The sequence below is a fragment of the Stomoxys calcitrans genome, chromosome 3, assembly GCF_963082655.1.
Source record: "Stomoxys calcitrans chromosome 3, idStoCalc2.1, whole genome shotgun sequence".
NCBI lineage: Eukaryota > Metazoa > Arthropoda > Insecta > Diptera > Muscidae > Stomoxys > Stomoxys calcitrans.
The window spans coordinates 112482115-112608019 of NC_081554.1; the positions used below are offsets into that span (position 1 = coordinate 112482115).

Genomic DNA, 125905 nt, shown 5'->3' on the forward strand with positions numbered 1-125905 from the left:
TTCTTGTTCGATTAAGGTGCCTCCATATTCTCTTACAATTTGATAATAGTATCTATAGATATGTAATATTTTTTTTTGCTATTATATTCCAATTTGTATCTATATTTGTTCTTTACATACAAAAACAAATCTTCTAATTTACTTTTTTTATGAGATAAGCCCAACCTCTAATATGAATTTGTCGTTATTAATGATACTTTTTTGTGAACTGAATATATTTTTGAAAGCTATGAGGCTGTTAGCATGTTTCGAATGTTTTCTTTCAGAGATGTAAGGGGATAACAATGAAATAATTGAATTGGATTAGGGGTTCCAGAAACATATTTCAGGTCCGTTCTCTCAATGACATCAGAGAGAACAACATATATTTCGGCACAATAGATACCATCTTGAAATTAGATTTTTTTCTATTTTGATTAGTTAATTTCTGGCCCATTTTGTTTTTGTTGCAATAGACTTGTAAATAAGGGAGTCTATAATAATTAATGTGATGGAAACCTAGTTTATGTAGAGGAGGACAAGAACCACCCCACCCGATTGTAATTAGTGTAAAAAGGTTCCCGCTGTCCTGCCTTCTGCTAGACGTAGTGATGCTTCTATAGAGTTTCAGAAAGTGCATATATGATTCAGAAATGGTCGTGAACATTACATACTGCAACCAATCAGTTACTTTAAGCGAATGTGTTATTGTTATTTACATTCGGAAAAGCAATAAAGTTATTCCTTTTCTGTGTTAAGTATGGTACAATTTATTAGTGCAAAAGTAAATGTCCAGTATAGACTTTTGAAGTCTGTATTTAAATTCGCGCACATCATATTTACGAGGAGCTATTGACCATGATCCAGCCATTTCCAAGACACGTGAAATCAATTTGCAGTTCCCAGCTGGATATTTTTCTGTTTATTGCAGAAAAGCAATCATATTCCTTATTAGGAGTCTTATAATAAAGAAACATAAATCAAACTATATGCCAAAAGTATGTTCTTTTAATTTTTCCATACAGTACTATTTTTGGTACCAATGACAAATATAGGGCAATTCCGAACCTTCGTAGTATGTGGAACCATCAGAATTCGGTTGGCAAAAAAATTGTTTGAGGCATAGAGTCTGTTTTCTGTGTGTATCTTTTTAACTTAGTTCTAATACCATTTTGCCAAGGCCACTTATCATCCCTGACGCTGTGAGGGCCATCTCCAGGGACATGATTGCTTTTCCCTGTCGCTGATATATACGATGTTTGCTGGGACGCAGGTTTGATTTTGTATTTTTTTTTTCTTTCTTTTTTCTCTTTTGAAACAATTTATCTTTCTTACTCCTGAACTATCTTACTATCTCTTGAACATTTTATCTGAGTCTGGATTGCGACAAGCTAGACTTGACTTACAACACCGATTTCATCTATTTGCTTATTTCCCCATGTTGGGGGGTATTACAGGGATGTGTTATAAGTATTCGTTTCGTTGAGGTTTAAGCCAAGTGTGGCATAGCTCAGTGGGAGTGTGTCAGACTAGTATGACAGAGGATTATGGTTCAAGCCCCTGCGTGGGAGAAATGTTTATTTTAATATTTAAGTTTTTTTGTTTTTCTTTCATTTAAATTCATTTTTTATATTCTTATTATCTAATTTTTATGTGGCCTTGAATTAATGGAAGTTAATATGAATTTTTTTTTTTTTTGTTAACTCGTTTTTGCATTATTTTCGTTAGTGGTGTGTAAATATTGGAAGTCCATCTTCCATCACATTTAGGCTTGATCAAGGGCAGCATGGCTTAGGATTATTCTTTTGATTTTGATCTTTGAACCAATACACAACATATCATTTTCCGACGTTTGATAACAGTGCCAGATGAAGTTTAGTGTTTTTTTTTCTTTGAAGAAGAAATAATTAAGCCAAAGGCCTAAGTAAAATATTATTTCAAATAACTAGTGATTTTCGGATCGAATTAATTGTTTTCTTATCATATTGATCAACCACCTTGTAAGTTTTTTTTTGTGATAATGTTTTTTTTTTTCTGAGATCGAAGTGAAAATAGTTTCAAAATTTTGCTGGTTTTTGTGGCTGGTTCCCAATTTTTTTCCAGTCCTTTATTAAAAGGATATATTTTGACATTTGTGGAGAAAGGGAGTAGCTGCTAACACTCCTTCCATTTACGAGAGGCCTGCTAGAGAACAAAGCCTTGTTACCTTTTAGGGGAAGGGTTTCGTTCCCTACGGAGACGGCAAAAAGCGTTGTGGAGCAAGTTTCGTGGGTGTCTAGTACGATTCACCATCATCGCGACCAGAACGTTGACAGGACCTCCATAACGCTAGAGGAATTTTTTTTTCTGCAATATTTCCTCGAAATTTCGCTGAGATAGGTTATATGGACACAGTTCATAACCTGGTTACGTCACCTTTCCATCTAACCTCATTTACTTTTTGCAGAGCTCTAAGAGACCTACAGGAGACTACATCAATCGATTCTGGGAGCGGTATAGGAAGAGGCCCAAGCCTATCAGCAAAAGATTTTATTAATAGTACCTTTAGATTTAATTATTTTTCGGAATTAATTAATTTTCTTCTCGTTAGGAGGAATTATCGCAAAGTTTTCAACTTAACCTCATAGCGAGCAAAGTCTTTTGGTAATTTTCGCAGAGCAAAAGCTGATATTCACCCAAGGCAAAACAATCTGTCGCTCAAGAAAGCGATAAAACAAAATCTACTTTGACAAAACCATCGACAACAGAAAGTATTCTGCACAACGAGGCCTCGGAGTTCAACATATGCCTTCTGGAGTCCGGTAAGTGGTAACCATGTTATGTTAAACAAATTTTATCTATGAAATATACACAAAATATTTTGCTTAAATATCAATTGAATTCAATGGGGAACAAAACTTGAAATCTTTGCAAATGTAGCTTTTTATTTATTTTTTATTAACAATTTAAAACCATAGGCTAATAGTAAAACGCTAAAAGACAAAACTTAAACGAAGAAAAACAACCCCCAAGTTTAATCATTAAGTAGCATAAAATCATTTTTAAGAAATAAGAAAAGAAAAATGAATTTACTAGCACGTTAAGACATTTATACATTCAACTCCACTAAGAATTTCCTACGTATAAGTACATTCGGTTTAGATTCTCAATTTCAAAAAGAATCATCTCTTTGTTTTTTGGTTTAACAATGCTATGATTTTGTTTCTGTTTCGATAAAAATTTAAATTAAACCAATGTTCGATTAAAACCCTTTTCTGGGATTATCTCAAACCTATTTTTTGTTGTTGTTTGAATATTCGAAGCAATTGAAATCAGTTTCGTATTTCTTTAGTGTTACTATACGACCGGTATGAGGTCGAAACGAGCATGTTCATTTAGATGAGCAATTGTATCTATACTTAAGTATTTCCATGATTAAAGTATCCATGAAATAAATGAGCGATTCGAAATGTAATTGCATGATGGCTTAAGTCTTTTGTTATTTCTTTCGTATGTGGGGTAGGGAAATGTAGAGGCACAGTGTTTGGGATCTTATAAAATTTCATTTGCCTATAAGATCATGGTAGGGATAGGGTAAAGAGGCAGTAGGCTCCGCTAACATCTGGAGAACCTACATGACTGATGATTATTTCATGGTCGATACTTTTGCGTGTTAGTTTTCATCGTTTCTAACCATTTTGGGCAATTGTTGATTTTTAGTATGGTTAGACATGGTCCATTTAATGATAGTTTCAGAGTAGTAATTTACCTTGTTGGTTAATTTTTTCGTGTGACTCGGGAGTCTATACAATTTTTATATATGTTAATGATTGTTCCTTTTGTGATCTCGGAGAACCGAACCCCCCCGCCCGACCACGAGCTAGCAAATTAAAGGCTCCCTTTTCTCTTTGAAGGTCGCATTCAATTTCGTTTGGTTTTTACACCTTGGACACAATCTGCGTTACGAAAGTTTCCAGTCTCGGATTTGGCTGAACAGATACCCTGGTGGGAATTTTATTTAGGAATATTTTTCTAGGTTTGCTTTTGTACGTTACAACGCAATGCAATGCACGGGTTTCGTCATATTCTCTTTCTATGAAGTGTTGTTGAATGATGTTGTTTTGAAATGATGTGGAGTGACGACAATATGCATTATTTTTACGAATGGATTCATATGCAATGAAAATGGCATTCAAACCGTTCAATCTGTTGTGGATGTTGAGCAATAGCACGGACGAACAAATAGCAATCATTCGAAATCGGATTTTTTCGGTTTGTGAACGACGAATTCAAATTTTCGCCTGCACATGCGTAAGACAATGTTTTCATTTTCACATGCTTACGATTTTGGGATTGCCATAGAGGTGTTTTTTCGATTTCTCCTGATCTACTACCAATTTGTATGAGCGATTGTGCATCTATGTTGTGATTTTCTTTATTTCAATCCCATACACAAGCTCAAAATATTATTTACACAGAAAATTGTGTTGTGTTTAATAACAAAAAAATGGAAATCCATCGGAGTTTAATTTTTGGCGGGTGTGGAGAACCCAACATACCTCGGGCAAACAGGTAAAATGTTTACTTTTGGAGCTCCTAGAAGCCCTAATTTGTGTCCAAATTTGCAGAAGTACGCTAAAGAGATATATCCGTAAATTGTTATAAACAACATTTTTGGTTTATGGTTCCTAAATGGTAAAAAATTTATAATTTTATAATATCACTTGTATTTTGCTTTCTAAAGTTGCTAAAAAATTTCTCGCTCGTAAGCATATTATCAAGGGACTGGGACTGGACGATATATATTAACCCATATTTGTATGAGAGTGCTTACGTTTTTGTTCGACTTGTCGTTCGATAAATTCTTCGTTTAAAATGAGAAGCGAAATCAGTGTTTTTTCGGTTTCCAGGCCGAACGAATGCTTGCGTTCGACGTCTATAAACAGGCTATTAATATTCTATAATGTCAAATTTTATTGAAATAATATTATTGAAATTTCTTTTTAATGATAAATTTGACTTAAAGATTATCTTAAAAGAAAACAAGTAAAAGCATGCTAAGTTCGGCCAGGCCGAATCTTATATACCCTCCACCATAGATCGCATTTGTCGAGTTCTTTTCCCGGCATCTCTTCTTAGGCAAAAAAAAGATATAAGAAAATATTTGCTCTGCTATTAGAGCGATATCAAGATATGGTCCGGTGTAAAATGTCACCCAATTCGAATAAGAATTGCGCCCTTTGGGGGCTCAAGAAGTAAAATAGAGAGATCGATTTATATGGGAGCTGTATCGGGCTATAGACCGATTCAGACCATAAAAACACGTATGTTGATGGTCATGAGAGAATCCGCCGTACAAAATTTCAGGCAAATCGGTTGTTGGATATCATAACAAAATACTACGTGCAAAAATTCATTTAAATCAGATAAGAATTGCGCCTTCTAGAGGCTCAAGAAGTCAAAGATCGGTTTATATGGCATCTAAAATATATCAGGTTATAAACCGATTTCAACCATAATTGGCAAAGTTGTTGGATATCATAACAAAACACGTCGTGCAAAATTTCATTCCAATCGGATAAGAATTGCGCACTCTAAAGGCTCAAGAATTCAAGACCCAAGATCGGTTTATATGGCAGCTATATCAGGTTATGATCCGATTTGAACCATACTTGGCACAGTTGTTGGATACCATAACAAAACACGTCCTGCAAAATTTCATTCCAATCGGATAAGAATTGCGCACTCTAGAGGCTCAAGAAGTCAAGACCCAAGATCGGTTTATATGGCAGCTATATCAAAACATTGACCGATATGGCCCATTTACAATACCAACCGACCTACACTAATAAGAAGTATTTGTGCAAAATTTCAAGCGGCTATCTTTACTCCTTCGGAAGTTATCGTGCTTTCGACAGACAGATGGACGGACATGGCTTGATCGACATAAAATGTCACGAAGATCAAGAATATATATGATTTATGGGGTCTCAGACGAATATTTTGAGAAGTTACAAACAGAATGACGAAATTAGTATACCCCCCATCCTATGGTGGAGGTTATAAGAATGTAAATAATTTCAAAACAGGTCTTGTAAAGAACAGCTCATTGTGAAGCTTCAAAGGGAACCGGTTTTTGTTTTTGGTAAAAACCGATTTATTAAAAACCTGAGTCTATGGAATATGTTGGCTAGTAGCTTAATTACACCCACCAACGAAGGATAGGGGTGGGTGTTTTGTCATTCCATTTGCAACACAACGAAAAATTCATTTCTGGCCTTATAAAGTGTATTTATTGTTGATCGTCGTAAAAGTCAGATCGATCAAGCCATGTCCTTCCTTCCTTCTGTCTATTGACGCTTCAGTCCTCTGAAATAAAGATATTGAACTGAAATTTTGCACAAATTTTTGTCCATAGTTAAAGTAAGAAGATGGGCTATATCCGACTATATCTTTATTTACCAATTTAACTTCTTAGAATCACAAAAGGCGCATTTGTTATCAAATTACACTGAAAGTTGCCACAATAGGTTGTGTTAGGCTTCTCGACGTCAATACCGAATATGGTTCAGATCGCGCTACATTTATTTATATAGCTGCAATATATACCCATCTCACGATTTAAGGTCGTGGGCCCATAAAAGACGCACTTATTTTTTTCGATTTCGACGAAATTTTGCACAGTGAGTTGTGCAAAATATGGTTCGGATCGGTCCATAATTGGATATTGTTGTCATATATACCGAACTCCAGATTTAAGTCCAGAAGCCATACAAGGCCCATTTATTACCCGTTTACGATGAAGTTTTTGGTACAATGAGTTGCATTAGATACCTACTCAGCCCGAAACCGGTGTTGATCGGACTTTATTTGAATACAGCTACCATTAAGTCTAATTACACGTTTAATGGTCTAGGAAGTGAATTTTGTTCAGTTGTTTTAGACCTCTACATATCCTAAATATGGTGCAGATCGGACTATATTGTCGGAGCAAGTGTTAGGGGGATCACCCCAACCGCCAAAATACCCCTAAATCGGACAAATGAACCGACCATGGCAATATGGGACTGAAATGAAAGATATTTACGAGTAGAATACGAATCTAATATCCAAATGTGGGACCACGTTTCTGGGGGATCACCCCTTCCCCAAAACACCCCCCAAACAGGACTTATTTACTGACCATGGGAATATGGGGCTCAAATAAAAGGTATTTGAGTGTAGAACATGAATCTGATATCCAGATGTGGGACCAAGTGTTTGAGGGCCCGCCCATCCCCGAGAACATCCCCAAAGCAATATGGGGTTCAAATGAAAGGTCTTTGGAAGTAAAGCACGTATCTGATATCAATGTTCGGGAAAAGTATCTATGGGGCCACCCCACCCCCATAACACCACCCAAATAGGAAGTATTTGCTGACCATTGCAGTATGAGGCTCAAATAAAAGGTATTTTAGAGTAGAACACGAATCTGACATATATTTTCAAAGCCAACTCACTGAGCGGCCGCCCAAACCCTAAAACACCTCCCAAGTCGGTCATGTTTGCCGACTATGGAAATATGGGGCTCAAATTAAAGGCATTCAGGAGAAGACCACGTATCTGATATCAACATTAGGAACCAACTGTCTAGGGGACGTCCCACCACCATAGCAACCCCCAAATAGGACGTATTTGCTCATCAAGACAATTTGGGTCTGAAAGAGAGTGGAACTAATAAATATTTATAGTTTTTAGGGTCAATACCCCAAACCGGACATATTTGCTAACTATTGCAATAAGGAGTATAATGAGATTAGAAAACGAGTTTGATATCCAATTTTGAGGCCAATGACAATATGAAGTTCAAATAAATGATATAGAGATATATGAGAATAGAGCACGTTGCTGATATATTTTCCGGGCTTAGTGCTTGGGGGACCACCCCAACCGCCAAAATACCCCTAAATCGGACAAATTTACCGACCATGGCAATATGGGACTCAAATGAAAGGTATTGGGAGGGTAGATCAAGAATTGATACCCACTTTCAGGACCAATTTTCTGGCGCTTTACCCCTTTCCCAAAATACCCCACAAACAGCAATTTTTTACTGACCATCGCAATATGGGACTCAAATAAAGTTATTTGGGAGTTAAATACGAAACATTTTTCGACTATGCCAATATGAGGCTCTAATGAAAGGTATTTGAGATTAGAAAACACATTTGGCAACCTATTTTGGGGCCATGTGTTTGGGGGACACCTGATCGTGTAAACTCCCCTAAACCAAAGGCAATATCGGTTTTAAATAAATGGTGTTTGAAAGAAGAGCACGATGCTGATATTTTTTCAGGTCCAAGTGTCTGGGGGACTACCTCACCCCCGAAAACACCCCTAAATCAGATACCATGAGAATATCGGGCTGAAATAAAGTATTTTAAGAATGGAGTACACCTTACATCGAAACTTAAATTCGTAGACCAACAAATAGCATATGGGATTCAGTCACTGTTAGTCAAGCGATATACTACTTTCGTAGCATGGTATATCACTAAAAGCTCCACAATTGTTGAAAATAAAAGTAAAAGACGGCGCAGCGGAGCGGGCCCGGGTCAGCTAGTAGCTACCGTATAAACTAATCACCCGTTTTATGTTTTAGAATAGTGTACTGTGGTAGAACCCTCGACGTCCATGACGAGTTTGGTCCAGATCGGACCATAATTCGATATGGCTGCTAGGATTTCATAAATGGTGTATTTTTCGCCGCACTTGACGTAATGTGAGAAATAGGTATATCCGGTGTCATGGGCATTCAAAATTCCGATCGGCCAAACTTAATGGTTTCTTGCCTTTTTTAGTTGTTTTGTCGTATAATTGAACTACATATTAATTGTTATTAACGGCGTTAGTTACATACATTAATGAAGACATCAAAATATTGTGACCACGTTTTAATTCGGCCAGCACATATAATTAACTATAAGTTGGGCCATATAAGCGACTTCATCATTGGCATACAAAATGTCATATTGCCATTGATTGTTATAGCACGATTAGTTTATTTTGTGTTGAATTTTTCTATGATTTTGCAGCTAATAAATATGTACTCAAATTGGTTAGGAGCAAAAAATCGATCAATAAGCCATGAAAGAAACAAAAGTGGAGACTATAGCGTTGGTGATGGCACAAATATGCATGTACGTGACAACCTTGTGGTCATTGCCCAAGAATGTCCATAAATGATCGATGTTTTTTTTTTTCTTTCCCACTCTCGCCTCAACTGCTGTATAGGATGGTTTCAATAGGGCGTTAAGGTTTCTTCTGTGTCGTAGTTGTAACCTCAGTTTATCGATGTGACCAGTACGTAGGAAGAAGATTAAGCCAAAATTTCATTAAAATTTTATTTCCATTTTATTCATAAAAATAAATGACAGAAACAGCAACAACAATTTCGCATACTACACTCAGAAAAATAAGTTTGCTGATATTAACAAAATTAAGTTTTTAACTGGGTGAAACTTGTTTACATTTTTCAACTTCTAAACGATCATAAAAACAATAAAAACATTCTGGCAAATCAGGCTTTTATTTGAAATCATTTTAAAATTTTCATGTTACGTTTTCTTTCAATAAGCAAAACTGCGCAAATAATCAAATAGTGTCACATAAAGATAAAATGAAATACTTAGGCCCTCACAGTGATGGAAGGTTGACATGGAAATCGCATATCAATGCAAAAAAAAGAGCATTTAAGTCTACAAACAAAGCGGATATATATCAAATCCCAATCAAACTACGAGAACATGTTACCATTATATAAGTGTATCCTAAATTCCATTTGAACATACAGCATACAACAATGGGCAACTACATCAAACTCTAATAGAGAAATACTACCAGTCGAAACCCTTGAGGCTATTTGTCCACACACCGTGGTTTGTTAAAAACAAAACTATCCATAAAAAGTAACATCGAAAAAGAAAACTTAAGTCAGGAATTCCGTGTTGCTTACAAAATTCCTAATTGTTTGCCATACCACGCCCCTTACTTGGGTTATGACTAGTATTGTGTCCCAACCTAAGTGTCGGTGACTTTTAGCCGCGGGAGCTGGGCAATGACATAAGAAATACTCAAACGTCTCAACATCTTCTCCACATGCCCTACACATGATATCACTTGCCGCACCGATTTTGCATAAGTATGTGTTCGTAGTCCTATGTGTCCTGTTATGATACCGAAGGCTATAAGGGGATCACCCTGCTTACTTCCTTTCAGTAATAGTTCCAGTTCTTTAGACAGATTGAGAAACCATGTCAACCCATTAGCCATTGCATTATTAGATGACACAGAAGAGATACGAAGATTAAAGACACCTCATATTTTAGATATACCATTTCGTTAATAAATAATGCCAATTCTTATTCACAACTCAGGAAGCACACATAGGGTTAGATTATGCGTACAACTGAGAACATTTTTTTTTTATTTTTCTTTTGATTTTACAGTAAATTTAAATATCAAATGCTTTATAACACAGCTGTGATTTTTCTTGAAATCTTAAAAAGATGTTCTCTTTCCGATCCGATATTATAGACAAAAGCAACAAAACAGTGTTATAATGATGATAAGCAAATATAAAACATATTTGAAGAAGATAAGTTGAAAAACAAACTTTACTTCTAAAACCACTTTGACATTTTAATTTACGGCATTTGCCACTCAAGGTACTTTCTTTGGGGGTAGATTTTTGTTGTTGTGCTAATGACGGTACCTCTTAATTGTACCATGTTTACAACTGAATTTTTGTAAATATTTGTATATAACAAACTTTATAATATAATTTTTGTTATACTAGCAAGTATTTGTGCCTTTTTCTAAATATATAAATATAAATGGAGAACTGTTTTCTGCTATTTACTAAATTGTATACAATTTAGTTACTATCCTTAAATGGATATATTGTAAATAGGGATTTTTCTTTTCCTGGCCTTATTAATTTTCGGAGAAATCGGGAAATATTTTTCAATTCCGCAATTTCCCGTTCTATAAAAAAGATTATTGTACTTTATGTTGGAATAAGGCGAACGTCAAGTGGTCCTAATGCGTAGTAGGGGGCACGCCAGAGTATCAAACTTATTTGAAAAAACTACCGAGCGGTGGGATGGGCGGGGAGGGGTCGAGAGTACATCTGGAGAGGGAAGTCAAAAAATTTGTTTCTCTCTCCAGTCAGATGCCATCAGAGCAAAGGGCCTTCGCCATCGAGAACTTTCTAACGGTCTCTCATTTGTTGTTATGCAACGTGTCTATGCCATTCCTCGCAATGACATCACGTGGTCGGCGGAGGATATGACCGAACTAAATCCATTTTCTTTTCGTATTTCTACACTGACAGGGGTAGTATTTTTTCTTATTTGCAATTCTTCACTTGAAAAACGGTTTGGCCAGAAAATTCGAAGTATTTGTCGTAGTCTCAAACGGACCATCAGAACACAAGAAATTTTCGAACGAGTGAGGCACTCAGTTGTGCGTTGATTTCTAACACCACTGTTCGACGAATTATCCATCAAGTCATTAAATTTCCATATAAATTAGCTGTTGTGCAAGATTTAACTGAACCCGATTTTTTGCCCGTCAATATGCATTCGCAATCCTGATTGAAGACCCGGCTCACTTTCATATTTCCGGCTGCGTCAACAAGCCAAACATGCGTTATTGAAGTGATGTTAATCCTCTAAAACAACATTCGTTTGAACATTCCAATTGATATGCTGCAAATAGTGGACTCGAATATCGATTAAATCAGAGTTTGCGTAATGGGAGTCGCCATTTACCTTGTGTCATTTTCAAGACTGTGTGATAAAAAAAATTGGGATATTGTATTCCCAAATAAAAAAGAATTAAAACAATAATTGAAGTACTTTTTCCTGGCACACCCCGTATATGTAAGATTTTTTTTTCGCTATTCGTAAACCGCAAATTTGCCCATGAACATTCCATTAAGGAACAGGGGCGAACATTTTACATATCAATTAGTGGTGTCCAATTTAAACTTAAGTTCAATGATAAGGGACCTCCTTTTTATAGCTGATTCCGGACGGCGTGCGGCGCCAAGATTCGGATTGGATAACCACCGTTGAAAATTTTTTCTGTTGTTTTCGCCAAGTTTCGAACCCAAGTGTTCAGCGTCATAGGCGGACATGTCAATGGCGCTGACCTACACTAATGTCGTCAAGCGACAAACAATTGAGTGATTTTAAAGAAGTTAATTTTTTTCGGGATCGGAACCGGAATAGTAAATGAGGAAAGGAAGAAAAAAACCTTTTTTTAAAATAATGAAAATTTGGCGGAAGTCAAATTTTTTATTTCGGTTTGGGCCATACTTGTCGAAGGTCATAGCAGAAGTCATTGTGCAAAATTTCAACTCAAGAAGTAAAAACCAAATATAAGTTTATATGGGACCTATATCAGGTTATGGATCGATTTTTGTCAAATCGGCCCCTTTGGGGCTCAAGAAAAACAATCAGGAGATCGGTTTATATGGGAGCTATATCAGGTAATGGACATATTTAGACCATACTTGTCATGGATATCATTTGCAAATTTCAGCCATCTAGGGGTTCAAGAATTCAAACAGGCGCATCAGTTTAGTTGGGGGCTATTGATGATGAACTGATTTAGAACATTTACAATCCTCAACGACCGACATCGAGAAGTGATTTCCACAGATGGAAGAACGTGGCTAGTCCGATTTAAAATGTCATGACGATCAGGAATATACAAATATACAGTCGAAACAAAACAACTAAAACGCTATAAGGGGTTCATTTTGTTTGAATTATTCTTAATTTTCAGTTAAGCGTGGTTTTATTTTCAATTAATTATGTATGAAAAAAAAAACCGAGACTGTTTAATGTTCAGTAGCAGTCTTTAAAAGTCAGATATAATTATTAGCGCAATGATATGTTTTGGTAAATTTTTTTGTTGACGCAAATATTTTTAGTTATATATTTCTAGTTTCCCGTAAAAGCATCTTTTTCGTTTATGCGACTCAAGTTTCACATAAAAACGAAAATTGGGGTGTAAAAATCTTTTCATTTAAGTGGTATTTTTAGTTAAACGATATTTCACAGAAGCGATTTAAATTGCACTGGATAACATCAAAACACCTTCAAGATTCACTTATGCGGGATTTTTAACTAAAGCGTATTACAGTTATGCGGTTTCGACTGAATAATTCGGGGTGCTACAAACAATATGACTAGATAAGTATTTCCCCACTCTATGGTTGAGGGTATAAAAATTGTCAAATATTTTCTGAAAAAAATCATAATTTTATAACATCTTTAATTCTTCTTTTTATACCCTGCACCACCACTGTGGTACAGGGTATTATAGATTTGTGCGTTTGTTTGCAACGCTAAGAAGGAGAAGAGCTAGACCCATTGATAAGTATACCGATCGACTCAAAATCACTTTCTGATTCGATTTAGCCATGTCCGTCTGTCCGTCTGTGAGTCCATGTATTCTTGTAATCAAACTGCCGGTCGTATTTGTTGTCCGATTGTCACGAAATGTCACATGTCACTTTTTTGGCTCAAGGACAAACACTATTGATTTTGAAAAAAATCGGTTCAGATTTAGATATAGCTCCCATATATATCTTTCGTCCGATATGCCTTTTTAGGCTGTAGAAGCCACAATTTTCATCCGATCTTCCCAAAACATGGCATTGGGTATTTTATTTGAAAATTTCATAAGAATTGGTCCAGATTTAGATATAGCTTCTATTTATATGTATCACCCGATTTGCACTTAAATGGCCGTAGTAGCTACAATTTTCAACCTATATACACAAAATTTGGCACGGACTGTTTTGTTACTGATCTTAATATATCTGAAAAACTTCATAAAAATCGGTTTAGATTTCGATATAGCTCCCATATATATCTTTCATCCGATTTGGTTTTTTAAGGCTGTAGAAGCCACAATTTTGGTCCGATCTTTACAAAATTTTGCATGAGGCGCTTTATTTGACGTCTTCATATTTCATAAAAATCGGTTTAGATTTAGATATAGCTACCATATATATCGTTTATCCGATATGGCCTTTTAAGGCTGTAGAATCCACAATTATCGCCCGATTTGACATGAGACGTTTAAATTGACGTTCCAATACGTGCGCAAAACATTAAAATCAGTCCTAATTTAGATATAGCTCAAATATGTATACTTCATCCGATATGGACTCTTATGGCAGTAAAAACCACAATTTTGGTCACATCTTAATGACACATACTGGGATTCAATCTCTATTTGACGCCCCAGTATGTGTCAACAAAATTGGCACAGGTTTCGATATAACTCCCATATAATCTTTTGTCCGATATGGCCTTTTAAAGATGTGGAAATTCAAATCTTTTGTACTATGATAGGAAAATCTTACAAGGTTCTAAATTGTTATTTCAATTGGTATCCAAATTAAAGTCTGAATAGATTTCGAGATAAATTCTACATATAAAAAGCAGTACATGCACTAGGTGGTGTAGGGTATTATATAGTCGGCACCGCCCGACTTTTGCCTTTCCTTACTGGTTTCATTTGGAATCTTCAATTTTCGATGGTTAGAAGCAGCAATTTTGGCTCGACTCCGACTCCAGGAAGATTGCACGACTCTGACTCCGTAGTCTTCTTCGAGCACCAAAATTCTTAAATTTTTTCAAAACAAAAAATAAAGATATAAAATTTTTTTTAAGCCACTTTGCTTTTATAACAAAAAAAATTATTTTCGTAATATTTTATGACCATTTAGCGATGAATATTAAAATTAATGACTTTGACTTGAAAGCCCACGAGCTGTCAAAAGTAGAAGGCTTATCGCCATTAACTTATTTATTTCAACATAGAAATCTCACTTCTAAGAATTTTGAAAAAAATGTTCGTATGATTTTTTGAGTTATAAAATAATTGCTGATTTTCGACAGGACTTTATATAGCTACATGTATTTTTTAACTAGTTTCATTCGTCCACTTTACGCTAATCCAGATTTCATTAGGATACCTCTTTCCTAACTCAAGCTGGAATTTATCTAAGACAATTCTATTTTTGAGTACATTTCTACCCATTTGTCGTTAATGGGTTAAGTTAGTCCGCGCATATTCGTCGGTCCGCCCAACAGATAGCCGCATTCACAAAAGCGTTCGAACGAATGAAGCTATCCGTATGGAATTTTTCATAGATATTCCTTATTGATGAACGCCACTGGCTGTTGCAAATGGGTCATTTGACTGATTTTGGTTTATAATAATAACAAAAATTTGAATAAGTATGGATTTTCCAATAGTTTAAAAAACGGGTCTACATTTTTAATATTTTTATACCCTACACCACTAATCTGGTACGAGGAAGAGAGGTAGGTTCCTACAAGTTTTAGTAAACTTTTGCCATCAAGGTATAATAATTTTTTTTTTTTTATTTTTATAGAGGGCATGTGTAAGAAAAAGTTTTTAAATGCGAAATTGGCGATTTTTTTTATTAAATTTCACCCCGCTATCGTAATGCCAATACGTCAATTTTTTTACTAAAATTCACGCTTCCACATTCCCGCTAATATTTCTCCCTTTTTTGTATTTGAATTACACTTCAAATGGTCTATTTATCCAAGCCGAATTCCAACTAGTATTTTTCTAAAGGTTAAAAATGAAGTAGAACATCGCATTTTATTGCACATTTGTAACGAACTTTTATTCTCTTCTTCTAGAGGATAATTTTTAAGAGCTATGGGAAAGTTTTTCAAAAAAAAAAACACATAAAATTCAGAAAAATGCATGAAATCTTTATTTGAATCAATTTAATTTTTGTTTGAAGATTACTTCATGTGGCCCGTTACTGCGCCTCAAATGGTCCATCCACTAAGTCCGATTTTGGCATACTCTTTCGAATATTTCGGTCGGTATCTGACAAATAAATGCTTCAATGTTGTCTGTGCTTGTCTGGCTTGTCTGTATAGACATGAGCTCTAACATAGCCCTACAAAAAATAGTCCAAAGATCTAGGCGGCTAATTTACTTGTCCCGAACGTGAAATCAAATGTTCACCGAACTCGCCTCTCAATAAGTCCGTTGTTACGCGTACCGCGTGGCATGTGGCACCGTCTTGTTGAAACCACATGTCAAGTTCTCACATTTTGGGCAAAAGAAGTTGGATATCATCTCGGTAGCGCTCAACATTCACAGTTACGTTACGATTCACATCATCTTTGAAGAAGTACGGTCCAGTGATGGCACCAGCACATAAACCGCACCAAATTGTGACTTTACTTTTATGGATGCATTGGTAGCTCTTGCAATGCTTCTGGTTGATTTTCACTCCAAAATTGACAATTCTGCTTATTTAGGTACCCATTGAGCCAATAATGAGCTTCGTCTTAAAATGGAAGAAGTGCGCGATGAAATTTTTTTTTATGAGAGCACGCATTTTGATAATAATATTCAACAACTTTAGCGTTGTTCGTTTGTAAGACAATTTGTGGTTAAATTATAGACCAAACTAAAGATGTTTGATAGTGAAACAAAACACGAAACGTGCGTGAGCTGTTAAAACCAGTGTTGCCAAAATGATAATAGCTGAAAATTCACAATAAAACCACAATCTCTATTCTATCTGATTTTATGTATCCGGCATTATCAAAGAGCATTTTTCAAAATGTCCATTTTTACAAACCCTCCCGTTTTCCCACAATTAAACACAAAAAATGAAATCTATTTGTGAAATGTACCCTTATATGAGAGCTACTATAAAATTTTGGTCGATTCGTACATGGATTGAAATATACTTTCGCTAAGCCGAGAAAGAGTCGCTTTCCAAATTTTAGACACATTGGAACAAAAATGTGGGTTTCAATGAAAGAATACCGAAAATTGGGAGTACATTAGTATGGGACCTACACCTAAAGTTGGACGACATATTCAATATAGTAAATGCGGGGCAACGAAAACGTAAACTATTAAAATGAATCTTACACTTATAAGAACGAATTCCTTAAAAACTTGCTTGGATACGCAAAAACTTTGGCACGAGTTATTATTACCCATCTGAATACCGCTGCTGAAGTCAATCTCGACTTAACCATGTAATGGTATTACCATATTTTGCCTTCCGTTTAAACAACTATTCAATTTAAAAAATATATTAATGCAACTAGAGTAAACCAAAGAGCAATGAATCGCAGCACTTGAAAATAAAGTGCCCAAATTCAGCTTAGAAAAATTGGAAACAATAAGCAAAGCCAAACTTGTATCTCTGTGCACTCGACTTCAGCTTTTTTACTCAAAAAGTCGACTAATCGATCGAGAGTCGACTTTGAGATCCCTAGGCTGCTTATAGGGAATAAAATGTGTGAATAGCATATAAGTATAGGATAAAATCATATTATGTTAAAACATTGTAGTGAATTTAAAATAAATAAAAATTAAAACTTAAAAAGGAAATAAAATTAAATGACATAAGAATTGTGATAAATTTGAATATTTAAAACGGATTAAAATTCAATAGAAATTAAAAAAAGAGCAAAATAGCAGTAAATAAAAAATAATAATAAATAATGGAGAAAATGAGAATTTAGAAAAATAGTCTTAAAGCTTTTTTTTTAATGTAGATACATTGTTGATGCATTGCGAATCAAAAGATAGAGCGTTCCAATGACTTATGGTGCCAATAAAAAACTGTCTGTCTCCTTATAGGTATAACCCCCCTTCCTCTTTAGGATCTCGTGAACTCAAGCTTGTCAAAGAGATATGTCGGACTTCCCCTGGTCATAGTCTTGTGGAGAAATTATAAGGCTCTGGTATTAAGAAGAGAGTCGAAGCTGAAGCCATAAGCTGAGTTGGAGAACTGTGTAATATTTTGCCTTTTCCTCAGACCATATACATAACGTGTTATGCTGTTAAATGTCACGTTCAATTTACGACGACTTAGCGAATCGCAATTAGCAAACAGTTCGCAACCATACAATAAACCTAGCACCAAGTACGTTTTCGCCAACAGATAACAAATGTTTAGCGGAGTATGTTAATGCGTCAGCACAGAGTACTAAGTTTTGAATAGGTTCGCCCAACGACACCGTCTATATGGTTTGTCCAGCTAAGACAACTGTTGAAAATTGCACCCAGATTCTTGGCGCTATAGACAAGATCAATGTTCTGGTTGTCGACAAGTATATCGAGGTTTCGCAGTGAAACATTCCTATTCATATGTATGAACAAACATTTCAATTTGAGTGGATTCAAAAGAAAGCCATTATTCGTAGCCCACTTGCATACTCGTGAAAGGTAACTATTTAGATCTTGTACGGTGGTCAACCGTGTCAATGGCGTTTGAGTGGTCGAGCAGAACTAGAAAACAACCCTTATTCTCATCACTCTCTCTCCTTAAGGATTCCGAGTCCTCAATAAGAGCGGCAGTACAAGTATGGCCTGCATGGAAACCTGATTGCCTGTCACAGAGTAAGGACTCTCTGTGTAGATACTCTATCATCTGCCTGATCTTACAAAAAACCTTGGAGAGAAAGCACAAAATTGCTATTAAACGAAATTCCAACTTCGATTTCGGTATCGGTGTAATTTTAGCATGCTTCCATGGAGTAGGATACATACTAGAGCAGAAGATAGAATTAAAAAGATAGATAAAATAAGCTAATAGGCGAGGGAAGAGTAATCTCAAAACCTTGGGTCAATTCCATCGGGACCGAAAGCATTCGATGTAACTGCACTAAAACAATCATAGACTTCCTCATTAGTAACGCAACGGAATTCGAAAATACCGTCTTCAACTATATCATCCAGTGTCTCTGCAGTATATTAGTGAAAGAAAGGGTCATTATCTGTATATTGATGAACGTTCTATTGAGATCATCCACATCACCATGATAGTTTCCAGAAGCCTTACATTTACCTAAACCAATATCACCTTCCATCATCAATAAGATTTCGCAGTGGTAATTCGGCTAGTTATTGTGCTTCTAGCAGAACGAAACTCCTCATAGAGCTCTAGCGTTTTAAATCTGCTCCCAACGAGAGTATGCCACGTCGCTTTGCTTAATAGAGGAGATACGTTTTGTTACAAAAGGAAACATTTCATCATATAGTGAAAGGATGTTCTCCAAGAGAAATTCAACCTGCCGATCAATAGAAACTAGACCATAAATTTCGTTCCAATCTATCTGAATAATTCATCCTCCAAAACATCGTAATTCAAATTGTTGTAGTCGCGAAACGTTTATATTCGTTCCTCAACATGTACCTTAAATTTATAGACTAGAAAAAATTAAGTCGTGCTTTGAAAATCAGGGAGCAGAGACCTGGTTGTAGAGTAGATCATTATTCAGGTAATTGAAAATAAAAGAGTTCAAGAAGCTCATTTACGGTGGAAATGAAATGAGTAGGATTAGTATTATTGGTAATATTCAAGATTCGATTAAGCTATGTTCATGTTCATGTTCATCTGTCTGTCCGTTCTCTGTCTATCCGATTGTCTTTTGTTTTGAAATTAGGAAAAATCGGTTCAGATTTGGATATAGCTCCCATATATGTACATGTTGTCGATCGAGGCACGAAAGATCGATCTGATCACTAGTGAATTTCATAGAAATCGGTTTAGATTTGATACAGCTCCCATTATGTATATGTGTCGCTGGATTTTTACTTCTAGTCCGTATACAAGAGCATTTATCAACCGATCTCTCAAAACATATATACGGATTTTAGGTCGAAATTCGACATAGGGACATAATTTTAATAATTGTCCAACAACAAAATTTCAATGAAGTTTTTTAACCAAAATTTTAATGTGATTTTTCTAAAGAAATTTTCATAAAATCTTTTTTTAAATTTTTTTTATTAAAAAAATTTCTAAACATAAAATTTCAAGGACATTTTTAAGACAATAATTTTTTAAAGACAATATTTCAATGAGTTTTTTTTTGTTTTCTAAAGACACAATTTTAATGAAATTTTTTGTCTGTATGTCCGTCAGGCCTGTGAGTGTAGGTCGGTTGTCTTATTATTGAAGGCAGTTAGGACTGTAAATGGGCCTTATCGGTCCATATTTCGATATAATTGTCATATAAACTAGTTTCGGATCTTGACTTCTTGAGCGCAAGTTTTAATAATCCGATTAGGTTAAAATCTTGTATAAGGTGTTTTGCTGTGACTTCCAACAACTGTACTAAGAATGGTCCGAATCGGTTTACTACCTTATATAGCTCCCGATTTATTTCTTGAGCCCATATAGGACAATGACTTCTACTAAGGTCTCCAATATCCAAAGCAAGTATGGTCCGATTCGGTCTATAACCCGATATAGCTCCAATATCATAGCAATTCTTGTCGTTTATCCTTTGTTTGATTAAAATGGATACCGTGTATAAGATTCAGCGAACTTAGCACGCCTTTTTAATTTATTTACTAATATTTCAATGGAATGCATCTTTAAGATATGATATATCCAAATGATAAACAAAACCAGATTTTCATATACGAAATATCGGTAAATAACTTAACTAAAAAACCAAAAGACTTCAAGCTTGAATTTAAAAACAAACAAAAAATTGAATACAACAGCATAGTATAAAAATAACAAAATTGAATGTTTTTATTCTAAAAATTTTTAGAGCTTAATTATCTTTGTTGAAATATGTTTACTACTTTGTTCGAAGTCGAGATAATTTTGTCGACTCCGACTCCTGGTAAAATTGCTTGACTCCGACTCCGCAGTCCTAGTTAGAAAACCTTCAGAAGCTTAAATAATGAGGAATTCGTGGTTTTGATTACTATTATTTTCAATAAAACCATAAATTTATCAATACTTAATATCCAGAGTAAACATTTCAATAATTTGTTTTTAAAACCTGAAATTAATAAAATTCTCTACAACGGAACAATTGACAAAAATTTTAAATCTAAATGTAAAAATTTAATGAAAGCTTTGTTAAGGCAAACTTTCTAAATTGTGGTGTAATGAAACTTTATAAATGAACTATTATTGAAATTGTGATTTTTTCTACAGATCTTTTTTCATTAAAATAAAGCTAATATAGCACTGACAAAGAAAAATTAATAACAAATGTTAAAAACGACGGGTCATTTTTGGCACAAAAACCGTGCGCAGCATCTCTTTTTTGGCAAGGAAAGAATATTCAATAAGAACTATTGTGCTATTGGAGCTATTACAAGTTATAGTCCGATTCGGACCATAAATGAATGCTGAACATTGTAGAAGTCATTGTGTAATATTTCAGTTCATTCGGATAAGAAATGCGCCTTGTGGAGCTCAAGAAGCAAAATCGATAGATAGGTTTATATGGGAGCTGTATCAAGCTTTTGATCGATTCAGACCATATAAGACACGAATTTTGAAGCCGTTGTACAAAATTTCTTCCAAATCGGATAAGAATTTTGCCCTCTAGAGGCTCAAGAAGTCAACATCGGTTAATATGGCAGGTTATTTACCGATTTGCGCCATACTAAGCACAGTTATTGGAGGAGAATTGCGCGCTCTATGGGGTCAAGAAGTCAAGATCCAAGATCGGTTTATATGACAACTATACCAGATTACGAACCGATTTGAATTATACTTAAAACAGTTGTTGAAAGTGACACCAAAACACTACGTGCAAAATTTCAGTCAAATCGGACGAGAATTGCGCCATCTAGAGGCTCAAGAAGTCAAGAACCAAGATCGGTTTTTATGGCAGCTATATCAAAACATGGACCGATTTGACCCATTTACAATCCCAACCGACCTACTCTAATAAAAAGTATCTGTGCAAAATTTCAAGCGGCTAGCTTTACTCATTCTAAAGTTAGCGTGCTTTCGACAGACAGACGGACAGACGGACATGGCTAGATCGACTTAAAATGACATGACGATCAAGAATATATATACTTTGTGGGGTCTCCAAGCATATTTCGAGGTGTTACAGACAGGATGACGAAATTAGTATACCCCATCCTATGGTGGAGGGTGTAAAAAATAAAGTGAACGTAAGGCAAAATTTGTCAAGCGTCCAAAAGCCGAAATATCGTCAAATGACATAAATTCTTCACTTCTGGCGGTTTTAATTAATTGTGTTTTTCTGAGTGTAGCCCCGTCAGTTTACTTTTTGCATCTCGTCAACACCAGAAAGTGGTATGGGACTCCACTGAGCTGGGTGTATCGCAGTTATGCAATTTCTTTAGTGTACATGACAGCTAGTGCTGCCAAGCTAATGAAATTGATTTTTGCCGTATTTGCATCTACAATGTTACGTTGTTGTTTTTGCTATGCGAACCATGGAAGTGGATAGACTTCCAGTCATTCAAATGATCTCATAGACATTGCAAAAACTGATACAAAATGTTGTGTAGCAGAATCAAGATCATCATTTAAATAGAGAAAGAAAAATAAACACATTAACGACACTTGGTCAATAGTCCATGATCGGGTAATTCCATTATTTGTTTAATGAGTTAAGCAATGCATTTCCCGATCGAACGAACAAAGTCACAAAAAGCCATACGTTGTTTAACTGACTATAAGTAGTCTTGGAGCACAGAAAAAATATAGACCTAAATTTGACCTATTAACTATGGTATCAAAAACATTTCGAACAAGGTGTTAATTGCCGGAATAACTTTTGACAAAGAAATTCGATTTTTATTATTATCACGGCAAGTGATTGGCAAACAAGGCATATGTACATATTTTTAATTGCACAAATTAAATTGTTATTTAATAGCATAAATTGTGCATTGATAAAGATTGTATTGTGCTCCCTTCCACACACATGTTATGCGAAAAGAAGTAAGAATGAGCCGAAAATTGTTTCACTTCTACCATATACAGACACAAAGTGACGTAGCTAATAAAAAACAAGTAAAAGCGTGCTAAGTTCGGCCGGGCCGAATCTTATATACCCTCCACCATGGATCGCATTTGTCGAGTTCTTTTCCCGGCATCTCTTCTTAGGCAAAAAAAGGATATAAGAAAAGATTTGCTCTGCTATTAGAGCGATATCAAGATATGGTCTGGTTTGGACCACAATTAAATTATATGTTGGAGACCTGTGTAAAATGTCAGCCAATTCGAATAAGAATTGCGCCATTTGTGAGCTCACGAAGTAAAATAAAGAGATCGATTTATATGGGAGATGTTTCGGACCATAATAAACACGTATAGTCATGAGAGAATCCGTCGTACAAAATTTCAGGCAAATCGGATAAGAATTGCGCACTCTAAAGGCTCAAGAAGTCAAGACCCAAGATCGGTTTAAATGGCAGCTATATCAGGTTATAAACCGATTTAAAACATTCTTGGCACAGTTGTTGGATATCATAACAAAACAGGTCGTGCAAAATTTCATTCCAATCGGATAAGAATTGCGCACTCTAGAGGCTCAAGAAGTCAAAACCCCAGATCGGTGTATATGGCAGCTATATCAGGTTATGAACCGATTTGAACCATACTTGGCACAGTTGTTGGATATAATAACAAAACACGTCGTGCAAAATTTCATTCCAATCGGATAAGAATTGCGCACTCTAGAGGTTAAAAAAGTCAAGACCCAAGATCGGTTTATATGGCAGCTATATCAGGTTATGAACCGATTTGAACCATACTTAGCACAGTTATTGGATGTCATAACAAAACACGTCGTGCAAAATTTCATCCCAATCGGATAAGAAATGCGCACACTAGAGGCTCAAGAAGTCAAGACCCAAGATCGGTTTATATGGCAGCTATATCAAAACGTGGACCGATATGGCCCATTTACAATACCAACCGACCTACACTAATAAGAAGTATTTGTGCAAAATTTCAAGCGGCTAGCTTTACTCCTTCGGAAGTTAGCGTGCTTTCGACAGACAGACGGACGGACATGGCTAGATCGACATAAAATTTCACGACGATCAAGAATATATATACTTTATGGGGTCTCAGACGAATATTTCGAGTAGTTACAATCAGAATGACGAAATTAGTATACCCCCCATCTTATGGAGGAGGGTATAAAAATATATCAAAACAAGTAAAAGCGTGCTAAATTCGGCCGACCGAATCTTGGGAACTCACGACCAGGAATTACTAGGAACCGAACAAGGATGATCAAGAGACCAGTTTATATGAGAGCTATCTCAGGTTGTAGATCGATTCGGACTGTATTTGGCACAGTTGTTTCAGCCGGATCGGGCAAATATTGCGGCTTGTAAAGACTCTAGAAGTCAAATCGGGAGTTCGGTTTATAAAGGAGCTATATCCAAATCTGAACCGATATGGTCCATTTGCAATCCCAAACGACCTACATCAAAATGTAGTATCTGTACAAAATTTCAAGCGAATGGGTTTACGCTTTCGACCGCTATCGTCATTTCGATAGACGGACGGACATGGCTAGATCGACTGAGAACGTCGAGATGATCAAGAATATATGTACTTTATAAGGTATTAGACGAATATTTCTTTATAAACTTGTCTTTGAAAAAAATTCTTTACAATTATGAAAAATATTCATACACATTTTGTCGTTAGAAAAAATTATTCAATTAGGTTCGGGCCAGCTGTGATCAGCCCTTCGACTCCCGTATCCAGTAAGGTCATTTCTGGGAATAGCCCCCATATAGACCGATCTCCCTAATGAAGGTCTTTCACCCATAAATAGCGTATGTTTTCTCCTATTTTGCTGAAAATAAATAGAGTAAACTATGTTTGCCCATATTCCTAAATGGAATGTTCATGGGCAAATGTGCATATGCAAGCTATGTTAAACCCCTACACATCCTCCCCGGATATATTGTAGATCGGATCATATTTGGATATAGATAGATAAATCCATATCCCGACTAATGGTCTTGAAGCGATATAGGACTCGTTTAGTACCAGATTTTGCTGAAATTTTTAACAGTAATTCACTGTGGCGAGTTTGGCCCAGATTGAACCCTTTTTCGTTATAGCTGCTATGGGTTCAGAGTGGTGCATTTTTTTTTACCGGATTTTAACGAAATGTTGCTGTTATCGACTGAGTGGAGGTGGTTGGCACATAAAGTTCGGCCCGACCGAACTTAACACCATTTCATTTGTTTAATTTAGCTGTTTTTTTCTTATTAATTTTGCATTTTGAATGGAATGCATTTTCAACATATGATATATCTAAATAAGAAACAAAATACGATAACATTTAAAAAATATCGATAATAAATTTAAATAAAAAACAGAATAACTACAAGCTTGAATAAAAAAAACACCAAAATTGAACACAACAAACAGTCTAGTCTAAAAATATCAACATATTATTTTTATTCCCTCCACCATAGAATGGAGTTTACTAATTTGATCATTCCATTTGTAACACCTCGTAATATTCGCGTAGGACCCCATAAAGAACAAATACTCTTGATCATGAAATTTTAAGCCGATCTAGCCATGTCTAGTCTGTCTGTCGAAAGAACGCTATGTTTCGAAGGAGTAAAGTGAAGATCGGTTGGGATTTTAAATGTGCTTAATCGATCCATGCTTTGATCGCGTTTTGCGTCATTAACAAATAAGCTCAAATCAGTGACATTCTGATTTTATAATATCGTACACCTACCCTATAGGTACAAAGTGGGAGCTATATCGAATTCTGAACCAATTTTGATGGACCCCGCCGAATTCTGTTTTCAGATGGATTATCAAACAATCCGTATCATATTTCGAGCAAACATGTTCACTACGGTTCACAAATGACAACATTCTTACAAATTACCCAAAATTTGATAATGTGGTACTCGTTGAGAAAAGCGTTGTGCGCTTGCAGCGGCTCTAGGAGGGAATATCGGGCGATACATATATATGAGAGCTACACCTAAATCTCAACCGATTCCATGAAATTCACCAGTAATGTCGAGAGTCATTAGAAAATCCTTCCTGCCAAATTTCGAAAAAAAATGGTTAACCAATGTCCATTTTATTGCAGTATTACTGCAAATCCGACGAACATATATATGGGAGCTATATCCAAATCTGAACCGATTTCTATGAAATTCATCTGTAATGTGGGGAGTCATAAGAAAATCCTTCATGCCAAACTTCGAGAAAATCGGTTAACAAATTAACATTTTATTGCAGTATTGCTGCAAATCGGGCGAACAATTTCAATAGGCTTCGTTTCTTGGCCGAAAAACATGTCCATACCAAATTTGAAGACAATCGCAAGATAATTGCGATTTGTAGTTTGTATACAAGTTAACATGGACAGACAGACAGACAGACGGACGGACAGACGGACATAGCTAAATCCAATCAGAAAGTGATTCTGAGTCGATCGATATACTTATTAATGGGTCTATCTCTCTTCCTTTTTGGTGTTACAAACTAATTCACTAAGTTATAATACCCTGTACCACAGTAGTGGTGTAGGGTATGAAAAATAATAAAATCAAATGAACCACACATCAACAAAAAACAATAACAACAAAACAAAAAGCAATATCACTAACCGAGCCGTTCGAATAAATCTCTCGCGAAACGCAACACATTACAAAAAATACAGTCTGCAGCATCACGACAGAATGGAATATCTCGCGCTTTTTTTCTGTTTCACCACACAAATTCTTCAATGATCCCTGCCTAGTGCTACTTTTTTCGTGTCACTTTTCGCTACACACGTAACAACACAACAACCAATACTCGCCGTTTTCTTTTTATACCCTCCACCATAAGATGGGGGGTATACTAATTTCGTCATTCTGTTTGTAACTACTCGAAATATTCGTCTGAGACCCCATAAAGTATATATATTCTTGATCGTCGTGACATTTTATGTCGATCTAGCCATGTCCGTCCGTCTGTCCGTCCGTCCGTCCGTCTGTCTGTCGAAAGCACGCTAACTTCCGAAGGGGTCAAGCTAGCCGCTTGAAATTTTGCACAAATACTTCTTATTAGTGTAGGTCGGTTGGTATTGTAAATGGGCCATATCGGTCCATGTTTTGATATAGCTGCCATATAAACCGATCTTGGGTCTTGACTTCTTGAGCCTCTAGAGTGCGCAATTCTTATCCGATTGGAATGAAATTTTGCACGACGTGTTTTGCTATGATATCCAACAACTGTGCCAAATATAGTTCAAATCGGTTCATAACCTGATATAGCTGCCATATAAACCGATACTGGGTCTTGACTTCTTGAGCCTCTAGAGCGCGCAATTCTTATCCGATTGGAATGAAATTTTGCACGACGTGTTTTGTTATGATATCCAACAACTGTGCCAAGTATAGTTCAAATCGGTCCATAACCTGATATAGCTGCCATATAAACCGATCTTGGGTCTTGACTTCTTGAGCCTCTAGAGTGCGCAATTCTTATCCGATTGGAATGAAATTTTGCACGACGTGTTTTGCTATGATATCCAACAACTGTGCCAATTATAGTTCAAATCGGTTCATAACCTGATATAGCTGCCATATAAACCGATCTTGGGTCTTGACTTCTTGAGCCTCTAGAGGGCGCAATTCTTATCCGATTGAAATGAAATTTTGCACGACTTGTTTTGCTATGATATCCAACAACTGTGCTAATTATGGTTCAAATTGGTCCATAACCTGATATAGCTGCCATATAAACCGATCTGGGGTCTTGACTTCTTGAGCCTCTAGAGTGCGCAATTCTTATCCGATTGAAATGAAATTTTGCACGACGTGTTTTGTTATGATACCCAACAACTGTGCCAAGTATGGTTCAAATCGGTTCATAACCTGATATAGCTGCCATATAAACCGATCTTGGGTCTTGACTTCTTGAGCCTCTAGAGGGCACAATTCTTATCCGGTTTGAATGAATTTTTGCACGAAGTATTTCGTTATGATATCCAACAACTGTGCCATGTATGGTTGAAATCGGTCCATAACCTGATATAGCTGTCATATAAACAGATCTGGGGATTTGACTTCTTGGGCTTCTAGAGGGCTCAATTTCTATCCGATTTGGCTGAAATTTCGCAAGACATTTTTTATTGTTACTTTCAACAACTATGTCAAATAAAGTACAAGTCGGTTCATAACCTGATATAGCTGCCATATAAACCGATCTGGGATCTTGACTTCTTGAGCCTCTAGAGGTCGCAATTATTATCCGATTTGCCTGAAATTTTGTACGACGGATTCTCTCATGACCATTAATATACGTGTTTATTATGGTCTGAATCGGTCTGTAGGCCGATACAGCTCCCATATAAATCGATCTCTCTATTTTACTTCTTGAGCCCACAAAGGGCGCAATTCTTATTCGAATTGGCTGACATTTTACACAGGTCTCCAACACATAATTTAATTGTGGTCCAAACCGGACCATATCTTGATATCGCTCTAACAGCAGAGCAAATCTTTTCTTACATCCTTTTTTTTGCCTAAGAAGATATGTCGGGAAAAGAACTCGACAAATGCGATCCATGGTGGAGGGTATATAAGATTCGGCCCGGCCGAACTTAGCACGCTTTTACTTGTTCTTATTCCTTTGGAAAAACAGAACAACAACACACATGATAAAAACGGCATCTAATCTCTCAAAAAGAAAAGAAAAAAAATAGTCGATGACCGTAATAACAACGAAATAAGCGAACAGCGACACTCGCGCTTGTTTGTTTCCTTTTTCACGACACAAAGGGCTTTTATGTCCACCTGTTTGTGGTGCATTCTTTGCCCCCCTTTACTTTCCCGCTTCATGTGCAAAGGTTGACGCTCTTGCTCTCTTGGAACAATCGTACTTTACTTTAAATTTTTAAATAGAAGTTCAGACTCGGAAAGGGAGGCTTCTTTAAGCGGCTTTGTCTCCCTTTCGGACTCAATTAGTGCGATTTTAAAGGATTGTCGGGACAGTCATAACTTCTCTTGGCATTCCCATTCGGAACATACGACTCCGGAGGGTCAATTCGCCGAGCTTTTCGTCGCACAGAATAGACTGACGCAACTAGTGAATAAAACGAAACAACCCCTCCAAGGAGGGTATATAAGATTCGGCCCGGCCGAATACTAATTTTTTCTAAATTGGTAGTTTAAAATTTTTGAACAATCTGTTTCTATTGGGTTGCCCAAAAAGTAATTGCGGATTTTTTAAAAGAAAGTAAATGCATTTTTAATAATGCTTAGAATGAACTTTAATCAAATATACTTTTTTTACACTTTTTTTCTAAAGCAAGCTAAAAGTAACAGCTGATAACTGACAGAAGAAAGAATGCAATTACAGAGTCACAAGCTGTGAAAACATTTGTCAACGCCGACTATATGAAAAATCCGCAATTACTTTTTGAGCAACCCAATACTACAAATAGAAAAACCAAATCCCCATTTTAAAGTTGTTTTTCTTTTTGTAAAAGATAGAGATAACCAAACGGTCTGCAGCCGGAAAATATCCGATTGTATGAATTATTTCAAGACCGAACAAATTTAGCGCAAAACGTGCTAATTTTAAGTGTTGAAGAATTTTTATCAACTTTGTCCGAAGTTGGTTCACTTTGTACACATGAGCGCTTGTTGAGGAACGAGCCTAATCATTTAGTCAATTTTTATTATCGCTGTTTTTGTGCTTTATTTTACAACGCTGAATTAATATATATATATTTTTTTGTGTTTGTAACATTAGGTCAGTTGTTTGTGAGAACTCGAGGAGACGACATTGCAGACCACAGCCAAAACAAATAACTTCCCAATGAACTGAACGTTCAGAAGTCTGAAAACTTTTCCGAATTCGGATCCGAAGTATGTCCGAATTTCTAACGAAAAATATATGGAGTGGTTGACACGATGTCGAAGGGAAATCTGATGTTTCTGCCGAAAAATCTGACAGAATGCTTTCAGAAATAAATAAATTCGAGAGAAAAATTAGAGTTGTCGGTAAGTCTTCTGACTGAATTCTGATGTTAAGTCTTAATGAACACGGATGTGTTTTCCGACTTGACCGTATTCTGGAATAAAAGTTTGTAGAATTCGGATGTACTTTGCGAATTGTTATATCGAATTCCAAAAGAATTCAAAAAAAATCTTATAGAATTTGAATGTGTTTTCCGACGGTTCAAATTACAAAGTTTTTCTTAAATATTAAACTTAAGATCTTCTTTTTGTAGCCGATCCGAACGTCGGGCCTACGCATCTTTGGGAAAAACTTTTTACATTGCATGTTACCTCACAAATGTCGGTGATGTTTTCGTCAGAATTCGAACCCAGTTTCTCAGCGTTATTGGGGAACATGCTAACCTCTGAGCTACGGTGGCCTCCAACAAAAATAGCATAAAGCACAAAAACACTCGACAACGAGTTCAGACATCGTTTGAATTCCTCCCCAACTGTTGGGAAATATAGCAACAAGTCAAAAATGTGCCACAAAAAAAAATCCGACACAGAGTTCAGAGTTCATTCTGAATACCATCGGAACTGTCGGATCAAAAATCCCTAACGGTTCAAACAAATAAATGTGTGAAAAGCAAGCACAAAAAGACAAAAATATCCGACATAGAGCTCAGACATCGTCGGAATTAAAATTAAAAAAAAAACCAAGTAAAAGCGTGCTAAGTTCGGCCGAGCCGAATCTTATATACCCTCCACCATGGATCGCATTTGTCGAGTTCTTTTCCCGGCATCTCTTCTTAGGCAAAACGGGATATAAGAAAAGAGTTGCTCTGCTATTAAAACGATATCAAGATATGGTCCGGTTCGGACCACAATTAAATTATATGTTGGAGACCTGTGTAAAATTTCAGCCAATTCGTATAAGAATTGCGCCCATTGGGGCTCACGAAGTAAAATAGAGAGAACGATTTATATGGGATCTGTATCGGGCTATAGACCGATTCAGACCAAAATAAACACGTTTGTTGATGGTCATGAGAGGATCCGTCGTACAAAATTTCAGGCATATCGGATAATAATTGCGACCTCTAGGGGTCAAGAAGTCAAGATCCCAGAATGGTTTATATGACAGCTGTATCAGGTTATGAACCGATTTAAACCTTATTTGACACAATTGTTGAAAGTAAAAATAAAACACGTTATGCAAAATTTCAGCCAAATCGGATAGGAATTGCGCCCTCTAGAAGCTCAAGAAGTCGAATCCCCAGATCTGTTTATATGACAGCTATATCAGGTTATGGACCGATTTCAACCATACTTGGCACAGTTATTGGATATCATGACGAAATACTTCGTGCAAAAATTCATTCAAATCGGATAAGAATTGTGCACTCTAGAGGCTCAAGAAATCAAGACCCAAGATCGGTTTATATGGGAGCTATATTAGGTTATGCACCGATTTCAACCATACTTGGCACAGTTGTTGGGTATCATAACAAAACACGTCGTGCGAAATTCCATTCAAATCGGATAAGAATTGTGCCCTCTAGAGGCTCAAGAAGTCAAGACCCAAGATCGGTTTATATGGCAGCTATATCAGGTTATAAACCGATTTGAACCATACTTGGCACAGTTGTTGGATATAATAACAAAACACGTCGTGCAAAATTTCATTTCTATCGGATAAGAATTGCGCACTCTAGAGGCTCAAGAAGTCAAGACCCAAGATCGGTTTATATGGCAGCTATATCAAAACATTGACCGATATGGCCCATTTACAATACCAACCGACCTACACTAATAAGCAGTATTTGTGCAAAATTTCAAGCGGCTAGCTTTACTCCTTCGGAAGTTAGCGTGCTTTCGACAGACAGACGGACGGACATGGCTAGATCGACAAAAAATGTCGCGACGATCAAGAACATATATACTTTATGGGGTCTCAAACGAATATTTCGAGTAGTTACAAACAGAATGACGAAATTAGTATACCCCCCATCTTATGGTGGAGGGTATAAAAAACTATACGACAGGACATTCAGAAAGAAAAGATCAGATATCGTTCAGAATTCTTTCAGAGCTATCAGAAAAAATTTCCTTTAGGCAAGCACTCCAGAAATGGTTCAGAATTCCTTTTAAACTGTCGGACGAAAAATTCAAAAAAACTTCCACGACAAGACATTCACAACTCTTTCAGAATTCGAGAAAAAAATCAAACAGAATTAGGAAAGATTTGGGATGAGTTCAGAACTTGTACAGAAATGTCTGACATCCGATATTTGGTTCACTTTATTAAATCGAATTATACGCGTGTTTGTTTCCTTCTCAGGCGTAAAATTGTAAAACAGCAACCAGCCTTTGTGAGACTATTCAGAAACATATTTTGGTCATTCGAACAGATAATTTGTGAAGTAGTGATTCTGATTAACTTTCGTAAAGTTAATGTGACACTCATTGGTCAATTCACGAGATTACTGTACAAATTCTGATCTCTTTCGACAATATCTTACCGAAATCGTTCCGAATTCTTTTTGGTTTTCTGAGAGACTTTAGTTCCGACAGTTCTGAAAGAGTTCTGAACGATTTCTGAACGTCTTGCTTTTTTTGTGGCACATTTTATTACCGTAGAAAATTTTCGGAAGGAACAGTTCGGAAGGAAGTCTAAACGTTGTCTAAACTCGTTGTCGAGGGTTTTTGTTTTTTGTGCTTGCTCTTTTGCATATTTTTGATGAAGGCCACCGATGCTCAGAGGTTAGCGTGCTCGCCTATGACGCTGAGTTCGAATCCTGACGAGCGATAAGACGATCAGATATCGTTCAAAATTCTTCCAGAACTATCGGAAAAACTTCCTTCAGACAAGATATCTAGAAATCGTTCAGAATTTCCTTCAAACTGTTGGACGAAAAACTCCAAAAAAAAAACTCCTACGACAAGACGTTCAGAAATCAAGATCGGACAAGATCTTACCGAATTCGTTCCGAATTCTGTTCGATATTCTGAGGGAATTTTTGTTTCGACAGTTCTGAAAGAATTCTGTCCGATTGCTGACCGCATTTACGTATGGTTTTTATACCCTCCACCATAAGATGGGGGGTATACTAATTTCGTCATTCTGATTGTAACTACTCGAAATATTCGTCTGAGACCCCATAAAGTATATATATTCTTGATCGTCGTGAAATTTTATGTCGATCTAGCCATGTCCGTCCGTCTGTCCGTCCGTCTGTCCGTCCGTCCGTCCGTCCGTCCGTCCGTCTGTCTGTCGAAAGCACGCTAACTTCCGAAGGAGTAAAGATAGCCGCTTGAAATTTTGCACAAATACTTCTTATTAGTGTAGGTCGGTTGGTATTGTAAATGGGCCATATCGGTCAATGTTTTGATATAGCTGCCATATAAACCGATCTTGGGTCTTGACTTCTTGAGCCTCTAGAGTGCGCAATTCTTATCCGATTGGAATGAAATTTTGCACGACGTGTTTTGTTATGACATCCAACAATTGTGCCAAGTATGGCTCAAATCGGTTCATAACCTGATATAGCTGCCATATAAACCGATCTTGGGTCTTGACTTCTTGAGCCTCTAGAGTGCGCAATTCTTATCCGATTGGAATGAAATTTTGCACAACGTGTTTTGTTATGATATCCAACAACTGTGCCAAGTATGGTTCAAATCGGTTTATAACCTGATATAGCTGCCATATAAACCGATCTTGGGTCTTGACTTCTTGAGCCTCTAGAGTGCGCAATTCTTATCCGATTGGAATGAAATTTTGCACGACGTGTTTTGTTATGATATCCAACAACTGTGCCAAGTATGGCTCAATTCGGTTCATAACCTGATATAGCTGCCATATAAACCGATCTTGGGGCTTGACTTCTTGAGCCTCTAGAGTGCGCAATTCTTATCCGATTGGAATGAAATTTTGCACGACGTGTTTTGTTATTATATCCAACAATTGTGCCAAGTATAGTTCAAATCGGTCCATAACCTTATATAGCTGGGTCTTGGCTTCTTGAGCTTCTAGAGGGCGCAATTCTTATCCGATTTGCCTGAAATTTTGTACGACGGATTCTCTCATGACCATTAACATACGTGTTTATTATGGTCTGAATTGGTCTATAGGCCGATACAGCTCCCATAGAAATCGATCTCTCTATTTTACTTCTTGAGCCCACAAAGGGCGCAATTCTTATTCGAATTGGCTGACATTTTACACAGGTCTCCAACATATAATTTAATTGTGGTCCAAACCGGACCATATCTTGATATCGCGCTAATAGCAGAGCAAATCATTTCTTATATCCATTTTTTTTGCCTAAGAAGAGATGCCGGGAAAAGACTCAACAAATGCGATCCATGGTGGAGGGTATATAAGATTCGGCCCGGCCGAACTTAGCACGCTTTTACTTGTTTTTTTTAATTTTTCTTCCGACACTTCAGAAAGAATTCTGAACGATTTCTCCACTGTTTGTCGGAAGGAATTTTTGTCCGACAGTTCTGAACGATTTCTGACCGTCTTTTCGTATGGTTTTTTTGAATTTTTCTTCCGTCAGTTCGGAGTGCATGGGTTCGAATCCGAGAGTATGCATGCGGCATGGGATGTATATGTTTATTGTTGTTTGATTTTACTTCTAGTTAAAGAATGTATTCCTTAACAATGTCATAAATGTTGTTGATAGGAAAGTACGGTTTCATTAAATAGGGGAAGGAGGAAAAAATGATGATTGCTTGCATTTTTGTTGTGTATTTTCCTGTTATGATAATTTTGCGAAACACTTTTACAATTTTTGAATGTTGAGTGGAGGAGAGAGAAATTAGCATAGGTTGCCTGTTTAGGTAACTGTTTTTAATGTTTATGTTGTCTCTGCAAAGATAATTTTGTTGTTGTATTTTTAAGAATATAGAGGTTGAATTAAGTGCTTAGAAAGAAAGAGAGAAAGAAGAGTTTAGAGAGAAAGAAGAAAGACAGGTTTGGTTGTTGTGTCTACATTAGGTTAAGTTGAAAGAGGGTGCGGATATTAATCCGCCCCATGCCACTATGGACATACACCTAGCTGGTTCGGATCCTTACCCTTTAGAAGTATTCGTAGTAGACAAATTCAAATGAATTCCCAGTTTGCATCCGTAATAGGTCATTTATGGTGGTCATCCATAGGAGTGGCGATAAAATGCCCCCTGCGGCGTGCCTTCAACAAGACTTTCGGAGTATATGCAAGTCCTAGACACGCTGTGAAAATAGTGGCCAAATGGGGCGCCAGATAGTCGGCCTTCTTCTGTAGTAACGCCGGAGCTCGCAGCATTACTTTCGACTACAGACCAATAGGAAGGGCAGACAACATGCTACGGTCCGATATCAACACCGGAGCTGTTGTATCTTTGGAGCCCACTTTGAGCCTATTCCTGAAAGACTTGAATTCTTTACGAAGTTTCGGAAATCGTTCAGAATTCTTTACGAGGTTTCGGAAGGTACGTTTGATTGCAATACGAAATTACTTCAGAAATCGTTAAGAATTCTTTATGAAGTTTCGTCAAGAAATTTCCCAAGGTTTTTCTTCAGATTTCGTTCCGAAACAAGAACGATTTCGGTCCGATTTCTCTGAATGCGGAAGTGTGACCATACCTGCGATCATGATTATGGTGACCAAAAAGCCGAATACGATGAACTGAAAGCATATTGATGAACACCACATATAGGGAAAAAGTAAGTATTTTTTACATAATTGTGGTATACAGGAAAGATTGTTTTGACAATATTTGAGCAAATTTGCACGAGAAATAATTTTAGTATTATAAACAATGGTGGGATTTATAAACATATAGAAAAGTGTTTCGAGATAAAAAGACGGACGTGGTGATGTTCATTTGTTCATTGCCATTTTTTTCTATACTTACAGATTGCCCATTCGTGTTTGTGTTGGTCAACAAAATGGTACAAGCATTTGTTTAATTATTTGGACCAAAACATTTTACAAATGAATGGGTCGGTTTTACCTATAGATTTTGAAGCCAACCAAACAAAAATTATGCTACTTTGTAAACACATAAAAATTTGCAACGAATGTTTGCTAAAGTTGCGGGCCGGTGCATTGGCTAATAATGCAAAAAAAATCAGTGCCCTATTTGTAATCATGATCAATTTTAATTTTTATTCATCCAAAATTTCCTTTACATATTTCGGTATACTTATTTAATATATTTATCCTACACAATATATTTATTTAATATATCCTGTAGGATAAAAAAAACAAATGAGAATTATAATTATTTAAATAAATATGATATATTATAGACTAAATAATGAATAATACAAGGCAATTATGGGTGAAAACCCTTATTTCAAATGTTAAAGAATAAAAATCAAACATTAGTTGAAAATAGCATTGTCTATATAAAGGCTATTTGCAACAAATGGCCATTGATAGTACAATGTATTTTCCATTTGGTAAGGTATCTGTAAGCATTTAATTGCGTATGGGTTATATCAGTGCATTCTCTCATTATTGGATAAGGGGAGCTTGAAATGGTATTAAAGAATTTTATATTTAGTTTTTTGATAAACTCTGAAAATGTTTCATATCCAGTATCGTTATGTAATTTGTCTGTTCTATATCGCCAGGGTTTGTTATAAATTATTTTTAAACATTTGTTTTGCACTATTTGTAGCTATTTTAAATGACATTTGGCAGATGTAACCCAGACTGGAGATCCATTAGATAAGGTTTGTCTAATAACACACTTATAAATGAAGTTCTTATTCTGTATACTTAAGTTCGAACGGCGGTTTAAAAAAGGCCATAGTGCTCTGAATGAATTCATGGCTTTATCACAAGCTGTTTGAATTTTTGTTATACCCTCCACCATAAGATGGGGGGTATACTAATTTCGTCATTCTGTTCGTAACTTCTCGAAATATTCGTCTGAGACCCCATAAAGTATATATATTCTTGATCGTCGCGACATTTTATGTCGATCTAGCCATGTCCGTCCGTCTGTCTGTCGAAAGCACGCTAACTTCCGAAGGAGTAAAGCTAGCGCTTGAAATTTTGCACAAATACTTCTTATTAGTGTAGGTCGGTTGGTATTGTAAATGGGCCATATCGGTCCATGTCCAGACAAGTATGGTTCAAATCGGTCCATAACCTGATATAGCTGCCATATAAACCGATCTTGGGTCTTGACTTCTTGAGCCTCTAGAGCGCGCAATTCTTATCCGATTGGAATGGAATTTCGCACGACGTGTTTTGTTATGATACCCAACAACTGTGCCAAGTATGGTTTAAATCGGTTCATAACCTGATATAGCTGCCATATAAACCGATCTTGGGTCTTGACTTCTTGAGCCTCTAGAGGGCACAATTCTTATCCGATTTGAATGAAATTTCGCACGACGTGTTTTGTTATGATACCCAACAACTGTGCCAAGTATGGTTCAAATCGGTCCATAACCTGATATAGCTGTCATATAAACAAATCTGGGGATTTGACTTCTTGAGCTTCTAGAGGGCGCAATTCCTATCCGATTTGCCTGAAATTTTGCAAGACGTATTTTATTTTTACTTTCAACAACTGTGTCAAATAAGGTTCAAATCGGTCTATAGCCCGATACAGATCCCATATATATCGTTCTCTCTATTTTACTTCGTGAGCCCCAATGGGCGCAATTCTTATACGAATTGGCTTAAATTTTACACAGGTCTCCAACTGTGCCATACTTGGCACAGTTGTTGATATCGGTTAAATAGCAGAGCAACTCTTTTCTTATATCCTTTTTTGCCTAAGAAGAGATGCCGGGAAAAGAACTCGACAAATGCGATCCATTGTGGAGGGTATCTGGGATCTTGACTTCTTGACCCCTAGAGGTCGCAATTATTATCCGATATGCCTGAAATTTTGTACGTCGGATCCTCTCATGACCATCAACAAACGTGTTTATTATGGTCTGAATCGGTCTATAGCCCGACACAGATCCCATATAAATCGTTCTCTCTATTTTACTTCGTGAGCCCCAATGGGCGCAATTCTTATACGAATTGGCTGAAATTTTACACAGGTCTCCAACATATAATTTAATTGTGGTCCGAACCGGACCATATCTTGATATCGTTTTAATAGCAGAGCAACTCTTTTCTTATATCCTTTTTTGCCTAAGAAGAGATGCCGGGAAAAGAACTCGACAAATGCGATTCATGGTGGTGGGTATGTAAGATTCGGTCCGGCCGAACTTAGCACGCTTTTACTTGTTTTTTATCTACATAACATAACATATCTATAACACGGAGATATTTTATATGACTGTTGATATCCATTGAGTTATTATTAAATACAAGCTTACGCTGGGGAATTCTTTTCTGGGAATTATTGTACGGGAAAATTGCTGCTTGTGTCTTAGAATGATTCATTTTTATTTTCCACTTTAAAAAAAATACTTTCTGCATATATCTAAACTCAAAATTGCGTCTTGTAAGGGCTCAAGAAATCAAAGCGGGATATCGGTTTATATGGAAGCTCTACAAGGTTATAGACCAATTTTGACCGTATTTGGCACAGTTGTTGGAAGTCAGAACAGAACACTGTATGCTAATTTTCAGCCAAATCGGACAAAAATTGCGGCTTCCAGGCGCTCAAGAAGTCAAATCGGGAGATCGTTTTATATGGGACCTATATTTAAATCTAATCCGATATGGCCTATTTGCAATTCTTAAGGACCTTCATTAATATAATGTATTTGTGCAAAATTTCAAGCAACAAGCTTTACGCGTTCGACCTCTATCGTGATTTCGACAGACGGGCGGACATGGCGCCCACACCCAAAACCTTCCAAATATATATATAGACCAACGACGATAATATGTCACTCAAATGAAAGGCATTAAGATTAGAAAACATATTTGATATTTAATTGTCGGACCAAGTGTTTGGGGGACCACCCCAACCCCCAAAACACCCCTAAATCGGACTTATATACCGACCTGGCAATATGGGACTCAAATAAAAGGTATTTGCGATTAGAATACGAATCAAATATCCAAATGTGGGACCCATCACAAAACACCCTCCAAAGAGGAAAAATTTACGACCGTACCAATATGGGGCTCAAATGAAAGGTCTTTGGAAATAAAGCACAAATATGATATCAATATTCGTCTATGTCTATGGGGCCACCCCACCCCCATAACACTACCCAAATAGGAACTATTTGCTGACCATTGCAATATGCGGCTCCAATAAGAAGTATTTTAGAGTAAAACACGAATCTGATATATATATTCGAGGCCAAGTCACTAAGTGGCTGTCTTATTCCCCAAACCGGTCATGTTTGCCGATTATGGAAATATGGGACTCAACGGCATTTTACGAGTAGACCACGTCCCACCACCATAACAACCGCCGGACGTATTTGCTCACCAAGACGATTTGGGTCTTCAAGACAGTGGAGCTCCATATTGATAGGTTTTAGGGCCAATACCCAAAGCCGGACATTGCTGACTTTTGCAATAAGGGGTTTAAATGAAAGGTATTTGAGATTTTGAGGCCAATGGCAATATGGGATTCAAATAAATGATATTTGAGTTTAACACGATGTTGTTATGGGGACCACCCCACTCCCCAAATCGGGCATATTTACTGACCATGTCAATGTGGGGCTCAAATGAAAAGTATTGGGGAGTAAAGCACGAATTTGATACCCACTTTGAAAGCTTTTTGAGATGAGAAAACGAATTTGATAACCAATTTTGGGGCCTAGTGTTTGAGGGACGCCTTATCCAATAAACTCTCCCTAAAGCAATGGTAATGTGGGGTTTAAATTAATGGTATTTGAGAGAAGAGCACATTGTCGTGGTTGGTTTAAGGGTGTTTTCGGGAGTGGGGTGGTGCCCAAACAAACACTTTGCCCCGGAAAATTTATCAGCATCGAGCTGTACTCTCAAATATCATTTATTTGAACCCCATATTACCATTGACTTCAAAATTGGATATCAAATTCGTTTGCTCATGTCAAATGCCTTTAGTTTAAACCCCTTATTGTAAAATTCAGCAAATATGTCCGGTTTAGGGCATAGGCCCTAAAAACTACTAATATCGAGATCCACCCCCTTTAAGACCTAAACTTGGCCCGTACACTTGGTTCCACATTTCGATATCAGATTCGTACTCTACACTTAAATATCTTTTATTTGTGCCCCATATTGCCATGATCAGTAAATAAGTCCTGTTTGGTGAGTGTTTTGCGGAAGAGGTGCACCCCCAGAAACTTGGTCCCACATTTGGATACCAAATTCGCATTCTACTCGCAAATACCTCTCATTTGAGTCCCATATTGCCAAGGTCGGTATATATGTCCGATTTAGGGGCGGTTTGGGGATTGGGGTGGTCCCCCAAACACTTAGTCCGCCAATTGGATATCAGATATGTTTTCTACTCTTAAATACCTTTCATTTGAGTCCCATATTGTCATGACAGGTCTATATATATATATATATATATTTGGTAGGTTTTGGGGGTGGGTCTGCCCTAGGTACCCCATCCAAAATTCGGATATCAAATTTTTATTTTAGGTTACCAAATTTCGTTTAAATCGCACCACCACCACCCATCACCGAAATCTGGCGTTTCTGAAAATTAGGATATCAATAAAATTCAGAAATCAATAAATGTAGTACCCAATTTTCACCACGGGATCATTATGCACCATCTGTGAAAATTGCAAGAACATCGGTTCAGCCGTTTTTGAGTTTATAAGGAACACACAAACAAACATACAAACAAACACAAATTGATTTCTATATATAAGAAGAAGATATTTACAATGGCCGTGTTGGCCGGTTAAGAAGTACATACGCGTACTTAACGGTAATTTGTCAAGGGCTCATGCGTTTGCATTACGAGATTGGAGAATTCGTGGGTGAAATTTGAACCTTGGACTTGAACCTTATTTGATGCCAAGAGGGATAGTCTCTAGGTTGACGAATTCTTAGGCTTTGCTGAATAACAGTCTTCGATACTTAAACGAGTAGCTTAAGTGTCATCGCATTCGAAAGTTGAACTGCCTAAAATTAAAATTGAACCTTTTTCTGGAAATTATAAAGATTGACCGACATTTGAAGACTTTTTGAATAGGCTATTGGGTCGAGAACTGATTTATCGAATGTGCAAAAATTTCGTTTTTAGCCTTCACTATTAAGAGATGACCCAATAAGACTTATTCGGCATCAGCAGGTTGCAGTCGCATCGTATGCTACAGGCCTAGTCACATTATTTTAGCATACATCCAATCAATAATGGGTATGAAATCGACTAAAAAAGAAGATGCATCGGGTCCATGTAAAATATCAGATGTCACACATGAAGTCATACGGAGACTAGACGCAATTGGGAAGAATGGTAGATAAGATGCCGAAGTAAGTGGTATATTAAGTACTGAAATGCGTAGAGCATGGTTTGATAGTAGCCGTGACGAGGTACATACGACAGTAAAGATAATTTTGAAATTTCTTGATCAGCGTTGTGAAGAACTTGAAGCAAAAACAACAAAGTCGTAAACATCATACAATGACAGCTATGGTGGCTACAGGCGAGACTATTGCTTGTTTCAAACGTTCTGCGAGTGATCATATTTTAAATAAGTGCCCACAGTTTTTGACAGACTTGTGCTATTGTCGTGCTTGCATCGTATAAACCTTTTCACGGTATATTTGATTTAAGTACGACCTACCAATATGTGGCCCTTGAAGCCTCCACACCTAATATGGCCAATGAGTTATTCTAACCAAATGATGAAACGCGTCCCATAGTGGTTGGTGTGTGTTGTGATCTCTGGCTTTCCTTTTCTATTGCAAAAATCTGCGAGCTGCTTGAAACGAATTGGAGTGGGTAGACAGCCATCAAGAATATCTATAACTAGTATTGCACCGATCGGGAGTTACGGATTAGACAATGGATACACGAGTATACGTTTTGAACAAGATAACAATGATAATGCCTAGATTTGCGCTTGACCCATCGGTATTAGGAATTTTCGCTAATGTAAAACATGCCGATCCAGCTTTCAATAGTTGTACGTACCGGATTGACCAGATGGATTCCTTCATCGACAAGGGCTGCCGCCTCAGTGTACAATTTTGATCCCAGCTGGATATGTATGGGATTTTTTCACTATGGATAGAATTCGTGATCAATACGACAATACAGTGCCGGTGTCTTCAATATTTGGTTGGGTTGTGATCGGCGTGGCTTCTGTGGAACATAAAACAACTGCTATAACTCTGCCTGAACAAGAATAAACTGAAATACAATAAAATGAAAGAAGATTTAAATTTAAATAAAAATTGCCTGATCGCAACCAAAAAAAAATCCTCAAGCAAACGAAGCATATGACCGGTCGTAACAGGCAAACGGAAATAGTAGCATAACATTCCACAAATCACGCGTGGTCTGCGAAACAAAACAACGTTCAAGTGATGCTGTTGTTGTTGTGTTTTAATGAAAAATGGCAATAGAGTGAATTTTCTAAAAACAACAGCCAATACCACTGGATAGAAATCAAGGGATAAAACGTTGTTATTACATTGAACACAACTGATGTGATGTTGTTTATGTGCTTACTATCAATACATTACACACATACATACATAGGTGGCCCAACAATGGAGTAAATGTAAGCACAGTCAGATTTAAGGAAGTTTTTTGTATGAGATGTTCAACAATGCGTTCACAGAGATATATCTGCATGTGTCTCATCGGATGTTGCCGTTAATGCATCATACATAGTCCAATATAAGAATAAATGTGGACACAGGTAGATTTAAGAAAGATTCACGACTGAGATGTTGACCAGAAGGCAGATGGAGATGTGTTTATCAGTGGATGTTTGCATATCCAAATTTGCCCATGAAGTTTCCATTAAGGAACAAGGGTAATTTACATTACATATTCTTAATTCATACGATATAGAAAAAAGTACACTCATAGAAAAAAGTCTGCTGATAGTAGCAGACACTCTCTGCTAATTGTAAGTAGATATTTTGTTGCTATCACAGCAGTAGTTCTGCTGTCATAGCACCATGCTTGCAATTTCAGGCCAGTAGGCTGCCAGCTAAAATGTCAGTTGTTTGATGAAAATGTTTGTTGCTTCATTTATAAAGGGGTTGTTAGGGCACGATTAAAATAAAATAGGATAAACTAAAATAATTAAAATAAAATTCTGCATTTATTATTAATGACACAAAACGTATGTGATAGTTATGTCTTATGTTGACCAAATCAGCATCATAAATTTGTACAGCCATAGTTGTATTATTTTGGCAACAGGAAACGGTTTCCGACATGGCCGAATGTACCAATTGGATTTCCACAATCATAATTCTGCATCCTTTACATTTGAATACTTTCGCAAATTGAGATCTCATTATATCGTAATTGTGACTTTTATAGCTGGTATGATAGCGTGCTATGCAATTGCACTGTCCATTAGTCCGTCTGTCAAAATCACTCTAAATTTGACCCACTAAAAGGAACTATACAATTAGATAAAGATGATAAACAGAGCTTTCTCGCTTTCACCTTTCAATTTTCTTCTTAGTTCAGTATGTTAAAATGTAACTTTAAGAAAGGGTAGGCGTTTCCCTAGGCCTAAATAACAGGGTGCCATCAGACTCGTCATTTCGGTTATACCGCGATGGTACGACCTGCTCCTATTCCCCATCCGTTCTCCCATCGCCTTAGTCTCATAGCCGTATTGGCTGCCTCACACATAATCTGTATGTCTATGGATCAGATATCGAGAATAGTCTCTAGTGCCTTAGTGAGCGTGGTCCTCATCGCCCCGCCTATGCCAAAGTAACATGTTCTCTGAACCTGTTACATTATCCTTACGCTTTTTCCCCATCGCAATCCACCAAACTAATGAGGCGTAAGTATGTATAAGTCTAATCACCTGTGAATCCAGTAAACTATCCTCGGATTTAGGCTCATTTCGTGTCTACGGCCCGTCTACATAGTGCCCATGAGAGACTTCTCGGTTTGCTCCTAAATGTGACACTTCCAACTCAGTTTCCTGTCCAAAATCACTCCTAAGAATTAGATTTTGTCAGATATCGAAATCGTTCTATTGAGGAAACGTGGTGCCCCAAATTGGCCCACCTTCATCTTACTCGTGAACAGGCAGATCTTCTCTAGAATTACATTGAGATCTCTAGGTCTAGCCCAGCCGTATGCCATCTGCAAGACTGTTTCAGTCCCTTTGCGTAGCTGGTTCGGATCCTTACCCCATAGAAGTATTATAACATCGTCTGTGTAGAAGACGGGTTCAAGCCCTCCTCAGTCAATAGGAGTGGCGATAAAATGCCTCTTGTGACATGCCTTGTAGCATCTTTTCCCTTAAAAAAGGGTGATTTTTTAGCTATTATCTTTTTGCCAACTCTGGTTTAAACAGTTCACGCACGTTTCGTGTTTTTTTTCACTGTCAAACATCTTCAGTTTAATCTACAATATAACCATGAATAGTCTTACAAACAAACAACGCTAGCAAATTATTGAATTTGACTATCAAAATGCGTGCTCTGTTAAGAAATTTCATTTTTGGCTCAATGGGTGCGTAAATAAGCATAATTGTCGATTTTGAAGTGAAGAACAGCCAGAAGCATTGCAAGAGCTACCAATGTATCCAGAAAAAGTCACAGTTTGATGCGGTATATGGGCTGGTGGCATCGTTGGACCGTACTTCTTCAAAGATGATGCGAATCGTAACGTAACTGTGAGTGGTGCGAGCTATGGTGAGATGATATCCAACTTTTTTGTCCAAAATTCAAGAGCTTGATTTGAATGACATGTGGTTTCAACAATACGGTGCCACATGTACCACATCAAGCGTAACAATGTGCTTAGTGAGAGGCGAGTTCGGTGAACATTTTTCTTCACGTTCGGGACCGGTCAATTGGCCGCCTAGATCGTGCGATTGAATGCCGTTAGACTATTTTTTGTGGGGCTATGTTAAAGCTTAAATTATACGGACCGTACTATCGATTCAAATTAAGATTTCATGCATCGTTCTGAATTTTATGCGTTTATTTTTTGAAAAACGTTCCTACAGCTTTTAAAAAACACCCTTTTTATGTCATGGGACCCGCAGTTTATACACCTGTTCCTAAGCATATTGTTTATCCCGTCTCTAAGGACCTGGTCCACCCGGCACTGGTCTAAGGATTGAATCGATGTGTTGGTCCGCACTTTGCTAAAAGCCCCGTCGATGTCAATGCATACCGCAAATGTGTACGCCTTGGCGACGAAGGATTCTTCTATTTTATGCACAACATCGTGCAGTGCAGTCACCACTGATCTTCCCCTGACATAGGCATGCTGTAAATAATATATATATGTTTGGTCGTCATGTCATGGCGGTCATAATTTTGGAGTCTTAACAACCACACCTTTGTGACCATCTGCCATTCGCTGTCCTTCTGGCCTGGTCTTAAAGACATAGTTATAGTAAAAAACAACTACAGGGTGGCTGATGAAAGCCGCTACCAAAAAAAAATGTAATAACTTTTTTTCTATTTAATAATAATAATTTAATAATTAATTTAATTAATTAATTAATTAATTTAATTAATAATAATTTAATAATTAATTTAATAATTTAATTTAACATGAATAAAAGAAAAATGTATTCCATACACCGAAAAAAAAATGTAGCAATATTCATCATTGTAGCAATATTCATCAGCCACCCTGTATATGACCAATTGAAATCTTCCGTCACACCTTCTTAATAATAGGATTCCCTACTTTTTATCAATTTAAATTCTTTCTATCTTTATTTTGAAGAGCTATTCAAAATGTGTCTTCATGAAGTGCTTCCGTGGCTATTACGGTTGAAAAGGGTAGACTGACCACTACTGGGGCTGCTCGTAGTTCCAATTAAGTGGGGCCTCATACTGTGGAGCGTTACATAATTCCAAATTTATAGAGAAAATTCCCCAATATGTTGCCAAATTGTAGCGATCCATCATTCCCAACAATACTAACTCTCATTATTGCATGTTCAAATTCGCCTCGGCATATTAGATACACGAATGCATATGCCTATGCCGCCGCATATTGCGAGAAAACTGCCTCGCGCAAGAATGAGAACAAGATGTGGCTTAACAATGTCAAGAGCCATAGCTTTTTCGGTTTGTTTACAATTTCGCCATAAAAAAGCCGGCACAACATATTCACCGCCGCTATCAGTTCAAGGTTTCACGCACAACTGAAATCAAAAGTGTTTCTCTTGCTGAAAGCTTTCGCTTTCAAGCGCATTCATGGGCACTTGCGGTATCCAAGCATGGAGCCGGGAGAAGAGTTGTGCAGCGACGCACCAAAGCTGAGCGCCATATGTGAAAATGTGTATTTGAAGTATTTTGTAGTGATTTACTGTGGCCATGTCTTGGTATAAGTTTTGGCATGCACAGGTTTTAGTATGTTTACCATTTATTTTTTTTTCACAGTAGACGTTGTTGTTTTCGGCAACTGGATAGGTATGCGGCGGTGGAAATACATCTGGTGAGTATTTAACTAGAGTATGTGACCATTATTGGAACAGTTTATTCCTCGCAGAGGAGTGAAGTAGTTTGAAGGTTTGACAGACATCAGCAGTTCATCAAACCGAAATAATAAATTGTCGAGGATATCCTTAAAGCCAACAAGCGCAGAATTATTTTGTTAATCGCGGGTGTTTGATTGAATGAAAGACTAAATATAAGCACAATTTAAAGAAACAACTTAAATGACTCGGGAGCCATGTGGATCCAGCGGAGTCTAGTGGTATGCAAAATAAATATAACCAATAACAAAAACAATAGCAATGCATAAAAAAAAAACAAACAATAAAAATGCTGAGCAAATCAAGGTTGAAAATAAATAGCTATTAAAATACAACCAGTGTGTAATCGACCAATTCGCAAATAAAACTAAAGTGAATAAGAAGAGGATAAAAAATCACTTGGTGGTCATTATGGTGCCGCCCGAATTTTCTGTTATTGTATAGAAAATATCGTGCTTGGTTTACGCATTCACAAAGTAACCACTTACACAGGCCAACACCGGCGTTTCAAAATTTTATTGCTTACGAATGAACCCAAGTGAAACGCACAATTATTCATTAAATTATTGCGGGTCTTCTCAGTTTTCCACAAGGGATGCGGACATTTAAAGTGATGTTGCTCACAGTGTTTTTATGAGTTCCTTTCCACTGTGTATTGGTGTTTGGTGTTTTTTTTTTTTTTTTTTTTTTTTGTTTTTTCATCACAAAGTTTATTAACACTCATGGACGATATTGGCGTGCAGTCGAAGACATGTAGCCGAACATCTTAGCGTTTTTTAATAGAGCATTCGCTTAACATTTTTCATTTCACTTATTGAGCAATGCAATTCACCATCCATGGCTGGCTACTAAAACACAAGACTTAAGACACAAGCGTTACGTCAGACTTCAATGAGGAAAAATCGGTGGCCATGATGGAAGTTTGAATGCTGCCATGGTGTTGTATGTATGTTATGAGTGTTGAAGTCATATGCAACAAACTTGAAGTGAAATTATATGCCTCGTCTAATCCAGCAAATGGACTCGAATGTGTGTTAAAGTGTATCAATTGAATTGTTGTCCCGGAAGTAAAACGGTCTACATGGCAGCATCATGTATTTTCGAACTACTATATAATCGGGGTATACTTATAACGTCATTGAGTTTGTTGTCCCTCGAAATATCGATTTGCAACGCCACAAAGGATGTACATAAGTGTTTCTGGTCGTATTAGCATTATAAGTAGATGTTGCCAAGTCAGTCTATTAAAATTCCAATAGTTTTCAGTCAAATGAAGCTATCCGCCTTCAATTTTGAACAGATGCAAAAAATGCAAAATTTTCCCTTGAACATTCCACTAAGGAACAGAGTCAAATTTCTCGCACATCAATGAGATCAGCCCGATTCAAGTTTAAGCTTCATTATTAGGTGCCTCATTTTTATAAACGAGTTTTTTTTCTTTCTCCGATGGTTTCGACAGGATTCGAATCCAGGCGTTCAGCGTCACACATTCTATTAATATCGTTCAGTGGAAATTCCAAATGAGCCACATTGACTTATATTTGACATATACTTCCTATATAAGCCCAACTTCTGATTTGGCTTTTTAGGCTCTTAGAAGACTCAGTTTCCATCTGTTGAGTTTAACACGCAGAAATCAGATATTCACTGTAATATGTTTGTTTCGTTATATCATTCAAGATAATATAAAAAGGCATTCAATTAAATTTTGAGAAATAACCGCAGTGTTGTAATGATAGGTAAAGTCAACATTTTGCAGCGTCTACTCGTCCAATGGTTGACAAAAAAAAACAAAAAACAAGTAAAAGCGTGCTAAGTTCGGCCGGGCCGAATCTTATATACCCTCCACCATGGATCGCATTTGTTGAGTCTTTTCCCGGCATCTCTTCTTAGGCAAAAAAAATGGATATAAGAAATGATTTGCTCTGCTATTAGCGCGATATCAAGATATGGTCCGGTTTGGACCACAATTAAATTATATGTTGGAGACCTGTGTAAAATGTCAGCCAATTCGAATAAGAATTGCGCCCTTTGTGGGCTCAAGAAGTAAAATAGAGAGATCGATTTCTATGGGAGCTGTATCGGCCTATAGACCAATTCAGACCATAATAAACACGTATGTTAATGGTCATGAGAGAATCCGTCGTACAAAATTTCAGGCAAATCGGATAAGAATTGCGCCCTCTAGAAGCTCAAGAAGCCAAGACCCAGCTATATAAGGTTATGGACCGATTTGAACCATACTTGGCACAGTTGTTGGATATCATAACAAAACACGTCGTGCAAAATTTCATTCCAATCGGATAAGAATTGCGCACTCTAGAGGCTCAAGAAGTCAAGACCCAAGATCGGTTTATATGGCAGCTATATCAGGTTATGAACTGATTTGAGCCATACTTGGCACAATTGTTGGATGTCATAACAAAACACGTCGTGCAAAATTTCATTCCAATCGGATAAGAATTGCGCACTCTAGAGGCTCAAGAAGTCAAGACCCAAGATCGGTTTATATGGCAGCTATATCAAAACATTGACCGATATGGCCCATTTACAATACCAACCGACCTACACTAATAAGAAGTATTTGTGCAAATTTTCAAGCGGCTAGCTTTACTCCTTCGGAAGTTAGCGTGCTTTCGACAGACAGACGGACGGACGGACGGACGGACGGACGGACGGACAGACGGACGGACATGGCTAGATCGACATAAAATTTCACGACGATCAAGAATATATATACTTTATGGGGTCTCAGACGAATATTTCGAGTAGTTACAATCAGAATGACGAAATTAGTATACCCCCCATCTTATGGTGGAGGGTATAAAAATAAGCATACATTTCGGCAATATTTCTTGACGAAAATTCGGCATTTTTCAGCAAAATGGCCACAGAGACCTCAATTCTTGGATGGCGCAATTTTTATACCCTACACCACTACTGTGGTACAGGCTATTATAACTTAGTGCATTTGTTTGTAACACCCAAAACCCATTGATAAGTAAGTATACCGGTCGACTCAGAATCACTTTATGGTTCGATTTAGCTATGTCCGTCTGTCTGTCTGTTCGTCTGTCCATGTTAATTTGTTTACAAAGTGCAGGACGCAGTTTTCACCCGATCGTCTTAAAATTTGGTACAGGCATGTTTCTCGGCCTAGAGACAAAATCTATTGAAATTGGAAAAAATCGGTTCAGATTTGGATATAACTCCCATATATATGTCCGTCCGATTTGCAGTAATAATGCAATAAAATGGCCATTTGTTGCTCTAACATATATAAATCGCCCGATTTTCACTGCTAGAGCCATTGCAAGCGCATTTATTGACCAATCTTGCCAAAATTTTGCACAACGCTTTCCTCGACGACTACCACAATATCTGAGAAGTTTGCTCGAAATCGGTTCAGCTTTAGATATAGCTCCCATATATAAGTTCGTCCGATTTTGAGAAATATTGCAATTAAGTGCTCAGTCGTTAACCGATTTTTTCGAAATTTGGCAGGAGGAATTTTCTTATGACTCTCGATATTACTGGTGAGTTTCATAGAAATCGGTTCAGACTTAGATATAGTTGCCATATATGTATATCGACCGGTTTTCACTTCTTGAGCCACTGCAAGCGCATTTATTTACCAATTTTGCACAACGCTTTCCTCCACGACTACTACAATATATGAGAAGTTTGCTAGAAATCGGTTCATATTTAGATATAGCTCCCATTAATATGGTCGTCAGATTTTGAGTAATTTGTTATAATGTTGTCATTTGTCAACCGTAGTTATTACAGTTTGAACATATTTGCTCGAAATGTGATACAGATTGTTTAATAACCCATCTGAAAACATCCGCCGAGGTCCATCGAAATTGGTTCAAAATTTGATATAGCTCCCACATTGTGCTTAGGTTTAGGGTATTATACAGTCGGCAACGCCCGACTTTTGCCCTTTCTTACTGGTTTTTGCATACATTTGGCGGTTTAAGTGGGTTTTTTTTCGTAAAAAATACTAATATTGTACTCCACATATCTTCTGCAAAAGTCAACACAAATTACAAAAATTGCATTTAAGACTACGTTAACTCCTCTTTACAGTATTAAAAGCCAAATTGAATGTTTGAGTTCAAACTTTCCCAAACTATAAAATAAAGTGCTAGCCTCTTATTTTATACTTAAAAATTTAATTGAAACTAAAAACGTTTCCAATAAAAAAATTAATTGAATCAATAATGTTCTGAATTCGAATTTGTTTGTCAAATACGATCGTGTTTGAAATTTAGACAATTTTCAGTCAGATAATTAAATGATTCAATCATTTTTTAATTAAATCTGAAGTTTTTTTAAATTAAATCGTAATTAAATTTTTTGCAAATTTTCGGTAAAAAAATCTGAAAAATTGTTTAATTAAATTTATTGAAAATTGTATCTATTTTAAATAAACAAGATAAATTATGGGTCCCATGACATAAAAATAACGGAGGGAGTGGCACAAGGCATGCCACAGGGGGGCATTTTATCGCCACTCCTATGGGTGACCACCATACATAACCCATAACGCATGATGACTGAGGAGGAATTTGATGATTTGATTGATGTTAAAATACTTGTAAGAAGTAAGGATGCGAACAAGCTTTGCAGAAGGACCGAAACAGTCTTGCAGATGGCATAGGCTAGGTTGACAAGAGGGTGCAAATATTAATCCGCCCCATGCCACCATGACATGCACCTAAGCCAGTAATCGGCTTGTCGTGCGCTCTAAATACTAAAAAGTAACCTCGAAACAGAAAATCTAAGTAAGGAATTCAATGCTACTCACAAAATCTCTAATTGTTGTCCATAGCACGCCCCTAAGTTAATTCCCGCGAAAGCAGGGCAATGACATAGGAAATGCTGCAACGTCTCATCATCTTCCCCATATACCTCAAACGAGCTATTACTTGCCGCACCGATTTGGCATAAGTGAGCTCGTAGTCCTGTGTATCCTGTTATGATACCAAAAGCTAAACAGACCTCCTTCTTACCTCCTTTGAGTAATAGTCTCGTCTTCTCACAATCTGGATTTCCTCGTAGGGTTTTCGTCGTCCTACCGACCGTTTCGCTTTTCCACAGTGTTAAATGCTGTTTTTACCCCACGCTCTTAACTCGAACTGCGTCGATCCGAAAGGCTTCGGGTTAACCAAGTTGATTGACTGCCGTTTTCTGGCGTTCCCTGGCAATTCGTCTGATTTCATTCATTCCCCCTTTCTAAGCCGGCACCTAAACGGTGCGGCCATTCTCAGAGAAGGCCGTTATTTCATCCATACACTCCGTGACCTTATCGTCCTGGTTTTTATTGCCTTTATGGCTAGTTTACTGCCCATAAAGATGTTCAACCTCGACGTCCTCGCATTAACACCACACCTCACGCATTCCGTGATCGCCCCAATCTCCGCCAGCAGGAATGTATTATGGTCAGGCAGTCGAAAACAGATCTTAGTCCCTGTAGACCCCCAGGCCTATACCAGGGTTTAGTCAATCCAAGACTGTGCCGCTGGCAGCCATCTGGGTCCTCGTCTAAACCATCTGGCTTTCCTACCGTCGCCTCGATTATACCACGATACCTTAGTGTCATAGCTACAGTTGCTGTCTCACACTTAATCTGTATGTCAATATCTCGAATATCTCCAGTGTCCTAATGAGCGTGGTCTTCATCGCTCCGCCTATGCCAAGACAACATGTTCTCTGAGCCTGTTGTATTAATCCTACGTTGCACTTTTTCTCCATCGCAGTCCACCAAACTACTGAGGCGTAGGTAAGTATTGGTCTAATCACCGTCCTGTAGAGCCAGTGACTGTCCTCGTATTCAAGCCCCATTTCGTGTCTACTCAGTACGCTCTTAAATGTGAAACTTTCTTTCAGTTTCCTATGCAAGAACACTCCTAAGTATGTGACCCTGTCAGATATCGAAATCGTTCTGTAGAGGAAACGTAGTGCATGAAACTGGCCACCTCCGTCTTTCTAATGACCGGTCAGATTTCAATCTTCTCTGGATTAACATTGAGACTCCTTGGTCTAGCCAAGTCGTATGCCATCTTAAGACTGTTTCGGTCCTCTTGCATAGCTGGTTTGGATCTTTACCCCTTAGAGGCATTATAACATAGTATGCGTAGCAGAAGGGTTCAAAGCCCTCCTCAGTCAGCATCCGTAACAGGTTATTTATGGTTGCCAACCAAAGAAGTGGTGATAAAATGCCCCGCTGTGTCGTATCCTGCGCCAATTTCTCCCTTATATTTGCGTCATGGGACCCACAATTTATCCATCTGGTTCTTACCATATGGTTTATCCGGTCCGTACATTGTTAAAAGCCCCTTCGTTGTCAATGCATACCTCCAATGTGTACGTTTTGGCATCGAAGGATTATACTATTTTATGCACAACCTCATGCCAGTCTCCACCGACCTTCCCTTGACATATGCATGCTGTTTGTATTTAAGCAGTTCGCTGGATGTCCCACTCTTTTATCATGGCATCCACAATACGTTTCATGGTTTTAAGTAGAAAGGACGTAAGACTTATTGGACTGTAGGCCTTTGGTGTCGCATAACTTACCTTGCCGGGCTTGGATATAAGAACCACCCAGTCGGAGTATATGCAAGTGCTAGGCACGCTGTGAAAATAGTGGCCAGATGAGGCTCTAGATCGTCGGCCTCCTTTTTAGTAATGCCGGAAGTATTTCATCAGGTCCGGGTAACTTAAATAGTTTGAAGCTCATCAAGGTTTCCTTTAGCATAAATTCCATAATAATATGCTTTCGATCAACCTCATTATTCCAAGTTTGTGGTGTCTCCGTAAGTCCCGTCCTCTCCTGTAGAAAATTCATTTTCACCAAAAGCCTCAACGTCTCCTCCGTTGTCTCTGCTTTCACTTCCATGTCGTCTACTAACGTTTCAGTTTGAACATGGGTTTTTGGGAGAAACTTTTTTATCTTGGCAGCGTCATCAACGCTATCGACCTGTTCGCAGAAAAGCTTCCAGAAGGCACGTTTTGCCGCTCTAATCATCGCATTGTATTCCTTTAGCCGTTTGGAATTCACATCCCAATAAACTTTTGCTTTTTCTGTGTAATAACTCTTTCCCTACATAGCGAATCTCCCCTGTCATCAAGGGTTTTTCTTGGGCTCATTTCCTTACTCGAAGGGGAGAACTATCTTAGAAAGACCCCACTATTGCAGTCGCAGTTGGCACTGTATTCTATGTCTTCTATGCTTGGCCAATCTAAATTATTTTGTGCAAGTTTTTTCTGAGTAGTCTTCCGAATTTTGTCCAGATGATTTTCAACTTATAACGAAAGCTTATCGGATTCGGCGCAGGCCGCACTATTCTAAACCTGATGTAACGATGGTCTGAGAAGGAGTGTTCTTTGGATACCATTCAATCCTGAACCTCATCCATTAGATTTTCCAAATATATTGTCATATCTAAAACCTTCTCTCTTTGAGATTTGAAATGATTTGATCTAAGGTGTTAATGAGATCGTGTGCAAACTTTCGAGGACACCTTTAGGCAGTCCCCTAAATTTGGTCGCCTCTTTATTTCGAAAAATTGTTTGGCAGCCAAATCTTAATTTTTGGTCTGATTTTCAAAATTTTTTTACTGAACAGTGCTCAAAAATCACCAAATCACTACCGAATAGTACTCAAAAATCACTGAACTCCACTGGTTTCGGAGATATTCGACTTTATTTTATTTGGTTCAATTTGATCGAGATCTGATTCAATTTTGACCGACATTTGGTCACCGCGAAATACCGAGGTGACCAAATGTAGGGGCCTGCCGAAAGACGCCCGGACAACCCAGTGCCTTGAAATTTTTTATACTGGTTAACTCTGGTTAACACCGCGGAGTATGTGGGAATGAAAGAGCAAACGATTTGGCAGTGAAGGCCAGAGGAGGTGACCAAATGTAGGGGCCTGCCGAAAGACGCCCGGACAACCCAGTGCCTTGAAATTTTTTATACTGGTTAACTCTGGTTAACACCGCGGAGTATGTGGGAATGAAAGAGCAAACGATTTGGCAGTGAAGGCCAGAGGAGTGTCGTCAATGAACTTGGTTAATCCGTGGGCGACGAACGCGAATGTAACACTGTGGAACAGCGAAACGGTCGATAGGAGACGAAAATCCTATGGGAAGTCGCCCTACCCTCAAGCAAAACGCCAAAGGGATATATATAGGCGGCGTCAGTGGCGAGGTTTCACACGGTGCGAAGGCGCTATGGCCGGTGATATCGTCGGAGTAGGACGAGGGAATTGCTGGCGTTTGATAAGAGTTCGATGAGTACTTTGATAGGGGTCATAACCGGACACTGTGCCATAGGCCGCATGGTGGCGCGCATGGGGATACCGCACAATGAATTCTGTAGGAGTTGCCTCGATGAGGATGAGGATGAGGATGAGGAGGAGACTATTGAGCACTTGCTTTGTTCATGTCCGGGTCTGCAGAGACGTAGGCTTACCTTTCTGGGGAGCCGTTTATTCTGTGATCTGGGTGAACTTGCGAACGTACCTCTGGTGTCTCTCCTGAGATTTGTTGAGGGAACATGATGGTTCCGAAGGGGGGATGACACAGGCTCCGGCGTAGGTAGGTCCGTGCTTGTGTAGCGTAGAGCGGTTCTTCGCCTCCCGCTCGGGTTTTCTCCACTCCTCCTGTCTTTTGTATTTTTCTTTTTATTCGTGCATAACCTCCAGTACGAAGGTCTCACATTTGTCCTTTTTCTTTCCTTTCTCTCTCTGGCCTCCGAGTGAACTCACCTTTGGTGGGCAACCCATTCAACCTAACCTTACCTAAACGACTTTGGAAAAAGATTAAACGCACACGCAAATTACACTACAATATATTTGATCAAACTGCAGTGCTAATTAATTCAATAATATTGTCAAACTTTACCAAAGTGTTTTAATTTTTTTACAATATGTATTGTCAATTTTCGTACACACTATGTTAAAAATTTTACCATGTTACTGTTGAAATTTTAACATGGTGCATTTTGTCAGTCACCATTTGTTCGTTATTTTTCTTGCTTGCTTTGCTGCTCTCCTAGTACTCTACTTGAACAATTTTATTAGTTTTATCCAACGGTGGTTGAGGAGATTTGAACTCATGATCTCATATTTGATAGTCTTGCACGCAACATCTAGCTATCGGCATCACTTTCTTAATTGCGAAATTACGCAATATGCATGACCGCACACCAAATAGGTTTGTCGATTAAATTAACATAAACAAGTAACAGCGTGCTAAGTTCGGCCGGGCCGAATCTTATATACCCTCCACCATGGATAGCATTTGTCGAGTTCTTTGCGCGCTATTTCTTTTTAGGCAAATAAAGAATAATGGATAAGACTCGTTATGTTATTGAAGCTATATCAAGTCATAGTCCGATTCGGACCATAAATGAATTAAATGCTAAACATTCGGATAAGAATTGCACCTTGTAGGGGTTTAAGAAGCAAAATTGGAAGATCGGTTTATATGGGAGCTGTATCAAGCTATAAATCGATTCAGACCATATTTCACACGTTTGTAGAGGGTCTTGGGGGAAGCCGTTGCACAAAATTTCAGCCCAATTGGATAATAACTGCGCCATCTAGATGTTCAAGAAGTCAAGAACCCAGATCGGTTTATATGGCTGCTATATCAGGCTATGTACCGATTTAAACCGTACTTAAAACAGTGGTTTGAAGTGACACCTAAACACCATGTGCAAAATTACAGCCAAATCGGATAAGAATTACGCCCTCTAAAAGCTGAAGAAGTCAAAACCCAAAATCGGTTTATATGGCAGCTATATCAGATTATGAGCCGATTGGAACCATACTTAGCACGGTTGTTGGAAGTGATACCAAAACAACACCTTATATGCCAGCTATATCAAAACATGGACCGATTTGGCCCATTTACCATCCCAACCGACCTACGCTAATAAAAAGTATTTGGGTAAAATTTCAAGCGCCTAGCTTTACTCCTTCGAAAGTTAGTGTGCTTTCGACAGACCGACGAACGGACGGAGAGTGGCTAGATCGACTTAAAATGTCATGACGATCAAGAATGTATATACTTCATGGGGTCTTAGACGCATAGTTCCAGGTGTTATAAACAGAATGACGAAAAAGTATGGAAAACACACTAAATCTGAGATATTTAACCACTAAACCAAACATTGGTATAACAAATGTTAATAACAGCATAACATTTTTTTCGTTAAATGTAAAATTTTAAATCTTTGCCATATTTTGAAACAAGAAAAAAAGTTAAATATGGCAAGCGACAACTATATTATTTTGTTAAATTTTAACCATATTCTGAAGTTTAGTAGTTTGTTGTTGTTTTAAGTTGGCAAAAACTGATTTATATGACACAAATTGCAATATATATTGTTACCACAATCATGGCATTGTCGCAAAAAACAATAATATGCTAAAAACTGACCATATAAAATCACTAGATCACTAATCTCTAGACTATATCGAGCAAGGGTTCTACGGTGTAATAAATAACTAACAGTTCCAATTTTCGTTGAAATCGGGTATTAGGTACAATTTTGACCCTTTCTTTCTACTTTTAAACGCTGATCGGCAGCTTTATAACAGCAGTCCAGTTTGGACCATATTCAAGAGTGCATTGAAGACTGTAACACAAATCGCTGTTCTAAATTTCAACGAAAACGGATAAGAATTCGCCCATTATGTGCCCAAGACCATATACGGGAAGATCGAACTATATGTCAGCAATGTCCACACATGGTCTGATCTTGACTATAATCGGTCCAAATGTCACGAGGCCTTATATAATTCACTGTTCCAAAATTCAGAGGAATCGGATAATAAATGCGATTTTTATGAGCTTCAGACCCCAAATCGAGAGATCGGTCTATATGGCAGCTACATCCAGATAGGACCGGATATGAACGAAATTTGGCACAAATGTGTTGGTGTATAATATATGTTCCAAATTGCTTTCAAATCGGACTTAAATTAAGACTTTTAGCTAATTTTCAAATAATGCTAAATTACTAAATTACTTAAAAATATGCCATTCGTGTGACAGGGAAAAAGATATAAGTGCCAAAAATGCCGTTATTTCTATTTAAATGCATACAATTTTTTATCATTAAATGCATCAGCCAAAGAAGTGATACATATGTAAATCTCATATTTTAATGTAAGTTAAGCTTTATTAAATAAAAACTTTCTCATGTTATGTTGTGATTTTAACACTTACGTTTTTTGGCGGCTGGAGGTCTATATATCGCCCGATGTTCACTCCTAGACCCACTGCAAGCGCATTTATTGACCAATCTTCCCAAAATGGCCACAATAACTTAAAAGTTTGCTTGAAATCGGTTTAGACTTAGATATAGCTCCTACACATATGTACGTCCGATATTGAGAAATATTGCAATAAAGTGCTCATTTCTCAACCGATTTTCTCTAGTAATATGGCAGGAAGGATATTCTTATGACTCTCAGTTTTACTTGTTTCATAAAAATCGGTTCAGATTTAGATATTGCTGCCATTATTTGACCAATTTATTGACCAATCTTACCAAAGTTTTGCACAACGCTTTCCTCGACGACTACCGAAATACTTCAGAAATTTGGTCCAAATCGGTTCAGATTTAGATGACGATTTAGGTGACTAGCTTTAGGGGCCAGCCAAAAATGCGCCCGGAGAACCTTGGCCCACCATCTCGCTAACACCTCAGCTATAACCATTCAAAATTTGGAAGAGATATATTTTCCCGTTCTCACACGGCATATTTTTTACGAGTTTTTTTTTCGGTTCTATCTCACTTATCATCGCCTTAAGTCTCATAGACGCAGTGGCTGTCTCACAGCTATTCTGTATGGCAATAAGTGAAATATCAAGAATAGTCTCCTCTAGTGATAGTGGTCCTTTGCGTTCAAAAGGGTAAAGAACTCATATTAATGAAAAGGAGTCTACCAGACAAATGACAAATGTATTGCCTCAAGACTTTAAGTCTGGAGATCGGTCTATATAGCGGCTATATATAAATAAAATCCGACTTTATGAGATCAGAATGTCCGGTATGTATACAAGAATACGAAATTATCAAAATTGTTTGGAAAATGTTTTTATACCTGCATGTGTTTCTCGCCTATGAAAAACTAAGAGTTGTCAGGTGAAATCTGACATTTCCATTGGAAAGTATAAAATTTTCTAGCATATTCGTACTCAGAACGTTTAGACGTAGGACCATCATTTTTGTTGTTTGCAGTGACTTGGAAAATATAATTTAATAAAAAAAAAATGGAACTTACTGTAAACATGTTTGTGTCATAATTTATCACAACTTTCGATGTGGGTTTTACGACAAAAGTGCATTGATGAAGTTTAATCTTTGTAGGGCAATGAAGCGCCATCGTGCCGCACCGTGAGAATCTGGTTTTATGAATTCAGTCTTGGCCGACACTAGCTCAAAGCCGAATTCCGTGAAGGTCCTCCAAAAACGCCCGTTGTATCAGTTATGCCGTGCGTGACATGACAATGCTCGATTGTCATGTGACATACCGTGAGATAGATTCACATCCTTGCTCAGAAAAAATTATAAGATATGTTCGCACCTATAAAAGAAATTGTATTGTTGATAAACAAATTTCCAATTTTATGACAAGCTAAACAAATCTAATTAGTGTGGTTATTAACTCAATAAAATTTTTTTTATACCCTCCACCATAAGACAGGATTCACTGAATAAGGTTAAGCCAAGCGATCAGCCGATATACTCTTTTTTTAATATTTGGCAGTACTTGGCATTGAGGATGTCAACTTGTTCTCTTTTTACATTCATTCTTTGTTTACGTTTTCTCCTATATGATGACATTTTCAATCGTCAGATTTGACATCCTTAATGATGTTTATGGGGCCTATCCACTTTGTGTTTTTGCATGTGACCTAACCTTCTATTAGTGAATCCTGACCATAAGATGGGGGGTATACTAATTTCGTCATTCTGATTGTAACTACTCGAAATATTCGTCTGAGACCCCATAAAGTATATATATTCTTGATCGTCGTGAAATTTTATGTCGATCTAGCCATGTCCGTCCGTCTGTCCGTCCGTCCGTCCGTCCGTCCGTCTGTCTGTCGAAAGCACGCTAACTTCCGAAGGAGTAAAGCTAGCCGCTTGAAATTTTGCACAAATACTTCTTATTAGTGTAGGTCGGTTGGTATTGTAAATGGGCCATATCGGTCAATGTTTTGATATAGCTGCCATATAAACCGATCTTGGGTCTTGACTTCTTGAGCCTCTAGAGTGCGCAATTCTTATCCGATTGGAATGAAATTTTGCACGACGTGTTTTGTTATGACATCCAACAATTGTGCCAAGTATGGCTCAAATCGGTTCATAACCTGATATAGCTGCCATATAAACCGATCTTGGGTCTTGACTTCTTGAGCCTCTAGAGTGCGCAATTCTTATCCGATTGGAATGAAATTTTGCACGACGTGTTTTGTTATGATATCCAACAACTGTGCCAAGTATGGTTCAAATCGGTTTATAACCTGATATAGCTGCCATATAAACCGATCTTGGGTCTTGACTTCTTGAGCTTCTAGAGTGCGCAATTCTTATCCGATTGGAATGAAATTTTGCACGACGTGTTTTGTTATGATATCCAACAACTGTGCCAAGTATGGCTCAATTCGGTTCATAACCTGATATAGCTGCCATATAAACCGATCTTGGGGCTTGACTTCTTGAGCCTCTAGAGTGCGCAATTCTTATCCGATTGGAATGAAATTTTGCACGACGTGTTTTGTTATTATATCCAACAATTGTGCCAAGTATAGTTCAAATCGGTCCATAACCTTATATAGCTGGGTCTTGGCTTCTTGAGCTTCTAGAGGGCGCAATTCTTATCCGATTTGCCTGAAATTTTGTACGACGGATTCTCTCATGACCATTAACATACGTGTTTATTATGGTCTGAATTGGTCTATAGGCCGATACAGCTCCCATAGAAATCGATCTCTCTATTTTACTTCTTGAGCCCACAAAGGGCGCAATTCTTATTCGAATTGGCTGACATTTTACACAGGTCTCCAACATATAATTTAATTGTGGTCCAAACCGGACCATATCTTGATATCGCGCTAATAGCAGAGCAAATCATTTCTTATATCCATTTTTTTGCCTAAGAAGAGATGCCGGGAAAAGACTCAACAAATGCGATCCATGGTGGAGGGTATATAAGATTCGGCCCGGCCGAACTTAGCACGCTTTTACTTGTTAATAGCTGTCACTTCTTATGGATAATGTTTTATTCATTTAATTTAGGTTAGGTTGAAAAGAGGGTGCAGATATCAATCCGCTCCATACCACTATGGACATACACCCAAACCAATAATCGGCTTGTTGTTAGCTTAATTCGGCCGGGCCGAATCTTATATGCCCTCCACCATGGTCGCATCTGTCGAGTTCTTTGCGCAGTATCTGTTTATAGGCAAACAAAGCACAATGAATAAGGACGGAGGAGCAGCTATATCAAGTTATAGTCCGATTCGGGGTTTAAGAAGGGAAATCGGGAGATCGGTTTATATGGGAACTGTATCAAGCTATAGATCGATTCTGACTATATTGCACACGTATGTTAAAGGCCATGGGAGGAGCCGTTGTACAAAATTTGTGCCAAATCGGATGAGAATTGCGCTCTCTAGCGGCAGGTTATGGACCGATTAGGACCATACAACTCACAGTTGTTGGAAGTGATACCAAAACACTATGTGCAAAATTTCAGTCAAATCGGACAAGAATTGCGCCCTCTAGAGGCTCAAGAAGTCAAGACCCAAGATCGGTTTATATGGCAGCTATATCAGGTTATGGACCGATTAGGACCATACTTAGCACAGTTGTTGGAAGTGATATCAAAACACTATGTGCGAAATTTCAGTCAAATCGGACGAAAATTGCGCCCTCTAGAGAATTGCGAGAATTGCGCCCTCATGATACCAATAGCTATACAGACCTCCTTCTACTAATTTAATGTGTTATCTTCCTCAGCGCCCAAGTCAATGTAATCTCCATATGGACAAAAAATATTAAGAATTAACGAAATGGGTTTGGCAGTAAATGGAGAAAGAAAAAGTGTATGATATCAACCACTTCAAACCCGAACAGGTAAAAAAATGAGGATAGTTGGAAACCACAACTTTAATCTCAAAGTAGCAGCTTTGTCCAAATCGGCACCGCCGCAACCGAAACAAATGACACCAGTTTCGAAATAAGACGATGGATAATATTGGCTAACATGTGATTGAGCAAACAGCTGAAGAGCAACGCCACATCTCGACAGATGAAAATTACAAAAATGACTGCATACGTTGTTACTGGCAACCTTAAGTCTGTCGGCATGTTTTCCGATTAGACTGTGACCTGTCGTGACGGACACAATGACTGAGACGTCTGCTCTAGTCAGTGACATCAAAGCGGTAGACCGCATCAAAATGCAATGGTTGCGTTGGCTAAGTCATGTTGTCAGAATCTATGAAGAAGCCCCGCAAGGAAGTCGTTTGAAGGCGATCACGATGGTACACCAAACCGAGACGGCCAAGAGCCCGACAGAAATATCAAGTGGTGGGAGGCAACTCAGAGATTTTAGAATGGGCGCAGAAGATCGAGGCACTTGGAATGATATTCTACGTTCGGCCAATGGGACAAATGTTTTGTCATAGCCAAATGTGAAAGTGAGCCCCGTCACTGGAAAAAACTATCGCGTCTTCAAGCGGGTTGTAAATCACAATTTTACATTCATTTTGACGGGCAACAAAATCGCGTTCAGTTAAATTTGAGGTCTTGAAAAAGAATTCATCGAACAGTGGTGACAGAAACTCCCAAAGCAGCAGCGAGCCGAACCCCGGGGAGAACGCACAACTGACTTTTTCGATATTTTTCGGAGTTCTGATGGTCTGTCGAAGTGCATTTATGGGCTTAGCGACACAAAAAAAGCTCTCGACGCCAAAGGCCAGATGCTCCCTAGACCAGAGTATGATGGCAAGTGCCAGGAGAGAGAAACAAACTTGGAGACTTCGCCGTGCTGATGCGCCCCTCGAACTCGACCTCCTGCCCCTCCAACTCACCGCTCGGGAGTTTTTTCAAAAAACCTAGTTAACAATATTATCCGACTTTGTCTGACGTCCGACATGACTCCACATTGTCGGACGAAACATACGACAATTCTTACCAAATCATGAAAGAAATCAGTTTGACAAGTCTGGGGGAAATCCTAACGAAATCCTAACAATTTCTGTACGGCATGTCAAAGGAATGTTTTGTTTGGTCCATTTTTATTATTGCAAAGCAACATTTCCTTACCACCTGTATGGAATGCACACACGTGGTGGAAGGGGCATTTTGTGATTTTTGTTTTTTTGGAATTGCGTGTGGAGCCCTTAACTGTTGCCTTGCAATTTTTGTTTTTGATCAGTAATCAAGAAATCGGTCCGAAATCGTCTACGAATTCGGTCCCATATCGGTACGACGTAAAATTTACCATCCGAAATTCCAAATCCCTCCAAATTATCGCGTTGGGAGATATTTCGTTCTATTTGTTCACATCCTAAGTTTTTCTGCTTAACACTATTGTAGCGTATTTTTTTCACAATGAATTTGTTTTACTTAAAAATTATAATTAAATAAGTTATAATTTATGGAGAGGTAAAAAACACACTTTAATTTTTTCCTGATGGTTTTTATTTGTCTAGCCACGATACTTAATGTCTGTATGCGATAGAAGCTAGACATATGGCTGATGAATATTGCTACAATGATGAATATTGCTACATTTTTTTTTCGGTGTATGGAATACATTTTTCTTTTATTCATGTTAAATTAAATTATTAAATTAATTATTAAATTATTATTAATTAAATTAATTAATTAATTAATTAAATTAATTATTAAATTATTATTATTAAATAGAAAAAAAGTTATTACATTTTTTTTTGGTAGCGGCTTTCATCAGCCACCCTGTATAATTAACTCAATCGCACATCTATTCCCATTACATATGTATGTCTGAAAGGGAACACAATATCATTTTGAACAGTGCACATATTATACTATTTAATTCGTACAATAAAAAAAATATATTTTTAACGTATGCCTTCTTCATCAATCACTTGTCGTGATACAATTTCAATGTCAAAAATAATTAAACCAATTAACACCTTGCTTGAAATTTTTTTGTAATTCAATACCATGTTTAATTGGTCAAATTTAGGTCTATATTTTTTCTGTGTGGGCAAAATTCTCGTGTCGATTAGTGCGAAGAACTGTAGAAAAAATATAATCGCGAAAAAACGAAAGTTGTTTGTGGAATAACCATGTTTTGGAGGTGGTTTAAGCGTTTGGATTATCTCTAAAACAAAAAAAATAATTTTATTGCATTTTATATTTTTATTGTAATTGTGGAACGATACCCACAATAACATACTTCAAATATAGCACCTATATATATACCAATCGCCCGTCAAAAATCCTTGAAGTCGTATTTATATTATCTACTAGCTGACCCGGGCCCGCTCCGCTGCGCCTTCTTTTACTTTATATGGAACAAAAGTTTCCTTGGAATATTTATTTTCGACAATTAAAGATCTTTTAGTGAAATACCATGCTACGAAAATAGTATATCGCTTGACTAACAGTTTAACAATATAAGTGCCTTTATCTGAATCCCATATCATCTTTATTGGTCTACGAATTTAAGTTTGGATGTAAGGTGTACTCCATTCTTAAAATACTTAATTTCAGTCCGATATTCTCATGATGTCTGTCCCCCAGGTGGCCCTGAAAAAATATCAGCATCGTGCTTTTCTCTCAAATACCATTTATTTAAGCCCCATATTGCCAAGGGCTTAAGAGGAGCTTACAGGATGAGGCATCCCACAAACACATGGCCCCAAAATAGGTTATCAAATTCGTTTTCTAATCTCAAATACCTTTTATTTGAGCCACATATTGGCATGGTTGAAATTTTTTTTTCCTTTGGGGGTGTTTTGGGATAGAGGTGATGCCCTAAATACATGGTACTACATTTGGATATCAAATTCGTATTCTACTCCCAAAAACCTTTATTTGAGCCCCATATTGCGATTGTGTATCAATTCTTGTGAAAATGGGTATCAATTCTTGCTCTACCTCCCAACACCTTTCATTTAAGCTCCACATTGACATGGTGGTAAAATATGCCCCTTTTAGGGGTGTTTTGGCGATTGGGGTGGTCCCCCAAACATTAAGCCCGGAAAATGTATCAGAAACGTACTCTATTCTCATATATCAATATATCATTTATTTGAACCCCATATTGCCATTGCCCTCAAAATTGGATATCAAATAGGTTTTCTAATCTCATTAAAACTCCTTATTGCAAAAGTCAGCAAATATGTCCGGTTTGGGTTATTGGCCCTTAAAACTATGAATATTTAGTCCCACTCTCTTTAAGACCCCAATTGTCTTGGTGAGCAAATACGTCCTATTTGGGGGTTGTTATGGTGGTGGAACGTCCGCTAGACAGTTGGCCCCTAATGTTGATATCAGATACGTAGTCTACTCCCACATACTTTTAATTTGAGCCCCATATTTCCATAGTCGGCAAACACGACCGGCTTTGGGGGTGTTTTGGGGGATGGGCGGCCACTGAGTGAGTTGGCCTTGAAAATATATATCGGATTCGTGTTCCACTTTAAAACCCCTCTTATTTGAGCCTCATATTGCAATAGTCAGAAAGTACCTACCATTTGGGTGGTGTTGTGCTTTACTCCCAAAGAACTTTCATTTGAGCCCTATATTGCTATGGTCGTAAATTTGTCCCCTTTGGGGGATGTTTTTGGGGAAAGGCGGCCCCCAAACACTTGGTTGGATATCAGATTCGTATTCTACATTCAAATAACCGCCCCAAAAGTAGCACCGAAAAACAAAAGTGGACCGATCGGAAAAATATGGGACTCAAATGAAAGGAATTCGAGAGTAGAGTAAAAAAGTAAATTGCAAATATACCCCTGAACATTCCATTACACACAGTAAACAGATTTGTTGTCTGACCCAAATTTTTTGTTAACCGCAACTTTGTGACAACCAACGTTGGTGTTGAGGTTATTGTTTAGTTTTTGTTATGCTACCAAAAATAAAAATTGCTTTAAGGGTGCGTCGTCATTCGGGTGCGCTGCGCTTATTCGATCTTTTCTGCTTGCTGCTGCTCTTCCTCAGCGTTTTCTCTCTCGACTTAGTACGCTTTAAAATTAATTTTATTAGTTTTCTCGCAGGTCTGAACTTTTGAACTTTCACGCATCCTGCAGTGCTAGTTAGCACAACTACCAGTAAGGGGTTAATAGAACTCCGGTGTGGCAGTTAGCACAACTACCAGTAGGGTAATAAGCAAAACTGCCGTAAGATTGCTGTGCTAACTCTTTGGTGGTACTGCAGAAAACAAAACGCTGTTGGTACCATTGGTTAAAGCAAAATGTATTTATTTTTTATGGAAATAATTGATGGAACTGATATATCGGTAAGTTGCATCTTCTATTTACCCTATTTATTGTATCGTGGTTAAAAAAGCTATTGAACTATTAAAATAACCAAATTGAAGGTCAAACACAGTTTCAGCAAAATCCGCTGTTTATGGGATTAGCCCCCAAAAATTGGAATTGGAAGTCTATATGGCAGCTATATCTATATAGTCTGATCTGGACCATATTTGGGTCGGATGTCGGAAGACTTAAAATAACTCAAATTTTCAAATTTCAGCGAAATCGGGTAATAAATAAAGCTTTTATTGGCTTCAGCCATTTATCCGTAGATCGGTCAATATGGCAGCTATATCCGATTTGAACCATATCGTAGTCGGATATCGAGAGGCTTAAAAAATTACTGTTTCAAATTGCAGCGAAATCGGATAATAAATGCAGCTTTAGGGGCTTTAGACCTTTAACCAGCAAATGGGTCTATATGGCAGCTGTATATCAATATCGTCCTCTTCTAACGATATTTAGGTTTAGGATGGAGGGAGTCTTTAAACTACTCACTGATTCAAATTTCAGCAAATAAGGTAAAAAATACAGTTTTTATGTGCTTCATATTTTATTATACATATTTCATCTAAATATAGTCTGATCTAAACATAGTCTGATTTGAGATGTATGTTGGGAGGCTTAAAGTTACTCACTGCTTCAAATTTCAGCTAAATCGGGTAATAAATGTAGCTTTTATGGGTTTCTGACACCGAAACGGAAGATCGATCTATATGGCTGCTATGTCCAAATATAGTCCTATCTGAACCATATTTGGGTCGGACGTCGGGAGGCTTAAAACAACTCACTGTTTCAGATTTCAGCGTAATCGGGTAGTAAATACAGCTTTTATATGCTTCAGACCCTTAACTGGCAGATCGGTCTATATGGCAGCCATAACTAAATACAGTCTGATCTAAATATAGTCTGATTTGCGTCGGGAGGCTTAAAACAACTCACTGTTTCGTATTCCATCGAAATCGGTTAATAAATGCAGCTTTTATGGGCTTTAGATCTTTAACTGGCACATCGGTCTATAAGGCAGCTATATCAAAATTGCAGCTCAATTTTTGAAGGCTCTAGAGAGATACAACAGACGGACGGACAGATATACGGACATCGTTAAATCGTCTTAGTATTTTACGACGATTCGAAATATATTGGGTTGCCTAAAAAGTAATTGCGGATTTTTTAAAAGAAAGTAAATGCATTTTTAATAAAACTTAGAATGAACTTTAATCAAATATATAATTGCCATTTTGTTCGATAACCTTTTGCCATCTTCCTGGCAAATTTAGTATTCCACGCTCATAGAACTTCTGGCCTTTATCTGCTAAAAACTGAACCAAGTGCGATTTTATAGCCTCATCATTGCCGAAAGTTTTACCATTTAAGGAGTCAAGGTCAGGGTTGGTGGATGCATCAAAAGTTCCCAGCCAAGCTCACTCAGTTTTTGGCGAGTGACCAAAGATGTGTGCGATCTAGCGTTGTCCTGGTGGAATATGACACCTTTACGATTGACCAATTCTGGTCGCTTCTCCTTGATGGCTGTATTCAATTTGTCCAATTGTTGACAGTAAACATCCGAATTAATCGTTTGGTTCCTTGAAAGCAGCTCGAAAATTTGCACACCCTTCCAATCCCACCAAACAGACAGCATAACATTCTTTTGGTGGATATCAGCCTTTGAAGTGGTTTGAGCTGGTTCACCATGCTTGGGCCATGATCGTTTTCGACTAACGTTGTTGTAAACAATCCATTTTTCATCTCCAGTTATGATTCGTTTTAAAAACGGATCGAATTCATTGCGTTTAAGGTGCATATCACAAGCGTTGATTCGGTTTGTTAAATGAATTTCTTTCAATACATGTGGTACCCATATTAAAATTGACGCCAAACAAACAAATGTAAACAAAATTTCGCTCACTTTTTTTCTAAAGTAAGCTAAAAGTAACAGCTGATAACTGACAGAAGAAAGAATGCAATTACAGAGTCACAAACCGTTGAAAAAATTTGTCAACGCCGACTATATTACTATATTACCGACAATTACTTTTTGGGCAACCCAATATATACTTTGTGGGGTAGGAAATGGGTATTTCGATATGTTGCAAACGGAATGACTAAATGAATATACCTCCTATCTTGGGGTGATGGGTATACAACTCTTTTAATTTTATCAGTCGCTAAGTTTTAACTGTAAAAAATATTTTTTATATAGAAAATTTGATTTTATTGCTCATGACATGGCTTAACGCCATACCAGTATTTTTTTAAAATACTGCGGAAATGCTACTGAATGCTGAAAGGTTTTAGAGAAATTTCACTTGCGAACATTACCAAAGCCATTTTTGTTGAATTTTTAAATTTGTGCAAAATCTGTGATTTTTGACTAGCCAGTTTTTCCCCAAAACGTGACATTAAATGGCGACAAAAAATTTTTTAGTTGTTTTTATTGATTGAACATTAAAACGTTTTATTCTTCACTTAGAAATTATCTTTTCGAAATATGTAATTCATATTTCTCACTTCCATGAAACCGTTTCATTGCAGAGCTCACTCTCGTATGAAATAACCCATGGCAACAAATCACGCTTGGTGGCATGCTGTTTGGTTTTTGATCTACCTGAGATGACCGCTGTTATTGCAGTGGCATGCTGTTGTAAATGTCAAGAGTTCATTCACTAGGGTTTGTGCTGCCCTTTAATATATACCGACCCTGAAAATATGGGACTAAAAATAAAGTTATTTGGAAGTAGAGATCGAATCTTATATCAGCTTTCGGTAGCAAGTGTCTAATAGACCGCCCAACCCCATAACACCCCCAAATAGGACGTATTTGCTGAATATGACAATAAGGTGCTCAAAGGGAAGGTATTTGATAGTAGAGCAAGATGCTTATATTTTTTCTGAGCTGACCCCCCCAACCGGACATATTTGCCGACTATGGCAAATGGAAGTTATTTAAGAGTAGAAAACGAAGTTGATATCCAATTTAGAGGCCAAGTGTTTGGCCTTTAACCTCCCCTAAACTAATTGCAACATGGAGTAAAAGGTATTTATGAGCAGAGCACCAAAACTAAAGCGGACATATTTACCGACCATCTCAATATGGGCTTCAAATAAAAAGTATTTGAAAGTTGACACCGAATTTTTTATCCATATTCGGGGCGAAACGTTTGCAGGGCCGTCCCAACTCCCAAAATCCCCAAGGGAAAATCGTTCTAAAATGAAGGCTTAAACTTCCAAACATAAATTATCGAGTGATCTAATAGACCAAAAAAAGATCATATAGGATTCAAATAAAGGTTTTCTTTAAATAGTTTGCTGTTAGTCTAGCGATATACATATACCACTTTTAAAGCATGGTATTTCACTAAAATCTCTTAAATTGTCGAATATAAATATTCGAAGGAAAGTTCTGCTTTCATATATTGTAAAAGAAGACACAGCGGAGCAGGCCCGGTTCAGCCAGTAAATACATATGTATTAATAAATGAATAAAAAAAAGCCAGATGCAAATTCTAGTCTAGTCTAGTCTACATGGTCTATTTTTCGACAATAGATAGTACTGTTTGGGGACAAAAACGTAAACACAGTTACAACGTTTTTCACTAAAGAAGTGTACTTGTCCGTTTATGCCTAATGATAATTATTTTGTTACATGTATGATATGTAAGTTCATCTTTGTATAGAACATATACAAGTAAGCTTTTGGGTTGACCTATCCACATCAGCTGACCGTCGTTTAAATAAACCGCCTGGATTTGAAATGAGTTCTTTATTTTACAATGTTAACGAGCTAAAGATTCGGTCCGTCCGATCTTAATGCCCATTAACTTGTTTTTATACCCGCCACAACCAATCATATTTTCTTTTATTTATAGCATAACGAATACACCAGTTCAAAATACAAAACCATAATAGAGTTATTGTAGGCTTTCAATATAATTTGGTATCACAACATCGAAATAAATCCAAATATATTCTGAAAGAATTTGAATTTTGAACTCAGATCGGCATATTATATGTAAAAAATTGAGTTTGAATTATGTTGCAACAATAAATTGAACTTGGCATCCTTTTCAATATGCACAATCCATTTTAAACGTTTAACGTTAAATTAACTTATAAATGAAAAAAAAGTTAAAACCCCGAATAACATGTCCTATATATCAAAAATGAGAGGTATTGTCAGGGTTAAAAAACTTTATGCTTGTCACAAAATCCTGCAAGAATTCATCGCAAAAACATGTGCTTTTATCACAAACAAAGTACAATGTTTTTCAGAAAAGCAGTTTGCTTGGAAAAATTTCTTGTATGTTAAACGAATCATTTTTTTGGTTGTAGTAATTTTTTGTTGCATATACACTCCTAAAACAATTCCCATTATGAAAATGTCAAACATGTATTCTTGCAATAGTGGTTTCTTGTAACTCAACTCGTTTAAAAAATTTAGACAATTCATTAAAAACAAACATTTCATTTTAAGTGACTCTAGTTTTAACCTTGACAAGCCTTGGATACTAAAATGATGGGAAGTCCAATGACAAAAATCATTAGAACAACAGACAAACGGCCGCCAGGTACAAGAAAACACATCAAGAATTTCTAAGGCACATACATTGTTTGGTAATATTTAAGCGATTAAGAAATATCCATCCCATAGTAGATATTGAAATGTCCCATAAGTATTTAATTTTTTATTATTTTTTATTTTATGTATAGCATAACGAATAAAACAGTTTGTAACATAAAACAAATATGAAATCGTGCAGAAATGGATGGCTTGTAAGATAGTTGTCTAACATAACATCTAAATAAATACAAATTAACCCTGAAATAGTTTGCTTGTAATTTGTAAAAATTTGTGTTTGAATTATAAATTGAACTTGGCATCCTTTTCAATATTCACAATCTATTCCCAAATTGAAAGCATGTAATATTTCAGCGGTTGCAGTCTGGCGAGAAATTTACTTGTGAAACGAATTAATTATTTTTTGCGTGTAGATTACTCAACAAAAGTTGGTATATTCGGAACAGTCAAATTTGCACACGCACACGCCTTAATACCAGTGCTGCCAGGTCTTTTTCGTAAGTAATCGTCAAAATTTGGAAAAAAAAGTAGTAAAAATCGTCACACCCAAAATTTGACTAATACAGTAAGACTTCACGAATTACGATGGGTACAAAGACAATAAAATGTTCTCTAAAGACGAAGACATATTTCCAATAAAATTTCCTCTAAAAACAACATTTAAAAACCTCCAGGATGAACAAGTTTCTCTCAAAAACCCATGACCAAACTGAAACGTTAGTAGACGACATGGGAGTGAGAACAGAAACAACGGAGGACATGTTAAGGCTTTTGATGAAAACGCATTTTCCACAGGATATAACGGGACTCACGGAGACACCGGAATCTTGGGATAATGAGGTCGATCTAAGGTTTATCTAACGGAATTTATGGTCAAGGAAGCATTGAGGAGCTTCAAACCATGTAAGTCATCCGGACCTGAAGGAATATTTACGGCGTTGCTACAAAAGGAGGCAGACTATCTGGCAACTATTTTCACAGCATGTCTAGGACTTGCGTATACTCAAAAACCCTGGCAGGAGGCAAGGGTGGTGTTTATAACCTAGCCTGGCAAGTCAAGTTATGCGACACCAAAGGCCTATAAGCCTTACGTCCCTTCTACTCAAAACCATGAAACGTATTGTGGATACCATGATAAAGAGTAGGACACGCAGCGAACTGCTTAAATACAAACAACATGCCTATGTCAAGGGAAGATCGATGGCAAGACGTACACATTGGCGGTTTGCAATGACATCGAGGGGGCGTTTAATAATGTGCGGACCGACACATTGATCCAATTCTTATACCAGTAGCGGGTGGACCGGGTACTTAGAGACTAAATCAAGGAACAGGTGGATAAGTTGTGTGTACCATGACATAAATATAAGAGAGTGGCACAAGGCACGCCACAGGGGGCACTTTATCGGCACTACTCTAGGTGACCACCATAAAAAACCTATTGCGGATGCTGACTGAGGAGGGATTCGAACACGTCTGCTACGCAGATGACGTTTTAATACTTCTAAGGGGTAATGATCCGAACGAGCTATGTAGAACGTCCGAAAGGGTCTTGCATATGGCATAATACTGGGCTAGATCCAGGGGTCTCAATGTTAACACAGAGAAGACTGAAATATGCCTGTTCACGAGGACGACGAAGGTGTGCCAATTTGACGCGCCACGTTTCCTCAATAAAACGACTTCGATATCTGACAAGGTCAAATACTTAGGATTGATCTTGGATAGAAAACTTAATTGGAAGTGTTGTATTCAGGAGCGTACTGAGAAGGCTCAGTCTTCGACTGACGGAACCCTAGTATTGCCGTCTTGAAGATCATGTTACACGTATGGATCAAAGCTAGGGGAAAGATGGGCCTGGGAGTCAACATGGAGATCCCAGAGACTGAGATCTGTTTTAGACTGACTGACCATAATACGGTCCTGCAGGCAGAGATCCGGGCGATCACGGAATGCGTGAGGTGGTGTGGTACTAACGCGAGGACGTCGAGTGTTAACATCTTTACAGACCTAAAATGGCCAAAAGAGCAATATCAACCAGGACGGTAAGGAGAAGGAGATAACACTTTCTCTGAGGATGGGAAAATTCGCATCGTTTGGGTGGAATGAAAGGGCAGACGTTTTGCCAGTGAAGGCCAAAGATCTGCATCCGATTAACTCGACGCAGTCCGACTTAAGGGAGTGAGCGGCAAGAGCGCATGTAACACTGAGAAACAGCGAAACGGTCGATAGGACGGCGAAAATCCTATGGGAGTATCCAGATCGTTGGAAGACGAGGCTATTACAGAATGAAAGTAAGAAGGAGGTCAGTATAGCTTTTGGTGTCATAATGCGACTCATAGGACTACGAGCTCACTTATGCAAAATCGGTGCGGCAAGTAATAGCATGTGTGGTGCATGTGGGAAAGATGATGAGACGTTGGAGCATTTCCTATATCATTGCCTGGCTTTCGCGTCTAACAGACACCGGTACTTAGGTGGAGACACGATACCAGACATGAACCAGCTTAGGGGAGTGGCATGGAAAACAATTAAGGGTTTTGTTAGTCGCACGGACTTCTTAACTTAAAATTTTCTTTTTAGAGGTTACTTTTTAGTTTCTAGAGTCTATAGTGGCATGGGGCAGATTAATATCTGCACTCTCTTTCCAACCTAACCTAACCATCTCAGACTTTTAAAAAGTGCAACTGAAGATTGCGACCGCAGTTTTTCATACATATCGCTTAACTGCGAACGAATTTTACTTATCAAAGCCACGTTTAATTTAAATAACGGACAAGTGAAACAAAGTTTTCGTAGTTTTACTTTTCTGATTTCGACTGTAACTGTCATGGAGAACGATCTCCTGGTTTAAGGTCTTAGACCAATAAATGGAGTATTTGTTAACCCACATCAACGAAATATTAAACAGTGCGTTGTTTTTCAACCCTCGAAGTGCTCTAGATGACTAACCACGCCAGGATGACTAGACTATAAACGTGACGCCGTTAATTTCTACAAGTCTCTTTGGATGAATAAAACTATATTAAATTCTTGCCATAGCATGGTAGACGCCTAGCACTTCTTCTCTGGAGCTTCTTCATCATTCATTCTGATACTCGTAATATGACATAGCTAACACATGCGTTGTATTTTGATACGCTTAACTATACTTACGTCGTCGTACAGCTCGTGGTTCATAGGACGCTGATATACTCCATCAATGCAGACTGGTCCATAAATTTTACGATAAATCTTCCTCTCAAACATTCCAAGTACTTCCCCTTTTGCTTTTACAACTCGGAGCCATATACCAACGCGGCATTGTGTTCGGACTTGTATGGAAAGAGAGCCAAAAATACAATGACTTGTACTATGCATACCGATGTCCAAACCGAATATGGTTCAAATCGGACTATGTTTTGATATATCTGTCATATAGACCGATCTGCCGATTTTTAGACTTAAGCCCATAATTACCGCATTTATTGCCCAATAGCGTTGAAATTCGGAACGGTCAGTTGCAGGAGGCATAAAAACCGATCTCGCGATTTGAAGTTATGAGCCCCTGGAGGGTGCAAGTTTTATACGCTTTGGCTGTATTAGAAGTATGATCTTAAACGGACTATAAATTTATATAGCTCACATATAATTTAACTTCGTAAGTGGTTTAGCCTTTAATGCATCCCAAAAAAGAAATTATTTACCGACCATGGCAATATAGGGCTGAAGTAAAATGTATCAGAGAGTAAAAGAAAGCGCAGAGGATAGTACCCAGTTCAGCTAGTACCGCATAGAGAAAACAACCACATAACCAATACTACGGACACAATCGAAAACTTACAAAAAGGAACGGAGGCACCTGCAGCCTTTTGATCATAACTCCGAAGGTTGCAAAAAGCTGCCCCTGAAATTTTACATAATTTTTTTCAATATTTATTATATTGGGTTGCCCAAAAAGTAATTGCAGATTTTTCATATAGTCGGCGTTGACAAATTTTTTCGCTGCTTGTGACTCTGTAATTGCATTCTTTCTTCTGTCAGTTATCAGCTGTTACTTTTAGCTCGCTTTAGAAAAAAAGTGAAAAAAGTATATTTGATTAAAGTTCATTCTAAGTGCGCCTTTTATGGGGCCAAGACTTTAAATCGAGATATCGCTCTGTATGGCAGCTATATCCAAATCTGAACAGATTTGGGCCAAGTTGCATAAAAAAATGTCGTAGAGCCTAACACAATAACAAAACAAGTAAGAGCATGCTAAGTTCGGCCGGGCCGAATCTTATATACCCACCACCATGGTCGCACCTGTCGAGTTCTTTGCGCCGTATCTGTTTTTAGGCAAACAAAGTGTAATGAATAAGGACGGAGGATCAGCTATATCAAGTTATAGTCCGATTCGGGGCTCAAGAAGCGAAATCGGGAGATCGGTTTATATGGGAGCTATATCAAGCTATAGATCGATTCTGACCATATTGCAAACGTATGTGGAAGGCCATGGAAGGAGCCGTTGAACAAAATTTGTGCCAAATCGGATGAGAATTGCGCTCTCTAGAGGCTCAAGACCCGAGATCGGTTTATATGGCAGCTATATCAAAACATGGACCGATTTGGCCCATTTACAATCCCAACTGAACTACACTAATAAGAAGTATTTGTGCAAAATTTCAAGCGGCTTGCTCTACTCGCTCAACCGGCTTGCTCTACTCCTTCCTGGCGTGCTTTCGACAGACAGACGGACGGACGGGCAGACGAACGGACATGGCTAGAATGTCACGACAATCAAGAATATATATACTTTCTGGGGTTTTAGACGCATATGTCGAGGTGTTACAAACAGATGACGAAATTAGTATACCCCCATCCTATGGTGTAGGGTATAACAATAAATGAGTCTTTTATGGCCCCAAAACCTTAAATCGAGAGATCGGTCTATATTGCAGCTATATCCAAATCTGAACCAATCTGAGCCAAATTGAAGAAGAGTGTTGAGGGGCCTAACACAACTCACTGTCCCAAATTTCGGCGCCATCGGACAATAAAAGCGCCTATTTTGGGCCAAAAGCCTTAAATCGAGTGATCGGTCTATATGGCAGCTATATCGAAATCTGAATCGATCTGAGCCAAATTGAAGAAGATTTAAATTTTTACGCTGAGCAAGAATATATGTACTTTATATAGTCGGAAATGGGTATTTTGATGAGTTCCAAACGGAATGACAAAATGAATATACCCCCATCCTTAGGTGGAGGGTATAATAAGTTGCTTTCTCTTACTAATTCTCTCTTTTGCTTATCCTTCTCTAAATAAAGTTTAGTTTAAACTTCATATAATCATCTATGAAATTTTGCATGTTGATGTTTGGGGTGAAATTGTGTTATGAAAATACATCCCAAATTCTAGGACGGAAATCGACGCCACTTCAAATTTTTTGTAGCAGATCAAAATGAGGGGTGTATCGAAAAGTGACTAGGATTATAATTTTGCGACAATCAAGGCGATGACACTTCATAACGCCGAAATTAGTCATTTAAATGTGCTGAAAACGAAGTGTCACAATTGAAAGACCCTTATTAAACAGTGGCGGGTGGGTGGTGTGGACGAAGAGTCACAATTGAAAGATCCTTATCAAACCGTGGCGTGTGGGTGGTGTGGACCATAATCATCAATATGAAATACACAGGTACCCGGATTGACAGCAACGTTAGGAGACAGATTTGCTGACTAAAATAAAATCATATGAATGGGTGATATAACCAATTACCGAGATTAAGCGTATATGCAAGTGTGACGCTAAAAAAGGTCTCAACGTTGAAAGGGTAGGGCGACCAAAATCATGCATTTTCAATTCACAACTTATTTGTGGAAGATGCACCCCCGAATGTTTGTTACGAAGCACTGGCCACACATACCGTTGTGTTATTTTGCAATGATGGAAGAAGAAAACTCCACACTTGGTCTCTGGCATACGTCCGTCAAGCTTTCACTGAAACGTTTTATACGAATTAGCACTTACCTCAAACATGACGATTGCCAAACACAAATGGAGCTCAGCGTCACTCTCATGCCCAATGCCATTGATACCACAGACTCTAATTAAACGAAATGACATAATAATTTCTTATCCAAAATGATGATGTTTAGTGTCAAATAACAAAAGAAGAAGAAAAAACTCATACGATTTGTTTTCGTGTTATTGATCACTAAGTTACCACCTAATCGCAGTAGAGGTAATTTTAATTTATTTAGAAATCAAAAGCAAACGATGCTCCTCCCTCCAAGGGCTGGTACTCGATTTGTCTATTAATACGGATTACTGTGAAACCTCATGTAAACGTTTGTTTTTTTTTTTGCAATTAAAAACAATTTATCAATTTTTTGGATACAATTATTTCATACAAATTAGCTTAACAAAAGATATTTTGTTAACAAAACACAAAAAAAAAACTATTCCGAAACTAGAACAGAGTACCCAGCTTTGCATCTTACAATAATTAGATCCGTGTTCAAGGTCAGTTGCGCAAAACATATCAGTTCTTCGCCTCATCGCACAAAAAATTAAATGTTTGGAACATTTTTACGACAAACAAAATAATTTTATCAAGAAGTTTTTCTTTTATTGTAAACGTGTAACGTTTCTCTACAACATATCAAACGATAAATGTACTAACTTTTTTTATTATAAACATTTTAGCAGCTTCGCCTACGATAAAGGAACCTCTCTGTTGTTGTAGGTAAGGTTAAGGTAAGGTTTAAATGGCAGACTCACTTTGGCGTTGTCGTCAATTGTGATAGCACAGGAACAGAAAAAGGAAGATGCCTTCTAGTTCCTACCGTTGAACCATCCAGATCGCTTTAAAAAGCCCAACTACTTGCACATGTTCACATCCGCTAAATCAAACAGGTTCTCAAAGAAATGAGAACCTAAAGTGAAACTCCTTCTGACTACCAGTGGGGGACACACACACAAACGGAAGGTGTTCTATAGTTTCATCCTCTTCGATGTACTCACAGCTTCTGCAAATGACGTTGCTGGCAACATTCAGCCTGTCAGCATGTTTTCCGATTAGACAGTGACCTGTCATGATGAACACTATGACTGAGACGTCTGTTCTAACCAATGACAGCAAAGCAGCAGACCTCTTCATGTCTAGATTAAGCCACGTAGTTTTAGAATGCTCACAGATCCTAATTTGTGACCTTCTATCATTCGTTGCCCCTCGGGTCTGATAATGAAAACTTAGCTTACATGTCGCTAGAGCCATACCCACAGATTCCTGTTTCCCTGGAATGTGTATGGTAGTTAATAGTCTCGCAATTTAATGACTGCCTGGCTGTCTGAGAAGATACTTATGCCAGTTGTTGTTATGACATTATACCTTAGCCATTCCACCACTTCCTTAATTGCAAGGATCTCCGCTTGATACACACTGCAGTGGTCGGGTAACCTTTCGATGTGACCAGTTACAGATCTTTTGGGGGTACCCACAGCCCAAATGGCTCTTTTGCAGGTGTTAGGGCAAGAGTTGTCTTTCTTGTCCTTTCCAAAATGTTAGATTTGAAGTTCAATTTCCTGTCTAGCAAATTTTCCAGGTATTTTCAGCTTTCTGTAATTGGAACATTCTCTCCTCCCAAGGTGACATATGCCACTGTAGGTAACTTGTATCTCCTTCTGAAAAGAACTACTTCTGTCTTGTACAGATTTTCATCTATACCACTTTCGGTATATCACTTAGAGTGCTGAGAAAATTTCCCCTAACCGCAATAGCCACGTCATCAGCATACGCGACCACGTTTACACCTTTTTTCCAGAGACAATAATATATTGTTAAATGGCTATATTCCAAAGTAGTGGAGACAGTACACCTCTTTGAGGGGTTCCTCTGCTGACCCATCTTTTAAGATCCACATATACTAAGCCTGCCATAATGCATCTTTTAGTACGTCAGTTATTAATTAACTTTCTTACGGTAGAATTGATGCCAAGTAACTCCAACTTCTTCATGATTGACGTCGGTTTTACATTACTAAAAGCACCTTCAATGTCAAGAAATGCTTCCATTGTACATTCCTTGACAACGAGAGAACCCTCTATGTAGCCGACTAAGTCGTGAAGGGCTGTTTCAGTGGATTTTCCTTTACTATACGCATGCTGCTGCCGCGACAGGTGATCTCCAGGGATCTTTGCCCTAAATTATGTTTCTATGAAACTCTCAAGAGTCTTCAGCATAAAGGATGACAGACTAATAGGACGAAAATTTTTCGCCTTCGGAATGAAAATGACCTTCGTGTCCCTCCATCCCACAGTGATATAAGACATGCTGGTAAAGGCAGGATATATTTTGCTACGCCAAGGAACCAGTCTATCAGACACAGCTTGGAATTAACCGGTGATACATCATCAGGGCCTGGCGACTTTAAAGGAGTCACAACTTCTTATCGAGCAAAGGATTTTCGGCTCAGAGTTTCCCGGGAAATTTGTATCTACGAGTAGTTTCCTCACAAGATATTGTCCATACCTTCTCTGACTTGTGAATATAACCCACCGAGGACAAAACCTTCCTTAGCCTAGAGCCCTCTGATGTATCCTCCACGGAGCTGCAGAATTCTACCCAGGAATTGTTCTGAGCCTCTCTCAGCTCGCCCTTATATTTTCTTAGCTCAGCCGTATAGATGTCCCAATCATGAGCTCTTTTGGCTTTTGCTTTGTTGAATGGTTTTCTGCAGTCCTACCTTAGACCAACCAGGTCTGGGGTCCACCATGGCGGTCGCTGTTTGCTCTTTAGCTTGTCACTAGGACATGCTGACACTGACTAGTCATTGATCCGCTTGACCATTACGTCAATATCCTCCGCAGTTGTCACTTCCTTTTCTGGTCTAGAAGGGATAGACGTTGAAAATATGTGCCGTAATTTATCCCAATCCGCCTTTCTTCTGTTTAGCCGAGAGGCCACTACTTCAGTATTTTCGCCAAGGCTGAAACTAATATAACGATGATCAGGGAAGCTGTGGTCATCCAACACTTCCTAGTCGCTTATTCTTGCGCTTATATCATCCGATATAAAGGTAATATCTAGTATCTCCTATCTGTTCCTGGTAATAAAAGTCGGTTTATCTCCATTATTACAAATCGCTAAACTGCATTTTTTTTATTGTAAAACCAAAAACTTTTGAAAAAGGGCTTTGATAGCTGGAAACGATTATTCGTGCACCGGACCAATAATTAATCTTTTGCGTCTCTCCTACTAGAGAGAAAGCGTGAGTATTTGAGCGTATAGACAAGTGATTGGCAAAAATACTCACTCCATTGTACATTTCTTTGTACGTACACGAGAAAGTAGACCCATATAGGCCCGTGGGCTTGCAAATAATTGCAAATGGCTGCACGTCACTGTTATAGACGCATTCTCACACACCACCGTTATTCCTTTCCTTTTGCGTTTTGACTGAGTAAAGGGCAGTATGTATATTGAGCAACTCAGTCGAGAACGGATGGTTAACTCGAAAATTGATTTTCGTGATTACTGTTTTTAGATTATAGATTTTGAAGCAAAAGACTTGCTGATTTCATTTAGTGGAACATACATCCGTAACTTGTGAAACAATTTTAATAAAAATATTACGGTATCATTAAGATTTTTGTAGTATTTTGAAAGGAGTATTCTCAAAAATCATTACATAAACACTTGGACTACTCGAGAAGACATATGAATCTCAGTGGAAACTGTACCAATGACGAAATTGCATGGACATTTAGGGCCAGATGTGACCTTATATTTCTGAACGCTAATTACAATACCCCACATACAAATGCCAACGACCAGTGCACGCTATGTTACCTACAAGAAAGAGAAACACTTCATCACTTTTTGGCATTTGCCCATTAAAGGAAGCCGATCACAGCCGATTTTGATTTTCTTCTTACACTTAATTAATTTTTATAATCGTTGTTAAATTGTATATTTAGAAATATAATGAATAAAGATTCTACTACTACTATATCAAGAATGGAAGATATTGTCAGGGTAAAAACAAACTCATATTTGCAAGAATTTATCGCAAAAAAACAAAAAAAAAAATCCCTTTGTGTGAAACGAATTATTTTTTTGTGTGTATGATTGAAGCTGTTTTTTTCCTGGAGTAGGTATCAATTTCCATATTTGACGAGTACGGTATTGCTTTTGTTGTAGCCAGCGTTTGAAAATAAATTCAAAGCTTTAAGCGACTACACCCATATCCCCATTATATAATTTGTAGTTTATGACCATATCTGATTTAGTTTTCTCGAAACGTAAACACTGTCTTGTGGCTTTTGCTATACCGTTTTTTTTATATCTTTGAAGTCATTGGCCTTTATTTGGATTTAACCAAGCTATGTAGGCCAAACAAAAGAGCCACAGTAAGCAAATGGTGTGTGTCTGGCCTATTTATGAAGATGAGCTAATTTTAATGAAAGTTATCATCAAATCTGGCAACAAAGAAATAGCAAATTTAATTTGATTTTAATTGATGTGTTTTGCTCATAAAAGGAAATGTTTTTTTTAATATTGCATCAATGGATATGGTGGTATATTTATTCAAACCTGTATTTATCATAGATGTTTCTTATATCAAACCAGCAAACAATTAGGCAACTATACGACGATGTGAATACATACATATGTATTTTTCATTACCATACACAATTACATTTCATTGTGAGATACTCGCAAGTGAAGACGACACTTACAGTGGAATTACACATCATGTGGCAACATGCAAATAAAAAACATCACGTGCTGTTGAAAAACTTGTAAGTTTTCAATGGGTTCGAGCAGTCATCAAATGGTTTGGACTTTTTGGAGCCCAAAATTTGGTTTTCAATCCAATGCACTGTGGTTCCAATGACCCATTTTTTGGCCACAAATAAAAGTGGAGTTTGACATATTTTTGGTTTACTCCAAAGGGAGAGAAACAACAGATTTTATTAAAAATTATAACAAATTATCAGTCAGGGGTAGGTTGAGTACTTTTTTTTTAAATGTTCTGCCATTTACATGCCAAATTATTTGCTCTACTTTCCTATGATTACATACTTTAAAACTAGTTATAAGACAAAACGACGCCCGACATGAAAGGTACCTACAAGAGATTTCAGAAACATATACATAAAGTTGACAACTTGATGTCATTTGTGAGAAATGAGCGTTTTTTTTTAAATAAATATATATGTATTTTTTTAAGAAAATGCAAATAAAACTAGATTGAAACTAAAACAGGCAAAATCGTGCTAAATTACGACGGGCCGAATCTTATATACCCTCCACCATGGATCGCATTTGTCAAGTTCTTTGAATGACCTATACGGTCCATGTACTTGTCATGCCGTACAAGTCATATAAAAATATCACCTCCAAAATTTCAGGCAAATCGAGTAATAATTGCGCCTTCAAGAGGATCAGAAAGTCAAATGGTTAGATCGGTTTATATGGCAGCTATGTCATATTGTGAACCGATTTAGACCATACTTGGAAGTCATACCAAAACGACATGTGCAAAATTTCAGCCAAGTTGGATATGAATTGCGCCGTCTAGAACTCAAAAAGTGAAATCAGGTGCTTGATTTATAAATCGATTTTATATGAGGTTATTGACTGATTTAGACGATACTTGGCACAATGGTTGAAAATCATACTAAAACGACATATGCAAAATTAGATAACAATCGCGACCTCTAGAGGCTTAAGAACTCTAATGGGGAGATCGGTTTATATGGCAGCTATATCAGGATGTGAACTGATTTAGTCCACACAGTTGTTGGAAGTCATACCAAAACGATATGTGCAAAATAACAGCCAAGTCGGATAAGAATTGCACCCTCTAAACGCTCAGCTATATCAAAATATGGACCGATTCGGCCCATTAAGAATACCAACTGACACACTTTAAGAAGAACCATTTGTGCAAAATTGCAAGCTACTGGTTCCACTTCTTCGAAAGTTAGCGTGCTTTCGGCAAACGGACGGACGGACATGGCTAGATCGACTTAGAATGTCATGACGATCAAGCATATATATACTTTATGGGGTCTTAGACGAATATTTTGAGGCGTTACAAACGGAATGACGAAATGAGTACGCCCCCATCCTATGGTGGAGGGTATAAAAAGTACAAAAATGAACTAAGAGATTTTATATATGTTAGCCCAGCATGTGTGCTTTCACTTTTTTATAAAACTAGCAGGCAAAATCTGCCGATACAAACAATTTTCAAAGATTTTTAATACCTTCAAAGTGTCAAATTTGTTGTTTTTGTTCCATAAAATGCTTATTTTTCGGCCGATTTTGATTAATTTTTTTTTACTTTTTACCACGTGATAGTTAAAGAACTATGTTTAACATTAATATGTTTCACCTAGTTTCAAAATTTTTTTGAAATCACTTTTTTTATGGTAAAATTAAAAGATTAAAATTCTATTCAAAAAATTGCGCTCTAAGAATATAATTATTAGCCCAACATTTTTTATTTTTTGAAAAAAATTAGAAAATGTAGCACTAAAATAACACAAGAAACCTATATTATTAACTTTTTTAATTGTTCATGTCATTTAGTGATCAAACGTGTTGTGCATTTAAGTATTAAAGAAATCATTATAGATCAGCTATAACCCACAATAGCACACCCCATATTATTCGCAGGGTGGCTAATTCATTCATTTCTGAAAGCTTATATCCTCTACTACAAACCGTTAGAAGACTGCAAAACGAACAGTTTTCTGGTTTAAAGGTTATAAAGGCTTTACAACTACAAACAAAATGCTGAAATAGTTTTGGCCAGAAAACCGGAGGGTTTACACCATAGTACAATGGTAAGAAAACTCTTTTATCAAACCCAAGCACAATTTTTCATTAAAGAAGTGTGGTTTTATAAATCAACAACGTTCAATTTGTCAGTAACAAATATAAATTCTAATCAGTAAAAAAAAAGTTCGTTTCACACAATGGAAATTTTCGCCAAGTAAACTTCTTCTGTGAAAAACATTCGACTTTGTTTACGATGAAAGTAAAGGTTTTTTGCGTTGTATTTCTGTAAAAATTTGTGACAACTATAATTTTTAGTTTCTTTGATATATAGACCATGTTATTAGTAGTTTCAACTAGAACTAGAACAACTAGAACAAAGAAAAAATATTCTTATATAGGGATTTAAATAATATTACAATGAAAAAAATACTACAATAAATATTATCGGCCCACGACGAGTAAAGACTGTAGCATATGGTTTCTTATCCCTTTTCGATTTCACGGCATGTTGAAAGATGGTATAGTTGACTGAAGACAGACTTTCATTGATCATGAACCCAAGTAAATCCAATGTAGGCAGCGTCTTTTGATTTTTGCTACTAATGTTGATGGATCTCAAAAAATTATTTCTGGCATAGGGCGTGTCGAGACGAACTATTATCGTTGTATCAGGAATATATTATTGAATATATTTACAATAAGGAATTTCAATACGTAGCGCATTGCATATTGTTTCAAAAATTGCATTCAGATTTTCGTTTGCAAACCATGGAATCCCAACAATGCGTAAATCTCATGCAATTTAAAAGGAAGTCAACTTCAATTTAATGTTGCGACATAATTCAACATTTATATACTTACATAAATTTTTACCAATTATAAGAAGATATCAGTAGGTAATTCAAACAAATCAAAGAATTTATTTAGATTTATTTCGATGCTATGATGCACAATTATAGTAAAAGCCTTTCATTTTCTTCTGTATGATTTTGTTCTATGATCTGATGTATTCGTTATGCTATAAATAAAACAAAAAGATATTTATGGCGGATTTTGTCGCACATTTAAATACCTATTGGGTTGCCCAAAAAGTAATTGTCGGTAATATAGTAGTAATATAGTCGGCGTTGACAAATTTTTTCAACGGCTTGTGACTCTGTAATTGCATTCTTTCTTCTGTCAGTTATCAGCTGTTACTTTTAGCTTGCTTTAGAAAAAAGTGCGCGAAATTTTGTTTACATTTGTTTGTTTGGCGTCAATTTTAATATGGGTACCACATGTATTGAAAGAAATTCATTTAACAAACCGAATCAACGCTTATGATATGCACCTTAAATGAATTCGATCCGTTTTTAAAACGAATCATAACTGGAGATGAAAAATGGATTGTTTACAACAACGTTAGTCGAAAATGATCATGGCCCAAGCATGGTGAACCAGCTCAAACCACTTCAAAGGCTGATATCCACCAAAAGAATGTTATGCTGTCTGTGTGCAATATTTTCGAGCTGCTTCCAAAGAACCAAACGATTAATTCGGATGTTTACTGTCAACAATTGGACAAATTGAATACAGCCATCAAGGAGAAGCGACCAGAATTGGTCAATCGTTAAGGTGTCATATTCCACCAGGACAACGCTAGATCGCACACATCTTTGGTCACTCGCCAAAAACTGAGTGAGCTTGGCTGGGAACTTTTGATGCATCCACCAGCCCTGACCTTGCACCATCAGACTACCATTTATTTCGATCTTTGCAGAACTCCTTAAATGGTAAAACCTCCAGCAATGATCGCACTTGGTTCAGTTTTTTGCAGATAAAGGCCAGAAGTTCTATGAGCGTGGAATACTAAATTTGCCAGGAAGATGGCAAAAGGTTATCGAACAAAATGGCAATTATATATTTGATTAAAGTTCATTCTAAGTTTTATTAAAAATGCATTTACTTTCTTTTAAAAAATCCGCAATTACATTTTAGGCAACCCAATATTTTGGTATGGATAGTACTGTTTCGTGCATATATTACCAAACAATGTACGGCCTCAAAAATTCTTGTATCTGGGGCTCAATACTCTTTCTGTGAAAACACAAGGTGAAAGTAAAACCTTCTTGAAAGTAAAACAAAAACGTTATAATATGAAAAATATTTTTTCAAAATTTTTTGAGTGAAAATGGTAGTGAACAGAGATGAATAGTGAATTTTGGCTAGAATATTTCTTTCTTACACAACATTAACCTATAATGAATTTTTAGGTTACTTTACGGCCACTCGAAAAAGCACGGATTGACAATGAGTACCGCACGGGCTGGAACTTTGAGCTCCGATCTGTGGGTGTTCATCGTAATCATTAGAAGGCAGCTAAGAGCTACGTGGCAATCTGCAGTCGTGGTCGGCACCGGCTCTTGTTAAAATACTGAGTGCCTATGATGCTCAATATGACAAAGGGAGTCATTGGCGCCTTAAAATAGCCTATGATCATCACGTTACCGCGGAGATCTAACGAACTTGCTAAAGAAGCTTGGCGATGATTCATACATGCAAATATGTGGCTACTACAACAATAAATGTTTAGCATAACTTAATGCTTTCTTGCGGCTTTCTATACTCACCTATCTTGGCCAAATTCCAAAAACAAAAATATAAAAGTCAGAAATCCCCGAGACCAGAATAGATAATGTAGACCTCAAGCTGACTTTTTTGTAGGGATTTGAGCACTATACAACAAAAAAGAAAGAAGAAGGATTGACTTACGATGGCGCTTCGGAGATCTTCAGACGAGTTACCATCATAAAGCCTTTGCCTTGGGGAGAAAAAGCTTTATGCACTTAAAACAGTTCATAACATGGGATTGAATATGTCCCACTTTCTTTTTTTTTTTGTTTGGTTTTTAATTTGACAATTTTTAATTTTCATCTTCAATAGCAAACATACAAATGTTTCATTGAAAACATGGTTTTTCATATTGGGTTGCCCAAAAAGTAATTGCGGATTTTTCATATAGTCGGCGTTGACAAATTTTTTCACAGCTTGTGACATTGTAATTGCATTCTTTCTTCTGTCAGTTATTAGCTGTTACTTTTAGCTTGCTTTAGAAAAAAAGTGTAAAAAAAGTATATTTGATTAAAGTTAATTCTAAGTTTTATTAAAAAAGCATTTACTTTCTTTTAAAAAATCCGCAATTACTTTTTGGGCAATCCAATAATTTAAATCGGAGTCGCAATATTTGTTGTTATGAAAACTTAATATGTAAAGTATTGATGAAAACTAATTTTTTTTTAATTTCATGTTTTCATTGAAAGGAAATTGAGCCCCTGGTAGCCATTTGCCTGATGCTCTATTGAATTTTTGTCATTGGATATACCAGAATTTTTGTACCTTAATCGAAGCTTTAAAAATTGTCACTTTCCAGTTTATCATCCACACTCGAGCGAACTGTCCAACATACTGAATGCTCTTTGCTCAGTAAAAAAACGCAAAATGTTGTGTGTGAGAATGTGTCTATATCAGTGACGGGCATACAATTGCAATTATTTGAAGTCCCATGGGCTTGCTTGGGATTATTACTTGTGTACGTACACAGTAATGTGCAATAGTGTGATTATTTTTGCCCATCACTGGTCTTTACTCTCAAATACTCACCACTTCTCTTAAGTAGGAGAGACACAAGAGAATAAGTATTAGCCCGATAAACGAATGGTCGTTTGCGGGTACACAGAAAAAAATAAAAATCGGTTTCAATCACGAAATTAATTGATCCAATTAATTGTTTAATTGAAACTGCTTCAATCACGAAAATGATAATATTAATTACAGTTTTTAAAAAAGGTGATTGAAAAATTTTAATCAAATCTCAAAAAGGGATTATCATTTTTTTTTTTAAATTTCCCTTTCATTTTTTATTTATCCTATTAAAAAATTAAAAAAATTTTGGAAATTTTCAATTGATCCAATTAATTATTGAAATTTCCTTAATATCCAACTAAAGCGCGCTGTTTAGGGCTTACCCTGTATTTTGGTGCAAAATTGTTCACAAAACTTCTGGAACACGAAATTGAGATTGGGTCCAAGATCACTCCTTAGAAACAAAACACCTCCTAGAGTTTTCCAAAAATGCAAAATTATAAAAAAATAGTAGTGGGGCGGATTTAGACTAACAGTAATTAATTTTTTTTATTACGGTAACTTTATGAATTACATGCATTGAGGTAAAAATCCCAACAGATAAACATTCATCTAGAATATGTTGTTATTACATCGATGCTAAATAAGCCACTATGCCATTAATATGCATATTTTGATAATAAAATAGTTAGAGTTGCATATAGACACTTAAAAAGATAATCGAAAGTCTCATTTTTTCATTTTTGTCAGTTCGTCGTTCGCCAACTCAATGAAAACGGCTGCTTTGCCTCAATAATTTCAGCTATTTTCACTCTATTCCTTCGCCGATTCAAAAAAAAGCAACTGTTTCTAGGCCATTATTGTTTAATTGAAAAAGATAAAATTTTCAATCAGATTTTTTGCATAAAATTTTTTATTATTCAATTCCAAAAATGGTCGATTCATTTAATTTTTTAATTAAAATTTACCTTAATATCAATCACGACTGTAACTCAAAAAATCCAGATTCAATTAAAAATAATTGAGTCAATTATTTTTTAATTGAAAAAATGTTTAGTTTCAATTAAATTTTTAATTGAAAAAATTTTTGTGGTTTGTTTTCTGTGTATCGAAACACTTTGCCATTAGAGATTTTTTGGTTTTATACCAAAAAATGGCTTTCGTGATTGAAGCAGTTTCAATTAAAAAATTAATTGGATTAATTAATTTCGTGATTGAAACTGATGTTTATTTTTTCTGTGTAGGCGAAGCTGCTAAAGAATTAACAATTAACAAAGTTAGTTACGCTCAATAATATTACGTTTATGATTAATTTGTGATATGTTAAAGCGAAACCTTTCACAGTTGCAATAAAAGAAAAACTTCGTAATAAAAATATTTTGTTTGTCATAAAAACATCCCAAACGTTTTATTTTTTTTTCGTGTACCGTTGAACCAGCCAGATCGCTTTTAAAACCCCAATATCTTGTTAATGTCTGCATCTGGTAATTCAGACAAACCTTTAGCTTTTACAGAAATTGTTTTAGTCTATCACCATGTTTTCCAATCAAGCAGTGCCTTGTCGTAAAGGACACCATGTGAGAGATATTTCTATTCTAGCCAACGCACAGTGGGATAGAAACGAAAAAAACTAGTTGGAAATATGCCGTGTGAGAACGAGATATCTTTATGAAATTTGGATTAGTTAGACCTGAGGTGCTAGCGAGGTCGTGTGCAAAATTGACCAACAATTTCAAAAAATACACTTTTACCCATTTTTTAACTTGCAAACTGTATTACTTTTAACTGAATTATATGATGTGGACACTTTTCGCGGCAAAGTCGTCCAAATAATGCTTGAAAATGAAATTCGAACCACAAATGCCGGTCGAAATTGGAAAAAACTAAAAGTCTAACATCCCAGAAACACGACGAGCACTATCCAGCAAAAAATCGGATGAAGATTTAACACCCAACTAATACTAATCGGAATTCTGAGGTGACCAATTTTAGGAGCCTGCCAAAAGGCACCTGGACAACTTAGGGCATTAAAATTTTGTAAACGATCTCGTTAGCACCTCAGCTGAAATCATATTTCAAAGGGATATCTCTACCCGTTCTCACACGGCATATTTTTCACTAGTTTTTCAATTTTCTCCCATTGTGCAACGTCTGCACATTACCAGGGATTGACTCTACAAATGCATGTGGTACAGTACATTTTATCAAATAACAGCTCAGGCAGTGTGTACTCCACACCGCTTGGGATATCAGGCATTGTGTCCAGGGCAGCTTAATGCAGCCTAGGTGAAAACGAAAACAGTGAAAACGGGCCAAAGAAACAGAACTTTTAAATTAAGATGCAATCTTTAAATTAAATGTCCTATTTACTAACAGGCATAACCATCCGTTTCAAATTTTGATCGTTGATTGATTCGTATTTAACTTCATAGATGATTGTCCAAAGTGAATTTTCCATAAAAAGTTGGAAAATTGGTCTACTTTAAATTAAGTTTACCAATCTTTGGCTCGAATATTTAAACTTACTGTCAAAATTTTTCGGTGCAGAAATGTCGCTCTGATAGATCTATCAATAAATAAGTTACTAGCACACCCAATTGGTACCATTTACTCCCACTTTATAAAGCGTGATATTTTAGCTATTATCTTTTTGACAAAACTGGTTCAACCACCTCACGCACGTTTCGTGTTTTGTTTCACTGTCAAACATCTTCAGTTTGGCTTATAATTTAACCATGAATCGTCTACAAGCGAACAAAACGCTTGCAAATTATTGAATTTTATTATCAAAATTCGTGCTTCTTCAATTTTATGGACGAAGCTCATTTTTGGCTCAATGGGTACGTAAATAAGCAGAATTGTCGATTTTGGAGTGAAGATCAGCCAGAAGTCGCAATTTGGTGCGGTTTATCATTTTTTTTTTTTTGAGCAAAATGCAGGAGCTCGACTTGCATGACATGTGGTTTCAACAAAACGGTGCCACATGCCATACAGCACGCGTAACAATTGACTTATTGAGAGGCGAGCTCGGTGAACATTTTATATCACGTTCTGAACCGGTCAATTGGTCGCCTGGATCGTGCCATTTAACGCCTTAGACTATTTTTTGTGGGCTATGTTAACGTCACCTAGCCATCGTAGCGCACTGGTTAGCATGTCCGCCTATGACGCTGAATGCCTGGGTTCAAATCCTGGCAAGACCATCAGAAAAATTTTTCCACGGTGGTTTAACCCTCCTAATGCTGGCAACATTTGCGGGGTACTATGCCATGTAAAATTTCTCTCCAAAGAGGTGTAGCACTGCGGCACACCGTTCGGACTCGGCTATAAAAAGGAGGCCCCTTATCATTGAGCTTAAAACTTGAATCGGACTGCAATCATTGATATGTGAGAAGTTTGCCCCTGTTGCTTATTGGAATGGGCAGAATTTGTAAATTTGTATTTGTATGTTAAGGCTCATGTCAACTCATATATAGACAAGCTCGCTTCAATTAACGCTTTGGAAGACAACATTGAAGCATTTATTCGTGAGCCAAAATGCATTTTTCTGAGTTTTAGGTGTTTTTTTTTTTTTTTTGAGCAACTTTCCTATAGCTCTTAAAAAATCAAACCTCGGTGCTCTCATTCTTTGAAAGACAGAGCATGGATAAAGTGCGAGCAAATGATACAAATTGTTTCTGCCATTGACTTATGTATATTATCCTCATGTAATCTGATATCCAGATGAATTGTTTTCATGTGGTTTTCTTTAATCATAGGCCGACCTGATTATTACGCAAAACGCATACTAACAAAGAGCTGTTCTTAAAGTAACAAAACTATAAAATCGTGCTGAGTGTATGTTTAAAAAATCCGTTAAATAATCGAAATATAAATCCAAATATATAACTGGAAATTTTAAGAAATAATATTTTATTCGGCCTGGTACAAAAAAACCTTTAAGAGTATGGAACGTGTACTCTTATTAATGCTCACTGTATACGTGATGTTCCATGATACATATCGGATACATGATACAAATCGAGATTTAATTAAATTTGTAAATGTAATTACAAATGTTTTCTGAAATCGGTCCCATTAACAAATTTGTGTTTTTACCAACGATATTGCAATTTTAATTTATGACAAGCTGAATAATTCAATAAATGCGGTTATCAACTCACTAAACCAATTAATTTGTTTTATTAAAACCAAAAAACTAATTATTTTTACAAGCGGAGAGGGTCTTAATGGTACGACAATATGGATCTAATTGGTTAACAAACTATTTTAGTTTAAAGATTGTTGAGTGGGCACTATGTAGATGACGAAAAAGTCGAAGTCAATGTTTTGAACCGTGATTGCCTTTCCTTTGATTGCTGTTTTTGTTAAACGAAGTATATGGTGCAGTCCGATTCAAGTTTTAAGCCCAATGATAAGGGGCCTCCTTTTGATAGCCGAGCCCGAACGGCGTGCCGCAGCGCGACACCCCTTTGGAGAGAGAGTTTTACATAGCATAGTACCTCACAAATGTTTCCAGCATTAGGAGGGGTAAACCACCGTTTAAAATTTTTTCTGATGGTCTGGCCAGGATTTGAACCCAGGCGTTCAGCCTCATAGGCGGACATGCTAACATCTGCGCTACGGTTGCCTCCAAAATGCTATTAAATAACAATTTAAATTCGTGCAATTGAAAATTTGTTAGACATACGTCTTTGTTCCCAATCACGTGTCATGATTCAATGCACAACCTTTTTAAAAGTATTATTAGTCAATACCATGTTTGATTGGTAACATTTAACAGCCTTAGAGCTATATAAACCGAAAATGCGCTTTTTGTATTCACAAACACATTGTAGCCTTATTTTTCCTTTAATAATATAATATTGAATTTGAAAAAGTTATTGTTGGCTTTACTCTTGTTTAAGACCATAATTAAATGACATTTCTCAATTCAATGAGCATGAACCCATATGAATGAATACGAAACAAGTTAAATCGCGCTTAGGTCGACTGGGCCAAATCTAGATAACTCACCACCATAGCATTTGTCCATTAACTGATCTATCTACACGCGAATATTAAAGATCATAAGTGTACGTATCAAATTTCCGCCAAACCCGATGAAAATCTATGAATTATAAATGGCTATGAATTATAAATGGCTATTTTTATATCCTCCACCATAAGATGGGGGTATACTAACTTCGTCATTCTGTTTGTAACACCTTGATAAATGCGTCTGAGACCCCATAAAGTATATATATTCTTGATCGTCTTGTCATTTTAAGTTGATCTAGCCATGTCCGTCCGTCTGTCTGTCGAAAACACGCTACTTACGAAGAAGTAAAGCTAACCGCTTGAAATTTTACACAAATACTTCTTATTAGTGTAGGTCGGCTAGGATTGTAAATGGGCTGTATCGGTTGAAATCGATCCACAACCTGACATAGCTGTCATATAAACCTATCTTGGGTCTTGACTTCTTGAGCGTCTAGAGTGCGCAATTCCTATCCGATTTGGCTAAAATTTTGAACGACGTGTTTTGGCATGACTTCCATTAACTGTGTTAAGAATAGTTCAAATCGGTCCATAACCTGATATAGCTGCCATATAAACCCATCTGGGGTCTTGACTTCTTGAGCCACTAGAGGACGCAATTATTTTTCGATTTGGATGAAATTTTGCATGAGTTGTTTTGTAATGACTTTCAACAACTGTGCTAAGAAAAGTTCAAATCGGTCTATAACCTGATATAGCTGCCATATAAGCCGATCTGGGATCTTGACTTCTTGAGCGTCTAGAGTGCGCAATTCCTATCCGATTTGGCTGAAATTTTGCACGACGTGTTTTGTTATGACTTCCAATAACTATGTTGAGAATAGTTCAAATCGGTCCATAACCTGATATAGCTGCCATAAAAACCCATCTGGGGTCTTGACTTCTTGAGCCACTAAAGGACGCAATTATTGTCCAATTTGCCTGAAATTTTGCATGAGATGTTTTGTTATAACTTTCAACAACTGTGCTAAATTAGATTCAAATCGGTCCATAACCTGATATAGCTACCATATAAACCGACTTCTTGACCCTCTAAGGGCGCAAATATTATCCGATTTGGCTGACCTTTAACATAAGTGTCGAATATGGCATAATACAGCTTCCTTATAAATCGATCTCCCTATTTTACTTCTTGAGCCCCTAAAGTGCGCAATTCTTACTAGATGTGACTGAAATTTTACACAATGACTTCTACTATGGTCACCAATATTCAGTTCAATTATGGTGCCATAACTTGATATTGTTCCAATAATATAGCAATTCTTTTCTTTTATCATTTGTTTGCCTAAAAAGACATACCGTGGCAAGAGCGCGACAAATGCGATCCATGGCGGAGGGTATAAAAGATTCGGCCCAGCCGAACTTTGCATGCTTTTACTTGTTTCGGTATATAGAGTTGTTTTAATTCTTTGTGAATAAGGTCGGAACTATTTGCATTCCAGCGCCATATTTTTGTGACAATATTTGAACACAAGCATTCCTTTTGGAATACACGTTAACTAAATTATATTTTTCTTGCATTGTTAATTGTTTTCATTGTAATTTGGCCGATTTTACTGATGTCGATGCTATTATAAAATTTCCAATTCAAATGTAACTTAACACCAAAGAAAAGCTTCAAAATAATAGTACTCGGCTAATTCGCTGTATACACATGTATGCAATAGTGTTACAAATACAACAAACTAAACTTTTAGTCAGAGTTGCCAGTATTTTTCCGTACCATGTCCCCAAATTTTGAATCTTTTGTTCCCAAAACTCCCCTACGACAAGTGAATATCCCCAATAAAAATCCCCAAACAATTTTTAAAGGCAAGTCAGGTATACTGGAAAGATAATTATTGCCATGTTGGACTGGATAGACTGTTATCGTTATCAAGCAATAGCAGTCGATGAAACGTGCTTTGCACGGGAATCGATAATTATCGATAAATTACTAGTACAACTTTGAGCTGATATTCTATCCAGAAGATCTGACTTGCACTGGATAGGACCAGCTGCTGTTACAATATATTTTTATACTATGCAGTGCAAGTCATATATCTGTGCAAAGTTTTCCAGGAAAGCTATTGTTATCCTGCGATTACAGATGATTTGGACTATATAGTACTGAAATACAACACAGCAAGTATAACTTCGGGTATGTTGTACCGATTTATGTTATCTAAATGTTTCTAAATGTTTATGTTTCTTCAAGAAAGTACTCGTTACTAAACTTTTTTAAATCGCTTTTTATATACACCGTCATAGGATGGGGGTATACTAATCTAGTCATTCCGTTTGTAACACCTTGAAATATTCGTCTAAGACACCATAAAGTGTATATATTCTTGATCCCCTCGACGTTCTGAATCGATCTAACCATGTTCGTCCGTCTGTCGAAATCGCGATAGCGGTCGAAAGCGTAAAGCTTGCCGCTTGAAATTTTGCACAGATATTTATTATCAATGTTGTTGATTATTGGGGATTGCAAATGGTTCATATCGGCAAAGCAAATGCAAATGTGCCCATGAACAATCCATTAAGGAACTGGGGTACAATTCTCACAAATCAATGAGTACTGTCCAATTCAATATTAAACTCAATGATAAGGGACCTCCTTTTTATAGCAGCGTCCGAACGGTGTGCCGCTGAGGAATACCTCTTTGGGAAGAAGTTTTTACATGGCAAAATACCTCACAATTGTCGCCAGCATTAGGAGGGGATAAACACTGGTGTTCCTGCCAGGATTCGAACCCAGGCGTTCAGCGTCATAAATGCTAAACTCTGCGCTACGGTGGCCTCCATATCGGCTCAGATTTATATATAGCTCCTATATAAACTTATCTCCCGATTTTACTTCTTGAGCCCTTACAAGCCGCAATTTTTGTCCGATTTGGCTGAAATTTTGCATGTAGCATAACTGTGCAAAGGACGGTCCGAATCGGTCGTTAACCTGATATAGCTTCCATATAAATGATCTCCCGATTTGATTGTATGAGCCCTTACAAGCCGCAATTTTAGTCAATTAGCGAAACGGTCGGTAGGACGGCGAAAATCCTATGGGGGGATCCAGATCGTGAGAAGACGAGGCTATTACTGAAAGGAAACAAGAAGAAGGTCAGTATGGATTTTGGTATCATAAAGGGACACATAGGACTACGAGCTAAACAGTTCAAAATTCACCTGTTCCGGGATACTAGAATCTATGGGTATGCCTTTAGCAACCTGTAAGCTGAGTTTTCAGGACCAGGCCCGAAGGATAACGAATGATAGGTAGTCACAAAGATGGGGCTGTGAGCATTCCAAAACTATGTGCCCTAATCTAGACTTGAAAAGGTCTACTGCTTTGCTGTTATTGGCTAGAACAGATGTCTCAGTCATTGTGTCCGTCATAACAGGTCACTGTCTAATCGAAAAACATGCTTGCAGACTGAAGGTTGCCAGCAACGACTGTGAGGACTTCGAAGAAGAAGAGACTATAGAAGAAGAAGAAGAGACACTAGCAGTAAGAAGGAGTTCCACTTTAGGTTCTCATTTCTTTCAGAAGCTGTCTGATTTAGCGGATGTGAACACTCGCAAGTTATTGGGCTTTTTAAAGCGATCTGGATGGTTCAACTGTAGGAACTGGAAGGCATCTTTCTTCTTCTGTTCTTGTGGTATCACAATGGACGAAAACGTCTAAGTGAGTCTAATGGCAGACTGCGACTTAAACCTAACCTAACCTAGATAAAATGAGAAGATTGCCGTACATTTGTTCATTGAATTCCCTAATTACTTTTAGGAAAGTTTTATTTGATCATCATATAAACCGTTATTTGTCAGTGTATCTATCGGAAACAAGCAAACGTTCGCTCGTTCAATTCAAATTTTTTGCTCAAATACTTCTATGTACATATCTAAGTAGATTTTTATTTATAGGGCTAATAGACCCGGTTTGTTTAATCATCCGTTCATTGAAATTCTGAACTAACTAGAGCGTTGTAAACAAACTATTCAATTATTGTTCTTAAATAATTCGTCTTAAATTACTCGATTAATAAACTGTTCATACCTCGTAGTATTGTGTGGAAATCTAAACATCACTTACCAAAAAAAATCCTTTAATGCTCGAACATTTTCCAAGTAATTGACCTTTGACCAAATAAAGTCACATTTTCGACACACTCTCCGCAATGGAGGGAAATTAATGACACTACCACACAAATGTATCCAGCATTAGTAAGGAAACAACCATCGCAGAAAATTTTTCTGATGTTCACGCAGGGATTTGAACCCAGGCGTTCGGCGTCATAGGCCTCCACAACAAACATCCCAATTAACCAACCATTTTAGCTTACAATTGACATATTTTACGTTTCTCTTCTATTTACAGTTATCAGCACTCAGTGTCTTGTTTGTAATAAATGCTGTGGTGAATGGCAAAGCCGTCCCCGACAAGGTCTCAAGAGGTGATGCAGCTCAAACTTTAACGTCCATCAAAGGCAATGGCGATCTACAAGCATCGGAATCACAGGTGTCGCAAGTTGCACAACAACGAATAGACTTCACCGAATATGATGACCATCATCACGAGCACCATCATGATCCTGGGTATTGGAAAAAGAAAGTGACGTGGAAAGAGGGTTGGAAGAAAATTTGGAAACCAGCAAAAAAACAAATATGGGTTCCACAGTGGAAACAAATTTGGAAGCCGATATGGGTGCCGGTGAAGGTGCCTTCATGGAAAGAGATAAAAGTGCCGGCGTGGAAACAGATTTGGAAACCAGTGTGGAAGGAAATACAAGTCCCGGCTTGGAAAGAAATACAAGTGCCAGATTGGAAAAAGATATGGAAACCGGTTTGGGTGCCCACTAAGGTGCCAGCCTGGAAGGATATTCAGGTCCCAGCATGGAAACAAATCTGGGTGCCAGTATGGAAGGAAATACAAGTTCCTGCCTGGAAAGAGATCCAAGTTCCCGAGTGGAAACAATATTGGACGCCAGAATGGATAAAAGTTGGCATACCTGGTGAAAAGTTCTTGGGAAAAGATCATGAAGGTTGGGAATATACTAGCCATGACCTATGGAAAAAGAAACTTATATGGAAATCGCATTGGAAGAAAGTATGGAAGCCAGCCAAAAAGCAAATATGGGTACCCAGCAAAAAGCTCGAATGGAAAGAAGAATGGAAGCAAATATGGAAACCAGCCAAGAAACAAATTTGGGTTGAGGACAAAAAACTCGAGTGGAAGGAAGCATGGAAACAAATTTGGAAACCTGCTAAGAAATTAATTTGGGTACCCGACAAGAAACTTGAATGGAAGGAATCCTGGGTGCAAATCTGGAAAACGGCCCAAAAACAAATCTGGATTGAAGACAAAAAACTTGAATGGAAAGAAGCTTGGAAGCAAATATGGGTACCAGGCTGGAAAGAAGTTTGGGTGCCTGACTGGAAGAAAATCTGGAAGCCAGTTATAATTTCTGAGTGGTTCCCCACGCCGGATCATCATGATCATCACCATGAAGAACATGCTTGGGATCGAAAAGACGATAAACTCAACAAAGTATTGTGGAAACGTGACGACAGCACTGCCGCTGGTCCAAATGGAAATACAAACAGGAAATCCTCGCACCTTCAACCCATCCAAACGGCAGACTTTCAAACCAAACAAACATCCAATGTGCAAGAAGAATCTTCGAAAGCTTTTAGATTTCCTGGAGCGTGAAGATAATTTCAAACATTGAAGTAGTTTTTACGTATCATCTGCAGTAGGCCATTGTGAGTGCTCTCCAAGTATCTCTGTGTACATAATGCCAATATTCTTCACTCTTTCTAAATCACCCGCCTACTCACTTTCGAAACATCCTTTAAATGCCGAAACACCGCCAACGCTGTTATAATCCCGATAAGCATTTCTTATATAAATTATTCTAATTGTATATTTCATTTAAGCTATGTTATCTGAAGATGTGACCGGGCCTTAGCATCGGTTTACGTCTTCATAGTCTTAGTCATATCTAAAATAAGAAATAAAGTAGCCCAAAAAAATTTAAACGTACAAGCTTCACAACTAATGTTTGAAAAGTATTAGCAAAATCAATCTTGGTTTCACTTATTTGGCTGAAGTAAAATGTCCCCCCAAAGGGACCCCACCTGAGCTGGAAATGTTGAGGGTAGTTAATTTTTCGATATCTAAAGGGAGATATACCCTTCCATATTACATATTCATACTTAAAATATTGAAATGAAACCTTTGATCCGCATATTGTAAAGGCGCATTAAAGAATATCGGGTTTAGCTTTTCTTAAGCCCATGGGTAAATCAATTTGTGTATACTAGCCAAACCGGGTCCGATCCGCTGCGCCTTCATTAACTCTCTAATATCTTTTTAGTGTGGGGACACATCGCCCTGAATGTGGATATCGAATTCGTGCCACTATAGCCTATGTCCGCATATCACGCTGAACGCCTGCTTTCGAATCCCGGCGAGAACATCGGATAAAATTAAAAGCGGTTGCTATCCCCTCACAATGCTGGCGACATTTGCGAGGTACCATGCCATGCATGGTCATGTAAAAAATTCTCCCCAAAGAGGTGACGCACTGCGGCACGCTATTCGGACTCGGCTATGAAAAGTCCCTTATTATTAAGTTAAATCTTGAATCGGAAAACTTTCAATGATGTGTGAAAAGTTTGCTCCTTCTCGGTTCCTGGGTAAATTTTTACTCCACTCCCAAATGCTTTTTTTGAGTCCTATATTTTGGTATTGGTAAGTATTTCCAGTTTAGGGGGTATTTCTGGGTGGGGAAACCACCCAGACATTTGGCCATTAAAGTTAATAAACGCTTCGTGCTCTACTTTTAAATACATTTTATATGAACCCCATAATGGCATGATAGGTAAATAAGTTCTGTTTGAGAGTGGGGTGGACCTCAGAGTCTTTGTCCCGAAAATGAACATCAATTTCCCGAAAACCAAGCAATTTCCACATCAAATGGCTTTTATATAATAGGGAGGTATTTTCGGGTGAGGCAGTTCCCCAAACACACGGTTCTTCAATTGGATATTAAAATTTGTTTTTTTGTTCTCTCAAGCACCTTTCGTTTGAGTTCTATATTGTCGTGATTGGTCTATATACTCATTTGGCGGATTTGGGACAGACCCCGAGTCACCCGAGCCCAACAATAGAAACCTTGTTTTGTTTTGAATGTGAGGGTGTAAAAAAAAATTTCGAACGAATCGCATTACCAATCTTCGAGATCTGGTGCTTTTGAAAATTAGGTTAATGAGAAGTGCTTTTTAGGGGAGGGATGGTATCTCAGACATTTCGAATCAAATATGGATATCAAATTCGTGCTCCACTCCCAAAACCGGTAAATATGAACCGTTTGGAGGGTGTATTTGGGGCTTGGACGGCCACCGGCGCTTTGCCCTGAAAACAGATATCAAATTCGTTCTTTACTTCCAAATACCGTTGATTTGAGCTCCATATTGCCATAATCGAAAATGAAGTTCAGTTAAGGGGGTGCTTAAGGCTTACCCCAAACACTTGGCTCCAAAGTTGGATATCAAAATTCGTTTTCTACTCTTAAATAACTTTTATTGAGTCACATATTGTCATAATGGGTCAATCATCCTATTTGACTCATTTTTGGAAGGAAAAGCGCCACCTAGACTTGAACGCAAATTTTAATGTCAAATTCGTAATCTACTCCCAAATACCTTTCATTTGAGTTCTATATATGCCCATTTGGAGATGGGGCGACCTCTCATTACTTGAACCTAATTTTGTATGCCATATTCGTAATATGGCATACACCGCTGGGTACTTGGACCCAAATTTTAATTTGATATTCGTTTTCTTGTCTCCAATACCTTTCATTTGATACCCATATTGTGCCTATCGGTCCACTTTTGGTTTTGGATGTAGATTTTTCGGTATGGGGGAGGGTCCGCCTCCTTTCCGATATCAAAAAATTTATAGCCTATGTTTCTTTCCAGATTAACCTACACAATCTGTGAAAATTTCAAGGTAATCGGTTCAGCCGTTTTTGAGTCTACACGGAAAAAACAAACAAATTGATTTTTATATATAAGACTAGCTGGACAAGACCCGGTCCGCTGCGCCCTCTTCTCTTTCAGTCTCTTATTTTAACTGAGCCTTATTCGGTCACGTAAGGAAATAAGTCCTGTTTGGGGTGCTGGCACGGCCTTTCAGATAATTCGCGGCAATATGGATATTATATTGGTGCTCTTCTCCCAAATACCTTTCTTTGCGGCCGTATATTGCTATTGTAGGTAAATATGTGCGATATGGGGGTGTTTTTGAGAGGGTAGCGGGTCCCTATATATCAGATTTGTGCTCTGGTCTCAAATACCTTTCATTTGAGTCCCATATTGTCATTATTGGTTTAAATTCCATTTGGCTGGTGGCTTTGGAGGTGGGGCGGCCCTCTATATATCCGACCCATCTCCGAGATCTGCCGTTTTTGGAAAGAAGGTAAGGGGAGGGTCCGCCCATCAAAGTTAGGATGTTAGAACTACTTCATTCTCTTGGATTTGATGGTGGATTGGAGTAGCCAAACTCTTTACCCCAAAAGTGGATATCAGATTCATACTCCACTCCCGAAAATCGCATTGGAGCTACATATTGCTGTAGTCAGTATATATGTGGTTTAGGGGGAATTTATGAGGTGAGGCGTCCCTGAAACACCCTGAAACATTTGCCCTCGAAATTGGATATCAAACTCGTTTTCTACTATCAAATAACTATTATTTATCGCCATATTAGATAATCATGACCGGTTTCAAGGGAGTTTAGAGACGGATCTTGAAGTAATATTAGCATCGTGCTAGATTTTGTTTGAGCCCCATAATATCAAGCATTTTGAAGGGTGCTGTCAAGATATTCAGGGCTACGGGTTACGTTTAGATTCACACTAATTAATTTTTATCTACATTCAAAATCATATTTCAAAGCGACCACTTGGTATACTACATTCTTAAAGATCAGCAGGTTCTCCTGTGTCCATCCCAATTTGAGGGTAAAAAGTGTACTCTACTACCAAAGACCTTTTATTTCTGTTCTATTCTACCCTGATCGGCCTCCAAATATTATTTCGTATTATTCACATATTATTTTTAATTCCTTTTTATTGGGTAGGATAGAGGGAGGGGAATTGACCTCTAACACGTCCTTTCATTTGAGTACAATATATTCTCGGTCATCCTACATGACAGTTTGGCGTTGCATTTATTGGGCGGAGTGAGTCGGTCCCCCGACGCTAAGAACCAAACGACAATTTATATGAGTCCTTTATTGTCGCGATCTACTGTCCTGCGGAACGGTAGGACGTGACCCAGATACTTGAATACTTATACCAACATTAGATTCGAAATATATTGTCATAGACCTTTCTTATAATTGACATATTATTCCGATCGAACTACACGTCCTATTGAAGGTTATTTAGTGGGTGGGCCGGTCCCATACTCTGTCCTAATTGCGCATGTTAGATTCGTAGTCAAGTTCCAAAGACCTTTCATTCGATACCCATTTTGTGACGTTGGATATTTGTGCCCGTTTTGGTGTTTTTTGGGTTGGGGAGGCCCGTAGACATCTTGGACCAAATTCTTATAACAGATGGGTACTCAGCAGGGGTGGGAGGCGCCTCAGACACCATGGAATAAATTTGTACATCTGCTTTGGACTCTACCTTTAAAAAGCTTTGGTTTGATATCAGACACCAACTAATAAATTTTTGTCTCAGATTTGGATTTTACTTTTAAATACCTTTTATTTGATACCTATATTACTCAAAGCGGTTAAAGAGACCTGTTGGGTAATGTTTTTGGGTGTAGGGGGACCCCGACACTTAGGGCATTATTTTAATGCCAAGTTCGTACTCTATTCTCTAATACCTTTCATTTGATACCCATATTGCCCAAAGCGGTGAAAGTTTTTTCTTTCATTTGATCCGTTCGGGTGATTTTTGGGATGGGGCGTCCCCCCAGATTATTTGACCCCAAATTTTTTTTACCAATTTCATGTTTTTGGAGTACTATAACGTAGCACACAAAATTTCGCTTTAATCTGTGCACCCATCTCCGAGATCTGGCGTTTTTAAAAATTAAGGTATGGGGGAGGGTCCGCCCTCCTTTGGATATCAAAAAATGTAGTACCCTTTTTCTCACGGGGGGGCCCAAACTCTACCATCTGTGAAAATTTCATGAAAATCGGTTCAGCCGTTTTTGAGTCTATAGGGAACAGACAAACAAAGTGCAACAATTTAATTTTTATATAATAGCAGAAAAGTTTTTGTAAGTGTACAGAAAAAACCTATTGAAAAAGAACCGGCCGTTTGAGAACGGTTAAAGTCAAATCTATAGTAAACGAGATGATGTTTCAAGGCCCGAGCTGGTTCGGGGGTCCTCTAGGCAACATTTAAGATGGTCATCCCGACCTTTCGAAAATTTGTTCGGACTGCCAAATCCTCAGTATCTCTGTTAAAAACATGTTTGAGGTATAAATACAGATCTCTTCTGTTTTTTTTTGTGAAGAGGCCAAATTGGAGTTGCATTTCAAGTGAAATTTGAAATATATATCAAATTAAATAGGTACTTCAAAATAGCCCAGATTTATCAAAATAAATCCTTCAAGTATAAATCCTTCAAATATTTTTGTGGAAGAAAACTTCGGCCAGTATTTTTATACCCACTACCATATGATCGGTGTAATGACGTGGCCAGGAAGGCCCTCGGTCCGACCCCCACCAAATTGAATTTAGTCTAAAGAAAAAATTTCAATTAAATTTATTCTAAACAAAAATGTTTCAGTTACATTTTTTAAAATGACAACATTTCATATATATAAAATTCGGCGCATTAAAATTATTTTGCTTAAGGACAAAATTGTATTGAAATTGTAAGTAGAAACAAAGTTTTTATGACATATTTTCTAAACAAATTTTAATGACATTTTTCTTATAACAAAATTTCAGCGTAACATTCTTTAAACACAAAATTCAGCACGGGTGGACCCCTTCGAAATTATTTTTTAAAGACAAAATTTCTTTAAATTTTTTCTACCAACGACATTTTAATTGAATCATTTCTAAAGACAAAGTTTTTATAAAAAAAAATTTCGATTTAATTTATTCTAAAACTAAATTTTAATGAATTTTTTAAAGACTACATTCTGCGAAAAATTCTCCAAAGACAACCTAGCATTGAGATTGTTTTTTAATGCCTAAATGTCAATAAAATTTTGCATTAAAATCTTTATTATGCTTATCTGTCCCAAACAACATTTTCCTAAAAATTGTTCTATAGACAAATTTCAAAAAATAATTTTTAAGATAATAAATGTGGCTTTTATGGGTCTAAGACTCTAAATCTATATGGGGGCAATACCAAGATATAGTACGATATAGCCCATCTTCGAATTTAACCTGCCTATGGACAAAAAAAGAATCTGTGCAAAGTTTCAGCTCAATATCTCTGTTTTTAAAAACTGTAGCGTGATTTAAACAGACAGACGGACCCAGGAAGAACATGGTTAGATCGTCTTAGATTGTTACGCTGATCAAGAATAGATATACTTTATAGGGTCGGATATGGATACTTCGATGTGTTGCAAACGGAATGACAAAATGAATGTACCCTCATTCTTCAGCGGTGGGTATGATAATGGAGTTAAAAATTTTTACAGCTGTATCCGTAAGTGACAATCCTCTATAGATTATAGCAATATTTGGATCCCCTTTCTTAAACAGTGGGATTTAAATTGATACAATTTGTTCATATATGAATATTTGTTCGTGTATGAATATTTTATTAAGACCGAGTATAATTCCTTTAAAAAATTATGTGGAGCAAATTTATAAAATTCATAAGGTATGCCATCTTGTCCTGGTGATTTGTCCACCTCCCAATTATTTTACGACTCTATATATTTCAGAATGCCTAATCGGGGAATCCGAGAAAGGCTGACACCAATTAACTGATAGACTGTCATCGTCGATCTGTAGGATATGTTCAAAATGACATCTGAATTGTTCAGAATTGAGATTACTTCTAGAAGAGTGAAGAGTATTTTTGATCGACTTCGAATACGTCCACTAATCCCCACTGCAACTAATAGTATCTAATTTTCGGAGGCTACTATTAAAGAATTCCTGTTTCCTCTTATTACACAATGATCTGAACTTCGTTGTTGATAACAAGTTCGGCCGGGCCGAATCTTATATACCCTCCACCATGGATCGCATTTGTCGAGTTCTTTTCCCGGCATCTCTTCTTAGGCAAAAAGGATATAAGAAAAGATTTGCTCTGCTATTAGAGCGATATCAATATATGGTCCGGTTTGGACCACAATTAAATTATATGTTGGAGACCTGCCTGTCAGCCAATTCGAATAAGAACTGCGCCCTTTGGGGGCTCAAGAAGTCAAATAGAGAGATCGATTTATATGGTAGCTGTATGGGGCTATAGACCGATTCAGACCATAATAAACACGTATGTTGATGGTCATGAGTGGATCCGTCGTACAAAATTTCAGGCAAATCGGATAATATTTGCGACCTCTAGAAGCTCAAGAAGTCAAGATCCCAGATCGGTTTATATGGCAGCTATATCAGGTTATAAACCGATTTGAACCATACTTTGCACAGTTGTTGGATATCATAACAAAAAACTACGTGCAAAAATTCATACCATTCGGATAAGAATTGCGCCCTCTAGAGGCTCAAGAAGTCAAGAACCAAGATCGGTTTATATGACAGCTATATCAACAACTGGACCGATTTGAATCATACTTGGCGCAGTTGTTGGATATCATAACAGAACACGTCGTTCAAAATTTCATTCAAATCGGATAAGAATTGCGCACTCTAAAGGCTCAAAAGTCAAGACCCAAGATCGGTTTATATGGCAGCTATATCAGGTTATGGGCGGATTTGAAACGTACTTGGCACAGTTGTTGGATATCATAACAAAATACTACGTGCCAAAATTCATTCAAATTGGATAAGAATTGCGCCCTCTAGAGGCTCAAGAAGTCAAGACCCAAGATCGATTTATATGACAGCTATATAAGGTTATGGACCGATTTGAACCATACTTGGCACAGTTGTTGGATATCGTAACAAAACACGTCGTGCAAATTTCCATTCCAATCGGATAAGAATTGCGCACTCTAAAGGCTCAAGAAGTCAAGACCCAAGATCGGTTTATATGGCAGCTATATCAGGTTATGGACCGATTCGAACCATACTTGGCACAGTTGTTGTATATCATAACACAACTCGTCGTGCAAAATTTAATCCCAATCGGATAAGAATTGTGCACTCTAGAGGCTCAAGAAGTCAAGACACAAGATCGGTTTATATGGCAGCTATATCAAAACATGGACCGATATGGCCCATTTACAATACCAACCGACCTACACTAATAAGAAGTATTTGTGCAAAATTTCAAGCGGCTAGCTTTACTCCTTCGGAAGTTAGCGTGCTTTCGACAGACAGACGGACGGACGGACGGACAGACGGACGGACATGGCTAGATCGACATAAAATTTCACGACGATCAAGAATATATATACTTTATGGGGTCTCAGACGAATATTTCGAGTAGTTACAATCAGAATGACAAAATTAGTATACCCCCCATCTTATGGTGGAGGATATAAAAAGGATGTCGAAGGGCCCAACACAACTCACTGTCCCAAATTGCGGCGACATCGGACAATAAATGCGCTTTTTCTGGCCCCAAAACCTAAAACCGAGAGATTGATCTATATGGCAGCTATATCCAAATCTTGGCAGATCTGTGTCATAATGCAGAACTATGTCAAGGGGTTTAACCTAAAAAGGGGAAGATCGGTCTATATTGCAGCTATATCCAAATCTGGACCGATCTGGACCAAATTGACGAAGGATGTCGAGGGGCCTAACACAACTCACTGTCTTAAATTTCAGTAAAATCGGTAAAATTTAAGGGCCTAAGACCCTAAATCGGAGGATCGGTCTATACGGCAGCTATATCCAAATCTCGACCGATGTGATCGAAATTGACGAAGAATGTCGAAGGGCCTAACACAACTCACTGCCCAAAATTTCAGTAAAATCGGATAATAAATGTGGCTTTTATGGGCCTACAACCCTAAATCGGAGGATCGGTCTATATGGCAGCTATATCCAAATCTGGACCGATCTGTACCAAATTGACGAAGAATGTCAAAGGGCCTAACACAACTCACTGTCCCAAAATTTCAGTAAAATCGGATAATAAATGTGGCTTTTATGGGCCAAAGACCCTAAATCGGCGGATCGGTCTATATGGGGGCTATATCAAGATATAGCCCGATAGAGCTCATCTTCAAACTTAACCTGCTTATGGACAAAAAAAAAGACTCTGTGCAAAATTTTAGCTCAATATCTCTATTTTTGAAGACTGTAGCGTGATTTCAACAGACAGACGGATCGTTTTAGATTTTTACGCTGATCAAGAATCTATTTACTTTATAGGGTCGGAAATGGATATTTCGATGTGTTGCAAACGGAATGACAAAATGAATATACCCCATCCGTCGGTAGTGGGTACAAAAATCAATTTGTGTTTGTTTGTAGGTTTGTTTGTTTGTTTGTATGTTTGTGTGTTCCTTATAGACTCAGAAACGGCTGAACCGATTTTCTTGAAATTTTCACAGATGGTGCATAATGATGCCGTGGTGAAAATAGGGCACTACATTTTTTGATATCTGAAGGGGGGGCTGACCCCCAGATCTCGGGGATGGGTGGTGCGATTTAAGCGAAATTTTGTGTGCTCTCATATAGTACCCTAAAAATAAAAATTTGGTGTCCAAATTTCGGATGGGGGGGCGCTCCACCCTAAAACCTACCAAACATAAATTTAGACCAATCACGACAATATGGGACTCAAATGAAAGGTATTTAGGATAAGAAAACGTAGCTGATATCCATTTGTCGAACCAACGTTATTTTCGAAAAAGGAGAAGTAGACAAGTCGTTCGTTAGAAGCATTATTTACCCAATATTTAAAAAAGGTGACAAAACTCTTCCCAATAACTACCGTGGAATATCATTCATGAATTGCTTACCAAAAGTGATGATGGGTATTGTCAAAGATCGACTGGCTAATTGGTCAGAAAAACATGGAAAAATAAATGAATATCAAGCTGGATTTCGTAAAAATTACTCTACCGTTGATAATTTGTTCAACTTATCCTCAATAATACACTTAAACTGGCACAAAAACAAAAAAACCTATGCTTTCTTCGTAGATTTTAAAGCTGCGTTTGACCGAGTATCTCGAAAAGCCATGATATACAAACTTCATACCATAGGAGTATCAACAAAAGTAGTTAACTTTATTGAAAAAATATATGAAGAAACTAATTTTTCTGTATGGACAGGCCAGGAACTCTCCAGTGATTTTAATACAACCACAGGTGTTAAACAGGGCTGCTTATTATCTCCTCTCCTATTTGCTTTGTACCTCAATGACCTACATGAATACATTGGTGGTGGTACCACAGTGGATGATCAAAATATTCGACTTCTGATGTATGCCGATGATATCGTCATCCTAGCTGACGAAATAGACGTGATGCAGCGTATGATACAAAAACTGGAGGAATATTGCAAAATATGGAACATGGAGGTTAACATGGAGAAATCAAAAATAATGGTATTTCGGAAGGGAGGAAAGCTTTCGAGTAAGGAAAAGTGGCTGTATAATGGAACAGAGATCTCAATTACATCGGAATATTCTTACCTGGGGTTGACATTTACACCTAAACTCTCACTCCGGAAACAAATACAGGAGAGAAATCAATTAGCCAAAAATAGCATCAACACCACTTGGAATTGTTTCTTATCAAAACCTAATGTGTCCATAAAAACAAAATGGAAACTCTTCTTGGCCATTAGTAGGTCTATACAATCATATGGATCACAAATATGGGGGTTTTCTCACTTTGATGAAGTTGACCAACTGACACTATATTTTTTAAAGAAGGTATTAAAAATGCCAAGTTTTACTCCAACGTACATAATGATGTTAGAGACTGGTGTCGAAAACGGGCATATATACACTTTGAACAACCATCTTAACTATATAACGAGAATTTTGTATGATTACAAAGATGATAGGCTACCTAAAATACTAGCCAAAAAAGTGATGAGACACGAAATATTTTGGAAAACGCATATAAATTCTTTAACTCTGCAAAATAGTACAGAAGCTTTCACGCCAAATCTGTCAAAACAATGTTGGTTACAAAACATTCAAAATCTCCTCCAAAACATACGTGCAACAAAAACAAATGATGCACTTTCAAACGCAAATAATACACACCGCTTCTACAGTAAGCTCCAACCTACTTTTGGGGGATTATACTTTGTCGAACCCTTGAGGCAGGACGAACTGATGTGGATATTAAAAGCTCGAAGTGGGATGTTTTCATTAAATTCCAACAGGTTCCAAACAAATTCAAATCCAATATGTTCAATGTGTAATACAGTTGAAATAGAAAACATTCAACATTTCCTGGGTCGATGCCCAGCTCTCAAAGAATTCCGATTAATGTTCTTCCAAATGCCCATAATTAATGAATCTGATTTAATAAATATTCTCAATGGAAATGTTATACACTGGAAAAGTTTAGCCAGTTATCTAAAAACTTGTATGTTATATAGAAACCAGTTATTGTCTGAATTTAATATATAAAAGAAAGGAAAAACAAACTCGTAAATCTCTAGTATATACACTATATTTTAATAATGGACAGACGACCGAAGGTCAATGTCAAGAAAATATATACTCAATTTATTCTTTTAGAATGCTATGTTTATATTGCTATATTTATATGAAAACATTAATGAAATTAATAAAGAATACTACTACTACTACTACTTGTCGAACCAAGTGCTAGGGGGACCACCCCAAGCCTCAAAACACCCCTAAATCGGACATATTTACCGACTATGGCAATATGGAACTCAAATGAAAGGTATTTGCGAGTAGAATACGAATCTGATATCCTAATGTGGGACCACGTTTCTGGGGGGAGGACCCCTTCCCCAAAACACCCCCCAAACAGGACTATTTACTGACCTTGGGAATATGGGGCTTAAATAAAAGGTATTTGAGTGTAGAATACGAATCTGATATCCAAATATGGGACCAAGTGTTTGGGGGCCGCCTCTCCCTAAAACATCCCCCAAGGGGGAAAAATTTACCACCATACCCATATGGGGCCCAAATGAAAGGTCTTTTGGAGTCACCCTTACCCCCACAACACCACCCAAATAGTAAGTATTTGCTGACTCTTGCAATATGAGGCTCAAATAAGAGGGTTTTTAGAGTAGAACACGAATCCGATGTATATTTTCAAGGCCAACTCACAGAGTGGCCCCCTATCCCCCACAAACCCCAAGCCGGTCATGTTTGCCGACTATGAAAATATTGGGCTCAAATTAAAGGTATTTGGGAATAGACCACGTATCTGATATCAACATTAGGGACCAACTGTCTAGGGGACGTCCCACCACCAGAACAACCCCCGAATAGGACGTATTTTGTCACCAAGACAATTTGGGCTGTAAAGAGAGTGGAACAAAATATTTATAATTTTTAGGGGCAATACCCCAAACCGGACATATTTGCTGACCTTTGCAATAAGGAGTTTAAATGAGATTTGAAAACGAATTTGATATCCAATTTTGAGACAAATGGCAATATGGGGTTCAAATAAATGATATTTAGATATATGAGAATAGAGCACGTTGCTGATATATTCTCCGGGCTTAGTGTTTGGGCGACCACCCCAATCCCCAAAACACCCCTAAATCGGGCATATTTACCGACCATAACAATGTGGGCCTAAATGAAAAGTATTGGGGGTAGAGTAAGAATTGATACCCATTTTCGGAGCCAATTTTCTGGGGGGTCTACCCCTTTCCCAAAATACCCCACAAAACAGCAATTTTTTTGTGACCATCGCATTATGGGGCTCAAATTAAGGTATTTGGGAGTAGAATACGAATTTGATATCCAAATGTAGGGCCACGTATTTAGGGCATCACCCCTTTCCCAAAACACCCCCAAAGTGGAAAAAATTTTCAACCATGACAATATGTGGCTCAAATGAAAGGTATTTCAGATTAGAAAACGAATTTGATAACCTATTGGGTTGCCCAAAAAGTAATTGCGGATTTTTCATACAGTCGGCGTTGACAAATTTTTTCACAGCTTGTGACTCTGTAATTGCATTCTTTCTTCTGTCAGTTATCAGCTGTTACTTTCAGCTTGCTTTAGAAAAAAAGTGTAAAAAAAGTATATTTTATTAAAGTTCATTCTAAGTTTTATTAAAAATGCATTTACTTTCTTTTAAAAAATCCGCAATTACTTTTTGGGCAACCCAATATTTTGGGGCCGTGTGTTTGGGGGACGCCTCATCCTGTAAACTCCTCTTAAGCCAATGGCAATATGGGGTTTAAATAAATAGTATTTGAGAGAAGAGCACGATGTTGATATTTTTTCAGGGTCAAGTATCTGGGATTCAGATAAAGGCACTTATATTGTTAAACTTTTAGTCAAGTTAGATCTTTAATTGTCGAAAATAAATATTCCAACGAAACTTTTGTTCCATATAAAGTGAAAGAAGGCGCAGCGGAGCGGGCCCGGGTCAGCTATTCATCAATAAAATTCTCTTCTAGAAACTGTTCTTTACCCATTCTTCATTAAGGTCAACCATTATACAGAGCTCTTAAGGATTTAGCTCTTTCAAAAAACTTTCAACACATTCTGGCTCTGACTTCCATTTTGTACAATTTAGATATGAAGGGATCAGATTTTGTACAATTTAGATATGAAGGGATTTTTACGCTGATCAAAAATATATATACTTAATGGGGTCGGAAATGGATATTTCGATGTGTTGCAGTTGGTGGGTATAGTTAGATTAAAATTATTTCCAATTTTTTTTTTTGGTTTATAAGGAAGTGGAATAATCAAAAATAATGCAGACTCAATATTTTAGTACCCACCACCGAAGGATGGGGGTATATATATTTTGTCATTCCGTTTGCAGCACATCGAAATATCGATTTCCGACACTATAAAATATATATATTCTTGATCAGCGTAAAAATCTAAAACGATCTTGCCATGTCCGTCCGTCTGTCTGTTGAAATAACGCTACAGCCTTTAAAAATAGAGATTTTGAGCTGAAACTTTCCACAGATTTTTTTACCCATAAGAAGGTTAATTTCGAAGATGGGCTATATCGGACTACATCTTGATATAGCCCCATATAGACTGATCCGCTGATTTAGGGTCTTAGGCCAATAAAAGCCACATTTATTATCCGATGTTGCTGAAATTTGGGACAGTGAGTTGTGCTAGGCCCTTCGACATCCTTCATCAATTTAGCCCAGATCGGTCCAAATTTGGATATAGATGCCATATAGACCAATCTCTCGATTTATGGTTTTGGGTCCATAAAAATTGCATTTATTGTCCGATTTTGCTGAAATTTGGGACAGTGAGTTGTACTAGGCCAGTCGATATCCTTCATAAATTTTGCTCACATCGAACCTGATTTGGATATAGCTGCCATATAGACCGATCTCTCGGTTTAAGATTTTGGGCCCATAAAAGGCGAATTTATTATCCGATCTCGCCCAAATTTGATACTGTGAGTTATGTTAGGCCCTTGGACATCCTTCTTTAATTTGGCCCAGATCGGTTCAGATTTGGATAAACCTGCCACGTAGACCCATGACTCGATTTAAAGTCTTGGCTCCATAAAAGGTGCATTTATTTGGGGCAGTGTGTTGTGTTAGACCCTTCAACATTCTTCTTTAATTTGCCTCAGATCGGTCCAGATTTGGATATAGGTGCCATATAGAACGATATCTCGATATCAGGTTTTTGGACTATAAAAGGAGCATTTATTGTCCGCTTTCGCCGAAATTTGGGGCAGTGAGTTGTGTTAGGCTGTTCGACATTCTTCTTCAATTAGGTACAGATCGGTTCAGATTTAGATATAGCTGCTATATAGACCAATCTCTCGATTTAAAGTCTTGGCCCCAGAAAAGGCACAATTATAATCCGATTTCGTATGCGGTATCTAGGGGGGACGTCCACGCCCAAAACCCACCAAATATATTTATAGACCAATCACGACAATATGGGACTCAAATGAAAGATATTTGCGAGTAGAATACGAATCTGATACCCAAATGTGGGACCAAGAATTTGGGGGACCAAGAATTTGAGGGACCACTCCAACCCCCAAAACAACCCTAAACTGGACATATTTACTCAAATGAAAGGTATTTGCGAGTAGAATACGAATCTGTTATGAATCTGTTATTCAAATGTGGGACTAAGTTTCTGGGGGTCCACCACTTCCCCAAAACGAACCCAAAAAAGGACTTATTTACTGATAACCAAATGTGGGGCGGCCCCTTTCCAGAAACATATCAAAGAGAGGACAAATTTACGGCCATAGCAATATGGAACTCACACGAAAGGTTTTTGGGAGTAAAGCACGAATCTTATATCAATATTCGGGAAAAAGTGTCAATGGGGCCACCCACCCCCATAAGACAACCCAAATAGGAAGTATTTGCTGACCATTACGATATGGGCCCAAATGAGAGGTATTTTAAAGTAGAATACAAATCTGATATATACTTTGAAGGCCAAGTCACTGAGTGGCCGCCCAATCTCCTAAAACACCCCCCAAACCGGTCATGTTTGCCGACTATGGAAATATGGGGCTGAAATGAAAGGTATTTGGGAGTAGACCATGATGCTGATATATTTTTAGGGCTAAGTGTTTGGGGAACCAACCTCATATACTACTAAATCGGGCATATTTCCCGACGATGTCAATTTGGGGTTCAAATTAAAGGTATTGTGGAGTAGAGCACGAAATCGATACCCACTTGCGGGACCATTTGGGGGTTTACCCCTTTTCCAAAACAACCCACAAACAGGAATTATTTACTGACCGTCGCAATATGGGACTCAAATACTACTCCTCATATACTACTAAATCGGGCATATTTCCCGACGATGTCAATTTGGGGTTCAAATTAAAGGTATTGGGGAGTAGAGCACGAAATCGATACCCACTTGCGGGACCATTTGGGGGTTTACCCCTTTTCCAAAACAACCCACAAACAGGAATTATTTACTGACCGTCGCAATATGGGACTCAAATAAAGATATTTGGGAGTAGAATACGAATCTGATATCCAAATGTGGGACCATGTATTTGGGGCACTGCCCCTTAATTAAAACACCCCTCAAAGGGTAAACATTTATTTTATTTTGGATTAGAAAAGGAATTTGAAAACCAATTTTGGGGCCAAGTGTATTCTATAAACTCTCCCGAAACTAATGGTAATATGGGGTTTAATCAAATGATAAAGAAACTTAAAAAAATAAAAAAAATATAATAAATAAATATCGCTTATGGTTATCTCTGACTTTTAAAGAGTTCTAATGAGCAATCCCCTTCTTCGACTCAAGTAACTTCATACATAATAAGTACATTGACGTGAAAATTCGATTGCACTTATGGCAGCTTAACTGAAGACTAATTTCACTTATACGAACTACACTAAACTGAAAATAATGGATGAATGACACCAAATTGATTTTTTTGAGCATTTCACATATCCGATTTTGATTGTTTTGCAATTTTCTAAGGCACCGAAACACAGTTGGCGAAATTACCAATCTAACGCGTCATTGTTCAACCTGTTAAAAATCGAAATAATGGTATCTCAGTGATCCACTAACATTCCACTGACCTTAAATATCAATTATACTTTGAATGATTTGGTCCAGTAGAACAGCTGTAAGCTGTCAAACACAACATATGTTTCAGCCGGTGCGCACCTAGCATAAGCGTGTGCGTTGTGTTCTTGTAAAATGGACTAGGTTAGGTTAGGGTTAGGTTGAAAAGAGGGTGCAGATATTAATCCGCCCCATGCCACTATGGATATACACCTAAGCCAGTAATCGGCTTGTTGTGCGCTCTAAAAACTATAAAGTAACCTCTAAAAAGAAAAAAGTATTTATTCCGTGCTAATTACAAAATCCTTAATTGTTTTCAATGCCCCCCTAAGTTGGTTCATGTCTGATATTGTGTCTCCACCTAAGTACCGGTATCTGTTGGACGCGAAAGCCGGGCAATGACGAAGGAAATGCTCCAACATTTCATCATCTTCCCCGCATTCCCTACACATGCTATCACTTGCCGCGCCGATTTTACATAAGTGAGCTCGTACTCCTATGTGTCCCGTTATAATACCAATAGCTATACTGACCTCCTTCTTGCTTCCTTTCAGTAATAGCCTCGTCTTCTTACGATCTGGATCCCCCCATAGGATTTTCGTCGTCCTATCGACTGTTTCGCTGTTCCACAATGTTGCATGCGCTTTCGTCACTCACTCCCTTAACTCGGACTTCGTCGACCCGAAAGGCTTCGGGTTAACCAAGTTTATTAACGGCAGTCCTCTGGCCTTCACCGCCAAATCGTCTGCCCTTTCATGCCACCTTACTCCGTTAGGGCCCGGCACTCAAACGATGCGGATTTTGCCATCCTCAGAGAAGGCGTTAATCTCCTTCTTACACTCCAAGTCTGTTAGTGACCTTACTGTCCTGGTTGTTATTGCCCTTATGGCAATTTTACTGTCGGCAAAGATGTTCAGACTCGACGTCCTCGCGTTAGCAACACACCGCTTCACGCATTCCGTGATCACCCGGATCTCCGCCTGCAGGACCGTATTATGGGCAGGCAGTCTAAAACAGATCTCAGTCCCTGGGTATTCAATGTAAACCCCCAGGCCCACTCTTTCCTCTAGCTTTGATCCATCCGTGTAAGATGATCTTCCAGATGGCAATACTGGGGACCCATCAATCCAAGACTGTGCCGATGGCAGCAGTGCCTCGCACTCGACTTCAAGGTTCATCTCAGGTATCCGGTCGGAAACGTATCCACTTCCTTCCAGGTTTCCTATCGTCGCCACAATTATACCGCGATGGTATGAGCTGCTCCCATCCTCAATCCATTCTCCCATCGCCTTAAGTCTCATAGCCATAGTGGCTGCCTCACACTTAATCTCTATGTCAATGGGTCGGATATCCAGAATAGCCTTCAGTGCCCTAGTGGGCGTGGTCCTCGACGCTCTGCCTATGCCAAGGCAACTTGTTCTCTGAACCTGTTGTATGGTCCTTATGTTGCATTTTTTCTCCATAGCAGTCCACCAAACTACTGAGGCGTAAGTAAGTATTGGTCTAATCACGCTCCTGTAGAGCCAGTGGACTATCCTAGGATTCAGGCCCCATTTCGAGCTTACAGCCCGTCTACATAGTGCCCAACATCTGTGAGCCTTCTCAGTGTGACACTTCCAATTCAGTTTCCTGTCCAAGATCGCACCTAAGTATTTGACCTTGTCAGATATTCAGTCTTCTCTGGGTTAACATTGAGACTTCTGGGTTTAGCCCAGTCATATGCCATATGCAAAACCCTTTCGGCCCTTCTTACCTCTTAGAAGTATTATAACATCGTCTGCGTAGACGGGTTCAAATCCCTCCTCAGTCAGCATCCGCAATAGGTCCTTTATGGTGGTCACCCATAGGTGTGGCGGTAAAATGCCCCCCTGTGACGTGCCCTGTGCCACTTTCTCCCTTATATTTATGCCATTGGACACACAATTTATGCACCTGTTCCTTAGCATATGGTTTATCCAGTCTCTAAGGACCGGGTCCAACCGGTACTGGTCTAAGGATTGGATCAGTGTGTCGCTCCGCACATTGTTAAAAGCCCCCTCGATGTCAATGCATACCGCCACTCTGTACGTTTTGGCATCGAACGAATCTTCTATTTTATGCACAACCTGGTGCAGTCTCCACCGACCTTCCCTAGACATAGGCATGATGTTTGTATTTGTGCTGGATGTCATACTCTTTATCATGGTGTCCACAATACGTTCCATGGTTTTGAGTAGAAAGGACGTAAGGCTAACTTGCCTTTTCGGGCTTAGGTAAAAACACCACCCTTGCCTTCTGGCAGGCTTTCGGAGTATATGAAAGTCCTAGGCACGCTGTGAAAATTTTGGCCAAACGAGGCGCCAGATAGTCTGCCTCTTTCTGTAGTAACGCCGGAAATATCCCATCAGGTCCGGGTGACTTAAATGGTTTGAAGCTCCTCAGGGATTCCTTCTTCATAATAAAATGGACTAAAAATTTTTAGTGAAAAATATTGTGTGTTATTGTGTTATGTATACATATTAATGTATATGTATATGTATATATATATATATATATATATATATATATATATATATATATATATATATATATATATATATATATATATATATATATATATATATATATATATATATATATATATATATATATATATATATATATATATATTTATATACATATATATATATATTGTGCAAGCAAAATTAAAAGAGAAGTTTATATGCACTGAAAAAATTGTTTTCTAATATAATAGATTTTTTTTCTTTATATTAAGGAAGCGATTTTGTCCTTAATGACAAGTAAATGCTCCTAATATTTACGATTTTGTGTTTGGTTTTAAAAATTAGGTTTAAACACAAAGGTGACCTTAAAAATAATATGTTTAATGTTTAAAATCTCGTCCTTGCCATAAGGATGCATATGTATCAAGCTACATTTGAGGTGGATTATATTGCATTATATTAACTTTAAGATAAAGAAATTGCCTATAAATTCAAGGAGACCATACGACTTTGATTTAAAGTCAAAAGTAGCATTGATATTACTAAGAAAATTTTACAACTCTATTTTTAAGATTAAAAAACACTTAAACAAAAGCCAAGTTTCTATTAAATTTTAAGATATTATCCTCATTATGAGTCATATTTCCATATTTATTAAACTATACCTCATTAAGTGGTATAATTTAATAAATATGGAAATTCGGAGTGTAATCCCGATATTAACCAAATTTTTTTTTGTGTTCGAGAATTTAAATATGGAGAATGGTTTCCATAGCATTTATACCAAAAATTATACCATATTCGAGAAGAATTATTAAATTCTCTTTGCCATTCAAAAATGGGAATATAATGCATGACTTGAATTGACATGAAAACGGTTAGTTGCAGAGAATGTTGCTGACGAATTTTTCAGATTTCATGCGGATTTGAATATCAAAATCTGATCTCAAACAGAAAATCGATGGATCGGTTCATACTGACTTTGACCTACTTAGGGACCCATCTAGCCGGCATTTGGGTGAGTGTTGGTAGGTATCTTAAGTACCAATTTTCAATCATATTGCATACAATTTAAGACTTCTAGGAGCTTATTAAGTTAAAAATGTCGATCGATTTGGGAACGTTATCCAAGTCTAACTGACTCGCACCGATACGCGCATAACAATAAAGTATGATTTGTGTGACACGATGCATTGCTTGACGTTCAATCGTTGAATGTGGTGAATTAAAATAGACAAATTTGCAACATCCGCAATACACTGAGAAAAGTATGAAGGCGTTATTTACTGTACTAGAAGAGCCTAGCAATGAAACATTTGGTAATTAAAGTAAAAATAAATAGATAGTTGAAAATATACCATATCAAAATGTGAACATTTTTATGCCCCTCACCATAGAATGGGGGTATACTAATTTCGTCATTCTGTTTGTAACACCTCGAAATATGCGTCTGAGCACATAAAGTATATATATTCTTGATTGTCATGTCGATACGGGATGACTATGAGCACCACACAGGCTGGAACTGTGAACTCCGACTTGTGTGGTTCCCATTGTTATGACGGGAAGCTTAGCTGAAAACTACCGGGCGCGTCCACAGGTTGCGGATGGTGGAAAGCTCCGTTTTTATGCAGAGTAGCTGCAAATGCGGCCGCGGGCAGTCAGCGACTTTCGAGAGGAGAGTCTCAGTGAGGAGTCAGGTGGCACTGGCTCTTAATTAAATACTGAGTGCCAATGATACTCGAGATGACAAGGCGAGTTATTGGCGCCTTCAAATAACCAATGGCCAACATCAGCGTCTGTTCCCAGGTTAGGGGCGGCTGGCGGAGAGCGTCGGATCATGGAGCAAGCGGCTCGCCACGAGGGATACATGCAATCCCACAAACCCATGCGGTTGGGGTGCTGGGCCAGTAACCCGCCCCGGAAAACATAGAACTACTATGAAAAACATAGGAATAGTAAAAACGGACCCCCCCAACGTTGACGACCCACGCAATCGAAAAAAGGACCATGATTTGCGGATCTGCACCTGGAATGTCCGCACTCCTTATAGAGAAGGTGCAGTATACGCGCTGGCGGATGTATTACAGAAGTACAAGGCAAATATAACCGCCTTACAGGAAGTGTTATGGACTGGGAATGGCGGCACTACAATACCAAAAGGTGACGAACTATACTATAGCTGCCATAACACGAGGCATGAATTTGGCTGCGGATTTGTGGTTAGTCGAAGACTGTAACACCTAGTCTTCAGCTCTACTCCGGTGGATGAGAGGCTAGCCACAATCAGCATAAAAGCCAAATTCTTCAACATCCGCCTTATTTGTGCCCATGCCTCAACGGAAGACAAAGACGAGCAGACCAAGGATATTTTCTACGAGTGCCTAGAGAGAGAATATGACCGCTGCCCCGCCCATGATATTAAAATCGTTCTGGGAGATTTTAATGCGAAAATAGGGAAGGAAGACATTTTTGGTCCAACAGTCGGAAAGTTTAGCCTCCACAAGATAACCTCTAGTAATGGGTTAAGGCTGATTGATTTCGCCGCGGCAAAAAACTTGGTAGTTAGTAGCACCAGATTTCAATATAAAAATATTCACAATACCACATGGCTGTCACCCGATCAAAACACGAGAAACCAAATTGATCACGATGTGATAGATGGAAGACATTCATCCAGTGTGTTAGATGTACGATCGATCCGTGGAGCGAATATAGATTCGGATCATTACCTTGTTGCAGCAAAGGTTCGCACCCGTTTGAACATGGCGAGGAAAGTACGATCTGACACTGCACGGAAACTGGACATTGAAAAGCTGCAAACACAACAAATGGCAGCGGCATACTCCACACGACTGACCCAATTGCTTCATGAAAGCACTTCTTGTTCCGATGATATAATGGCGCAGTGGCAAATTATTGCCCAATCCATGGAAAATGCAGCGAAATCCGTACTTGCGTACCGGAAGCCTCCTCCAAAAAACCCATGGAACGACCAAGAGTGTCGAGATGTTACTGAAGCCAAGAATGCGGCATATAGAGCAACCCTGCAATCAGTAGCAACGCGCCAAATGAAGGAGAGGTATCGGGAGAAAAGGAGAGAGAAGAAATGTCTAATCCGCAGAAAGGAAAAGGAAATGGAAAGACGTGAGTGCGAGCGATGGCTTTGGTGCAGGCACATCCTCCTGCAGAGACAAAGAAGGAAATCTGGTAACTGACACAGACAACATGCTGACGATATGGAAAGAACATTTTACCAAACTGCTAGAGTCTGATGTTGGCGGCGAAGAGGATACCGCAGAACCAATCCCTGATGATGGTATAGAATATTTACCTGCTAGTCAGAATGAGGTCCAAGTAGCAGTAACCCGACTAAAGAACAACAAGTCAGCAGGAGCCGACGAGTTACCAGCTAAACTATTCAAGACCGGAGGCGACACGCTGATAAGGCGTATGCATCAGCTTATCTGCGCAATCTGGCTAGAAGAACGCATACCCGATGATTGGAACCTCAGCATACTATGTCCCGGACACAAGAAAGGAGACAAGACGGAATGTGCCAAGTCTCCTCCCAATCGCATACAAGATACTCTCGAGCGTACTGTGTGAAAGATTAAAACCTAAAGTCAATGAGATAATTGGGCCCTATCAATGCGGCTTTAGACCAGTTAAATCCACCCTACACCAGATATTCACACTGCGCCAAATCCTGGAAAAGACCCGAGAAGGACAAATCAACACCTACCACCTCTTTGTTGACTACAAAGCCGCCTTCGATACTCCTTTACGTTCAAAGGTATTTCAAGCCATGTCTGCGTTTGGTATCCCTGCAAAATTAATAAGACTCTGCGGGATGACACTTGCTGATACGCGTGCCTCAGTAAGAATAGGAAAGAATCTATCCGAACCATTTAATACCAAACGAGGTTTCAGACAAGGAGACAGCCTATCGTGTGATCTCTTTAATATCCTGCTGGAGAAGATTATACGAGATGCAGAAGTGAATAGATATGGCACACTAATCACAAGAGAGCACATGCTACTTGCCTATGCCGACGATATCGATATCATAGGTCGGTCACCGGAAGTAGTAACTGCAGCCTTTGAAAGAATCGAAAGAGAGTCGGTGAAAATGGGTCTGGCAGTAAATGGAGATAAGACGAAATGGATGGTTTCCACTCCCAAAAAGCCTTGTACTACCGAGCAGATAAAGAACATGGAGAAAGTTGGGAACCACAACTTTGAGATAGTCGGTAACTTTATTTACCTCGGCACCGCCGTAACCGAAACGAATGACACCAGTTTTGAGATAAAGCAAAGAATAATACTGGCAAACAGATGCTACTTTGGACTAAGTAAGCAGTTTAGAAACAAGGCCACCTCTCAACGGACGAAGACTACACTTTACAAGACACTGATACTACCCGTGCTGTTATATGGTTCTGAAGCATGGGTACTTGTGAAAGCAGATGAGGCAGTTCTTGGAGTATTTGAGAGAAAGATTCTTCGTAAAATATATGGACCAGTTTGTGTTAACGGAGAATATAGGCGACGTATGAACCACGAACCACGTCTGTAGAAATGACGCTAACTTTCGAGGAGTAAAGCTGGCCGCTTCAAATTTTGCGCAAATACTTTTTATTAGTGTAGGTCGGTTGGGATTGTAAATGGGCCAAATCGGTCCATGTTTTTATATAGCTGCTATATAAACCGATCTTAGATCTTGACTTCTTGAACCTCTAGAGGGCGCAATTATTATCCGATTTGACTAAAATTTAGCACGTGGTGTTTTGGTATCACTTCCAATAACTGTGTTAATTATGATTTAAATCGGTTCATAATCTGGTATAGCTGCCATATAACCGATCTTGCATTTTGACTTCTTGAGCCAATAGAGAGAGCAATTGTTATCCGATTTGGCTGAAAATTTGCATGAGGTGTTTTGTGATAACTTCCATTAACTGTGTTAGGTATGGCGCAAATCGGTGCACAACCTGATATAGCTGCCATATAAACCGATCTTGACTTCTTGGGCCTGTAGAGGGCGCAATTCCATTCCGATTTGGCAGAAATTTTGTACAACGGCTTTTCTCATGACCATCAACATATGTGTTCAATATAGTCTGAATCGATTTATAGCTTGATACAGCTCCCATGTAAACCGATCTCCCGATTTTGCTTCTTGAGCCCTACAAGGCGCAATTCTTATCCGAATCAACTGAAATATTGCACAATGACTTCTACAATGTTCAGCATTCATTTATGGTCCGAATCGGACTAAAACTTGATATAGCTCCGTTATCATAACAGTTCTTATTCAATATTCTTTGTTTGCCTAAAAGAGATACCGCGCATAGAACTCGACAAATGCGTTCCATGGCGGAGGGCATATAAGATTCGGCCCGGCCGAACTTAGCACGTTCTTACTTGTTAAAATACACTAGTTTTACAAGTAAGAACGTTTTTTAAAGTTGAAGAAGCCTATGCATTTTTTATATCCTACACCACCACTGTGGTAGAGGGTATTATAAGTTTGTGCATTTGTTTGCAACGCTAAAAAGGAGAAGAAATAGACCCATTGATAACTATACCGATCGGCTTAGAATTACTTCCTGGTTCGATTTAGCTATGTCCGTGTGTCTGTCCATGTATTCTTGTGATCAAGGTACAGCTCGCATTTATTGCCTGATTGTCTTCATTTGGCCCAAGGATGCTATTGATTTTGAAAAAAATCGGTTCAGATTTAGATATAGCTCCCATATATATCTTTCATCCGATATGGCTTTTTAAGGCTGTGGAAGCCATGATTTTCTTCCGATCTTTACAAAATTCTACATATGTGTGCAAAATTTTATAAAATTCAGTTCAAATTTAGATATAGCTCCCATATATATCTTTCATCTGATATGGCCTTTTACGGCTGTAGAAGCCACAATTTTTCTCCGATCTTTACAAAATTTGGCATGGAGTGTTTTATTGGACATCTACATAGGTCGCATTTATTGTCTGATTGTCTTCAGGTGTTGCACATGTCACTTCTTTGACCCAAGGACGAACGCTATTGATTTTGAAAAAAATCGATTCAGATTTAGGTATAGCCCCCATATATATCTTTCCTCCGATATGGAGTTTTAAGCCAGTAGAAGCTACAATTTTGGTCCGATCTTAAAAAAATGTAGAAAGGGGTGTTGTGTTTAACGCCGTCATATGTGTGCAAAATTTCGTCAAAATCGGTCCAGATTTAGATATAGCTCCCATATAGATCTTACATCCGATATGGAATTTTCAGGCTGTAGAAGCCACAATTTTAGTCCGATCTTTACAAAATTTTGCATGGGGTGTTTTATTTGACGTCTACATATGTGTCCAAAATTTCATAAAAATCGGTTCAGATTTAGATATAGCTCCCATATATATCTTTCCTCCGATATGGAGTTTTAAGCCTGTAGATGCTACAATTTTGGTCCGATCTTAAAAAAAAAATTTAGCACAAAGTGTTGTCTTTATACCCGTCATATGTGTGTAAAATTTCGACAAAATCGGTCCAGATTTAGATATAGCTCTAATATATATTTTTCATCCGATATGGAATTGTCAGGCTGTAGAAGCCACAATTTAAGTCCGATCTTTACAATGCATGGGGTGTTTTATTTCACATCTACATATGTGTCCAAAATTTCATAAAAATAGGTCCAAGTTTAGATATAGCTCTAATATATATTTTTCATCCGATATGGAATTTTCAGGCTGTAGAAGCCATTGTAGCAGCCACAATTTTAGTCCGATCATAACAAGATTTAGCAAGAGGTGTTTAATTTGACGTCGCAATACGTGTGCAAAATTTTGTACAAGTCGGTTTCGATTTAAATTTGGTACTCCCATATATATTTTTTATCCGATATGTCAATATTTCAATAGGTATGCAAGATTAAATTCTGTCTAGATTTGGAGATAAGTTGTATATATTAAAAGTAGCACGTATACTAGGTGGTGTAGGGTATTATATAGTGGGCCCCGCCCAACTTTTGCCTTTCCTTACGGGTTGATTTTTAACGTGACTCCATAAAATTAAGGTACATTACATTATTCCCTCCAATGTCCATTTTACGCCTTAGAATAACAGGTAAAAACATTATTTGGATTTTTTTTTTATTCAAATGGTTTCTATCACATAATAAACCAAAATTTGCAGACCTTGGGTAGGAGTGGTTGTTATGTTCTCATGTTACACTTTTGTATATTTTGGTTTCGCGCAGCGACACTCTTTTCGGACTCAGCTATCGACACAAAATCGCTTGCCATTGAGTTAGAAACTGAAAACCGACAGCATTGACTTGTTCTCTTATGAGATGTTTATAAAAAAATTACAAGAACATATCAATGAGTTATGCCCTCTACTAGTGTAAGCTCTATGATAAAGACCTCATTCTTGTTGCCGAGTCCGAACGTCTTGCTTAGACCAACAGCACTTTGGTAGAAGGTATAAAAACCGATGCAAATTGTTTGTGATGCTCTCGCCGAGATTTGAACGCAGGCGGACATGCTAACACCTGAGCTACGGTGGCCCTAATATTTAAAAGTTTAAAGTTAAAGTTTAAGGTTAATGTTTAAAAAAATTAACTAAACAAATATAAACGAATTCATAAATTATTTAAAAAAATAAAATATATGTAAATAATTCAGCTTTCATATTACTAATAAATGATTTTTACCACACATCCACATACAACATAACAACATATTATTGAAATTATTCAAAATAATATATTAATGAAAAGTACAATAGATTAAGCGACCATTAAAAGTGCTATAAGATTTGCTGACAACATTTAGTTTTGCAGTTGTAATAATTCAAACCTCTATATAAAAAAGTGCTAATACAAATATTTAATAAAGTAATGTAAAACAGTTGTCGATGATAAAGCAATAGAACCTAAATTGCTTAATACCTATTTGCAATACTGAAATATAATTGTCAAGAACAACATGTTGAGTGGATGAACTACCTTTATGAGAAAAAAGAATTATGTTGCAACTCCAAATAAACTTTATTTCAGTTTTGGCAGCAGAAGTGAACGGACGCAGTACATTCAAATGCAAATAAAAGGTAATATTTCAGCTATTATCTTTTTGGTAACACGATTTATACAGCTCACGCACGTTTCGTGTTTTATTTCACTGTCAAACATCTTCAGTTTGGTCCACAAACGAACAACGCTTGCAAATAATTGAATTTAATTATCAAAATGTGTGCTCTGTTGAGAAAGTTCATCGTGCGCTTCTTCCATTTTATGGACGAATCTAATTTTTGACTCAATGGGTACGTAAACAAGCAGGATTGTTGATTTTGGAATGGAGATCAGTCAGAAGCATTGCGGGAGCTACCAATGCAACCATAACAAGTTACAGCTTGATGCGTTTGGGCTGGTAGCATCATTGGACCGAACTTTTTCAAATATGATACGAATCGTAACATTACTGTGAATTGTGAGCGGTGAGATGATATCCAACTTTTCTTTACCCAAAATGCAAGAGCTTGATTTACATGACATGTGGCTTCAACAAGACGGTGCCACATGCCACACAGCACACGTAACAATGGGATTATTGAGAGGCGAGTTAGGTGAAAATTTAATTTCACGTTCGGGACTGGTCAATTTGTCGCCTAGATCGTTGCAAGTATAACATGGTTCTCTTGCTTTGACTAAAGAATATATATTGCTCTTTTTATATCCACTACCGATTAATGGGGCTATATTCATTTTGTCATTCCGTTTGCAACACATCGAAATATCCATTTGAGACCCAATAAGACATATATATTCTTGATCAGCGTAAAAATATAAGACGATGTAGCCATGTCCGTCCGTATGTCTGTTGAAAACACGCTACAGCCTTTAAAAATAGAGATATTAAGCAGAAACTTTACACAGATTTTTTTTTGTCCATAGGCAGGTTAAGTTCAAAGATGGGTTATATCGGACTATATCTTGATATAGCTCCCAAATAGACCGATCCGCCGATTTAAGGTTTTAGGCCCATAAAAGCCACATTTATTATTAGATTTTGCTGAAATTTGGGACAGTGAGTTTTGTTAGGTCCTTCGACATCCTTCTTCAACTTGGCCGCGATCGGTTCAGATTTGAATATAGTTGCCATATCGACCGTTCTTTCGATTTAAGGTTTTGGGCCCCTAAAAAGCGCGTTTAGTCCCGATTTTCCGAAATTTGGGACAGTGAGTTGTGTAAGGCCCTTCGAAAGCCCTCTTCAATTTGGCCCAAATCAGTTTAGATTTGAATATATCATAAAAAGCACATTTATAATCCGATTTCGCTGAAATTTGACACAGTGTCTTATGTTAGGCTTTTCAAAATCCGTGTCGTATATGTTTCAGATCGGTCTATATTTGGATATGTCTACCAAAAAGACCAATATTTTGTTCTACAAAATTGAACAATGACTTGTACTTATTAGACCACTGAATATCCGTGTAGAATTTGGTCCAAATCGGACCATATTTTGATAAAGCTGCTGAATTTTTCACCGGATTATGACGAAAGGTGGTTTACATATATACCCTAGGTGGTGGTTCGGCCCGGCCGAACTTAACACCTTTTTACTTGTTTTTTCTGTATCACCCGCCCTCAGCGCCCTTTTCCAAGCCAATGTATCTCTATATGGAT

At 37.7% G+C, this 125905-nt stretch overlaps 1 protein-coding gene across 1 annotated transcript; it reads left to right on the plus strand.

Annotated features, from left to right (window-relative positions):
• Window positions 1-46489: 46489 nt before the first annotated feature.
• On the plus strand, window positions 46490-97832 carry LOC106082149 (uncharacterized). The gene is made up of 2 exons (XM_013244496.2): window positions 46490-46587; window positions 96296-97832. Exons 1-2 carry the CDS (start codon window positions 46564-46566, stop codon window positions 97625-97627), a joined length of 1356 nt encoding a protein of 451 aa, XP_013099950.1. The 5' UTR covers window positions 46490-46563; the 3' UTR covers window positions 97628-97832.
• Window positions 97833-125905: the final 28073 nt, after the last annotated feature.

Bases quoted from the DNA above. Each gene is read 5' to 3' on its own strand.
- LOC106082149 (XM_013244496.2), top strand. From the start codon at position 46,564: ATGTGGATCCAGCGGAGTCTAGTG. The intron at 46,588-96,295 runs GTATGCAAAATA...TTCTATTTACAG, and splicing joins GGATCCAGCGGAGTCTAGTG to TTATCAGCACTCAGTGTCTT.